Genomic DNA, 140,497 nt, shown 5'->3' on the forward strand with positions numbered 1-140,497 from the left:
TTCGATAGCACCGAAGTGATGATTAATCCTACCAATTTCTGAATGTGTTTGATATTGAAAGTGTAATAAGCTCCTGTTTAAGTTCGAGCAATGAAAAACAGTATCCTTTTTGTTTGATATTTTCTTGTTTTGAAGGATATTTACGTGAACGTGAGATTTCGAAGCTATGTTTTTATTTCAAACAAAGTAAGAAATATTTTTAACATGGCTTTATCCGTCTGTTGAATTATTTGATCCATGTATTACAATTTTTTATTTGCTACCATGTACTTTGTAGTCCTTCCTAGTTTTAATTCATGCTGAGTAGTGTTCTATAAAACTTCACAATCTACAAATGTCCTTAGAATACATGTAGGAAACTTAACGTTACGAGTGTTACGTAATAAATAAAATAATCTATTCGGTATGTGACGTAAGGACATGACAAATATGGCTTTGATCTTCAACAGGAATTAACATACATTTGATGTTTTATTTTCAAATTTGAGTTTTGAATGACGACGATGATTATTGATGCTGATGAGAGGCAATTCATTTGCGATGGGTGTGTAGCTTCTGGGGTTTGGAAATTTACAATTCCAATCATTTACCGTTAAACAGACGTAGATCGAATTATTTTCTGCTTAATCATGATCATTATCATCATTAAAATATAGTGTACATCATCATCATCAAAATATAGTTGCCCAAGATCTTTAAATAACATCTAAATTTATCAATTTCACATCTAAGAAAGTCAGTAAGTGTGCCTTTTGCTGACAACATGTCGGGAATGGAAAAGCTGCGCTCGCATAGGAGAAAGTTTTCAACTACTCTCATCACATTTTGGACCATACCACGATGAATTGTAGATTGAAAGCAATACAAAGCATTTCAATGACTGCTGGAAAGACAAAAGGATGGGAGGCAGAAAAAATATCCTGCAAATTTTCACTCGCATTCCATCGTGTCTATGACATTCCACGAAAAGGAACAGCGCCGCCGTTGGGGATAAAAATTTTCCAATGGCACTGGAAAGCGCACAGCGTACTCGCGGGTGGCGCAATCACTTCTTTTGCAGGTGAAATAATGGATGCACGCTGGAGAACACAATACGACCACTACATGATATCCTTTCCCGAGGTGTCCGTTTTGTTTTCTGCATCCCAAGATGATGGATTGGATGGAAGCACAGCGTACAACGATTTCTTTTCCGCGACGACGAGAAGCGTTACGAGGATTGTCCTTATTGCATGGCACGTTTTTCTCACCCTTTTCTCGAGATGTTCGCCACAATCACGGTGCGGGTTTTATGCAAGCCCTTCCATCCTCCGAATGGTGACGCGTGGTTGATGAAAGTTCCAACATGGATTCAAAAAGAAAAACGAAATACATTACCGCACCGCACAAAGCCAGCCACGAGCCAGCGGAACTAGTTGTTGCTGACTCATACGTAAGACCCGATCACCGTGTACGCCGTCCCTTCCGGGCGCTGAACTCACACGGCTTGGCACGAGACATGCACCGGCGCCATGCAATTGCAAGGACTTTGCGTTCGCCGGTCCGTGGTGCATCGTAACTGGAGGGGTTTATGTTTTTCGCTCCTTGCCGATAACAGATAGGAGGTTGGGTGCGCCCAACCAATCAGGAAAAATGACAACTATCCGAGGTGCTTGGCAATAACCTCGAAACATCAAAGCTGGCGGTGCAATGGTGCAGGATCAAGGTTGCACCGAAGCCCTGGTGGAAATGGTTCCCCCGCCGTTGAGGTTTGCTAATAGACAGGTCAATTTCTTTTATTGATCTTAAATTAATTGGAAAAAAGGACCGTACTGTACGCGCAATAAAACGGTACCTATAAAACAGCTTTCCTTTATGAGAGAGGCGTTTTGAATGGAAACGCTAACAGACCGATTAAGACAAATAACAAAAAAAAATCAATCTAATTTGATTTGAATGTATTTTCACATTGGTAACCTATTAATCATCGAGTGTTTTTTGTAGTACACCCGTTTTGATCAATGAGTTTACGTAACCGTAACATAAAATTATCCTTGAAAGTACCTGTTTGGAACTATATAACATGGCTCGTTTTGTTTTTTGCTTTAATAAACTGGTCCGTTTTACGATAGAAACGACGAAAGTTGAGCAGAGACCAACCGAGTTGTACCAACTTCTTTCGAGAAACCGGTTCATTAAGTTAATGCGAATGGCCAGTGAGAGTGTTCTATGAACTCTGGTTTTTCATTCCGAAAAAATTAGAATGCGATTTCCTGTTTGAAAATGCGAATCTTCTTTGAAGATGCAAACTGTGATAAAGAAAAAAATTCTCAAAAGCAAACCGATTACAATTCATTGGACATCAGTTGAAGCTGATGCTTATCAAATGATCAGGAAATGCTGGATTTCGTGTTAAACCACACACCTTTAAGTTACTCGAATTCGCGGAGCTGATATAGCTAAATCAGACTTACTAATGTTTTAACCAACGTACGGTAGTCAATCTGAAGGTGAGTGGGGTTATCGATCCTTGAGAGTGGGGCTTGTGTAACGATTCGTCGAATGATAGAAAAATTTCGAAGGCTACTTTAACAATCTGCATATTAAATGAAGTAAACCAATGTGGTGAGATGAACGAGATATTGAATATTGAATTCAGCTTATAGGAAAATGTATGTAAATGGTTGTAATTGATATCCTTTGAGATTTGACGTTTTCTGTCGCAATGCCGTCATGATTAATCCATTTGTAACAAATAAAAAATGCGAAATAGTCTGAGAATAAAGCTTAACCAGCAACACACGCACTACATTTTTCGCAATCCAATTAGATTTGGAACGGTGGCCCGTAGCCAATCTAAACCTTTGCATCAGTAAACGCGAAATCAGAGACCTATCGATTACCTTAATTGGTTTCCTTAGAGTAATTTTCACCTCCGTCAAACGGTCAGCCGGCCCCGGCATTCGTTATCGCTAAGTATAGTAACATCGTTACCCACAATCGACGTGGAAATAGGAAAATCCTTGAATTCAATTATGCACACACGATGTGGGGAAAGGAAAAACAAAGCAACAGCGAAAGGTACCGTTTTAGTCAGCCATGGTAGTGACTTTTAATCAAGTGTTTCAGCAGAAATCACAATCAACACAGATAACGAGGAAGATAGAATCATAAAAGAAGAAGAACTTGATTGTTAGGTTTATCCTTTTTCATTGAAGCATTAAACATAATTGTTTAACTTTAGTTCCAATTTCTTACGCTACTCAAAATGAAACATAAAACTAATCTGTAACACTTCCTTTCTACTTTCAGATTACGTTTGCCGAAATGTTTGCTGAAAAGATGAAGGTAAGTAGAATGTTTGGGTTCAATCAATTAGTTTTAAATCTTTAAGAATTAAAATTGTTGTGCCTTCCAATTTTGCCACTGCGACACGTTTTGCGGCTTCCCAAGACTATACTATTTACATTGTATGAACCATGTTTCTGTTAAGTATGAATTAATTCTGCTGGCATAAGAAATAATACTACTTTGCAAAGTTATTTTCTTTCTCATAAATCCAATCGAAAAAGCGGATCGTCATTTAAGCTTTTATACAAATTCATGGTTTTTATTCATTATTTACGGTTCTCTTACTTGCATATGGTTTCACATGGACGTAAATCATTGCTTCGTAATGCCATTTGTTTTTTGGCTCTCAACTCCCGTTTCCGCATTTGCAATGATTTCGTCCGCCTTTGAGCCAAGAGAGTACGATTCTTTTACCATTGCTTTTATGTTGCTACTAATATAAAATAAGAAGCCGTTGCGATCGTCGAATTTCAAAATCAACCAACGTGGTAGCATACCGACCGCTAGAGGGCGCTTGGTTTAAAACCAGTTTGAAATCCACAACGCTCACATGAAGCTCGTGAAGTAACTTTTGCGACTCACAACCGTATCGCTGAATGCTTAGTGTTGGGAAAATCGATTCCCGGTTGGGATTCCAATCTTTCGATTAAAAACCCATTTGGAGATCCGGATCGCCGAATGCGAATTTCAATCCTTCATATCATACAAGCACATCTAACTTGCCAATTTTTCATATGATTTGTTTAACTCAATGAATGATTTATGTAAGAATATAAGCATATTTGACATTTTTCTTCTAATTATATAACACGAACACTCCAGCCATTTTTGAAAAATATTCAGAATAAGGCATTTATTTTGTTTCAAGATCAAATATGACTACGTTGTCATTCAAATTGAATGCGTCATGGGTCACTGAAACAGTGAAGCAAATCCTTTAAATGTTTTTTTCGCACTTCCCCGGCGTGAGCTTTATCGCGGAATGAACATGTTTGATGCTATGATAACAATTTTACAAAAAACCATCTCGGGCTATGATGGCTGATGTTATGTACTTTAAGCTAAATCGCAGTGACAGGTAAGGAAACTGGTACTTTGCATCCATTGTGAAGGATATTACAATACATCTAACTTATTTGAGACATTCTATTCCTAAAGCTCCTGAGCCATAACCCCATGAGAGCTCTTTTATTCACAGGTTCAAGCTTGTAAGAACCACCACTAGCTCACTTTTTTCGCCGCTCGTTTTTGGCGCGAAAAGGCGAATTCGCTCCCAAAATCCGGGCGAAATATGCTCTGTTCCGCGAACCCGAAAACCGAACCGGGAAAGCAACGTGTCTGTACACGGATGCGCATGAATTGGTGCGCAGAATGCAAAGGTGTTAGTGACCCGGTTCGTTCTCGCCAAGAGGAAATTGTACGCTCTTCGCTCGGCGAGAGCTAGTGGAAAAACTAGATAATATGATCAAAATGTAATATGCTACGTGAGACAAAGTTACGTGTCTTGAAAAGACCTTTCGTTTGAGGGGTTATTTGTGGGAATCGGTCTAGGAACGAACGAGTTATGAGAGAATGGGCTTTTTTAGGTTAAATTGCAAATCAAACCAGCTTTACCTTTTCGCCCCCTCGGGCGAACACGTTTCCACTTGTGGTTTTTATCAAAAAAAAAAGAAACTACGGTAAAATCTTTCATCAACAAAGTTGCGCATCATCAGACCTTTCATTTAAGAGATTAATCGTGGAAATCGGTTGACAGAATCAATAGTTATAAACAAATTGGCCAATTTTTCGTTTGAGTAATCGGGATTTATCAACCTTGTTCCCGGTAGAGTGGTGACTCTTTTCCACACAATTAGTTTTCTCAAAAACTAAAAAAGGCAGAAAGATATTTTGTAGCACAAGTTGTGTGTCCTGAAAAGACTTTTTATTTGAGGGGTCACATGTGCCAATCGGTTTAGCGATCATGAAGTTATTAACAAATTAGTAATTTCAGCCATTATTCCATGTTGGGACCAAGGTTCTTACAGCTTGTTGATGTCGCGACGACGACTTGTCAAGCGACCCGCTACTTCAGTCGAGTAAAATCCGTCGCGAAGTGCGGACGCGTGGCGACTTTAGTGCGGTCGCTCGAGTGCGAATCTATTTTTACAAGCACATACTTTCCCTTCCGTGTCGTGTGAGCGTACTCGCTTTTGGTGTAATTGACAACTCGTTGGTGGTTCTGAGCAGATTGAAACGCTGGTAGTGCATTTTATTTGCCCTGTCCGAACGAAAAAACTCCAAAGAACTGACGAGGGCAAAATGTTTCGCTATTTGCCGGAACTCCAAAGCAGCTAGACGACCCGTGGTTCCAGGTAGAGTACAAAGAGTTGACGCCTGCTCGTTCGAATGCTACGTTGTTTACGGTCCGGTTTTTGAACGACACACTTTGATATCACTATTTCCTGTACGGTACTTAGTGTACTTCCGCGACTTGTTCGCAAAACTAAATCGTGATGCAAAAGGTACGGAATGACGCAGTGCCAGGGCCGGGGGATAAAATACGCGATTCAAAGTGTGTCGTCTCAGAAGGTATTGGATTATGAATGAGAAGCCGGGAGAATGAGGGAAGGTTAAAAAAAATACTACACAAAAAGAAAAACAAAATAACTGTTTGCTTTACTCTTCTTCTTCGTCGAAAAGCGACGTTTCTTGGCGAAAAACACCTATCTTGCGTGGGCACGAACACTGTGAAGGCATCCGCTTATACTTGCCCACACCTGGTGTGTTGGTGGATCCATCATGCGGATAAAGGCAGAAGAGGAGGGGGGCATTGGTGGCAACCTGTTTTTATGCAGTCTCAGTGCTCGCGGTTGCTATATAGCATCGCGATAGACTTTGGTCGCTTTCTCGCACCACCAGCAACCGTTGAAAAGTTTGTTTTAGCGTATTTTTTTGTGAGTAAGATTTACTCATGTTATTCTACTATCTATTGGCTCCGTGTGTTGTGTAGTATTTCACAATATTCGTTTTTTATTAGCACGTTACCTTTCACGATGTCATATGTCGTTCGACTTGAACTGTGTCGCCGTCAAAGGACAGGCAATGTGACCCGGAGGTAGCTGTTGTTGTTTTCGTTTATCGAACCCAAAAGTGAAGGGCTCGAAATGTATGATGTACGTTCCAGAGAAACGCTTTGAGCGATGCAGAAAAACATCGAAACTAAACAACATAAAAAAAGTTTGTTAGTTCCTTTACGCTAACCTTCCAATGACCAGTTTTACTTGTATTGTTTACCAGTTTAACAAAGTGACGTGAAAACAAAAATAGAAAGCGAAGGAGCTCGTGCGAACCGTCCCATGCTGTAAACTTGCAGTGCACAGGAAAAAAAAGTAACGAAATTGATCCAGCATCTGATGTGAAATGTGAAGTACGAATAGAAGAAAATAGTAAAAATATCACCCGATGGGGGCGACGCGCGATGGCGCACAAAATGTGCCAAAGTGCCACACGGTGCCGATTATGTAGAGTGCCAACGTTGTGCGATAATAATGGTTCAAAGTGTTGTGAAATACGCAACGAAAAGTAAACGGAAAGATAGCACGAAACCTGCAACACAGAATTCAGCTTGAAAGAAGGTTAAAAAAACGAATGATTCCTCTAATCACTTCGTGGTGGCGCTGATAAGGAGTGTAAACATCGCGGAGCAATTTACTCCCGCCACTGTGTGTGTGCGTGTGTGTCTGTTTTGGTGTTTTTCTTCGCTTTTTCGCATTTCCCTTTAAATCCATCTCCCGGTCCGCGACCGTCTGTCAAAACGCTGCGCGTGGAAGTGTTCGACCGTGAAAGAAAAGCACGGCTTTCTGCGATTGTGCTCCGGCTTTCTCGTGTGCTGAACTTGACCGGGAGCCGATAGTGGAGAATCGAATTCGCGGGGTCTCTGTGGCGCTGCTAGCTGAGAAGGAAAGTAGACGAGAGAACGATTGGCGCTACAGGACGGCTGTAAAAGGTAAAAGGACATACACTTTCTCCATTTCACCCGGCACGGGATACAAACCAAAGCTCCTCGATTGGGTTATTGTCTGTGAATTAACGAGAGAAAGGGCGTGGGTGATATGAGATATGAGAGACAGGTGAGAGAGTCTTGCACGACGGCTGATCCTGTCGAGTATATCCTTGACCTGAATGCACTCCGTGGTGTTTTTTTCTTGGGGGTAACATATTGTATGCCGAAGTCGTCGTAAATTTGGTAAGGGTGTGTTGACAGGGTACATGATTAAGTTATTTTCCCATTCAATTCGAGCGGATAATATGACGATTATTGGTTTGTCTAGCCATCTTGAAATTGTCTTTAAAAATAATTTTGCAATAGATCGAGGCTTTACGAACTTTCGATACCTCGTTAGTCTTTATCTACACTATGTCTGTATCTACTCAGGTGCCTTTCGGTTCATATTTACTATTTCGGAATTATATGTTGTGTAATTCCGATTAAGATTCATGAATCTGAATGATTCTTTGCATCGTTTTAGAGGTTCATGAATCTTTGAATAAGAGATTGGTGAATCCCAAAGATTCTTTGATATTAAACGAACAGAAAATAATACCCAAAAATGGGTAGAGAGACTCCTGTTTTTGTGGTCGCATAATCAACGCCAAGGAAAGAATCATCGAGATTTGTTAATGATCCATGAAAGATTCATTCGGGTTTCGTAAGATTCATCAACGTTTAAATATTCGAATCCCCAAAAGGTTCATGAGTCAATCTGAATGAATCTTGCCTAAAGATGCAAAAGACACAATAGTAGTAAACACTGATTGGAAAAATGATATTCGTGGATGCAATTATTTTTCAAATATTATTTTAGGACAACACCAGATAGAATCCGTAACATATAGTCACTATATTTAGGCCAACGACATCAACGCAGCAGTCTTAATCACCCAAACCCTTAACGTAGTTAATCAATGCGGCTGGAGGCAGAAAGATAGCTCGTGTCAAGGTAAAGGAGTATAATGTCGCTCTATGGCAGTGGTGATTGCTTGAGCCCTTTGGAAACCCCCATTAACACCGAGCCCTCCGTAGAAGAATGCCCAGTGTGAGTGAACGAAGCGAAGGTAGCCCGCTACTATCACCTGCTAGTAGTCGCTCCACCCTACGCTGGGCCTGGGCAACAACAGCACGCAGTGACTAATGGTAAACACCGGTCGGGCTGTCAAGGTGACGGTTCGCCTCGGCCAAGTCTTGCTGGCTTTGGCCGGCCTGACTGTAGCTATTTACTATCCATCGAGGCGGTGGTTTCACCCCCAGAGGGCTGTTGGCCGTACAAATCGCTGTTCCTTCGACGCGATCGGCTTCTTTTCGACGATGGCTGACTTTCCGAACATTTGGCTACGTTTGGTGGCTTTACGGTCGAAGACATCTCAAGAGGAAGTTGTTTTATTGTTGCTTTATTGTTTTGTTATTTTAATCTAACACTAACTGATGCTCTTGCCAATTTCTTCGAATGCAAGTATGGAGTATTTTGACGAATACATGATTCTAATATCTAGCCTCTTGAATGCGTTAAATCGCGTGAAACAACACGTTCCTTTCTATGGTATAACTATTGTGGTTATCAATCTGTGTTTTAATAAAACACACACACAAATGCAATCGAGTGGACACCTCCACAAGACAGTTAGATTGAAGTCGTATCGCTGTGTTCGTATTTCCATACCGTATCAAGACAAGGAATAGACGACTTCGCTCGTAACTAAGCAACTTTTGCAATCGAAAGTCCCCAAGATTGCTGCTCTACTATGTTGGCTTTCGATGACTGAATGGTACGGACATCTTTGAATCCATTTAATTTTAAAGAAACCATCATAATGGACCGTGGTTTGCATAGCCGCTATGGCGTGAAACTCTCGTGAGGTGCTGTGCGCATTGGTGCCCTTGTCTTATGCAAGCATTAACCAAACAGCATTTTGGGGTCAGACGTAACGATTTTTGTTTGTGTAAACCGATCACGTTTGTGTCCGGAGCATTCGGCATGCAGCCACCGTCACACCATCGCCATCATCGGTGTCTTCGGCGGTTCTGTTTATTAGCTTCAAATGACGACGTTTTCACCCCGACGCTTAGAGGCGAAAGTCGCAAGATTTGTCGTGTTTTTGCCGGCACGTTTGTCAATCACATCGGTATGGCACTGGCGCAAGGAAGGAAACTGAAGAAAATTATGAAAAATCCCTCCCTGAACGGACACTGCTGTAGAGAGCCACTTCTTGTGGTTTGCGTAAGTAAACTCTGCGTACGGTGTTTCACCGTGTTGTCGAAGCCAATTCAAATCCTCTCCCTTCTGAACTGAACCACGTTAGGAGGAAAAGTGAAAGTTTTTCTGCGCGTTCCCTTTCCCCCGGGTGGACCACCACGTCGTTCCGCGACAATGAATTAGTTTCCGGTTTTGACGCGAACTACCATTAAATGTAGCTCTTAGGTTGGCGGTTTTGTAGCAGGGAGAGAAAATGCCCCAACACCCAACCCGGTTGCTATAGTTCCGCTATGTTCCGCTCTGAGGTGACGAGTTGGACGCAAAAGAAAGTACTTTTTAGTAACGCATTTTCCTGTAAAAAAGCAACCCCTCGGGCGGCAGTGGACTGGAAAGAATCTTTTCATGCAGCGTAACGAAACCGTACACGCATTGCACACGAATTGATAAGTTCCACGTTAGTATAGTTGGTAATAGAGAGAAGAATTTCACAGTGAAGTGTTATTTTATCTTTGACATATTTACAAGGACTATGCAAGGGGAATCAATCATATGCTAAGACCGGGATTTGCACCATCGACGAAGGTATTGAAAGCATAACACTCTACGACCTACGTTACCGATATGGACGAAATGTGTCTACCTAGATTTCAGTTTGTATTCAAAAGAAAAGTTTGAAGATTGATTTATCATCTCAATATTTCATCTTAGCTCATTTTAATTCTTAATCTCACAAGCGTCAAAATATTTAAATTTAAATTTTCTTGTTATGAAACAGATAAACGCAATTAATTTCTTATTCTACATCGTTTCACAAAACTTTTCAAATTGTTTTGCCCTTTCGGCACTCTCATTTTGTGCACTGGAACTGGATAAGTATATTACCCAGGGCCTGCGTGTCGGTCGTCAACTGGCAGCTTTCGTGCTTACCAAACCGTACAGCCTACATACACCGGGAGAAAGTTGTCCACAAAAAGCTGCTGAAGAAAGAAAGGCACGTCGCACTCTTTAGGTAATGTTTGTGACGCTAGTACTCACCGGGACGTACGAAGTAGTACTGACTATTGTTGTTTTTTTTTTGCTGTTTCGCACACGAACGTGCCTAAACGCTTTCCACCGATCAGGTCCGGCTGGTGTAGGTGTGTGGGCTAGCGTTGATGTTGGTGGTTTTGGTGGCTGACGAAGGTTTTTATGTCCCCATCTTCGCGGGCTGGTCATAAGTGGTGGGGGGGGGGAGAGAGAAAAAAAACAAGAAAGAAGTAAAAAAAGCATATATGCTACTAAATGCAAATCTGCGGACACGATGTGCGTGTGGGGTTGGCTCCAGAGTCTAAACGGACACTACACGGTACGCATACACGCACTCAGGTGGGGCATTGCGCTTACGTCAGCCTCCCCGATCGCGATGGGCTGGGGCAGCAAGGTGTGTGCATCTCTGTGCTTTTCCTTTCTGTTTTTTTTCCTCTCGTTTTCAATGCGTACGCTTGCTGGCATGCACTCGGACGGAATGGAAATGTAATGTTTGTGATTCAACGGGTTGTACGTTTTCAGGCCGAGTTCGTTGCCTTCTCGAACGCACGAATCCACAGCATCACAAGCGTGGTGGTTGGGTTGGCATTGGTGCGAGGAAGGTGGCTTCGGGACTGACCGCTTGTTGTGAGATAAATGCTATGCCTTTGAACCTCACTGGCGTCGTCGCTTCTCAATTTCGTCTGTTTGTTTTGGTTTTCGGCATTTGTGTTGTTGGCCAACAGTGACACAGACGGGCACACTCGCGAGGCTGGTGCCTCGAATGAGCTCATTTCTGCATATTTTTGTGGGGGAGCAGTTTTCAAAAGCACTCCTGAAAGCGTTGGTATTATTATATTGCTGAATGTCGATTCGTTTTTTAAACGAACAATATTATTTTATTGTTGAGAAAGAAATGCGCAATTTATTTTGTTTTACAGCAAGCATATCCACGACGTAATTATTTTTGTTGTTTTTTTTTTTGGAAATATTTTTACTCGCGAGCGTGTGTCCTATTTTTCTCCGCTACGTAGAACGTAACGCGCCGTACCAGTACCATGTTTACTATCATTTTAGTGCACACGGATGAGTCACAGCGAGGCGTTTGAAAGCATTTCGTTGCTTTTTCTCACGTTTTTAGTCATCGTGCGGTTAATGGCGTCGTCTGTCGTGTGTTCTCCGTCGCTGTAGACCGCACAGGTTCACAAGTAGAATTGAATCCAAACGGGATTACCACATTTTCACTCGATCGAAGAAAAACAAACCACTTGCGATGCATTAGGAGCCGTCCAGGAAGTATGTTTTGGTTGTTTATCGTTGGGTTTTTTTTGCTTTAGAAACACTTTTGAAAAGTGGCCAATAAAGGCCGAGTGGCAATCGGTTGGCAGATTTGTTTTTGCGACCAAAAAAACAACACTTTTTCGGGTTCGAATCGGTTGTAATCGATGGACGAGCTTATGAGCAAAAACTGTATGCAAATTGCAGTTTCAAGAACACAGTACTACCCTTGAAACGTGTACACCGGCACAGAAAAGACATGTAACCATTCACGCAGGGTGACTCCATCGTTGCGTAACGAGTAACGGGCAAACCTTCGCTCATCGTTAACGTCAGCCAGTGAGTTATTTGATCCGATTGTTTACAATATAAAGACAGAGGCGACAGTCTTAAATATTAAAAATTGAACAATTTTTGAAACACAGTTTTGGCATAAAGTAATGGCCAATCGGGCTTCGAAAACATCTTCCAAATAGTGCCTTAAAATGGTAGCGCAGCTCTAATGGCTCTCCACACGCGCGCCCCCCTTGGGAGGGTTGTTTTTCCTTCATCAGCTTTGTTGACAGCTTCGGACGTATATATATTTCACGTGTTCATTATAACTATTGTAGCTTCCCAAGGGCGCAGGTGTGTTAATCTGCTTCCCTATAACATTTTTCTCCTTCCAGCAGCGCTCTGGGGCCGTTATATTGCCAGCCGGAAGACTACTTGGCCCGGTGGTGTTTGTCGCATTTTCGCCGTCTGCCCTTGCCCTCTTGAAAAGCGGGCCCATTTTATGACGCTGCCGATCGCCCTCCTTCGCGGCTTCAAGAAACTACACACTAAATACACTACACACAAGCGCACAAAACACCATAAAGCTTCTCGTATGCTAAACGATATCCCCCCCCCCCCCCCCCCCCCCCGACGACTATGTATCCAACACACGGGGTGTGTGGGGACAACGTCGTTCCGTCGACCTTGGACTTGAGTGTTGGTGGGCTGAAGCGTTCGTTCTCGTTCTGTTTGTTTCGTTTTGCCTCTCCTGCCTGATGGGTATGTTTATCTTGCGTGTTTTGTTTTCCTTTTTTGCTTCCCGAAGCCACACAAGCAGATTTTACGCGCGAAGCATTCTAAATCTGACTGATCACCCAAAACCGTGCCCAAGCCCCGTTTGCATTCTTCCTCCATCTCGCTCCAACACGGATGCAACCTAAATCCACCGAATGTGGGAGGCTGCTTTAGGCAACTTATCGGGATTTTCAGAAGGAATGGGAAGCAATCTGCTTTATTTCGATCCCCGTTTTTTTCTGCTTCCGGAACACACCGGTGACTAGTGCTGTTGGAAGCAGAAGCACAGTTGCGCCCCGAACGTGGCAAAGTTCCAGCGAATAAACTATCTGCCGATGTACGTTCGCCTCATTTCCCGGGATAGGTAGATGTGCACAATTTATGCGCCCTTCACGACGAACGTGAGCTACTATCGAGCACGTAAATTTGGAATGCATTCGTGGGATTTGATGTTGCTACTTAAAATTCATGACTATTTTAGCAAAACGATTAAGTATAAAGCGAAGCGGTTTATCCGTCACCGCACCAGCACTCGATTGGAAAATGGAAGCAAACTGAATTTCAAGATTAAAATAGCTCCTATTACTACCGCACCGTTACGTAATGTTTGTAGGTTCTTGCATGGAACGGGGGTGCACTATTGTGCGATCGTCCCCGTGTTTGTTCTGTCGACGAAGACATCGACGCTAATCTCATCGTGTACTAATTTGATTAGCAACGACACTCCGTCCGTAATTCGCGCTTTGTCAATGGTGGACAGCGACTGTGACCCTTTCGGCTTTCCCGTATGCACCCCGGCATCCCCTGCTCCCCTATCGTTTTATCCTCACAATGCACCGCAGAACGGTTCCAATTAGTGCATGCCGTCGTATCACGATGCAACGCGAGGAGGGGGTGCAGTGGAATGAAACGTGACCGATTTGGCATCGGGGCGAAACAGCGAACGCCGAGCCAACACTTGTGTGTGACATTGAAAAATGCCCGAGCGGATTACCATCGATCGGGGGTTTAAAGCAATCCGCTGTGTGTTCGAATAGCTGGAAGAACGGAACACACATGTCGATGATTGGTTTTGGGTGGGGGTTGTGAAAATGTGGCTGGGGGAAATTGGGGGAAAGCAGTACTCCAAATTCCAACGTTAGCTCGTGTGGCCCCGAAATGCGGTTTTTGTTGGCACGAGCATATTATGTTCACACGTGTTAATGTAGCATACGATAGGGAGCCAGCACTTTTAAGGGTGGAACGTTGTTTGATCGAACTGGATCAACCCTTTTCTATAAATCAATGTGATTCTTAGTAAAAGAAACTAAGAAAACATATTTGTTGGTTGTTCAATACGAGTTAATCCAAACTGAGTGAGGCTTTAAACGTCTTCTCCATGAAGTCTTAACATCATCCTTTCTTTATTATCCCTTAAACGCACTTTATATGCTTGCTTGCAAATAAAAGGAAAATCTTCACGAAAGCACTTTGTTTGAGGAAAATCATACCAGAAAAAGCATCATTAATGATGAACCAAAGCCAACGTAAATCCTGTCCCCGTTAGCGTTTAACACCTTGTTGACGGGAGACGAAGATCTTCGTCTGTTTTTGACTCAACGTTGAGGACGGAAAGACGGACATGTACGTTGTACACATACCACCTTGTTGGCCCCGGTGACAGCAGCTAGTGTTGAGAAAAAAACGCCCGTCAACAAAGTGTTAATTATCGCCACATCCGTTTACGAGATGTGAAAAATAGTTTCACATTTCCCAACACTTCCGCCTCCACTGCCACTTTTCATCCGCTTTGCTCAATGCGAACGGTTGTAAAAACCATGATTGTGTACTATCTTTTCCTTTTCTTTTTAATTGATAAAGTAATAAAGTCGCCGGTGTTTATTTACAGCGTTTCTTTTTTATACTTTCTGCTGGTCCTTATCCTCGACACTGAAATTTTTACTATGGAGCGGTAAATTGAGACTGGCCGCATTCATTTCATTATGGTTGCTTGCCGTTGCTTCACTACCATATTTATAATAATTATCAGCGTATCTATTATGGTGTTTCCTCTTTTCAGTGGGTTGACATTTAAGCAAACTTGTATTTATCGTGCGCAATAAAAAGCATACGACTTTCATTTAAATTTAATTTAAACATTTTTGAAGACCATATAGCTCGAGCAGGTCACGCTACATTTTAACATGCAAACCAAACCAACCAAACAACCACCGATCGTTAAAGGTTAATTTTTAATTATGATCATCTCACTGACCTGCAGTTACGGTGGTAACGTTCCGGCGGTGGTGTGTGTTGAAAATACCTTTTCTTGGTCATGTCTCAAGTGCGCGGCCGAGGGTGTGTAAAAGTCGTTGAAATAAATTTCTCTCGTTGACGTACCTGACCCTATCGGCGGGTCCAACCGACCCTTCGAACGCTGGCTGGCAATATTTATGCACACCTTGCGGTTGAGAAGAGGGAAGAAGCGTGGTGCAATACCACGGGTGGGAGAAGTGGCGTTTGCGTAAACCCGGGACCGAAATGCGTCGTACGCCAAAAAAAAACGCCTCCGCTGGCATCGATTCAAACTATAAAATTCCATTTAGTAGCCCATTTTGTTGCTGGACGATAATTTTACTGCCATTTCTTCAAACGTCTTGAAGACGGTCAATGGCGATGACCCACCCATAGGCCTCATTTTACTTGAATGACGCAGAAACGGCACCGACAGGGGAGGGCCATCGGGGGTTGTATTATAATTTTGGGGTTCATTTTTCGTACCGCTTTTTTTTCGCAACCCACTGTTAACGATTAGCGCCCGGTACCGGATTATTATCCTGTCCCATATAATCCGACCGCAGGGATGGAAAGTAAATTGTTCAATTAACCGAAATAATGCTGTTCTCTGGGCGATGCTCCTGTGCAACCACCAACCTGCCTGTTGGTTCGCACTTTACCGTAAATGGACGGTGCCACTCAGTGTATGTGCACCGTTGGGAAATGTCAAGTCGCAGAGAGCATCACGCGGGGCTCATTCATTAGCATGAGGCAAAATTGGTCCTTTCGGATGGAACCGGCGGCCGCAAGGTACTTTGGCGAGGAGTTATTCCATCCTACTCGCTCCCGGTTGCGTCACATGAGGTTCGCAATGCTCACGCTCAGCTTCGTGTTAATATTAAAATGAAAATGTTCTCCGTAATGATTATTAATTGGATGCTTGAACGTAGCCTTCTCTTTTTTGTTTACCTTTTGTAAAATAAATTTAACAGGAAAGTGTTTGATGTAAATTTCCCTACGGGAGTTCGAATGAAAAACAGAATCATAGGCATGCGAAAACATAAAAGCAAAATATTGGTCTTTTTTCAATGCTTTATGGTGTTTGTTTTTTTATTTTGTCTTATCGCTATACATTTTTATGACTCTTATCTGTTAATTGAATTGAAATCGTCTTTCAAGTAGATGAGACAATCAGCATCTTTGAATCGGTTCAAATGTTGAGAAATTAACCCCTCTTCGTAATCTTTATGCTGGTTAAATCCTGCAGCATCATCGTTTGGTAAACAAGTTTTTTATTGTCCTAAAAGAAACCCAAGCTCTTCCACTTCTTCATGAATAGCATGAAAAAGTGTTGCTCTAAGCGAAACCACGTGATGGTTGACTTCAGTTTTGCATTGGAACTGACTGCTCGAGAGTCCATCGCGCGATTTCGCGACCGCGTGTCCCCGTTCGATGCTGCGTGCGTGCGTGCGTGCATGCAAATTCGTTCTAATGCTAATGGCCACGGCAAGCAATGTGGTTGTGTAGGGTGGTGTATGCTGTTTTTTTTTCTTATTTCGACCTAGCCAGTCCTCCAGCTTCGCGCGCGTGTTGGTGAAGCCCGATTAGAGTGCACCGCACGCTGTGTGTTTGCCGTGTGTCGTCGTCGTATGCAAATGAAATTGTTTTGCTTCCACTTCCACGAGCAACATCATCTTTTCACCATCATCCTAGCCACCTCCCTCTGATGTGGGGGGAGAGGGGAGGGGGTTAGGCAAATTAGCACCAACAGCGATTCGGTTTCGCTACGTTCTGTTCGCGCGAAATAAAATGCCTTCATCGCGGCCGATGCTGAACGAATGCTGATCGGATCGATTTTGGGCGTGTGTTGGTACCGACATACGAGGACGAATTTATTGTCCCCTCTTTCCTGAGACTTCATATTTTTATTTATTAGAAAGTTTAGTACATTGCAGCATACAACGTGTGAAAATAGTAGTGTTGTGCGTGCTTAGTAGGACTGAGTGATTGAGTTGAACCTTACTAATGAATGATTGATTTAAATCCTAACGGATAGTTTTTGTTACTCGTTATCGATTTGAATCCTTAACAGGGATTCGAATCCCAAAAGAATGAATGAGTGAGTAAAAGAGTTGCTAGTCGTCATAGAGATTCGAATCCCAAGTAAAGATTCGAATTTTAGTAGAGTTGTCCAAGTAGAGATTGGAATCCCAAATAAGGCTTCGAATCCCAAGAGTGAGTAAAAGAGTTGCTACTCATCATAGAGAATTGAATATCAACCTGGGATTCGAATCCCAAAACTGATACTTTATATACGAACTAGATTTGCATACATAGACAATTTAGGATTCTAATCCCTATTTGAGATACGAATCTCAGTTTGGGATTCGACTCTATGGGGCTACTAGTAACTCTTTTACTCACTCTACTTGAGATTCCAATCTCTATGATAATTGGCTACTCTTTTACTCGCTCATTCGCTCTCTTGGGATTAGCGACTTAAAGATTCGAATCATTGTAATGATTGATCTTTAAAATGAGTTGTTATTCTCATCACTGGAAAATAGCTTCATCAGATTTGATCGTTTATTTAAGCAAAGATCAATTTGTTGACTTGCATCTTTCGCAAACATTAAATGTCTGGAGCGACCATGATCTTGTGACTTATAAACTTAGCTTCAGAAATTTTCAAGAATATGGGTTTAAAATGGCAATACTTAGTTTTCCCTTCCATCAGATAAAAGTCAATTCTGTTTCTGGATCACAACCTCGGATATCCAGCTCTTCAAAGCATATGTCAGTGACTTACCCAGCTCTTCATATTTATTTTAAATATTAAAGTTTAGATCAATCAATCTAATACTGATCTAACTCTTACAGATCTTCATCTTAGTAATCTTCTTAGTAATTTTTAATAGTTTATTTTATTTTACCTTATTGCCTTCTAAATATCAAAAAGCTAGGATCCGTCATTTCAAACAGAACCGACGTTCTGCGAACCAACACTCGCTCTTACTCTCCAGTATGACACCATGGGATATCCGAGAAACGCCTTCCACCGGTGCTTGGGCAACGCGATCCGTGGCAGGGTTCAAAAAATTTTGCACTTCCCATTTATCATTGGCATTCATTAGCCACCCCGCTCACGTGGAACCTTCCTTAAAAAGGCGAACCATTGATTGACCACGACACGCCAAAGGCTCCCCCGCTCGTGATTGTGGGGGTGAATTGATACACGAGTGGGTGTTTGGGATTTTCTACCGGCCGGCTAGAGTCGTATGGGTTTTGCAACTTTGGCGGACCAAAACAAGAAACCGGCGTAGACAACTTTTTTCGAAAGGTGCGGCTCTTGCGTTGCGGCTAGATTGTCGTCTAAAGATTGAATGTCAAATGAGCCGCCACCGCCGACGTTGTGGCGCGAACTCTTGCGGGGCAGGATGCACACCAGTTTACACCAAAATATCAACGTTCAGCAGCTGCCAAAAACCACGTCTTTCCCGTACGTCATCTTTGTTCCTTTTGAGGTGCAAATCGATGCTTCCACGGTGAAGCATTAGCTATTCTACGCTCGCTCGCTGAGTTTGCGTGTGCAGCAAAACAGCCAGAATGGCCGGCGACACATTGGAAGTGAGTGAATAAATTATTTATATTGCTACAGGCGTGTATCGCGTCCATCGTCGCTGGGCGTTGTTGTTGGGGCTGGCAATCGTGGAATGATAAAAATGCTCGAACCGGTGACGCAAATCTGGCGCTCGAATTGAAGGTCGCGTAGGCATTGTGCGCGCCACTGTTGGTTGGAAGTGCCGTGAATATTGATTCTTGGAAGAGTCGTGCTGAATTTTGGTCGTTAGCATCGCTTAGCTTTACTTCTTCATTCTGGAGTGCATCAGGGGCGAGCTCTTTTGCGCATCTCAATGTCACTGATGCGTGGCCAGAAATAGATCGAAATCGGTTGGGCTCATCGACGGTGAACCTTCCGGGAACGTTCTAAGTCGCCAGGGTTGAATGAGCACGTGGTTTATGCGTGTAGAGCCCCAAGCAAAAGCCTCTCGTTGGAGTGCACGAGGGGGGGTATAAGGAGGTCACCGGACCTCCAGTGCGTGAAACACGCGGCCACAAATGTTGCCGGCTGCATGTCGCATGGGTGTTTTCGTGACTTATCGCATGCGTCCACCATGAGCCTCAAACCCCGCTCGAAGGCGCTCCGTTCACGTGTTCCGTGCTTGGAAAACGTGAGCTGGCCGCGGAAGAGGAACTTCACTACCCCCCTCCCCGGTGACGAGTGGAACGGGAATTCTCTTCCGAAGGAGGGTGATTTTCTGTTCCTTCCGCTTCCCCTCCTCCCACTGAAATTGCCACCCAACCCACCCATCCAGTGCCATCAGAGGTTCGCGACAGGTGACCGGTGACGACGGCGGATCGGCCAGTTTTGCATGCGATGTCGGTCGTACCGAGCGGGCTGGATTTAATTGACCCGCACGTAAATTATACCCTCTCACCCCCCCATGCGAGAATGGGGCGTTCGTAAAACCCCTCCCAACGGGTGAAAGGGGGGTCACTCAGTGGGGACGGGTGCAAGAAGCTCAGTGCAAAGTCTAAAGATGAGTGTACACGTTCACCTCAAAGGTTCAACCTGTTGCTGCTCGCCACCGGGTTGATCTCCTACTGCCCCGCATTCATCATCGTCGTCGTCGTCGCGTAGAAATAATTATCCTGATCCGACCGACACCGCCCAGCGACTGGTTTCCGTCGTCGTCATCATAGTCATTCCCATTGCATGGGAATATTCTTTCCAACTCCGCCCCGGTGCAGCCGGCGCCTCTATCAATCCATCACTCCCTGAATCAGCCGATTCGAGTTCAAAGTTCACGGGACAAATCTTGGACCGAATCGAGACGTGGCTGAACGGAATGACGACACTTTGGCGTATGGCGATGTGGTGTCTCGTCCGTAATCGACTACCGTGCTTTTTTCCCATTCCTTTACAAACAACTTGTTTCTGGCGACAACGAGTTGTGTTCAACGCAGTTTCGCCGAGTGGTAAATCGTTTATGTGTTTATAATTAACTTTATTGAATACAAGAATACTTAACTCTTGTATCAATTTTAACAGTACATTTGTTTTAATCACCAATATACTAAAACCGTCGTTTTACCTCATCCGAGGCGGAACGAATCTAGGAAATGGATCAAAGTTCTGTTCTAACCGGTTTTGTGTAACTGTAGTACCGATTCAAAACGCTTGAATAAATCAAGTTGGAAATGGCAGTTGAGTTGTTTAATTTGTTTTTCCGCTGTAGCGTGTTTGCGTGTATTCTGGATTACACTGTATAATGTTTCGTGACGTTAACGTCAAATAACATCCTCTTGGGCAAGATCGTATAAGTAATTCGGACACAAATAAAGCTTAGCGAAATGATTTCAAAACATTTTTATTAATGTTACCTTACCGGCTAAATTTACATACATGTTTAGATTTGTTAAGCTATAAATACAATTTACGTTATTTGAAAGATCTGGCTGTGTATTTAATAAATCTTTTGGTACTCCACCACCATCATCATGCGTAAAGTGGTTTAACTTTATCTCATAACATATGTTGGAGAGCAAATCATCTCTGATTGTGCACTCATTTAATTTAATCAATCTTGATTTTGTGCATCGATTTTGTTTCACTGGTAAAAGCTAAAGAATCCATCCCTGGGGAAGAGCATCATAGCACGTGTGGTGCATTGAAATAATTAAAAAGCATACGAGCATACGATGGCGTTTCGGTTGTTTCGTTTTTATGCTTTCATTGTGTATATTTTTTTTAACTGCTTCGCCAAATGGTTTCGCCGTTATGTATTTTTATGTGTGCGAGACGAAGGCTCCGGCAGACCGGCGTGTGCATCAACAAAGAGTGCATTTTACTGCTCGGTTAAATGGAAGCATCGGCACTTAGCTCTTTGCCCTGCTTGCAAGTCTTACCCGTGAGAAGCTACGTGCCCAGGAAAGGGCACACGAGCGTCGCAGAATAAAAATCGCACCCCACGGAGGAGACCCTCGTAAAATCGCCCCTCAATGGTGTGGGGTTAAATGCAAATGTTTATTCATGTTCATTTTTTTTACAGTTCTGCGGCTGTCAGCGTATGGCTGGAGTGGAACTTTAGACCAGACAGTTCCATCCATTGTTAGTTTAGCGTAGAACAAGCGTCGTGACCCCGAGTCGGTCGGATATGTTTGACCTAAGGTTCTCATATTGCCTGCACTACACTTAGCGTAAAGGGTTGAGTGAAATTTGGTAAAGTTTTATGAATATTTGATAGTGAATAACACATTTATGCTTACGCTATCGCAAGCAAACTACTTTACGATGTCTCGCCACGAACAAATGTTCTATTCGAAAATTGGTAGTGCGAGAGTAACGAAGTAAATAAATAACATTTCGCAAAATAAGATCTAAATGAACATCGATCACCATCAATCGAAAACCCCGAGGCCCGACCGGAAGCCTTTCGCTAGCAGTCAAATTTCCGGCGTAAATATCAGCCATCGGAAGGGAGCCGAGTTTGATCTGCGGATAATCAACATCCGGGCCCGAACGCCAGAAAGGATGAATGTGTTCATCAGCATCTCTGCCAGATGGCGCTCGGGGCTATCAATCAGTCAAGTTTCACCCTCCCACCCTCAACACGGGTTCGGATGTTGAAATAGATTTCTTAGAACGTTTCATGTGAACATCAATCGAAAACAATTTCACACGACGCTGCCTGAAACACGCCGTACGGTGACAGTTGTCTGATGGAGTTACCTTCTTTTTAAATTTCAATCAACACCGTCGGAAGGAGGTATAATTCAATTGGGCACGGGTTTCCTGAAGGGTACCGTGTTGCCTTCAGTGTTTGAACAAAAAAGCCCCACTTTATCGCCAATGGCTGCAATTACGGGTTACAGTGAAGAGCGAAAACAAAAAAACAAAAAAGGTAAAACCCTAAGTGATCGCATTAGCGCTACTTCCTTTGGATGGCGAAGAGGCGACCTTTAGAGTTCGCCTCGAGCGGAGTCGAACGGAACTGGGTCAAAGTGAAAAAGAAGCGTGAAATTTCTCACGCTCGGAGGAAAACGGCAAAGATGCGGCTCTTTTCTACGAAGGCTGCCCTGGGCTTGCGAATGAAATTGCATGGCTGTTTTATAATAAAAATGCCTCTAAGCATCACTTGCCGGAACATGTGCGTTAGCAAATATCGCTGGTAGAACTCATCATAATTAGAGTCGACACCCTCAACGATGCTACGGATATGGTTTGATGTTTGCACACGAATCTCTGTTTGTCCCGAGAAAGGCAAACCCAGAGCAAAGGTTGTTGATCCGCAAACAAATTTCATGATTCAACGATCGTTAAATTGCCCCCCCCAGGGTGTGTGTGTACGTCAACAAGTTGGTGGTTGAAGAGGCTCACCCGAAACCTTGCACTGATTAGACAAGACACAGGACCGATGTTGCGATGTTTGATGGAAGCTTAGCTGCGATAGAGATAAGTGACGTGGAAGTTTATTGATGATAACGCTTAAGCGGCAACGAATGGAAAATGTTACTTACGTGAATGTTCTTTTATAATTACTTTATGGGGAGCACAAACACGGGTTCCGAGTTTGAACAACTTATTGAGTGGAAAATTTAACTTTGATTGCTTCACTTGCGAAGGCCGGTTTGATTTTACTCTGAGTCGATTTCTCTATTCTTCCCTTATTATACAATAATATTTATATTTGAAAATTTTTCTCGTGCTTTGTTGCACTATTTGAAATTGTGAAAAATATATGGCTTCACCATTGGTTTTAAGGAAAACCATGTCAACCGATTATGCCTGTATCGCTTTCCAGAAATCTAATCCGAGAATCTTACATCATACGCTACACTCGTTTATAAGCTCACATTGACCCACATTGTTGCATCAGCATCCCAAGGTCCGTTGTTTGACCTACCGTACGCCACAGGGGTGATTTGTGTTCCGTTTTATGTTTGTTTTTGTTAGCGATGGCTTATCTGTTTGGGTTTTGTGTACAAAAAAAACTGGTAGGCATAAATTAGGGGGACAACTGTCTATTGGAAGATGAAAAGTATAAGTTGTCATAAAACGACACAAACGTGGACACTTTTTGAAGTATCCAAAGTTTTACTATGCTTGTGAAATGTCACAGGTGAATATTCAATCAATACAAATTATGTTCGTTAAATATTTTATTGGACCATTATTTTGTTGCCCCAATTAAAAGTTGAAATTAAAATTGCCCTTAAGATGGATCGGGATGCGAGTGGTAAGTTGTTCGCCAAAAAAGACAATTCGAGTTCCGTTGGAGAGCGATAATTGCAGTAATAAACACCAATGTAAATGTCAGATTTAATTTTCCGCCGACAGGAACCGTGGAACGGCAATTTCGCCTTAACGCCGTCGATTTGATGGGGTGTGGAAAAGCAATTCCATATCGTTTATCATTCGCAAGGGGTGGCACGCAAAAGGCAATCAATTTTCCGCACCGAGCTGGAAATCGCCGGTGACGAAACGACGCTGTGCTGCCGCTTCTTGCCTCCTGGACCACCGGCTTTCCTTCACCGGTTCGAAACAGTTCAGCCTTAAACGGGAGATTAGTTTTACGCTCTGATTGATTGGCCTGTTTAAACTAAACTATGCTCGGAGCGTTGATCGAATTGGAAGTTTCTTTTGGGGGTTTTTCTTGCGGTTGGTTACGGCCCCGGGGGCACTGACGTAATCATGTTTCGGCGCTAAATAATCTCTCCTCGGCCGATTGGTGGAGCGTCGCCTGGAATAGGCGTAAAAAAACGGTGCTACATCTCGATTCCGTACAGCTGTCCACACAATGCCGCGAAATATCGTACGCATTCCATTGGGGGCAAGGGTTTTGCTTCGTTGCCTTTTCCGCGCCGCGCCTGGGCTCGATTTTCATTTTCCGGCCGAAACCTCTGTTGCAAGACGCGCGCGTGTGCAATTCTTAGTGTGCTCACTGGGGCGCGTGACTACATTTTTGGGAGTGGTACGCATAGATTTGGGTATTTTCGATTGTTTTTTTTCTTTCTTTGGGGTGTCAAACTATGTTCGGGTCCAATTTATTTGCAATGAAAATGTTTGTATTTGATACTTCCTAAACAAATCAAGGTATTTCTTGTTTACTGTCAGATGTGCATAGCAAAGTTTTTAAAATGCCTTCATCTGTTTAAGTATGTCGATAATAATTCGTTTGAAGAATTTTAAAATGTACAGCATGATGTTTTTACTACTTGAAAAGCATAACGTCAATTTTACCCTCGTGACGTTGAATGCTTTTTGCTTCTGTTTGTTTCCACTTCTGTTTTTTTGGTGCATAATGAAGTAAACACGATTAAACTGTGTCATGTTTTTATTTTGCTGGCGCCGGCACCGACCCCGTGTTGTTTTGCGAATAAACTCGCCAAGTTTCTCGCCACAAAAAGATGGCTGACCGTCAACCGACACGCGTATGTAGAGAGACACACCTGCATAAGCGCGGAGTACATTTTGTGGAACGCGATGAAGGCGATCATGCGACAGAAATAAGATGATGCGCAATTGCAAAACAGGCGATGAGGTCCGGTCTGCTGGTTTAGTTTATTCTTTTTTTATCTTTCCGGTGGCAGGAAGAGGAACAGCTGTTTTATGACTAACCTGCACCAGTTCCTTCCACACTCATTTGGTTTGGCTTGGTTGAATGGTTGATTCATTATGAGTCATTGTTTTTAAAATTTGTTTTCATCGCTCTCCCCCTTTCGTTTTTGTTTTTAATGAGGTTTACATACTTGTGTGTTGAGATTTTTTTTCTTGGGTACAAAAAATTGCTACTTTAGAACATACTCTAATTAAATCAGAATTCAAATAAAAGAATGAATCTGTGCTAACAAAAAACTATAATTATGCTGCTTTGCTTATCAAAACTTCCTACCAACAAACAGCACACGGTTGAACTTTGTTCTACCGGCTTCTAATCAGCACAAAACCAGAGCAGACTCCACACATTCTTCTTGTTGTGAAGATAAAGCTGAATAGAAACCGCACGCCAGCGTTAGTACATATTTCCACCGTTTAATTCCTTCCTCTCCCAAACCGAGACTGGATCGAAGTAATGCGTGCTCGATGCACTTGTTGCACTCCGTGGCTCGCTGCCTGCCGGGGTACGAACCAAGGAGCGATTGAGGCAAGTAAAATAAACAGCACCACCAGGGCATGCATGTGCATCCGCATGCATTTCCGCAGCGGCCTGCACTTATCGGATGTGTTTGCGCGAACGGCGATCCAAAGCGTGATCCACAGGGTGTGTGTGTGTATGAGTAGACACGACCCGCCGGCAATCATTGTTGTCCGTTGTGGCGCTTATCAGGAAGTGCACATATGTGTGCATATGCATATTGTATGTGAGCTCGTAATGCATTTTTGCACTAACGTGCCTCTCCTCGGGTGGTCGGTGCTCGGGTGGTGGGTGATGGCGCCCCGTGCACATATCGTTCGTGCCGGACGAGCTTCTCGGACGGGAGTCACGGTCGAGCAAAAGATCGAGCGGTTGGAGAAAAAAAGGAAGTGTGAAAGGAAGAGCAACGCATGACGAGGTGACATCATTTATCCGCTGGTAGGAGTAATTTGATTTGATTGCCTTTCGATGGAGCACCGATGCAGTTTTGCAGTGCAATTGATATCATGCCATTGAATTACCCTGAGTTCTCCAGAGTTGAATATCGAAAAGATTTTTTACCATTCTTCAAGCTTTGACAAAATTCACTCACTCTGCCAACGCTCAGTTTTGTTACTATCGTGGTCTGGTTTATCTACTTTTTAGACATAATTCACACTGCTGATTCCATCAACATGTTGAACATGCTGTTGTGACATTGTGTTAAACAATCCAAGCAACAAATAACTTGATTAAAGAGGAAGAAACATCAAATAAAATAAACTAAAAAAAATGTCACATTGACATTAACAACACGTAACCCTCACTGGAGAGCTTAAATGACTCCGCGCTCGTGAAGTTCGTCATGTGGCAACGAGCACCGACTGTCGGAAGTCATCAGTTTCCTCCGTTTGAAGTAGCCGTGCGATCGCGCGAAGCACGGCCAAAAACGGTCGGTTGCGCGGGGGCAAAGGCGGGCAAAAGAGGTGGATAATAAACCGATCGTGTGACTTTAAACGATGTTTTGCGTGCTCGTAAATGATTTTCTTCCCATGCCCCGTTGACGCAGCGCGTGCGCTACCGATGCTGGACTGACTGATAATTTGGTCAAGTATTTTGCGAGACCGGCTTAGCCATTACAGTGCGGGTTGTTTTTCTTTTTCATTTTCCCAACACTTCAATTCAACCATAATGTCAATTCCCTCGTTGTCTAAACCAGGGGTCGGCACACGATTTCCATAAAGGGCCAGGTAATTAAAGAGAAACCGAAAGCACGGGCAGGATACTTTATGCGATGATTTGATGTTTTCAAAGTAATACCTAACCCTTTTGAATCAATTTCATAAATAGTAAAATTATATAAAAATTTATTTTTGTGAATTTGAAATTTTATAGTTATTTTTTTTGGTAACTCATTTTATTACTTCTTTTCGTTGAATTTTGATCAACATATAAATTTTGGTTTATTGAACTACGCATTGCTTTTTTTAAATTGTACTTGAAATTAATCCTGTACCCAAATTATTTTAAAATATCTTACTTTCACTGGCGTACTACTCTAAGAGTATCTAAAATAACTCAGCTTCGATAAGGCTCGACCTCGTAATGGGTATGAAAATTGTATTCATGTATGTAGCTATGTTGGATGCAAAGTAAACGAGTAAAAGAGAAAGTCACCTGGTATCAAACAACTCGTTCAACAACTTTAATCTTCATTTGGGGAAAAAAACTAGAATTGAAATGGGATTTTTGTATGAAGCACTAAAATTTTGCTACGGGAAATTAGTTAGGGGGCCGGACTTTGCTGACCCCTGGTTTAAACCATGGCTGGGGAACCCTACAGTTCTTTTTATAGTAATCTCATTTCTACGTATGCATACTTCGAATCTCGTTGTTCTTGAAAATAATCTCTAATTTCTATTTCCTTTAATATGTTCCTTGCCGTTTGCATTGAGTTCTATATGTGAATCTTTTGGCTTTACTCGATTAGTTATATATTATTAAAGATCACGTGTTTTTTTCTATGAAATGGCAATTTTATCGATTTGTTCTGGAAGATGAATATTGCATTGTGTAGATTTTTATGTTGATTCTTCGTTTGTTTTCTTGATTATTATTTCATTCAACATTTTCTTCGTTTTGTGGTACATTTTTACTTTGTTTTTGGTTTTAAGAAAAGCAAAATTGGCTGAAATTGTTATAACATTTTTATCTTATGCAGCTATAATTAAAGCTTCATAACAAACATTGATGCATTCATTCAAATGCCTTGGGATTTTTCAAGTACCATCATGTTCAATATTAAACAATCTTTTTCGTTGTTGTTTTTGTCCTGCCAGTTATGAGCATCTAATAATCTTGAATCCACGCGAAAATACTTATCTGCCAGTTGTGAACAGCTTTTCAGCACAGCAATTTGTTTTCTTGCCCATTCGGCTTAGTTCTTCTTGGCTGGCCGTTCTCGTGTGTGCAATCGATCATTGTAGAGAGGGTTCCAGGGCGTTGGTGAAGGTTTGTCTACTGGCTCGTGGAACCACTCGAGCAAGTTACGTAGTGTGCAACCCCGGTTGGCTGTGACGTCAAACCGACGGGATCGAACTTAATCATTGGCCAGCGGCGTACGACGACAATGTCGCTGTCAGCACGATTTTCCTTCACCCGTTTTCCGGACAAAAAGACACCTCGGGGGGATATTGGCGTATTGCGCTCAGTTTAGTAGAAAATACGAGAACGCCGTCCAGCCAGCTCTGTGCCAAGAGCTCGGTGACACTGGAATGCTGGAAGCTTCCCTCACGGAACGCCGACGGTGGGTGTTTGGCACCAACATGCTCCGGTGACGTCCTTTGTGGGTGTGTGTCTATTTTTTCCCGCTTCTCTCTTCCGCAGTGGTTGGTTGTGTCCACGCCGCCGGGTTACGTGCGTGGCCTCGACGCGTTTGCTGCACCGTTGCAGAAGCGCACAATCAATTCCGGCTCGCGTCAATATTTGACCCGATCGATGGCGCGACTTGGAGAGGTTTGCTGATTGCTTTCCACTCCAGAACCGAAGGTTTCCCGCTACCCTCACGGGCCCCCCGACGGTGGTCAATTATCTACGGTGTGGGGGTGGGCAGGGCATGAAGATACACAGCACGATCCGTTTTGTCCCCGGTGAATGGCGCTTTTCTCCAGCAGTGCGCACGGAAGCTTCTCGTGTCCGTGTTGTTGTCGTGCATGTTGGGAGCCACCAAACAGTCGATGTTGGTTTGTTTGGTGCGAGGAGGACGCCGCCAGCGGGTGTCTCAAGGTTTTCCCTGTGCCCGCGTGGGTGGCATGTGCACTTTTCTTATCGGGCAGAGGATGCGCTTTTATTTGTTTACCAGCCAGCGCTTTGCCTCTGTGTCGCCAGCTTCTTCCGTTGGCCTGGCGTTTTGATTATTGTAGCATCGTCTCGGGGAATGCTTTCCAATCTCTTGTTTGTGGAGGTTGGCTCCACATTGTTAGCGAAAGACGCATTATCAACAAAGTGTGGAATCTAAACAGTGCAAATAATGGCTCATCAGCTAGCGGCAATCGTTCACGTTCGGTAGCAAACAATACGGAGTTGGGATACATCTTTTTTGGCTAACGATGTTTTTGATATTAAACTTTTTCCCTCTTTTGCCGATAATTTCTGGTTTCTGAAACACAGTTCGTCTTTACTTTCTTAGAATGAAGCTGTATTTTTCGATAATACAGCTAAAGTTTGAAACCTGGTAGTAAGTGTTGTGAATTTTTACTACCTTTTTCCTTCAACTCAATTACTTCCACTTCAGGGCGTGTTTTAGCAAGGTGATAATTTGTCTTTTCTCTTTTTTTCTTTTCTAATCATCGCCAAAAGGGACAAGCGTTCCGTGAGACGCGTGTACACAGCCTAATTAAGCTGTGCCCCTCGTGCTTCGCTTGTGCTAATGTCCCTAGCGACATTCGCTTAGCAGCTTCCGTTGCTGTCCACTGCTGCTGTTGCTGCTGCAGTAAATACAAACCATCATGTGCGATTGTCGCAGAGCGACACAGATAAATTACGGGCTGACCTCGGCCGTGATATTGAACGCCGTTTGCTTCTTCTAACGGAGCGCTAACAAAACGGTCACCCGAAGGTGGAGGCCATTCCGTCGCGAGGAGCGTGCACTAAAAATAATGTTTCTCGTTCGCCCATTGCTCGACTGCTTCTTTAACCTCCTTTCTCTCCCTCTCTTTCACTGTCTGTCAACATGTTTCGATTAAGTTTCCCCGCTGACGGGGGTGTTTCGTGTTTTGAGTTATTTTTCGTTATACTTCGACCAGGTTCTGTGTGCTCAGATGGGATTCCAAATCGGATTCAATTAAAACTACACTCGATCCCGTTCGATCTATGTTCTTTTCGGTTTGTTGAAGCTAGCGGTGAAGAGGGAAGTGTACGGTGCGAGGGTGGGGTGGCCGTCTTGTTGACGCTCTTTAAGTGGTAGATAAACACAACCCAGTGCTCGACCTCAACCTGTCACCGGGGGAACGGCTCCGGTGCGTTCACTTCCGCAGTGTGAAACGGCTGAGATCTAGAACATCCGGAACACATCTGTGGATAACGCCAAACACACACACACACATATATACACACAAACACACATGAACATATCGTAATAAAGATGTAATGGGTACTCCTTTTCCGTTGGCTCCACTCGGTGGGATCATCTGATAGCGGAAGGTTTCCGCTCGTAACACGGAAACAGAGCGATCCTTTTTGCGACGATCTCGTTAGTTGTATCTTCCTGTGACTTGCACACCATGGTAGGATGCAATTTATGGCCTGTTTACTCTGTCCCCCCTCTCTCGACGAAAACGACCGGGGATGGGGATGATACTTAGCATATTACAAACTGCTCTGTAAACACAGGCCATCCCGAAGGAGACCGATGTTCTCCGGAGTGATATTTGCATCTTGGTAGATAGGTTTCTCGGAAGTTTGTCCCACTGGCTGTGATAATGGAAATTGGTCGACGACGGTGGAAAGTTTGTCCACCCTTGGTTCGGGATGCTTTACAGAGAAGTAGCTTGCTAATTTCAACCCTACTAACGCGTTATCATGTTCTTCTCTTCCTTTTCCCACAGAACGTTGTACGGAGTGAGGATACGGTTAGTTTGCACTCGTACGTATGCACCTGTTCAAGATGGTAAGTTTGGGAAATCGTTACGCATGAGTAAACCTCGAAGAAAACTACACGTTCCACAGGTCAATCGGGTGGTAATTCGTAGGTGGATTAGAAACAACGGTTAATTATTTATTTATGAATCATTCAAATCGGGTTGAAACTTAACTGCAATCTAATTTTACAACACGCTTCATTAAATGCGTTCACTATGTGCAGTTGCTATAACACCACATTGGTTTGCGTGATTCTGAACGAAAATATTGGAAAATTAGTTCGCTCTCGGTTAGATAAATCGATGAAAGTCCATTTAATTAGTGTCTTGTCGCTGTAAAACCGAATTAGCGAATTTTTATAAATTAAAACCGTTGGTGGAAAAATCGTGATTTTGATGAAAGGAAAAAATTATAAATGAAGCTTTTAAAAGCATAAGTTATGTCATTTTATGCGAGCAATGTCGGGATGCGAGAGATAATCTATCTTTTTTCTCGATAGATTCAAGTCATTTTTTATTGTTTTTTAAAATTCCTATAAAGACCGGTAAAAACTACAAAAATATTTTATGGCAAGAACCAAACAATTCATTAGTTCTAATCTGACAATCCGAATTTTTTCGATTAAAAAGGTTTAAGTTAGGTCGCAAGTTACACTGTTTTCAGGGCCAATTCGTCGGCATCAAGCTGCTCTTTGTTGGTAGTAGGCAGTCAATTGCACGCGCACGGTTTTTGTTTGGTTTCGTTAGGAAGCACTTTGGGTTTGTTAAGTTTAACTTTGCCATTATCGGTAACAACATTGACGCGACAACAACGCGACATTTTCTCGTCGCGCCAATGTTGCTACCGATAATGGCAAAGTTAAACTTAATAAGCCCAAACTGGTTCCTAACGATGCCAAACAAAAACCTTGCGCGTGCAATTCACTGCCTACTACCAACAAAGAGCAGCTTGATGACGACGAATTGGCCCTGAAAACAGTGTATGTCTTTAGGGCTATGTTTTACTATCGATTTTCGTATTTGTTTAAGCACATTTTGCAGGTTTCAACCAAAACACGATCGAAAGCTAGCTAATTTACCAATACATTCATTGAAAATCGTGAAATTACAAATTGAAATGCATCATGTTAAGCAGTGTAGCTTTTTAAACTCATTTTATACTCATTCTAATGTGTTTAGTAATCTGTTTCTAATTAATTTAGTGAAATATCTACAATTGAAATAAAGCTATATACCAATTTAGTAAACAGAATACCACAGAATGTGGGAGATTTGAAAAACTTTGCTCCAAATTTGCCAAAAGTATGCTTTAGGTTTCGTATGTGCAATAACAATATTTACTATGATCGCCGCTAACGCTACAACTGAAAACAAAAAACATAATAAATCAAACGCAAAACTATTATAAAGTTTCTAAAATACATTTTTTTACATCCATGTAGGCTAACCGGTCGCCAAGAGAACCGTTGTGTCCCACCTTGCAGTACTTTGTCGTGATCGCCGATGACGAAGATCAACACGTAGCTGAAGAAGTTCCGGTCATCGCGAGTGTGTCCGCCCCCGTAAAAGAGTGCCCCGTCAGCGATGACATCGACCGCGATCGCAGCCGCAGTGGCCACTCCACCGTCGGTGGTACCGTCCGTCGCGTTCCGTTCCAGTGTGCCCGCGGCGGCCTCCCTTCGGAGTGTTGATTCGCCCGGCGACAACGTTGGTGCTGGTGGTGGTCGCTTGCTGCGCCGGAAAGAGTTTCTGGCCGAGGCGAACCGGACCACGTCGCTGAAGACGCTGTCGTGCGATCTGAGCGAGATTCTGGTGAAGAATCTGAGCCTGAAGCGTAGCGAAACGTCCGAGAGACGGTCGCAGCCGCCGGCGGACGACGTGACAGTGGAGGAGTATTCCGGCGTCATCGGCCCCCCGACGAACGGTGGTAGTGGTGGTGGTGGTGGTTTAGTAGGGGTGTGTGGCGCTCAAAGTGCAAATAACAGTGCCTCCTACGGTAGTGCTAACAGTCGGCATTCGTTGTGCGACACGTTCACGTCGGTGAACAAGTTCATTAAGCTGAAGCGCGTCTCGAGTGATGGTAGCAATCTGAGCCGGTTCTCGTCGGTGGTCGCTGCCAGTGCGGGCGGTGGAGCAAACTACACCCGGATCGTCGAGCAGCCGGCCAAGCAGCCGGCGCCAGCTTTCAAGCGGGTTGAAATCAGTGTGCGTGAAAGGACACCGAACCAGAAGGGTGGCGCTAGTGTCGTTAGCAGGTGTGTTGGTGCGCCCGGTTCCACCAGCGGGGAGCTACCGTTGAGTGAATCCGACGAAAACGACGACGACGGAGCGGGGGGTGAGTGCGGTGAGGAGCACCCGGTGTTGTCGGTGCGCAAAGGTGGTGTGATAGTGAACCAGCTCGATCAGGTGGACGAAACCTGTCCACTGTTGGCCGGTGGCGGCGGTAGTGAGGCAGGGGATGGCCGTGCGCCAACGATAACGCTGCGCAAGAAGGACACGGCCCTGGTGTTCACCAGGAAGAAGTGTGACGATCGTGCCTCGCTCCCGCTCCCTGAAGAGCCAGTGTCGAAGGTGGTACTGCGTCGGAGGGTGCGCTTAGGGGATTGGACGTCGACTGTACGGGCGGAAAAGGTGAACGTGGAAGTGAAGAGACGTAGCCTACAGTGGCCTATCGGGGGAAGAACGGCGGTGGAGGTGCCTGAAGGGGACGGCTTGGGACACCGCCGGAGAAGTGGAGGAGGAGTTGGTGATTCGTCGAACGGAAGCCGGTTTCGTCACTCCTGGAACGCACCGGGATACGATATTCTCGAGGAGGATCCAGTTGGTGGAGGAGGAGGAGAAAGAGGAGAAGGGGATTTAGGAAAGGTAAGAAACCATCGGACGGCTCTGGAGCAGAAATATTGTAAAATATATCGTATCAGTAGTAGTACCAGGGACCGCCGGGTTACGTTGGCAATTCTCTTTTCGAGATGTGATGAAATTGGGACCAACTTTTCAACGTCACCTCTCACCGAGGTGTGACAATCAAGTGCTTGTGGCACGTGTCGTTCTTGTTTTGGCAAGTTTTCCCTCATATTTAATCATGTTTCACCGAAGATCCCAAGCATAGCCAGCAGCACTTCTTCTGTGCCAGAAGTGAAAACCCTTGACGAGGGTTTTTAATCGTTCCGAGAAGGACTAAATTGCACCGCCGAAGAGGCTAGTGTGAACCAACCCATTCCAACTTCTGGTGTCAGAAGAGGCGAAGTGCAAGACACATTCCGGGTGCCGAGATTAGGGTCACATGTCAAACGAATTACTTCTGCCGCATCGATGGTGTCAGCAGAAGTTTATGCCACTGCCGAAATTCATCTCATCGGGAAATCTATCAGGAAAGCTAGCTATACAGTTGAGTGTTCGGACCTGAAATAGGTCATGCACGACGGGTAGGTGGGTGTAGAAGAAGGCAAGGGACAATATAGCAAGCTCTAATTTAGCGAAAGTAGCCAAGGGTAGAGTTTCAGGAAGGTTTTCAAAAGTGGAATGTGCGTTATTTTCGTCGTCATCCTACGAACATTTTAAAACTTCAAGTTGGCACCATGTTATCAGCTTGATTTGACGTAACTTTAATTAACACATTAAAATTGAGTTTGCATAAACAACTTCAACTGCATGTGTGTTTTATGGCATCTTATTTAAGGTATATACTGGGTGCGTAATGAATTCTTGCAGTAAATTTGAACAAATTGTTTCTAATTTTTGTGTCAAAATATTCAGATACATTTGACAGCGCCTCCCCCAAGACCTCCGTTAGGTATCATGAGGAAATAACCAGGGATGATTACTTAACGCTACGATACCGAACTATACAAGCATTTGTTTAACCATCTTCATGTAATTACGCGATTTTATGCATTCGGTAAATATGTTAAACATTAGTTTCCAGGGGTTTTCAGTTGATTTTGCAAGCTTAAACAAGTAGAGTGTATCCTTAAACTTTGAAAAATAATGGATAAATCTCAATAGAGCACCGTTAAACATATCAGGGTATAGTAACTAGAAACCTTGGTATCTAATCGATAAACTCCGACAGGATATTGATGATAGTGATGTTGTAAAGTAGCAAATTGCATATTGTTATAAAGGGAAGGGGGCGCAAACTCCAAAGTTAGCACCAAATTGAAAGGGTATTTTATGTTATTTTAACATAAGAAAGCAAAACGTTTCATCTAGGGGTGTGTCTTAAAAATGTTTCGTAAACATAATCAAACTAATCCATTAGATGCCAAGAGTCAGTCAGATACATTGATCTGAATCTACATTTTTTCACTCTAGTCTCTACCTTATGATTGAACTATTTTGAAGGAATTCTCGTCTAGCTTAGTCCATAGGTGTTCCCGGTCTCGTTAGACAATTTGGCTGCAACTTGAATCTTGAATGTTAAACCATAAACACAAATGTTCTCGACCTACTTCTCTTATAGCAATATGTATTTTTCTCTTCAAACAGAACTTTGCCTCAATCATTCACAATCTGGCTGGACTCAGGAATCACCACCTCGCGAATGGGACACATGAGTCCGTGTCCCTGCTGGAGCAGCACTCGCCGCAGATCGTCCCGTCGCGCGCCTCCCGACCCACCTCACTCGTGGGCACGGCCGGGGCGGGGTCCCGCCGGAGCGGTCCGGCGAGCTGGATCCACTCGTCCCCGATGGTGCCCACGAGTGGCAGCGCTGCCGGCGGGGTGGTGGATGGTGGTAACGCGGAGAGCAGCCCGCACGCCGGTTCCGTCCTGAGCGGGGGACCGGTTCCTCGCAAGCGGCGCTTCGAAGCATTTCTCAAGAACCTCGTCGGTCGGCGGCCATCCAAGGAACCGCCACCACCGGCGGCACCACCTCCTCCTCCGGCCCCGTCACTGCTGCTGCCGTCGCCCGAGATCAAGATCAGCAAAAGCCCGTCCGAGCACAACCTGGCCGAGATCACGCGCAGCCGGCTGAACATCTCGACCACCTCGCTGTCGTCGGTGCACCAGAAGCTGTGGTCGGTGGTGCCGCTGCTGAAGCGGGACGTGAGCTGTGCGAGCCTGGCCTCACCCAAGACGACCCCGCTGCTGCTGGACACTAGTCAGGTGTCGTCGTCCGGCGCACGATGCGGACCCAGTGGTCGTGGCTCCTGTGGTAGTGGTGGTGGTGGAAATGGTGGCGCTTCCGGTGGCATGCGGAAGTGTGAAACCGTGCTCGCACTGACAGGTTCCTCCTCGTCCTCCGCCTCGCAAACGCTGGAACCCATTCGCCCGCTGAACCGGCTGCGTAACTGCGCCTCGGTTGCGACCTGCTCCCGCTGCTCTAGTCTTCTGTCGCTGGCCGCGGCCGGCTCACGCTACTCACTGAACGCGTCGAACGGTGCGTTCGTGTCCGTGTCCGGTCCGAGCGACACACCACCCGATCCGGAGGGGCTGCCAGCCAAGCCGAAAAAAGCACACGACCCAACCGGAAGCAGTGGCGGCGGTGGAAGTGGATCCAAGCGAAAGCACGTCGGTAACCTGCTTCGGCTTACGACCACCAGTTGCTCCTCGTCCAGCTCATCGTCGGCCGCGTCATCGCCCTGCTCATCGTCCACGCCGTCGTCGTCGTCATCGTCGTCTTCCTCGTCCCCGTCGCCGTCGCCCACGACTCCAAACAACGGGCCTGCATCTCCTGCGTCGAAAGCCGCCCTACTGCTTCCTAGTCCTACGCTTCTAATACCGGTATCGCCGATCACCACCGGACCATCGACGACCACGGCAACGACGACGACGGCCTTAACGCCGACCGTTAAGTTCACCTGCAAACTGTGCCTTGGCGAGTACAGTGCCGAGAATCTGACCCGCATCACGCAGTGTGCTTGTTCGTTTTGCACCGAGGTGAGTAATCGCTCCCTAGGGGTTTCCAACTCTTTCTAGCATAATGTCGGGAACCAGAGTGTTATACGCTCATTTGAGACAGACATACACTAAACTCATGTCGTAAATTCTTTTAAAGGTAACACATGCGAAAACTTCCCAAAGATTTAGAGGTTCCCCGCAATTAAAACTACATACTTGGGGATATACACCTTAGGCGATTAAAAACTGGTATGTTCCGCCTGGAATTATCCACAACCTTTCCACGCGCTTATCGGGAAAATACCACGAGATGTTACACCAACACGACTCTTGTTTCTGGTAATGCTTTCCTCCATGCCCTGGCACAACGTTCGCACCGTTTTGGCCTCCTATAGCTTCACCAGTGATACAATCTGTACCGGCGCGACGGTGTTGAATGACAGATGGCCTCTAGCGTGTACCGTTGTATGCCATCGAACTTCCTCCGCACGGATCCAAAGCTGCACTTAGTCCTCCCACCATCCCACAACTCCACAACAGGCCCCCTTCGTGGTCCATGAGTGGAGCGTGTAGAAAAATGCAGCCCATGAGCGAGCGAGCGAGAAACGAGAGATAACTGTTGTCTGTCAGTCAGTCCCCCTCCTCCCACCCAGAGTGTGGCCCGCCAAACCGGTATCGGCGCATGCAGGGGGTCTGAAACTCGCGACCCGGCCACCGACCATTAACGGTCGGAGCAGGAAGTCTTCCAAACGACGGTTGCATTGCTAAGGTTCATTGAAATCAGGGGACAACGCGCAGTAGATGACGCTGCCTCTCGCTGGAAGAAACTCCCCCGTGTCGACAGCCTTCCGACGTTTGATTACGACGTGGACAGTTTGATTGCGTCCGAGTGCACGATGCCCGAAGCAATTTCGCCCTCGCCGATCCCAAGAGGTTATTGGATTTTTCTTGAACTTACCGAACGGCTGCACCAAAGCGATTCCAAATTAATGAACTTTTCCATAGCAGACGGGGAACGTAAAGAACGTACGATGCAGCGGTGTCACCGGCTTCGATAGCGAGCAATCACACGCCACACACCTTCCTGGTAAGATGATGATGAAATGGCACGGGGCCAGCAGTAAAATGCTGCCTCCCCGGGCAAACATCTTCCGCCTTGACTGTTCTGTCGCTTAGAACCATCGTTTACGACCACCGCTTGGAACCATCGGTCGTAAAGAAACGGCGCTCATCGGTGCCGTTGATCCTCTAATCCCGGAACGTTACGAATTCACATTCGGATTAGCCGGGCTCTCTCGGCGGGATAAAACACACATACCGCCCCTCCCCCCGTTCCATCATCATAAACTCTACCTGCAATCATTACCACCGCTTCGTTAGCACAACTGATGCAAAGGTTTGTGCGGACCATCGCCACGCGAAGGTCGTTAGATTAGATTCGCTCGCCGGGGAAACACCGGAGACCGGTGGGGCGAAAGTGGTGGTTCGTTTACCGTACGGTAGGTAGGAACGGTCTTGTCCCAAACACACACCGCCCGTCATCGGGGCGTTATACAGGATCGCACTAATGTAAACTGCTACATTCCGGTTGTGGAGCGGTTGTTTCGCGTTTGGCAAATATTTGCCCATCGCCCGGATTGGGGTCTGCGGCTTGAATTGAGGCATTTGTTTTTTAAAGGAGTTCTCTTCCCTTCGGAAGAAGCTACACTACGGTCATGCACCGATAAAGTGGGTTATCTAGGGCATATTTGATGTTTTTGCTGGCTCGAGGAACTCGTTACCTGCAAGATGATCAAATAAATAGGGTTGTTAGAGGTGGTTAATGTTATCGTTGTATTTTGTATGAATTGGGAGTAGTTAATACGTCAGCGCGTGAATGTCTTTCAGTTTGTTGTTGCAATTCGAAGCTCGATATACTGCTCCTTAATGGCAACGGGCATGAGAACGTGCATGTGCTTAAATTAGATTCAATTATAACCTGAGTTGCTTGTTTTCTTAGGAATCTTCCTCAACCTACAAATGGTTCCAGGAATTTGCTGTAGGTTCAATTGTAACTTATAATTCTTCTTCTTGGCGTAAAGACCTCTTGGTCATGCCTGCCTGTTAAGGGCTTACGAGACTTGTTTCCCTGTTGTACGTGGATAGTCAGTCCTCTCATACAGGGGAGGGTCCGGTCTCGGTTGGGATTCGAACCCACGCCGTCGAGGTGGTGAGCCCCGGCGCTCATGAGCCGTTTTTTTAACCGGCACTACCGCTCGGCTATCGCGGACCCCTGAAATGTAACTGTAACTTATAATATCACAGCAAAAGTTCCACCTTATTGTTTGCTATTGCTGCTCTAAGTGTAGTTAATTACTTACTTATGAGGCTTAGCGGTCTTGGCCCGACGAAGCCCCATTCGAAATTGCTCTCGGTCGCTCGCCAAACTAGTCCAATTCCGTAATTCTTCCACCTCAATTTTTAAGTTGCTATGTCTCTTCTGTCTAAAAGGACTCCAATGGCTGGTTCGTCTGGTGTCATTTTCATGACATGACCAGCACACCGAAGCCTGGCGACTCTTATTTCGCTGGACGACAGTGGGGTCTCCCAATCCCAGCTTCAACTGTATTGACAGGTATGGTGAGTGGAATAGTTTTCTCAGACTGTAATATGGACGGTTGGATTGCAGCAATCTTGCGCGAATTTCATCTTCAATGTTGTTGTCGGTGCAGACCTTTGACTCCAGATAACACAAATTTGAACGATTTCAAAAGGGCGATCACCTACTTGTACGTCACGCCCGCCTATGTTTTCTAAAATTGTGACATAGCCGCTGAGGGTTCCACCATTATCTTCGTTAATCTACTGTCCGAGGTTATTCGACGCTTGCTCGATCCTTTGGTATGCTTCTGCTACATAGGAGAGTCTTCTACCAATAATATCAATATCATCAGCGTATGCGTGGATTGACTTATAGAAGATGGTCCACGAAGTTTCCACCTCCGAGTCTCGGATGGCCCTCTCTAGCGCTAGGTTGAAGAGTATGCAGGAAAGCCCATCCCCTTGGCGCAGTCCCTTGCAAAGGAACCTGAGACTTTTCCATCCATCTTCACCTGGCAAGTAACGTTAGTCATGGTCATATTTACAAGTCAGATTAATATTGCCGGGATTCCAAAAAAGAGCTCATCGGTTGAAACAGTTTCACCCCATTATTTTTGCTATTGTATGCAGCATTAAAGTCTATGAATGAAATGGAAAGTATTATGTTGGAACTCTACCATCTTCGCCAGGACCTGGCCGCATAATGAATATCTCGTCAGTGGTTGATCTCGCTCTTCGGAATCCCCTCTGATAGTTTCGAGTAATACCCCTGTAGTAACCCCAGTCTAACTTGTCTCCCTTTTTGAATATGAGGTAGATGATACCGAGATTCCAGTTATCAGTCAATTAATTTCGTTTGCTAAATTTGCGCCTCAGTTCGGCTGTTATTCCGTACCTGCCATGGCGACTTGTTGTCAAGTAAAGCCTAGCTAGTATTCCGCCGGGAAAAGTCCCACGGTTGTATGTTGCCAGTGTGCCATCCAGACATTCCTCCCCCACAAACAAACCGATAGATAAACCGCGTGACATTGAAAGTTACGATGCAGAAATCGCGCCTTCATTTGCGATTGGCACCCACACACTTTCCATGTTGATTAAAAATAGCTTGTCACTGACCTAGAATCAATTTTCATATCAACGGACGCCTCCCCATGGGTCGAACGAAAGTTGTTTTATGCCGGATGCCACGCGAGTTCGCGAGACATATGGGAATGGCAAAACAAATACGTCAACCCATTCGGTCACCAAAATCGATTTGCTGATATAACATCATCTGCCAGTTTCGCTCGGCATTTGGCTGCGGTAGCCAATCGATTACCCTTTTTCTCATGCCTGCTCGGTGGTATGTCAAAAATGAATTCAATCCTCGATGTTATGCTAAATTTAACCGTGCCGACAAATCCGAATCACTCCGCTCAGCACTACTTACTATTCATTTAATTATTCGTGAAATATGTCGGGCCACTGTTTTCTGCCACTTTAGAATGCTGCATGCATACATATTGTTCCTCTCAGCTCAAGCACACGCCACAGCATGGGGAGCAATAATGTCGGGCAGGCTTCGTTGCCGACACGCCAAGTCCTTTCCTTCCAACATTCTCCTTCCCACTTGACCTGTCAAGGGTCGGTGGTCTAGTGGAAGAGGAAAATAACACGGATACTTCTTTTTCCGGCATTTCTTTCAGCGCTTTTTTTTTCTATGCCCTCTCTCCGGGGTTCACTCGAGAAATGTGTGTGATTATGCATGACTCAGAAGTCGTTCCGTCCGGGAGCCCGACTCGCTGCCCTAGAACGTGGCCAAAAGACAAAACCGTAGCAGCACAGAACGGGCGGATCATTCTTCAAACGCACCGTGGAGTGGGTCGGTCGTGTAAATTAATCCGGCGCGCGTTTTTGCCATCCAACGAACGTAATGATGTGTAACTCTGCGCTCTGTAAAGTCGTGTTTGCACGGTTGCACGAGCGAGGGGTATTCAGTTTTTTTTAGCGGAATGAAAGCAACCGGTACGAATGGTGAGAAGAGCTCAGCTTCAGACCGGATTTTATCCATAATGAATGCGGATATCTTGTTAGAAAGGATACTGTAGCTGCAAACATGCGGATGTATTGAAAACAAATTGAAATAACATACCGTTTCAGTGAATTTACACACATAAAACCTTCTATTAAACTGTCAAGTTTTTGTACGAAAATATAGTCATAATTTATTTCCCGCTCTTCTTGCTTCAATTACTATCGTAATAGAAATTTATGTCGACTTATTCCCGTTTGGAAACCTCGAATTAAATACGTTTCAATTAAATTCTCCCGACAGGATCGTATTGGGAAAAGATCACCGATGTAAAGTTCATCGTCGGAAAGCGAGCGCTTTCAGGAAAGGTCACAAACAAAAGAGGACCCAAAAACTCAAACATTAAATATGGACCGCCGCGAGTCGAGGGTCCAGTTTTCCAAAGTGAATTCACACAGGACATTCATTATACCCTTTCCCTTTCCGGATCCGCCCGGGAAGGCGGTACGGTAACGCTCTCTGGCACAATGCTTCAAAATGTGCTCTTGTTCTTCTCCCCTAAGGGACGAAGTTTTCCGAGAATGGGAATGGTTGTTTGGGCGTGATTTAAGATTCCGGTGCCAGCGAAGCGCAGTAGAATGGACCTTTTGGTATTTGCAACGGTGGAGGACAGGGTGGGGAGGGGGCAACGAAGGAATGGCTACAATGAATGTGCTCGTGAATGCAGAACACTCGGGGAACTCCATGACCTAGTATTTCACTGAATGTTGCATGCTTGCGGAGGCTGTGGATAGATCTTGGATTCCATTCAACGCCTTCGAATTGGCGTGGACGGAAAGAATTGAACAATGAAGTAGATGAAAGACGATGGAAAGAATGGTTGAAATATGTCTTACCTTTTCCTTTCGTTGGAATATTGCATAAGATATAAGAATTCTCCTTCTTATGGAAGTTTGTCGATGTTTACAATTACGATTTATAATTAACTTTTCATCGGGAGTTCAATTTAAATGTCACGGGTTTTACTAAAATCCAGAAAGCTGGAACTTTCCTAAACTTTAATGAGTTATGCAGGGTTTTTTTTGTTCAACCACTCGTTTACACCCATGCCTTCAAGTCTCATCGCGCTAACAGCCGGCAAACGCAATATCACGTAACACGGACGAAGGTGACGAAGTTCAGCGAACGTTTCGAAACCGGTTCTACCAGTGTGTGGCGTAGACACACAGTTGAAAATCAATATTCCGTGGAGGTGTATTCCGCAACGAGTCTTTATTCAAGTGACGAACATAATAACCAATGTTATATTTTTAATCTTAAACGTAAATACTTTTGTATTTTAGAGGGTATCGCGTTGCGCCGCTAAACCACCAACGTGCGAACCTTGCTGAAGGCGGCAATGAGGGCGGTTATTTGAGGTTTTTCCACGCACCCATCGGCCAGCCGTTCTTCGATGGACGCCAGGTTGATCAGCAGCTGGGAGGTGATTCGGGGTGGAATTTCCAACCGATTGACCACCAAATGGATCTCGGTTAGTATGTCCTCGAGGGCGAGTCCTTTTTGAGATTTGAGGTTTTGAATTTCTGGAAAGGCAGATGAAAAAAACATTAGTGATATCATCTGCTTTTGCCTGCCTTTGAAGATGACCTTACTTTCATAACAGGTCTTGAAAGATTCTTCATTCAGCAGCCAGAAGATGATGTCATTGATGTCTTGCTTCAAAGGATGGCCGACGCAGTTGTACACGTTCTCTTCCGTAACATTCTTATACGCCATCCAGGTGCTTTGGAGCACATTCAGTACTTTTCGCATGTCGCCCCCCGCCAGCGTCATAAGCGCTTTTTTGCCATCCTCAGTCACTTCGATGCTGAAACGAGCAAATCGATGGCCGAAATAGAACTAAACGAATTTAAGGGGAACGAATTGACACACGTCCGTCGCTCTTACCTTTCCGCCTCGATGACGTGCTCTAGCCGGGGCAAAATCTGATCCGGCGATAACGGTGCAAAACGGAACCGGGTGCAGCGCGACTGGATGGCCGGAATGATTTTACTGAGGTAGTTGCAAATGATGCAGAACCGCACGTTCTCCGTGTACTTCTCGATGATGCGCCTGAGCGCGTTCTGTGCGTCATTCGTCATGGCGTCCGCTTCATCTAGGATGATCAGCTTGTAGCCACCCTTGAAGATAGTCCTCGTCGAGGCAAAGTCGAGAATTTGGCCACGCACGATGTTGATACCGCGGTCATCGGAAGCGTTCAGCTCGAGCACCATCGAACCGAACGATTGCGGCTTGTACAGCTGCCGGGCGCATGCCAAAATAGTACTGGTCTTACCCGTCCCCGGTGGCCCGTAGAACAGCAAATGGGGCAGCTGCTCCTCCTGGATGAATTTGTTTACTGTTGTTGGAGTAGAAAACAGCAAAGGTTACTCGGTGGTGATACCATGGAAAAGGCTGTGCATACGCTCCATTCTCACGTACTGGTGCTAATGATTTCTTCGTGTGAGATCAAATCGGTCAGTGTTGCTGGGCGATACTTTTCCACCCATGGGAGATTCGATTTAACATTGGATTCCATGGTTTTACACAAGATTTTCACACGGAAAAAGGAAAATCTACTTCGAACAACAAACAAAACACATCCGCCTGCACGAACCGCACACAAATGACTGAAACGTCAATGGAGGCAGCTTGTTTTGGCGGCAACATGGTTGTCAGTTGAAGAGTGCTTCGTTTATACTCCTATGCTGAGACGCGTTAACCCTTGGCGGGCAAGTATGGTTTCGACCGTTGGTTTGTGTTTGAAAATTTTATCTTTTTTTTTAATTTAGGTTTTTAATTTGTATACGATTTGATTAATTAGGAACAAATTTTTTGATATTTAAAAAAAGGCTGCTTGCTATCAATTTGTGAAAGTAAAAAATATATATTTCTTGTGTTACATTTACCGTTAGTTTTCGACTTGGGGTTTTCTGGAAAATCATTTTTTTCAAAATTGATATTTTGAATTGTAATTTAAGACTAATTTTTAAATTAGTGTCACTAAGTTTATACAGTACATCGAAAAAAACGAGAGGGATTTAGCTTTCGGTCGATTTTAATCATGAAAGCACATACTTGCCCTACGGACTCCGATGCGTGTTCGTGAAATGTTAACACAATTTCTACTTCCATGAAAAGCGTATCCATTACACTTGCAAAGTTGAGAGCAAAGATTAATTATTCGCCATCGCTAGAATGATAAACGAAGCGATTCTTGAGTGGTAGAATTGGCATGGATTTTTTGTTTAAGCCGTTCACTCCTCGTTCGTTTGTGCTGTCATGCTTCTTGCGGAGAAAAACGGCGATAAAATATTCAGCACAGAGCAGCACTCAGCATTGGGGCTTCTCCCCCGTGGTTAGCATGGAGCCTCCCTGAGCTGTGTTGCCCCGTTGACTTGAAGTCCGACGGTTGGGCGCGACCGTCGGATGAGGAACGTTTCGCTTGGGTGCACCATTTGCCGGTCTGGTGCTGAATGATCAACACTTTTGCTCACAACTTTTCGACAACTTTTGCTCGGGCTTTTGTTTTTGCCAGCATGCGGAAACTGCGAGCACACTTACGGTGGATCGTGTGGAAAGAAAGTCAACCATAAATTCTTCCAATTACGTGATCCAATTGATGGCACGTTCTTTATGGTGAGGCTAGCATTTTTATACTTTTGTTTGCAGCTTTAGTCTTCGGTTTCAGTCGAGTAGTATGACTGCGCCTTTGCCGGAAGTCGCGCCACCGTTTAATCGAATATTCATTTATTCAATAGAGACCGTTCCGTTTGGGCATGCCGAAGGTGTGCATCCAATTTTATTTCCTTGCCATTGGAAGTCTAGTTTATTACCACTGGAGTGTCTAGCGCAGTGCTGCTAAGGACGCAAGGACATTATTAAATTTTTCCGACCATCTCAAAGGTCTGTACTGTGACTTTCATTGAGGGTCCCTTCCCAGCATCCGATTTGTATCCGGCCCTTGTCACACAAAATATGGCCAGCTTTCGAGCCTGCAAGCTTACCTTCCGCTTTTACCGTAAACTCCTGACTAATCCATACTGCTCAATGGCCCCGATCAGTAGCCCCCCTCGGGCACTTCTCCACCAGCTACGATGCTGCCGCGGGTTTGGATTATCGCTTGGTAGCCAAACAATTTTCCTAAGTGGTCCACAGGCTCGAGCGCAGCCACACCGCCATAACACGATATCGTCATCCGTGTTCCGTTTGTGACCACAATAATGCGGACGTGGGATGAGACGTTGTATTCAATTCATGGCACCATTTTTCTCCTTCTTTCTCTTCCTTTTCTGGCTGCTTACATTTGCTGGCAGTAAAGTTTATTTAAGCTCCGCGCACCGATCTTCCAGCGTATGCTGCATGAAAAAGGATGCCGATGATGCGGAAGTCACATTACAACGTGGGGGCTTGTTTGGCTGGGTTCCCTTCCTGTCCTGAGGGGGTGCGCCGAGGGGGGGAGGAGAGAGATGATAATCCAAACTGGTGAAAAGATGCTTGAGCAACTCTGCAAAAACAAGTGAAGTGGCCACTTGACAAAAAATATTGCGGGTCTTATTTTCATATTTTTGCGCGTGAAGAACGTTTGATTGATTGGAATTTTTTATGTCACTTTTAAAACTCTAAATGCATAAAAAAAGTAGCACATGTTTAGCATTTCTGTGTAATGTTTTCTTTTATTGCTTTTTTTTAGTAGTATAAAAGAGCTTCACTCTTGTTTATTCCTCTTTTATAACCGCTTCACAGTTTTGCCCGAGCTTCGGACAGTTTTTTGTCACACGTTATGTTTCTACTTTTGTTACGCTGCGTTTATTTCGAAATTTTTTATTCCCTTATTTGAAATTAATCGATGCAGTTGAACCACATTTGTGCTTATTATTGGCAAATTATTGCTGATCACAATCACAAATAACACATACAGCAAACTGATCATCATTTAATCAATGAAATCTTTAAAGTTGTATGAACATATTATTTTTTATTTTTTTTGTGAAAATTATACAAAAATGTAGAAAAATAGCGTGACAATTTTTTGAGTAATTTTCTCGACATGGCAGTACTGTTAAGGGGTTAAATGGATTTTTATCGATCTTTTCATGTCAAGGAGGCCTACACCTTATTGGTTCTCTTGGTTGTTTTTTTTTCCCGACAATGTTCAAACTTGTTGTGTAAAACCACAAACTCCTCTACACTCAGGTACCTTTTAAGTGGACAAAGATTTGTGCCTTTTGATAGGTCACTCGAGATTTGTTAAACGCAACACCCCACTATTCTCGATTGGTTAAGCCACAAGTGGCCACATACGAAACCCAATTTACCATCGATGTTTCGTTTTCCACCGGACAAAGGAAGTCCACCGGCGAAGTCGGAACGGAGGGAGTTAGAACCGCGATCACGAACACGACCACTTATCGTCTTGTCTTTACCCCGTTCGATCTCTATCGAGGGCCGCCCCTAATAAGCCGAGTCTCGGGGGGCAAGTGGGTGTTGATCGTTTAGTAATTTCGATGATGCACAATAACTGACTGCGGAGAGTTATGGCGCACACGTTTGTTGAACGTTCGGTGTGTCGGGTGGCTTATCTTCCAACCGTCATCTGGCGCCGCCAATGTCCGGTTTTTTTCCGGTGTCATGCCGCAAGGGTGGAAAAACGAAACGGAAAACACTGCAACCACCCGGGCGGGTAACAATTAACCGCACTGCAATCGATGTCGAAACGGATCGCTGTCGACAGTTGCTAAACGGTTAAGCATGAACCGTTTTTGTTGTTTTCCGGCGATGGTTATCATTCCTGTAAGGGTGCACGTAACAACTCAATCCTTGTAGTTGCAATTGGCCCTGTCAATAAGCTGTTACGAAACATACTGTTACTGGAAAATCTTTACACAACGCACCCTTGACAAATTCATTCCCTTCGCTGGAGTCAAATAAATATTGTAGCTTGGTAAATCAAATTCCCCTTTCGATACTGATCTGTTTTTGTTTTCCTGCGAAAAAAGCTATAGTAAATATTCCTCTTTGGATTGGATACGGAAACTTCCGATGTCAGCTTAGCGGCGGATTCAATCGATCAATGGGGCGAGAAGAAGTATTCATTAGCGATCGCGTAATCACAGCTATCCTTACTAATGATAGCTTGACCATAGGAAATAACAATTGTACCGATGTTATTTGTGTTTGTTTGTTTTGTTTTCGACAGCATATCATCAGTCTTCGATGTGTTGTATAAGGAAAAGTACTACGAACAAACAGTATAACATATTCAAAACTAGTTTTCTTGTTTCTTGTTTTGATATTACCCTAATCGAAGCACCTTTTACTACTTTGTATAATTATCACAAACATTTTTTTTTGTATAATGAATTAAAGCACCACCATTTTAATTTTATCGTTTATTCGAAATAAAATTGTACCAAACTAAATGGTTTTCACTCTACCATCCAATGGTTCTCTTTTTCATAAACGCAAGGGAAAATATATTTTTTTCTAGAATTGTGACAGAAGGAAGTAAATTGTTCAACCCCTATCCTACATTAGTGTTACGGTTGAATTGAAATACCAACGAGCCTCAGAATCCTTTGAAGACGGTACCAATCGAAACCTAAACCCTTCAAGCTTGTAGCTTCTCTTGGTTTTAATTGTGGTTAGGTATACGCAAGCGCCCCCCGAAAGATCGACAAATTGGTACGAAAAAGGCATTCAAGTGTGCGGACTGTTACATCTTCGTTAGGATTAAGTTACACCCGGCGACCATCTTTTCCCTTCCTTGATAGTCGTCATGGTTCGAGAGGCTTCTGGGTAAATTCCTTCTGGGAAATATTCGGTAGACCTTGGGTGTCTCGAACACGCCGAACGTCGGCTGTAGGCACGTGGCAATTAGGAGGTCGGCAGAACGATAGTACCTACCCATCCCCCGTATCGGCCCAAGGAAGTGTGACGACCGGATAGAGAAGGGAAGGTCAGGGTCACTGAAGAGAGGAATATAATTACTACGACTACTACTCCTTCTACTATTTCTGCTTCGAACCATTCTTATTCCAGCTGTCGATTGTTTAAAATAAGGTATAAAGAGAATGGTATGAATTAAATTAATTTTCCTGGTAAAGGTCAACACTGTGGGGCGACAAAGTCAAAACAACAGACACGTGTAGGGTGACTTTTAATAGTCGTTTTTGGTTTGAAAAACATTTACTACATTTTTCTCTTGCCTTCACAAAAAGTGTTTCATCGCATATTTTTTCTCCGCTTCCATTCATTTCCAGTGCATGACGGCTTACGTGGAGTTCGAAATTTCCGAGGGCGCGTACGAAGTGTCCTGCCCGGACGCCCAGTGTCCTGCGCAGGGAATCCTCACGATTGCGGAAATAACGGCCCTGGCGTCATCATCGCTGGTGGAAAAACACCACCGTTATCGACTGAATAGAGGTAAGTGTTTGGCTGAAAGTGGCGCTTTGACACACGGGAGGGTTTTGTGGGAGGGTGAACGGGAGACATGGGTAGGTGGGTTATAGGACGAGGGTGGTTGTTTACAAAAAGCAAAACCCGTATGCAAAACACATCCTGACATTCCGGGGACATAGATCCATCAATATCGTTCCATTGACGTTCGGACATGTTGCAGGTGCTTTAAAAAAACGAAAACAAACAGGGATTAGATGGAAAAACATTTTGTGATGCGTCCCAAATTCAACGAAATATTGCAGCATCAATTTTAGCGCCATCAGCATATTTTTTTAATTTTTTTACTACTATCCCGAGGTACAAACAATTTCCATAAATGCCTGTGCCTAAAACCCTACCTTTTGTACGCCGACCTTTCCACATTTACAGTGGTGAGATATTTTAATCATCATCACCACACACTAAGTGGATATGTCGTATTTTATTCCAAAGTGTAATTCCAGAAGTGGTACTACAACTGGACGGGAAAAACTAGGCTAACGGGACCGGGAATGGATGGAATATGGTCATTCATTTGCACAACCGGTTACCATTTACACGAGAGGGGAAAAGTCTCCCCTTGGTGGGGTAAATCCGGTTCTCATGGTGCATGGTATATTTGCAGCGTGAAAGTTAGCTGTCCCCGATTTCCGTGCCCAGAAAACTTTCGCACTTTTCGCATGCATTCTCTGTTCCGCGGGAGGGAAACGTTTGATTGGGGTAGAGAAAAAGCTCTCGATCGATGGAACTGCTGGGTTTGTTTCTCTAACACCACCCTGCCTTTTATGCTGCTGTGCGAAAGTTATGTTTTTACATTACCTTTAGCAGCCGAACCAAACAAAGGACGTTGGGATTAATTTGGTATTGTTTTTTCGTAGCATAGTGGTTGAATGCAGTATGGAAATATGTTGCTGTTAAAACCGTGTATTCAGCGTGCAAGCAGATTACCCGGAATAATAAGCATATTATTAAATGTGCATTTTGAATTTATTATCATAATTGAGGTTGTTTTTTTGTGGGAAGAGAGGTTCTAAATTTAAATTGATAATTCTAAACTTGTTGTGTGCCGTTCGAAACAAATTTGGGGTCTAATGGATACAAGTGGGGATTAAATATTACTAAAGGGTATTTCATGTTGTATTTTTGTCCCTTAAAATTCAATCAATACAACAATCTAAACACGAGTCTATCTTACGAGTGATTTTACTATTTTCAGTAGACATTGCCAAATTTAATTGGCAAATGTTGTAGGTAATGCTCCTAACACTCTTCCGAATGGTGCAAGTAGTGTTTAAAATGTAGTATATTCAATTCAAGAAGCTAGGAATGTTCTGAAACCGATGTCGATAGTATTAGGTTAAACATAAATCGAAAAGTACTAATTAATTTTTTTATCTTTATTATCTTTATCATCATATTTTAAAACATTAAACCGGTTGTCCAATAAACTAGAAAATCATCTTAAAAGTTCTCAAATCATAATTCTGTGGAGCCTATTTTGTGATTGCAAATGGAACTCTCTAGGCTCTGATGTGCAGGGCATGCGATAAACAAACTTTGCAAAATCATCATCCAAGAAATCGATCGTCATCGAACCGGCTAACGTTATCCATTCCGGTCGATCTCGTCAACCGACTTTTCCTCACTTCTCACACACCACCCTCACCTAATTCACCCCTATTGAATGCGAACGTTTGGGTCATAATTTACCGGCTACCGGTTTCGCGGACGTCAACATTCTCGAGTTTTGACTCAATTCCCACCCGGTGCTGGGTACCAGCTGGGTGGTAAATTAATCATTCATTACGCACCATGATTTGGGATCGAGAGGACGAAGAACACCGTCCGCTTTAGGGGCTTCGGGATTTGGAGATAGGGAACCCTATCCGAAAGCGGTTCTCGAAACTAATGACCGGGAGAGAAGTAGGATTCCGCTGACGTGACAAACCGCGCGTTCCTTACCGCAAAGCTTCCCCGTTCCAACGCGTCTCGACGATGTCCCTTCCACTCACCGGAACTGGTCCCTCTCTTGTCCAGCAACCAGGGGTCGCGGTATGATAAATCGCAATCCGACGTCGGACGGTAGCCGCCGCACTAACTCAGTTTTGCAGATTGACGGAGACATGGCGAGCGATCGGATCGCCAGCAAACCGATCATCGCTGGCAAATGGGCGATGAATTATTTATATAAACCAAACGGTCGACTCCTCCAACCCTTCTTGTTGTGCCCCCCACTTGGACGCGATTATTTATTGACGGCCATCAGTTGCATCGCATTAGCATGTGAAGACGATTGTATCGAGCTTGAATCCACTCGCCATTACGGGCGACTGGGTACATGCTATGGCGAGTGAGTTTCTGTGTCGGTTTACTCTAGCTGAGGAATAATAAGTTTTTCAAACATTCCATGTGTGGCTAGCGAAAGGTGCAGAAGTTGTTTTATTTGTTTTTGAACCCGTCACATGTTATGATGCATGGCATTTGGATGAATACGACAGCGAACGAATATTTTTATTCTAGAATAACATTGCAGATGGAGAAAAATAAACCCTATTTTTACTTCTCGAAACAATTATTTTGGATAAAAAGTGAGTGAGTCCGTGTTTGAGTGGCCAAGTTTTACTTCTGGTTTATTGTAGAATAATTTTATCAATTTCGGGTCTGCCGATTCCCATCAGATACAGTCCACCCAGCTATTTTTTACATAAAAATAAATAATTTTATCAACCTAACCCAGGGGTCGGCAAAGTCCTGCCCGCGAGCCAAACCCAGTCCGTTAACTTATTTTATCCGGCCAGCAAGAAAATTTTTGTGCTTTATACAAAATAACCCATCTCAATTTTTATTGGATTTGTCACGATGTCAGATTTGTTTTTTTATCCAAAAATGCAGATTAAAATTGTTGAACGAAGTGTTCAATACCAGATGACTTCCTCATGTACTTTTTGTTAGACTTTTTCTAACGTACTTTCATTACTGATCGTTCTAAAATTTCATAAATTTCCTCGCTTACTTTGCATCCAAAATAGCAACCTACAAGGAATACAATACATTTCAGGTACAATTGAAAAAAAATAACAGTGCACAAATCAAAATGTATATGTTGAAAACGATCAAAATTCAACGAAAATTAGTATGAAAGTGTTTGAAACATTTTAACGATAAAAATAAAATATTTATAAAAATTCAAATATCTATAAAATTATCTTATGTAACTTTACTATTTAGAAAGATGATACTCCATTCAACAGGGTTTAGTACTACTTTGAAAACATTTAATCATCGTTTGAGGTTTTCTTTCGTTTTCTTTTTCATCATCAAGGCCTTTTTAGGAAATGCATGCATTGCAATGCAATTCCACTAGTTGACCAATTACAATATTAATGGTTGCATTATTTTCAGCTTAATTTCATGAGAAAATGTCTTCTTTAAAAAATTTTCATTCAACATTCAGATCTTATCTATTACATCAAGGGATCAACATTTATGACTAATTAAATTTCTCTGTTTATCTCTCCTACTCAAACCCACAGAGGTAGAACTGGATCGCTTCCGGACCTGGTGTCCAAAGGCGGGTTGCGAGACGATTTGTCTGGTGGGCCCGGCGGCGGCGGAACAGCAGCAGCAGCAGAAGAACCAAACGAACCAAACGTCCGCGTCGGCATCCTGCTCCGATCGGATCGTGCCACTGTCGCCCTCGTCCACCAGCATGCCGTCACCCTGCGCCGTGCACTGTCCCACCTGTCGGGAGGATTTCTGTTCCGGCTGTAAGAAGACGGTAGGGTGGATTCAATCTTTTGGTCTCTTTTGGTGGCCTCTGCTATGGGAGGATTGTAAATAAATCGTTTCCTTTTTCCCCTTCCCAGTGGCACCCGGCGATGTCGTGCGAGGAAAATTCCCGCCGGCTGGCGGTGGACGGACAGGCGGACGCACTCGGCATCCCGTTCGACAATGATCTCATCAAGTGCTGCCCGATGTGCACCGTCCCGATCGAGAAGGACGAGGGCTGCGCGCAGATGATGTGCAAGCGCTGCAAGCATGTCTTCTGCTGGTACTGCCTGGCCAGTCTCGATGTGAGTGTGATAGCATCTGACATTTTTTCCGGTTATTTATTAAAAGCATAAAAATAAAATTAACCATCCCGGGTGGGTTTTATCTTTGTTTTTTTCTTAGGACGACTTCCTCCTCCGACACTACGACAAAGGTCCGTGCAAGAACAAGCTGGGCCATTCGCGGGCGTCCGTCGTGTGGCATCGGGCGCAGGTGATCGGAATCTTTGCCGGTTTTGGCATCCTGCTGCTGGTCGCCTCACCGTTGCTACTGCTGGCCGCACCGTGCATCGTGTGCTGCAAGTGTCGCATCTGCAGCGGTGCCGCCAAGCTCGAGGAAACGGAAGTGGACTACGACGATGTGGCCGTAGCGCTGCACAGCGGAAACCACCAGCGATAGGAGCATCGTCAGATGGATGGATGCAGAAGGTGTTACGGGTTTGGTTAGGTTTCATCGTGGCGCGGGGCGCCCTTACCTGATGTCTTAGAGGATCGGAATCACTGAACGAGCCGCCGTCCCACACATGAGCAGAAGCAGCGCTTCCGCTAGTCAGCATCGAACGCAAAACCGACGAGGAATCGACGAGTATAGCTAGGGAACAACAACAAAGAAGGGACACACACACACCGTTGTTCGGGCAAGCTTCTCTAGCTCAAAGTTTGAGCTGTCCTGATTTTTGGTTCTACAGTATTTTGCTTTTATCATTTACGCGCTCAAACGCTTCGCATCTTCACTGTGGCAGCACATCATAGCGGATGTGCCCAACGGGGGGAGCAAAGAACGGGTCGATACCGAACGATAATTCATCGTTATTTAAAGGGTAAACAAACCGAACGTGCTTTTAAAAATCAGGACGAATCCTTTTGTTCCCCCACCCACCCCAAGCGGAATAGTGTTTTACTCGAGGCAGTAGCAAAGGTCGTACTTTATGGAAGCGATACTCTACGCAAAGGATCATTCCATTGAAATAAAAATTAGGGGTTGCGAATACACGAATGCGGGGCGAACGACGCTAGTGAATAGCCAGTTGCTTTTTTTAAGTCTGTTGCGTGAAACGATTTGATCAACATTCATATAAAAAATATAGATATGTACGAATAACTATATATGTTTATTTACTCTATCATATTGCCTCATCATATGATTGATGGTGTATTAGAAGGATAAAGCAGAGAGTAAAAACAAATATCAGAATAAACTATATACAGATATATATACACACATCCATGCGTGTACACACGAATGGTGAAGTAGACAGCATAGATAAACGGGCGAGAGCTAAAGGGATATAAAAACAAACATTAAATGAATAATAACTGAATTGTGATATTTACAAACGTGATTGATTACAATTTGCCGAAACGTGTGTTGTCCCCTCGTGCGGTAGTGAAACCTCTTTTTTGTTGTTGTACAAGTCTCTAACTTTGTGTGTGTGTGTGTGAGTCTATGTGCATGATTCTTCACAGAAAGAGTTCTAGTAAAGAACACTTATTTTTGGGTGGATGTTTTCGCATTCTGTAGAGAGAAAAAAAAACAAAAATTAATAGTAAAATGGTAGGTAGGAGCTGCAGTCCGAAAACATGCTTTCCGGAGAAGCGACCGAGGGTTAGGAAGAACACACATTTAATTACGTGCATCTTCAGCATGTGCATATATTGACCCAAGACGTAACCTATGCCACTGTAGTAGCATTGTACATTACCGATCGTAGGCTAAATACGGTACATATTGAACGTTTTCTAGTTAAATTATTCAATTTTACGCATTACAAAATTGGAAAACGAGCAGCACATGATGTGTATGATAACGAAGGTGCGTACGTGGTGAGGACAGGTGTACATAGGAAAGGTAGTCGCAAGTGGAATTGTCCCATTTATCCAAAAACATACATTTTCCCTCTTTACACTTCCTACAGCCGAAAGAAATGAATTTGTGTACCGTGCTAACTGGCGGACGATGGGTGTCTTAGGGCCCTTATTTAGGTGTGCATTCGTGATTGCTAAATAAAATTGAAATGGGTAAACACTTAGTAGTCACATTTTCTAAAGCGGAAATTATTTTAAAAAATTGAAGGGAAGCATATAAAAACACACACAGCTGAGCTCGTTTCCATGGAGACGGAGTCGGCGAAAGGAGCAAGCAAGCAACAAAAAAAGAATAAAACATTCTATCGAACGATCGATCTGGTGATAATTTTTAATTTTGTTTAAGTGACGATAGATTATATTAAACAAACTCTAGCTGTTAAATAAACTGTACTCAAAATAACCTAAGAGAGGTGTGTTTTTATTTACTGATTTAAATATCATTTTGGGAATTGTTTTTCTTGTTGGGCTGATCACGCGAACCCTTCCCATTCCACCAGCTACCAGATAACCACGAAGAAGTCCACACAGAACGTCAGCGAATCGATTCCAGTTTTTCAAGCAAACGAACTACCCGTTTTCTACCAGGATGCCAGAACCGCGACGAGGTTTCGTGTCAGTAGACCAGGCTCGTGTTGATGCGTGAGGTTATCCAATCACAGCAGGCATGGTGTAAAAGGGACGACACTTACCGCTGAAGGTGCCTGAAGGTAGGTCTTATCTTTTGTTCAAAACATTGATCGCTGATTGGTTGATTGCTCTGCCGATGGATAGGCGAGCCCTTTTATCGTGGCATGCTACCCTGTTACCGAGCAAACAAATTGCCGTTCGATCCGATTGTGTTATGCCAATTCTTTTGATATATAGTATAGGGGATATATAGAAGTAGTCTAGATAGCGCATATAATAGACGCACACCTCGAATATGTTAGTTAGTTGTTGAGCAATTGTAAGAGGCGAAAGAAGCCACACGGCCCAAAGCCTCTATAAGCCATAACTACTACTACTACTTGTTGAGCAACCAGTCAACCCGAAGCATTTGTAATAAAGTTGATTCCTTAATTACAAGAGGTTATGGGCACCCCGAAGGAAGCTGCGCACGAGATTCCACAGTATTCCGGTGGGCCCGGGTTTGGAAACTGGAGTTTCCGAGTGAAAATGTTTTTGGATGCGGCTGGTGGGCTACAAACACTCACTGAAGATGTCCCATCAGAGGCGGCTGGTGCGAAATCGTTCATCGAAGCGGATCGTAAAGCCAAAAATTACATCGTCGGTTTCCTCGCGAATGAAGTACTGGAAGTGGTCTAGGACCAGAGCAGCGCAAAGGAGATGTGGTCAAGATTGAGTGATACATTTGCTAAAAAATCTGTGGCTAGTCAAACGCTCTTGCGAAAACAGCTTGGACGTCTGCGCATGAAGGAGGAAACGTCGATGCAGTCTCATTTGCCCTTTGATGACCTAGCCAGGCAACTTAAAACGACCGGTGCGAATGCAGAACAATACGATCTAGTGTCTCAGCTATTTTTGAGTCTGCCAGACTTAAGCAAGCCGTAGACGTTACATATTAATCTGTGCAGATGTTTGACGTCTACAGCTTTTCCTTAGCTCTTTCCAACATCCCCGAGATATTCGGGATATCTCGAGGGATGTTTGACAGACGATGGGTACGAGAGAACAAAGGAAATCTGTAGACGTCAAAGATCTGCACAGATTAATATGTAACGTTTAAATCCACCTTTATACGACCCCCTAGTTACGGCCCTCGAAAATTTAAAAGAAGAGGATCTCGATTTAGATATGGTGAAGCAACGCCTGCTAGTTGAAGAACAGAAACGTTTGGATCATCTGATGGATGTGGATGAGGTTAAACCAATGGCGTTTGACGGAAAAAAATTGTTTAGAAGCAAAGGTGCTGGACAATTTAGTGGAAAATGTCACAATTGTGGTCAAGTTGGACACATGAAAAAGGATTGCCGAAAGAAGAAAAGTCATACTGTTTCTCGGCATAAAGGTTACAGCTTTATGATCGAAAAAAATTTGCCTACTGAGACGAAAGGAAAGAACTTTATCAGATTCAAATTAGACTCCGGAGCGAGTGACCATTTGGTGAATCGAAAGATATTCTTCGACGTGACAACGAAGTTGTAGTCGCCAGAATTTCTGAGTGTAGCCAACAGGTGTATAGTTTGAACCAGGAAAAGATGAATATGGTTCAATTGCGCAAAGGAAATGCTATAGGCAAAAGAGTAGACAAGTTGAGTCCACCGTTGCACCTGAGCGTTTCAATCGAACATTGGAAAAAGTCAAACTTATGATAATTGATGCTTCGATGGCTGAATCGATGTGCTATAAAGCAGCTGCAAAGGCGGTATATTTAATGAACTGTAGTGCAACAGTACCTTTACCGGAAGAAACAAAGCTGGCGGAATGTTGGTTCCGTGATAAGCCAAATAAAGTTGGTGGAGATAGCCCAGAATCATCGAAGCAAGAGGGGGAAGCGGTTGCATTTGTGGAACCGATACCGGATGAAGAAGCGGTTACAGTTGTCGAACCAGTACCAAATAAAGATTTGGATGGCATTGAACCGAATCAACATAAGATGACGTTACAAGAGGGCAACCGGCTAAGGCGCAGTAAAAGGAAGCGCAAAGTACCTGGTCATTTCACAGGTTTTGTTACAAGAAGCGAACTTTTGAAAAAGTTGTGAATCGCTTTCGAATGAAGAAATGCAATCCGACATAATTTAAACGTTTGGTGAAGAAAATCGAAATGTCGGATTGAGAAGGGGTGGTATCGGAGTAGGCTAGATAGCGCATATAAAAGAAGCACACCTCGAATATGTTAGTTGTTGAGCAACCAGTCAACCCGAAGCATTTGTTATAAAGCTGGTTCCTTAATTACAATATCTTTGAATTTGGGCAAATTTTTGAACTTCCAAGCATTTAAAATTTAAAATCTATAATCTAGCCAATGTTTGTTTAAAAATGCAGATATTAAATTTGCGTCGGTATTTAAAGTAAAACCCCATCTATGATTTGAAGTTTTTAATTTAACCGTTTTTTATTGTTTTATTTAAATGTTTATATACGCCTTTGCTATCGTTTATGATATCGAAACGTCGCGTAAATTTTTTTAATTGGATCGTCCTTCTTTCTAAATATCCCTTTCTGTCTGGGACCGTAAGGACGAGATTAATCTTCAGTCGAATGCGCACGGAGAACACAGATAACAAAATACAAGATTCAATAACTAATCGTGCGCGATAGTTTCGACAGGCGGAAATCGTTATGCGTAGCGAGGACAGTATAATAAGTGGGACAATTGTAATCGCATTAACCGAATAGCATATCGGTTCCGATACCCTTTATCCACCCCATAGCTACGTTTTGCACGTAAAATGTACCACTGCTCTCTCTGTCGTCGATTAAAATCCTATACATAAGAATCTTTTTGATCTCAACTTTCCTCGTTGAAACGTTCCAACGATGGTCCTTCCTGTCGGGTGGTTTTTACACAATAGAATAATAATAAAAAAAAAATTTGAGGGGTTTACTGCAGATTCGGCGGTGGCATCCGCTCCGAGTCCGATCGGTAGCCTTCGTTTTTGATCATCGTCAGCAAAATTTCCATCGTGACCGGTCGGCGAATGCTCTCCCAAACGCTCCGGGCCGTCTCGTAGCTGTTCGGGAAGGATTTATCCGTCCGCTCGCGCATCAACACCCATCCGGCCCCTTCCTCGTACTTGCACTCGATAATCTTGTTGTTAAGCTTGCGCAGCTCCTTGGTCAGCTTGATCTCGCCGTAGCTCTGCTCCATCCCGCCGACGTACAGCAGCCCAATCTTACGCGGCACCATACCGAGCTTGCGCTCCTCCTGTATGGCCAACCGGAAGTCGATCGAGTTCATGTGATGCGGTTTCCACTTGAGCACCCGCTTGCAGACTCCCGGCGTGTACGGATCGATCGACGGCTGGTAAATCAGCCCGTCCGGTTCGTGGCCGAGAGTTTTCGTAAACTTCGGCCCCAGCAGCGCCTCCGACTGTTTGATGTCCCAGAACTGCTTTAACCGCACACCGAACGGTTCCATCGATCGATCGATCAGACCCTTCTGGATGGCGCGCGTCCGCGACCCGATCAGCTCGCGGTCGATCAGCGTCAACCGGTCCGGGTGGAACGGTAGCATGCGCACCTCCCGGTTCTGGAAGTAGATCACGTCGTACACGAGGTAGCGCGGGGTCAGCTGGTCGCCGTACTTGTCTATCACCATCTCACCGTCGACGAGCGTGTCCGCGAGGTGCCGGTTGGGGTCCTCGAGCGACGGGAATCGGATGCCCTCGACGGCAAACACCGAGTTGTCTCGGTCGAAGAAGTAGATCTCCTTCTCGCGGTGGATCAGCATCATGTACCGCGTGCCGTCCGCCTTCCACGACACGCGGTACGGCATTTGCGTGAGGAAGCGCATGTTCCCCATGTCCATCGAGACTGGCTGGGCCCCCGAGAAGCCCTGCATCTTGCTGCCGCACATCATCCGGACACGATCCTGCAGCTTTGCGATCAACCCTTTGTCCTGCAGTAGTGTAACATTCGGGACGCCTTCCATGAACACGGCATTCGGATTGTACGATGGGCCTCCCTTGGAGCGCTTCGTCGGCGGAGTAGCTTCTCCATTGCCACTGTTTTCACCCTCCTGACGTTTCCGCTTCTTGCCCTGGCGCGCGGAATCGTTCTGTTCTTCGACATCGTCATCCTCTTGCTGATGGCCGGTGCTATCGTCGTACTCTAGACACCAGGCGGGCAGTTCCGGTGGCATCGGTGCGTCCTCCTCATCGCCGTAGCGCCGGAACAATTCTCGGATGTAGTCGGCCTTGTAGATCCCGGGCGGTCTTGCTTGTGCAAAGGCCATCAGCGCCGCATCAACCGCACAATCCATCTTTTCCACCATGTACGAAACGATCAGAAATCCGGTTCGGTTGAACCCGTGCGTGCAGTGCACTCCGACCGCATCGACCGGATGCTGCTCGATGAACTCCTCCACAATCTCGATGAACGCCTTCGCCTGCTCGCGCGATGGCGTCTCCCCGTGGCCCCGGCACTGTAGCTTTATGTACTGGCTCCCTTTATCTTCGATTTCGTGCTTATCGTAGAACCGGTTCGTGTTGGTCAGATCAATCCACAGCCCGATACGCACCTTATGGCGCCGCATCAGGTCAACCAGCATCGACGGCGTGAAATGACACCCGATTGGTATCTGCGATTCGAACTCCTGCTTGAGCGGCGTCTTGAAGGCGAGAAACCGACCGGCGATTAGCGTGTCCGACTTCCGAGGGCAATGCAGCCATCGGTGCGGGATCGGTCCTGGGCCGCGGGACATTCTCGGACTACGATTCTTCTGCTCTCCCTTTTCCACTGAGCCGGCGACGGAAATTGGCAAAGGGCAACCGATTTCCTAAGGCGAACGAAAATAGCCCCAAATTAGTAACAAATCATCATTTTCGTGATCTGCCCAGAGCAAGGGAGAATGCAAAAGATGACGACCAACCTCGATGTGTCGTTCTTCTGCCGAGACGTCCCAACAGAGGTTAGAAGCTGCCACGGTGTCCGGTGCACATTGGAAATGCGCTCGAATGGTTTTTGCCGACTAGTTTCAGGTCGGAAGCTCGACCGGGAGAGGATTCCCGAACGATCACAGATGATTTTGCCAGGCAATTTGTCCTATTTGATCGAGCCAACCAACACAGCACTTCTCGTCAAGGAAAACTGGATGACTGACAGCAGCGTTTTGTGTCTGCAAGACCAAAACATTTGCTCTCCACCAAGGTTAGTTGAACAAGCTTCAAACATCTTGGTAGAATTTAACACTGAAATAGCAAATTTGTTAATAACTTTACAGTCTTTGCATCAATTTGTATATGTGACCCCTCATAATAAAAGGTGTTTCAAGACACACTTTTATCCTAGATTCTGCATAATTTATCATGTGATAAGAGTAGCGGTTCCTACTTTAAACCCGGGTTTGCCGAAGTAGGTTCATATCGTTCCGGCTGGTGGAGCCATGAACCCACATTTTTAATGTGGCAGTTATTTCGACGAAACCAAAATCCAATGCTGGAATCGAAGCGATCATTTATTATTTCATTACTTAACAAACTTTAAAGGAAGGAGAATCGACCGTACATGCAAAAGAAATGCTGTTTTTATCATGTTCTGTAAGATTATTAATTTTGAAAAGATAACAATTTATTTATCAAACCTTCATGGATGATCGGCTAGCTTTAACGTTAGCTCCAATTTATAACATTTCTTTAATAACTTATTCATTTCGGATAGCACTCTTATATTGCATACCTAAGGCAGGCCGAATTAAACGAACCCCACAATTCCAACAAAATATATTAATTGAATAGAAACCGGAAAAGAAACAAGTGGAATATATAAAACTGAAACAATGGTGATTTTTTTTTCTCTCTCCAAGTAATTGAGCAGGAAATTTAATTATTTGCTTTTATATTTGCTGCCGTCTGTAAAACTTCTCCACTTCGTTTTAAAGTTAAACTTAACCATTTAGTTGCCTAAAAATTGCCTAAGCATTGCTTTGTTTTTAGTGAACTTTGTCTCTCTCCCTTTCGCCCTAGTTTTACCTAGTCCTGTCTATCTGTTAGGGTGATCTTACAATTGACGAATGGACGTAATTTTACGCGACTAGTCATTGCGGATGGTTACGCCAACGAACAGTTTTCTGTTAAGAAAATTATTACGCTTAAAACGAACATGGGCGCGAGTTTCATTTCCATCAAACCCCCTCCTTTTTCTGCGCCTGCTTTTCCTCAACACACTCCACTCAAGGGTGTGGCGTGAAAGTCTTACGACGAACAAACACTTTATGTATAAAGCATATTTTCGTCCTACTGTCTAGAAGGGGAACCCTGCAGGAAATAAGTTGCATAAAATCAAATACTGCACACTAGTTCTAGGCGCGTTATCTATTTGCTCGTGCGTGCGCACCTCCCGGTCTAAGTAAAGGTAGGTGCGCATGGTAAACGTGCGTTATTTTCTTTTATCTTTGTGTGCCAACCAACTGTCTACTAGTGTACACTAGTCCAAGGAATGTTGCAGATGAATTTTGGGTCATTGGTGTATTTTCTTTACCTAAATCGTTTCCTTTTTACCTGCACAACCTTGTGGTGCTAGCTAATTCTGCTATTTATTTACGTTTTTAATGGTGCTTGAGTAAACGTTTGCGGGAAACCAATCCTGAACACTGCACCTCTTCTTTAATCGATGGCCTTCGACGGCATAACAGAGCTGCTTCCCTTTTTTTCCAGAACGTGTCGTATGTTAAGTAAAATTGCTTGCATTTTATTCTATTCTTATCGATTCGATCACCCTTACATCCAAACAATAAACTCTACATGCTAATGTTAAAACAAATCCTTTGACTTTTGTGTTGTGTCCGTTACGGCCAAAGCAATGGAAAATTACATGTGTGTACCAAAACAGGGAGGGACCCAGAACTATGTGGCTAGTAGAGCAGTAATAAATACAACTAGTACGCATTCAGAGCAATTTTACACTATCAATACTACGGTAATTAAACAGACTACATTTGATTGATCTTTTTAAATATTTTTACAGCGCCTACTTCTTTTATGCTATCCCTTGACTTACATACATGTATATATGTTTGCTTTTTGTTTGCATTTATCACTCAAAACTCCCATACTTTCTTCATGACTGTCCATACCGATTGCTTTAGTTGTTTTGTTTTTTGTCGTTATGCTGATAGGTGGGAGCAAAAACGCAAGCATTTGTGCCGGTCTGGTCCCTGCCGCTGGTAGAAAGACGAAACCAAATCTCAAATGGTGATCGACAAACGTGAACCCTAACACTATGGCGTCCGCGTACCATTTGTTTGCCGAAATTCCTCCGCCAAGATAACAACTCGCTCAGAATATAATGCCACCCCTCGGCGCCGCTTATCGTGTCGGGGTTTCATCTCCACACAAATCATAAACTCTGAGCTGTAACTAGTATTATCGTCAGGTTTAACGACCTGAAGGTAGTTCGACAGATTACTCCTATAAGGTGTGACACGGCACGGGACGTCATAGTGTTAATGCTCCTCCACAGACTGCCGTGGTTTGCCGTGGCAGCAAAGCGTACGTATCGTTGTGACATTCCGCAACCAGTAGCGCAACCTTTCCTTACATATACTGTTTTGATTGAATGTTCCAAAGAATAACAACCTACATTTTAGGCGCTAGTTTCTATTCGTTCGTCCATGCGGCCGATGTTGGCGATTCGTGTTGTCGTGTCGAATAAAATTAAGCGTTGGAATCGACTGAACATCGGCCGCCGTATGTCGCATCAAGCTAGCGGCCAGGCGTATGCAAACGCTGTCTTCTACACGGAATCGTCTGAAAGGAAGAAAGGGGGAAAACAATTAATCATATCATTCTGCAAAGAAGCTTTATTTCTTCCACCTACCGTGGTACCACCATTTGGTTTTCTTAGGATTTTTGTTACAAGTCTTCACGTAGATCCCGTTATCTGGCGGGCGCCGCTTCTCTCGACAGCTACTTAACATCGACGATATACTAAGACAGACTGATTGTACTGACAACGCTGGGGACCTGGTGGGAGCAGAGAAAACGAAACGTCGATTGTCACAATCTAGCTCTTTCTAGGGAAATACAAAAAATTTTAATCTAAAAGAGCCTTACCAATCGTCCGTAAGGATCGACAGGCAGATGTGTCCGTTCGAGTAAACGTGCGGATGAACTGGTATATTGGAGCCTATGAACGTTACCTAAAAATAGAAAAAAAAGCGAACAAGAGATCGAATAACAGCGGTTAAGCTTTCATTTCACAAAATCTCGGTTGTTTCTCCTCAGTTGAGAAGCTTTACCTCCGGCGAGTCGAACGGATACTTGTTGTTAAACTTAAACAGCAGCTGGAAGTGTTCACCTTCGTATAACGTTCCTTCCACACCGTCGATGTTGATAATCCACCTGATTGGGGAGAAAAGAAAAATAAAAAGGCTTTTAACATTCATTCTTTAATGAATCATTCTCTAAGTAGCAATAGTGGGCAAAAAATATACACCAATTAGGACGGCAATTAAAAATAATAGTTGAACAATATATACAGAACTGATCCTGAATCAAACAAGAATTATGGTGAAAACTATTTTTAATTATTTAATGTGAAGGAAATTCCGCCCAATTGCAATAGTTTTAAATTTTTTAAAACTCAATTTGATGAAAGAAGGAAGGATTGTAAGGAAATGATTTAAATTAGAATTTTATTGCTTATTCCTCTGTAACAACTACGAATATTGAATTCGTTAGAAGGCTATACTGCTTCGAAACCAAATAATGGCACTTGGCAAAATGACTTACTGAGTTAGATTTTGGCTGACACTATCCTCATCCACAGACACTCCTGGCGGGGGTTCCTTGATTAACGACATCAGTTCTTTCTGCAGGCGTCTCTGCAAGGACAAAACCGATAAAAGGATGTAACTAAAGGTTAGTACAAAATGGAGAAAGTGCAACTGCATCAAAGCGAAGATCATATAGTTCTAATGAGATTGGACTCAGTTGGCAAAGACATCATGCGGGCAGCGGACGTCCTGGATCAAGCGTAGGAAAACTTGCCTCCCAACGGCTATTGTCAAGGATCAGCCTGTTGTTATCCTTGGCCGCATCCTGTATGGCGGCGGTGGTGGCCGTGGAAATCGTTTCCGATTTCGACGGTTTCTCCTTGCGCATACGCAGTCGGTTGAACATTTTCGGTTTCACTTTATTCTTCTCGATTCAGAACTACCACCCCGCTACTTCTCGCCGCTGTGGTCCACGAGGCGCTCTTTCCTCGGTCGAGCGATCTATTTCGTTTCAAGCTTCGTTCACTGACGTTTTCAGCACAACAATGTTTTCACTGCTGGTCAAGATGGGCCACTGGCCACGACTGCACACTGCCAGGCTGCTGCCAGACCCCTAAGACACGGTGCGTACGGGTTTTGGTTTGTCCGGTGGAGCATTTGATTGGGATTGGCACTGATTTATTTCGCGGAATTGGGCGCACACTTTGAGCTGCTCGAGAAATTGGCGGGACACCCCAAGATAACCCTGGACACGGGAGTTGATTAGAAAACGTAAGTGATCGTAGGGGTTGCATAAGGATTAACCGGTCAAGTGTATTTCGTTAGTTAAGCAAAACATTTCGCATCGGTGATTCAACATATGTTTTTTTGTTTTTCTTGCGAAATTCCCTCCTTCCCGGTCAGTCCAACCGGAAATGTCAGTTTACTTCTCGTTCCATTATCGGGTTGTTTGCAATGATTACTTCACCAGAACACAACAAAGATGTTCTCGGACGATCGTTTAAGACAAAGAATGTTATCAAGCGAATTTCCCGACCAATTGGCGCAAGATTACTCAGCAGGAAGTGGACGGAAAGATCGTCTTTCCCTGGGTCAATTGAACTGTTTCGCAGAACGGCAAGATCATTTGAGACGGCGAACAACAAAAAATGTATAAAATGTGAATCATATTCAACGATTTTACCATGAATCACCGCAAAGTTTGATTCTCGCAATTTTGATAGCGGGTGAAATTTAAATAAACTCAACTAGTTAATAACACATTCTCACTAATAACTTACTCTCATATATTGCCTTTTCAACTTTTTACATAGATCTCAAAGCTATTTCAACTGCAGCAAAAGTTAATAAAGTTTGGGGGGCTTGATTTCAAAATACTACCCCACCGATCGGCTTAAACTCGCTCAATGGGAACGGGAATGCCGAACGGTTAAATAGCGCCATGCGGCTAGAAGCCGGTCCCTAGGCCGCTCGCTCAAGTTGAACTTTAGAACAGGGTGAGTCATAAATTTTGCAAACGATTGCTGCAATCGGGGCGTTTTTATTTTTGCTTTATTGTTCAGGTTCCACAAGCTAAGCGCCACTGTGGCGTTAGAGAGGACGTGGAGCTCGGAGTGGAGTTTTTTCTCTTACTGTTCCTTCTGCGGTCGAAATTGCGCCTAAATCGGAACGCCGTGAAACCGTTGGCGCAATCACTTCGGCACACGAGAAGTCAAGAGGGTGAGCAAAAGAAACAAAACGAAAAAAAAACCATCATAACCGTGCGCCAGCGAAATCGAAAGCGCATTCGCAAGCGCATTTGCAAGCGTGCGTTGAGGCGCGTGGTCACATGGCGGGCCATGCACTTCATGGTGGCGCGTAAAATGTGAACTATCCGCCGCCGCCGGTTGCTTTATTTTATTTTATTAGTTTTTTTTTGCGCACTGCCGTCTTTACCGCCGGCTCTTTTTTGCGTGTGGCGTCGGTGTTAAATTTCAATGAACTTCGTTGCGTTGAAGGTTGCAGCGCGGAGCCGTAAGTTAAACACGATCGGTGCGCTGTTGCCCGAGCCTGCCCCGGTGCGCTACCGTTCGCAAAGGAGGAGAAGAAACCACAGAACCCCCCAACACCCCGTCAAACGCATCAACAGCGAAAGAAAGAAAAACCAAATGCAGCTGCATTTACCGGGCAACGCAGAGCTTCACTCAACAGCACTCGTAAAAAATAAAGTAAATAAAAGCGAATGCAAATAAAAATGCACATGGGTGTAAAACTAAACCAACAATTTCAAATAGGCAAATTAATCACTTTTGAGTGCTGCGCTCGCAAGATGGCCAAAGGGAAGGGACAAAGATCTATCCAAGCTTTTTTTTTCGATCCATTTGCGTTGGCGAAAAATCAGTATCTTTTAGACAAAGATAAATGTGCATATTTTTGCGAAAACGAAAAACAAACAAGGGTTAGCAAATGGTTCAACTCGCAAATATACATGATTTGTAGAAGAATAACGATTGCCAGAAATATATCGTTTATTATATATTTCTATCAACTTTGGAATTTATTTCAACGGTTCATAATATCTTTTGCAGCTTCTTAATATTGGAATTATATTAATGTATTATTTTGTTTTTAATTAACTCGTTAGCCGATGTGTCATTTAGTGAAAAACTGATAACACTTTATTTATAATTTTAATGCATTGCGTTATTATTTTCTATGGATGAAATATGTAGAAAATTATTGTACTTGAGTAGGAACCCAACTAAAAAGTAAATACAAATTTCTGGAATTCTTTAAAATCGTAAATTTTTCTTTATACCTTTTTTACAAAACATGAGCTATTAAAACGCAATAAATCACTAAAGCTCCTATAAAATCGAATCGAAGATCGAGAATCTTTGAGTTTCGGTACATAGTGGGACTTACGAATTTAAAGTCTTCTACACCTCTTGGATCAACTCAAGGGTCCAACGTAGCATCCAACCACTGGCGGCCGATGAAAGGCTCTCCATTGCATGAAAATGCATCTTGTCAATAACTGCGACCATTGCCCGCCCGGAGCGAAAAATATTAATACTTGACAGACCCGAAGGCTAGGCGTTCCTAGTCAGCGTTTCGCCGGGGGGGGCGAAAATTTGTTTGCTTAACGCCATAAATCATGCGTAAATCCGGCCCTCGTTGTAGCCATTAGCGGCGATAATTGTACGGCTTGTACTTACTCCGTTCGGCTGATCGCGGGACCTGTTCCTACAGAAGAACACCGTCTCGAACAAGCCGCCAGAAATTAGTACCGCGCGACGCACTCGCAACTGATTACACCGACAAAGCGAACGAGGTTATGTCAACGACGGCGCGTGTGTGGCGGCAGATCAGTCTCGTAGGTTCGATTCTCCGGTTTTTTTCCACCTCCCGCCTCGAGATTAATCGGCTCACGTGAGGTGAAAGGGGGCAAGTTTAAGGGCGCACAAAACAAATTAACCCTTACGAAGTAATAGAATTTTCCATTCGCCTATTGACGTTACACTAGGACTAGGAGGAGGAGGAAAAAAAACAGTCAAGACGCAAGACATCCAAGCATTACGAGAGTCAAGTGTCCAGCATTACCCTATGTACCTTTTACGAATAGGGGGCGTCGCCGTCATTTGAATATCTCTACCGTGGCTCTGATATCTGCCGCCAAGGCATTATTAAATATTCATTAAAAGCTGGTGCTTACCAGTAACCGGTACCGAGCGTTTTGATCCACCTGACGTCGGTTCGCTTAGATAATTGCGTTATGACATGGTCGATCGTATTCTAATCAGTCTAGACAATGATTACAGGAGCTGGAAGATGCTTTCTACTGACGACGCCAACGTCAGCCGCTTTTCGACTTAGCAGGATTTAGATGCATTTTGTACCCAAGAGTCGACGAAGATAAAAAATAATTGAGGTCATTCCCAGAAAACGACTCCTTTCAAGACGAACCGAATTCTCCAAATCCCATAGGGGAAAGTGTAGTTAGATTGATGGGGTACAATGCACCAACAATTTAAAGGGGAAAATCAGTTCATTAAATGAACTATTTCTATCAGACAGGAGTTCGGCGTGGGTTCGTATCCCAACCGAGACCGGACCCTCCCCTGTACGAGAGGACTGACTATTCACGTACTAAAAGGGAAAAAGTCCCGTTAAGGAACGTGCAGGTATGACCAAAGATGGTCGTTTCACCAAGAACAAAAAAAAAGATAAGAGTATCAAACCTTGAAAATTTTGGATATTTGTCATGGATGGATTGCAAAAGATTTCCGCTTCAAGAAGAATCAATTAACCTCACAATAGGTAAAAAACAACAAAATATGGCAAGACCTGTCGAGAACTAGTCAACGTAGTCTAAGTTCCTGTTAACTTTTTGTATGAGATTTTGAAAAAAAATATGTTGGAAAAAGAATAATTTCAAGTTGAAGCTAACAATTTCCTCCATGTGTTGAAGGTTGCTGGCATGATCTCCTTTCGAACGGCACACGGTTATTTCTAAAACAACTGCTTGCTAAAGACATATTTCAACCATTGACACCCATTCGACTGCCCACTCCAAGCGTAAAACACCCTCTCCAAGGGGTTGCACGTGCATCGTAAAACAATGAGATATCTGTTTAGCGTTAAGCATAATTTACTTAACCCCATTGCGGGCCGATATTTATTTGCCCTTAAGTCGCATGGTCCAAAGACGACGACGACGACGTTTTGCAGCTGCAAGCCAGACGATTGGCATGGCGCAGAGCATCATCATTGATGCTTCCGTCGCGATGTTAAACTTGCATCAGCTTCTTTCTGGGACGCCTGCTCCCCATTAGAGAGACTTAGAGGCCAGTTGTGCACAAAACCCGTTGCGCACAGGGGAAGGAAAAAGGGCACGCTGGGCCGATCCTTCAGGGCTAAACTACGCTAGGGGAGGCCATAGTGTGCAACATTGTGCAAGTGAACTGGAACACGCTGTATTATCGATCGGTACGACCTACGCTGGCGATAACCTTTACCAGATGGCGTCTGGGCCCCCTTCTGGGCTCGAAAATAAATAGCAGAAGGTAAGAAAGGAGGCCACCGGTTGTTTTCTAAACAATCGGTTCCCGTACTACTTTACTAATGCGGGAATTGGTCGACTGGTCGCTTAATAGTTATGTTTACCTCGCTCGAAAAGTGTGAATGGCGAGAGCGAGTCGGGCGGTAAACAGGGCGTTTAAGATGCCGAACCATTTTCCACGATCAGCATAAGAAATGCATGGCGTATTGGGGTTTATTTTAATCCAAGGATATCCTACATTATTGGATGTGATTGGCTTTAACGAATGTTGGGAGGCGCACTATTCTTGGGTTTGATGAAAGGTCTTCATGAACTCAATTATTAAATCACCTTAATTTAAAATAATTTCCTTTACTAAGAAGAAAGTTAACAGGCTCTCTTCAGTGATTGTCCAATGAAATGAAGTAAACAATCTACTGAATAAAATGAAAACAGCTACGTGTTAGCTCTTGTGATATTTACCTACCATGTAACACCATTCTCATGACTAATGTTTCCTATCATAGCTGGAAACATGAAGCGAGATATAAGCTTAAAAATATTATTTTTCGAATCAACTTCCCCTTCTTTAGCAAAACAAATATTATTCTTTATGCAAAAATGTCTCACTTCTTGAGTTTTATATAATCCACACACACAGTAGCACAGGCAAACACATGCTCATAAAAAAAACATCCCCAAATTAAAAACACAAGGTCAACATGTTCCGATGACCTCACTCCACCAATTAATCAGCTGTTGCACATGTTGTGTCCATGGCGTATCAACATCGTATCGGTTACTCCCGGTTCTATTACTCTCCCCGCGCGCTAATGTAAACAATCCCCGCGGTCGTTTCCGTCCCCAAGGTTGGACACTACGAAAAGTGACCACTTAAATAAAAAAATAAAAATAAAAAAAAAACAAAACAAAGTCCACCAAAAACGAACGGCCGGAGAGACTCGTTTCCAGTGTTTGCTGATAAACATGTGTCCCGGCGGGATTCTTCGAGGAGGTTCATTATGAGAAGCGATTTATGATCCCCTTCTTCGCCCCTCGGCGTAGCGACATTAACCCCGGGTTGGCCCGGGGCCAAAAACATGTCTTTCGAAAATTGAAACCCTGACCGCCGAACGGAGACGAAACAGTCATATATTTATTTTTCAGCAACATTTTCGAAAAATAATCGCACGGTATGTATATATGTTGATACCGAGTCGTTGTTTGTCGGATTAAATATGCTGTGATCCGACAGAAAGCTGTCGCAAACCAGCATCGCTTCTTTGACAAATCGATGAGGAAAATAAGCTTGAAGAAGCCAAGCAAAAGGACAAACAAAAACAATCGCCAACGAACCCGGAAAGACAAGGAGCACTAAAACACATACGGAAAGGGATCGTCTTAGTATCGGGTGTGAAAAAATGGATGCTGAATTAAAATGAAATATTTATTTGCTCGAAATATTTCAAATCTCTCTTCCATCCTCTCTACACACTCGGTTGAGAGTGTCTTTTTCGAGTGCGAGGAAAAATCATATGGCTTTACAAACGCTTCGTCGTATCGAGTGTCGCGAACTATGGGTGCGAAAGTGTGATCGCAGCCCGGGGACGCCAAAACAAACGGCACGAGTTTTAATCTGCTACTTTATTGGCGGGGGGTTTTTTCTTTTTTTGGTTTTGATTGCTGTTTTTCTTCTCCCGTCGAAACACTGCCGAAACGAAACGACGACATGGAACCTCCGCGATCGTTGGGCTGGCACACAAGCAGATTAACAGCTGCTCGCTATAAATTTATTCGCAGACCCTCTGGTGACATAATTGATGAAACAACCGGCAGCGGAAGTGATGTATCGTGTCGTGTAACAGCGCGTTTTGTATGCTGTTTGGGAATGACATTGATTTTCGGGAGGTTTTGCACAGGAAAGGCACCAAAACAAGGTATGTTAAGGGAAGAAAAACATTCTGTACCTTCGATTTCCCGTACATTGCTACACAAACTGTACGTCTTTATTCACCCTTCTCTCTTCGCAGCAGCATTATGGTAGCTTGCCAGCAAACCAGTCGACGAACGGATGTGGAATATATATATGGAGACAAAGGCGTCGTTTGCATAATGATCGCGTGCTAGCATAAGATCGTAGCTGCTTCGATCGACGTAAATACCGTGAAGTAAACAGAGAAACCATCAGAAGAAATAAGTAACGATCATCTTCACGTATCGAGACACGGCAACTGAACGCGCCCCTTGATTCTTAGTAAAATGTTCGCATCCGGGCTACAAAATTAGCTCTCTCGCGGCGCCAGCTCTCGCTGCCAAGTCGCCAAAGTGTTAACCGAACAACATGACGACAAGAGGAATCAACAAAGTGCTGTTAGTTTTGAGTGAATTCAATCGCAACTTTTGTAAAACGGTGACGATCGAAATCGGGAACCATGTACCGTAAACACGTTCGATGTTTCTTGTGTCAAACTAACGCGGCGGACGAAGAGAACGAAACGTCGTGACCACACAAGTCGTGATGTGCGTGATCGTCTCTGGTACGAAGAAAAAGGCACGGAAGACAACATGTTGCGCTGTTGTCGTCACAACACAAAGCGAGTTCAAAGCAACGACCAAGGGAACCGCGAATGTTCGAATCTTATCGTTGCAAATATCCACAACAAAGTTCGGCCTCGCAAAAGGCCAGATCTTGCGTTGAGGCGAAAGCAAAAGTTCCCGACCTGCCGCAAGATATTTTGACGTAAGGTGTCTGGGCTCGCCAGCGGGAAGACAAGACCATTCGGGGGAAAAAATATAAGTAACAGCACAATAACAGTCTTGCTATTTAAGCTGTAAGGATCTTCAAGCGTAATAACGCTTCAGAAAAAGGTTATTAAAAGTGGTATAACAGGAGAAACATTTAGCCATTAATATTGTAGAGCCTTAGTACGATTTGTAGATCACAAAGAAGAGCAACATTGTTACGGTGTATTTACTTTAACATCAACGATGACATAAAACACTTCACAACTCTTTAAATGGATTTCAATGCAACAGTAGCTGCATAAGCCTTTAATTCATTTCTGATGGCTTATGGCGATGGTTGGGGATACTATCAACTGCGGCGATAAGAAGACCCTCGGTCATATACATTCCACTCACTTATGTCACGGATGAGAGCAAATGCAGGGAAATGTCCTCTGCGCTGATAACGGTGTTTTCAACCCTTGCCAGTCATCGGGTGAACAATCGTATGCAGCTTTTATTTTTGGTACACAATTGTTTTGCATGATAATCAAGATAACATTTACCCGGGAACCATTAACTCGTTGGGGTGGGGTGCAAAAATGAGACGTTACAACCCTTTTCAAAAACACATTAAGATGCCTTCAACGGTGGGTTGAGCAACCTTGGGGGTCCTTTATTCTATAAAAAGAACAACACAAATATGTCCCGTAAATCGTGTTTGACCGCAAACTTTTTCCACCATATTGCTGACAGCTGAGGTGGCAAACTATTCTTCCAACCAATGATGGTCGATGGTTGACGAGAAAAGATTTATTCATGACACCCGGTGTCGTAAAAGTCCGGTAAAAATATACATTCCCAGCCACACGCACCACATCGGCGGATGAAGACATTCACCAGGACGCGCTTCGGTACTGATAATGTCGGCAAAGGCACAGAAAGAACACGAAGCATAAGGAAGCAAATCGATGGGCCCGAACGGCGGCAAGAATAATCGAATCGAAACAAGGGCGGATGAGTCAACAAGTGGAACCAAGACCATCGGCACCAATGTATCTTAATGTCTTATAAGCGCCTCCCGTCGGGGACTCCACAGCAAGACATCCTGGTTGCGGGTTATTGAATGATTGTCCAACGATCAATATCGATCGCGCGTGTGCGCACCGTTCCGTGAAGTTCCCCTCCTTCCCACCACTCCCCCGACGATGGATCGATTGAAACCGGACTGGATGTTCTGATGAAATATGGCACATTGATTGCCGGAGCAGAGAAGGCACAAGGCGATGCAATTAGGCTAAATTGAATATTCATTTCATTTGTTTCTTACCGAAAGTGGAAAAGAAAAGACAACACATGAGGGAAGCACATTCGAGGTGTTCGATAGGGCGGTGGTGGTGGTGGTCTGCTGTTTCGTTGGGGGCTTTTAACACGTGTTCTGAGAGCTGAGTTAAACGAAACGTTTGCTCACTTGTTAAAACCCCAGGGGTAACCTTCGTCGGAGTCCGATGCTCTGCCGGAGGGACTTTCACATTCGGCGGGTTTTTGTTTGTCGTCCAATTTGGAAGGCAATGTGTGATCGTCAAGCTGGAGTGCATTTCAAAAGCAAGCAAGTTTTTCTACTAACGTTTCCAGATGATTCAATTGTGTTAATGATTGTTTCGACCGATCGAAGATAATTGAAAGCATGGAAGTGTATTTGAAGAAGTCAAAACTATCCATAAGTAAAGTAAAATGGCCTAAGATATTTCAATAGCCATTGAGAGAACTCTGAACGATCAAAAAATGCAAAGAAAAGTTCTACAAGTATTGAGAAACTAAATTGTACTACCATTGGACTTTCAGCATAGGACAGCCGAAGTCAAAATCCACATGCAAGACACATAGGTACACACATTCCAAAAAGCATTGGAATATTTCCAATCTACTCGCTTATGCTGCCACTTTTCGATGGACTAGTTTCCAACCAGTTCTAAAACCGACATTCATCCATCCGTTAAATCCATTTCGCCCGATGTCGCAAAACTTGATCAACTTGAACGTCACATCGACGTCTGCCAGGGGCCCTAATTTTTGCGCAAAACCACCACGATGTGATGGTAACCTTCTGGGCGCGGAATCACATTTTCTGCACGATATGATCGGATGATTGTAGGACCAGTTTTTCCTACGATCCACACCGACAGCCGCGGACGGCCTAGTTTGACAAGTTTCAAGACACCAACCACAGAGGAGGGGGTTTGTGAGCTCACACTGCGTCGGATTGGAGGATTGCGATGATGACGATGATGATGATGATTATGAACAATTCACACCCGAAGGCAGAACGTGTTCTTCGCCCCCAATCCAATCGATCATTTTCTGGCAAATAAATAAACATTGGACCGATGAAAGGTTCGCTTTAGAAGCCGGAGTAGTGCGTGGAGTTGAAGAACTGGGTGTTTGTGGTCACGATCCAAATGTTGTAGCATTTTAAGAAGCGCGTGCGTGTTGAGTAATGCAAGAAATAAACGGAGTGTCTTTCTATTGCTCCAAGGGGGGAAAACAACACGGACATAAAGATAGCGGTATGTTTTGTAAATGGAGAAATTCATCAAATGAAATTTATCTCCCACTGACGATCGTCATAAAGATAAAAACAAAACTGCAGAAATTTAATGTCGACGAGATAAAGTAGGTTCTTCAGAAAACCCACCAGAACAACGAGTTGTAGTTCGGTGTTGCTTTCAACACGACGCGGCTTTCGACCTCGCGGTCTCTTCAGAGACTATTGCGGCGAACTATAAACCACCGGAAACCTCCATGTTCTTAATGGCCGTCCCCCAGACGGAGGAGTGGTTTTATGCGCTCGATTCACACCCAACACGCATCGTTCGTTCCCGAAGTGAGGTCCCTTTTTTTCCACGGCTTTCGCAGACATCATGAGAAATTAATGCAATTAAGCCGCACGCCCATAATCCGCCTCAATTTGGTCTGAAGTCGTGCTGAGGGCAAAACGGTGTTGTTCTCCCACGTTGGTCACGGTATTTTGGGAGCACACAAAGGGCAGTGTATCTTCGTGAGGAAAGTCAGCAGAAGATACAACAAGTGCTAGATGCAAAAACAGCAAGCTGCAACATATTCGGTAACGGCGAAGGATTTTTCTCATCCATCTCAACATGTCTGAGACAACCTATCTAGATTGTTGCCGCACGATTCGAATTTCTAGTGCCGTCAGAAAATGGCGCTATTACTCAATTATTCTCTCAGATACACCATTTGAAGACCAATCATAAATGTTTGAACACACAATTCCACCATCGGTACAAGCTTTAGCACCTTATTAGTAGCTCTTCAGCAGCTTATTAACAGATGATAGCCAAATAATCTCTCAATAGCCACTTTCTCCCCTATTTGAGGTACAAGAATGACCGTACACTTGAGCCATTGGGAAGCGCGACCTCCCGTGCGTATCAATCTCACGTCATTACATTGACTGGGCACATTTCATCGACCATCGACCATTTCCAGTGTGCGTTCGTGCGCGGCCAGAAGCGACTTGCCAGAACCACTTGACGCAGGAATTAAAGATGCCCGACACGCCGACCGAGTAATGCGGTGCCGGGGCGTTGCTCGCTTGTCTTTCCGCGCTGAAGAGATCCTCATAAATAACGGCGAATTGAATTCGTTTACCACGACCGGAGAGCGGGATCGCTATCGCGATCACTTTAAGTCATCGTTAGGGACGCGGTTTTGATGAGGCGGGGAAACATTTTGAGAACCTAAATCCCGCACTCCGGACACGTCTCCCGGGGCGATCCGCTTAGTCGCGCGGCTTTCGGTTGCTTTCTTGAGGCGATGACACACCGACACGATTCGCAAAGTCGATTACATTGCACCGTCTCCCGTTGGCAAAGGCAAACTCGCCCCGCTGCGATCTTTGCGGATCACCAGAGACAGAACCGCCCACCGCCCAACACTCCCCCAACCCCATCACAATGTTTAATGCCGCGGCGATGGAGATGACTAATAAAATAAAACACCAGACACACGTATAAAATGTACACATCTCGGCGTTTTAGAGGCGAGCAGAAAGAGCATCGAACCCGATCGCCAGGGCTAAAGGCGTCGGGGGTTGGCCAGGGTACCACGATCCGCGGCAAAAAACCAACATCGAGTCGACGTCGTCTGGAAACTACTCTCGCTTCTAGTCTGGGGCCTTCGTCCCGGCTTCGTCGAACCATCATCAGAGCCAATCAAAAATGAAAAGTGGCCCCCTGATGGTGCGAGAGGGCGGGCGGGCATTGGCAGGCGAGATTTGTCTCGTTTGGGTTTGCGAGGGTAATTAAACTTTATGGTTGTGAACGTGGTTCGTTAGTACTTGGCGAAACAGGCGAACACGTTCACTTTCCATTCGAAGTACAGAAGAAAAGGGCCCAAAGGGCGCTAAGCGGAAGTGTTTCCTAACTGAACGTTCTTGGGAGAACAGTTCGTTTGTAAGGATTAAAATTAAAATAATTCACCAAACATAACTGAACGTTAAGGGAACTGAAAAACCGGATTCCGGAATCAATCGGAGAAATCGGAATTTTTCTCTGAACATGTGTCTCCTTTGAATTAATATCTTTGGTTTTATTAGACAAATGCTATGTTTTAACGATTTAATTAAATTTTTCTGTTAATCGTTAATAACTACTTTCGACTAGAATTGGGTAGATCAGGATCAGATTTATGAATCCGAATAACTCCTCTTTGCTTTGAGTGAAAGAATCTAAATGTTAGAATAAGGGATTCAGCGATCTTTAAAGGTTCGTGAAGGTTTGCATTTATGTTTTGGTCGCCAGATCACGATTTCCTGGAATTTTGGGAATCATCAGTGACTAGGGGTTTCAGTTTCCAATTCAAATGAATCTCGGATGAAGTATGAAAAGTGTCGACGAAGTCGCAAGTAAAACAGGGGTAAGGAATTGACCAGTCACATTTTGACGGCGCACCACCTATGCGTTAGTGGTGCACGGTTTTCCTGTAATGAGTTAGCGAGAAGCAGGGTCAACATGGCCGCATGGTCGCAGTCAAACTGTGACTCATACAGAATGCAGTATAATCACAGAAAATCGGTTCATATGGCCTTAATTAAGATATTGAGTTAAGGACCGGCTAACTCAATAGAGGTATATGTCTCTAGGTTAGCTAGCAAAGGTCCCAAAGGCTGAATTCAATAAGCGTACTGGAGTATTGACCAACCGTGGGCGGTTTTCGGATGGAGTTTCATTAGACCAAGATCACTCAGCACGAAAAGTCCTCTAACTCAAAAAAACGGAATAATTGACAACTTTTGAATACCAAATATAAATGGAGAAATTATTTCTTCTTGTAAAAAAGAAACCTAACTCAAAACGTGTACAGGAAATCACTTAAACCCTACCACAATTTTAACCCTCACCTCCCTGGCGCTCGAAAAAACAGTCGTGCAGCCGCTGCCAATTATTCTAACAAATCATAAACCATCGCTTGCCACCACCAAGTGGAAAGCCAAGAAAACAAAAATAGACCCACGCTCTCGGATGGGACACGTCTGGGGCCAAATGGGGTTTTCAGAAAACGACCTCTTGCACACTTGCACACGCACAACATTATATTCGCAACCGGTTCATAGCCCAAGATCGTTCCGCGATCGTGGCCGGAACATGCGGGTTGGACGGAAACGTCGTTGAAAATCCACAGCTGTCAGAGCACACGCCGCGCGCGCGGGTGGAAAACGGACGAGATTGGGCAAAAGGGTCACGAAAAGCCACGACATCCTTAAATTGCTTTGCCGCCCGGGTGGTACCCCATCGATCACCCTTCCCTTCGACCACCTTCGAAAACACGGTTTGCGCATCTGAGTGCCAAACTAATCAACCAATTAGTTGCGAACTCGCTTTCCACAAACCGCGGAGTGGATGTTGAAAGAATTTGGTTTGAAAAAGAAAAACTCGACCCCCGCGCTTGGTACAATGTTCTATTTCTTGTGCTGATTTTTTTTCCACTGCGTCCCATTACTGCCACAACACGCACTACTGCATCTTGAAGGCACGCAGCAAAGTGCAGCCAGACGATGGCGTAACAAGCACACACACGCCCCAAAACCGCGCACAATGTTGTGGCGATTGGGGCAAGCGCGCCCCGCATCGGAAGCGGTTGCGTTGGGAAAAGCCAACACGAGCTCGGGGTTTTCTCGACCGGAGTTCGCGATCGTGTGTTTTCCACAACGTGGTATTGCTTGGTGAGTGATCTTGAACCGGGCTCGGCCTTGTGCCTCTATGGAAAGAACGAACAGGGAAGCACACCCATTAGGCGGTTCGTCGAAATTTAGCTTCGGTGGTATTTCGGGAAAGTCCGGCGATTTTTGGAGAAAATCGAAAGGTTCGTGCCGTTTCTAAACACAACCCTAATGCCGTCAGAGATAAGTCTAGAATTGTTACTTGTCTGACATTTCATTGCACACATTGGCCCAAAGTCAAAGGTGGCATTCGTGTGCCTTCTTGGAGACAGGAAAAACAGGGAATGATTGAGACATTTCCATTAGCAACAAGTTGTGTTTAGGAAGCAGTCTCTAAAAAGAGTCTGCGAGAGCGTCTCGTCGGCGAAGGTCCAAGCAAATTAGCGCCCAACGACAACTCACTTCGTCCGGGTGACATCTTGTTGGCGTGCGAGAAAAAGAACATAAACAAAGTAAGGGAAAATAAACCTTTCTGAACGTCCGCATTACTCACCCACCTCATCGAAGGCATCGAAGAAACGCGGAGTGTATTTCTTTGACTGGGGCCAACTGTCATCGTTGTTCTCAGAGGATAAAAACATCACAGGTTTCCTTGCCTTCAGCTCAATCGCACCGTGCCCTACACCAAACGGGAACACAGTGAGCAGACCTTCACCCTCGAACAACAATGATTCGGTCGAACCACGCCGTCCGTAGGTAGCGTAAGTAAGGTAAGTGATCGTATCGTCTGCCTTGAAGATGCTCTTCCCGATCGCAGCCACATGTTGGTGGTTTCGCTGAGCGCGATGGTGATGACAGACAGAGACCAGGAACAGATTTGTGGTAATTGTTTGTGCAATGTTTTTGGTTTTCTATTTTCACCTATACCCGCAAGCAACAGCTCATACTTCGGAGAACCGTAATTCAATCGCATTGAGATGCTGCGAAAGCGAAAACATATTCTTCTGTTGGGTAGGGTAATTTTACATCCGATTGGTTTATCATTATAGAGATTAAATGTTCTGCTCAAAGATATTTTTATTTAAAAAATGCGTAAAAATCCCTATCTCTACACCTGATTACTTAAAATTTCTATATTTATTTGGCATACCAAAAAGGTCACTGATATTTTAAATAATAAACTGTTTGATGACTTTCAATCTTTTACGAAATCATCATGAAAAGCCTTATTTCAGGACACTTTCCATTTTATTTCCCTTAATTCCCAAACACAAGTTTGTTTTAAACTTTCTCTGCTGAAACTTAGTTTTTCAATCCTAATTTTTGTTGATGTTAAACAGCTCAACTCTTTTCTGTCTGTTTTCTTATTCGACAGCTGTACTTAACAACTTTTTCACAAGAAAATATGGTTAAAACTTACAAAAACATTTTTCGTACATGTTTGAAAATTGTAATTCAAATAACTTTCAACGAGTAGCGAAATTCTTAAATTATTGGCAGTACACGCCTAGCAGACCAGTGTCACCAACCAGTGCTTTTAACAACGAAAACATAGGTCGAATCGATGCGAAGAGCTTTCTTTCAGCGCTCATTATTCATCCTTGTAACGAGCCGATTATTCTACTGTCCCAAGACAACTATCCCGCAAACCCCATCGCACACCATCGATCATCCAAGTGGGACGTACAGATAAAACGTAAGCCGAGAAATGGTAAATTGCAGATGACTGGCGCTGCTTTTCTCATACGCTGTACAATGTGCATTCGCGACGGAAGGGAATGAAAAATGAATGACGAGCGATAAAAGAAAGGAGTCAATGCATTCGTTTCGCAGGGGGAAAGGTAGGACAGTGTGCCATTTTTGCGGCGGTTAAAAGATAGTTCAAGGAAATGAAAACTGAATTGACATCCAGAAGAAGGAAGAGCTGTTTCTTCAATGGTCAAAGTGAAGGTTATTCCCGTTGTTGTGCATGCAAAGAAGTGAAAACATTTCTACAATCCCACAATGCATCGTATTCGAAGGCAACCTTATGTCAAACTCATGGGCGGGTAAATTATAATTTGACCCATATTGTGCCACAGGCCTTGGAGAATAATGCTGTCTCGTAGATGAACTGCACACATTTGAAGGAACTCAAAGATAAAACGCTGTTTCAATATAGACGTTCCGTTGATTGTGTCACTTATCGCTCGTGTTTCCTTCTTATCACTTTATCTCTCATCGGGCAAGTTGAACGAACCGTGCACCGCTGGTTTATGGGGAAAAATAAAAAGATGAACTTCGTCGTGTTTTGCTGTCTGCGAAGCGAAACATGGTCCTCAGCAGTGACGCAAGCGATCTCCCCAGCGAGGCTGTGTTCTGTGTCTTCGTTACAGCATCAACAAAACAGCATCTTTGTACTACTTCCCCGCCCCACCGGCAGCCAGAGTGTGCATAACTAGAGACCAGATAAGCGTTCTAATTTCATACCAAAACAAACACTCTTCAAACGCGAAACCGCTCCGGTGGCCACTCTAGGGCACATGTGCGCTGTTTTCGATTAGGGAGCACTTTATTCTTTCTTTTGATTTTTGTTTTAACTGGATGGAAGCTGCTTTTTCTTTTGTGTGTGACCCCGTCATTGCACGATGGACAATAGTATGAAATCAAAATTTATAGTTTTTAGAAGTCTGAAGGTTTGTGGTCGTGAGGTGCAAAACGACGAAATGCATATTTCCGTTGTTTAACTTTCTCTTCTCGGTACCATTTAAAAAATAGTTTTCAAACCGTATCTCATAGAACCTTCCAACAATGAAAAAATTATGTCCAGCCAATTGCACTACAAAACTCCCACTGTGCGACCGATGAAGAAAGAAGAAAACAGCCGTTCAATTTTTAGCGTGCAGCGGCCGCCTCTTCTTGGTGGCACAAAATCGGGATGATTTCAAACAAACCATCGTGAAGCCGCGCGCTCCTATCCCGGTAGGTCCGTCCGCGGGGTCGGGATTAGGAAACTCATTACAACTCGCGCTGATTCTTCGCGTCCCGTGCGGCCACCCACGGCGATCAGCGCGCGGAAGGCAGGGGGCGAACAGCCAAGTTTTCCGTGCATGTGTGTGCCGCCTGTCTGTTGAATATGGTGCCGCTCGAGAATGCGTGCTCAGCTGGAGCAACCAAACCAGATAGTTCCGCCGTCCGAACACAAACGCACTGCTGCACGCGGCGGACTCACGGACAACGAACGATGGAACCCCCGCGGTGGAGCTGGATCCGAAGGGGTTTTTTTTCGGGGTTTGCATGCTGCACATAAACATACGGTCAAGGAAACGACTTCGCAAGTTTCCAATTTCCTGCTCACTTCACACGCCACTTGGCAACCAGACGTGCTGAAAATAGGTGCTTGCCATTTGTAGAGCACAGTTCTCGGGTCGCTCTGCTGGCCCGCAATGTTGTTGCCACACCGGGTAGTTTGTAATTTCAAATTGTGTTTCGAGAGTAAAGAAATTGATGCATTTGTTTCACAACTTTAGCATGAAGTACACACAAACAGTTCACCACGTTGGTAGTTTCTTTAAATGATACAAGATGATCGTTACTTCAAAAAAGCATTTTGAATGGAAACCAAAAATATATCAAATTTCTTTGAAAAAAACCCTAAAGCCATTGCTTTCCAATGCCTTTGACTATACAATTGTGATTCCCGTAAATGTATCGACCGTTACCTGAGTGGCATGAGAAAATAGATCGCCTTAAAGCGCACCCTTCATTACCTCATCGATTGCATCCTATTCGGTCTTCTCGATGGGGAGAAATGAACTCACAAAAGAACCATCACCGAACATTAGCATACATCAGCGCTCTTTGCAAACATCGCCACGCAGCACTCCCGATCCGAAGCACGATCGATCGATCCCTAGATGATGGTCTGAAAGTCGTAAAATACTTCCGGCCAGTGGAGTCACATGTGCGCGAGATGAAAATTCAAAAGCAACGTGACTTTGGGTTGAGAAGCGAACAAGAAGACGACTGACGTTATGATGAGTGTCGTTGCCCAACATCCTGTGTGCGTGCATAGCATTCCCTTGCGTTATGCTCGATACGAATCGTAAATTAGCGTCCCCTTCCCGCCCCTGTACAAACCCGTTGTAACCTCGGCAGAAAACGCCAGGGTGAAATAGTTCCGACAAATTATGGGACACCAAAAACCGCACAAATGTGACGGGAGTTGTCTGGGAGTAATTTAAATAGACCTACAAAGAGATAAAAATATATTTTTCCCTAACGAAAAAGAGCTTTACTTCAGTTTGCTTTGGCCACAGTCAGAGGTAGGTTAAATGCCGCCGTTTCATAAGACGTACACCGGGGCTCGATTTCGTGCGCACCGCAAGATCAAGTTTCTAACCCGTTTTCCGCATGCGTCACTTTCCCGCCGCATTCCCACTTAATTCTTCTTCAAGACTGTAGGTACACTACTTCGGTCCCGAGAGATCGGGGTGGAAAATGATACTCCACCCTCCCCCCCCCCCCGGAGTGATGACACAGTCGACCGCACGCGCGTTCGCAATTTGCCACTCTGGGTGGAAAAATCATTTTGCACCGTTTTTCACGCCTGTTAATTTCGTGTCCATGCGAGCATTTTCCTCGCCGTTGTTCTCGTTCCAGCTTCCGTTCGAATGCAAAGGCGTCCCAGGCGTTACACTGTTTCGTTTAAGGATGGATAGGATTTTCCAACCGGTGGAAAACAGTTGAAGTGCGGCGAGCAATCCACATATTTGTATAAACACACAAAAACCAACTCAACGACAGGGGGAATTTACACGCACACGTTTTTTTCGCCCGTGAAAAAAGCAAAGTGCAAATTTATTTTACCAACTGATCACCGATTTATTCTTCACGATCAACGTACACGTTCTGAACGCATTCGCGCGCGACAACAAACTGACGATCACTTTCCCGATGTGCCGTACCGATGCGAACTGTGGCCGCCGGAAAACTGAACAACTGATCAGTGGGGGGAGGACGACCCAGTGTCGTTGGCTCGCGTTTGAAACGCGTTAAAGCGCGAGAAAACGGCGAGAGCGCGAGAGAAGCACGCGTCTTTCTCGCGTAACTTGGAGCCGGTTTGTGGTGGAGATGTTTGTTTTGGTTCGCCGAGAAGCTGCTGCTCGCGGAGACCGATCTTCGTTGACCATGGTCATGCATGACGCGTGGGCGTAGTGGCCAGATAACGCTTCCTCTGGAGGTGTTTCTGTCTGGTGGTGGGGAGGATATTGAACCTTTTTCAATTCAGCACTTATCCATGCTCCAGGTCGAGGGGAATCGGACAAAGTTCCAGACGACCAGATTAATTTCATATCCATCACGTTTAAACCAGGAAAAAGGTTGGTAGAATTTCTTTTGTCCAGTAAATTTATAAAAAAACATCCCATGGTTATATTTCATATAGAAAAACCATTCAAGGACCTCGACAGAGAAACATAGGCTGTAGAACATTTAAAACCTAACCCAACTAACCGAAAAAACAAGGAGCAATAAATTATTTTTATCAAAACTGCCACCACGTGTCCCTCACTATGGTGCCCGGACCCTTCGAAACGCCCTTTTCTAAATTGTCTTAATCGATAAAGAATTGCAAACTTCCTTCCAAACCTTTCCCCCCTTCTTGACCAAACTGATAGCATTCGTTTTAAAGTAGGTACTAAATGGTTTGCAATTTAAAAACAATTAATCCCAGCAAAGATAGTAGGACAGGGTTCCGGAAGGGGGTGTGTGCAAGCCGGTTATTTCGTTGCACACATGAATGCGATGAGCACAGCGCAATAAAACACGCTGGAATTTGAAATGGAAAGTAAATTAAAGATAATTGTTACCGGGGATACTCGTCGGGTTGGTAAGACAACTTACTTTCCGTCCCATGGGATGAAGAATGTATCTTCTGGAGAAACTCCAGAGTGTATTTTTCCAAAAACAATGTACAAACAATTTTCTTAATTCACACCCTACAATCGCTTCGAAGTTAGGAAATTTCTGAAATTTCCAACTACCAATATATGATTACAACTAAAGGAAATTCGTTTGGCTACACTCTTGGCAGCATATGCTCGTCGCTCGCTTTTTAACAGCAAAAGGGAACAGTAACGTGCCATATGGTGCACTTACGCGATCAGTTGCAACGCAAAGGGAATCGACGGAAGCAGCCAGTCATAGGAGAATGCATTTCGCCATCGAACGTTTCCTGTTTTCGTTGCCACATGATGGATCCATTAATCGACCGTACCCCGGGTTGTAAACAAATGGGAACCCTTTTTTCTGGGAACTGTTTTCTCTTCCTGGCAGTCACATACATATGGACTTAGCTATCCAAACAAATCGGCTGCAACTCTTCTAGGAGTTGAGGCTAGGAGCACAATTCCGTTCGCTACATTTTGCACTTCAGGGATCGAAGATTATATCTTGCCCAAGTGCATCCAAGTGATGGTGTGCACTGGAGGTAGAAAATTAAATAAAAATCCATCCCCAACCCGAACAAAGAAACTGGTTATTTTCTGGGGCGCGATCTATGGGGATGCTTTGTTGTACAGCAGAAAGCCAACCGTTGTAGGGGTGCGTGGGACAGACGTACGGTCGAGAAGAGATGCAACTATATAAATAATCGCTTTGGTCCACCCTGGATTGGCGGTGCATTTTTGGCGCATAAGCCATCCAAGGCCAGTGAAACGAGCATTACCACGTACATCACGTTGTTATGGAAAATTAAAAGGATAATGATCGTTCCTTTATTTTTATATCCATTTCAGCCACTCTTGGGAAAGCAATAGTGAACATTATTGTTTTATTACCCTTGTAATAACAGAGATGATATAAAAATCACGTTTACTTCGTAGTTGATTCATAAGATCTCTTGGCGATCGCATCCCTTGATCGACATAGTACAAAGATTTTGTGAAATTGTTGTCTAAAACAAACGCAGTTGAAAATAGAACATAAAAAATTAAACATTACTACCCACAATATACATCCATAAAAGCTTAATCGGTTCGCCGCAACTTTTCCGTTACAAAATAGGGTCTCCCAAGCAATGAATATAAAAAAAAAGCAATGTGTCACAATTAATGAAGCCATAAATAAAGATTTCTGTCAACTGCTAATAAATTCAGAGGAAATTGACTAGCTGTAGCGGCAAAGGAGAAGAAAACCCAAATTTATCGAAATCGAAATCGTTATGTACTGTGTATCCAGTGTGACTATCGCATAAATTAAGCTATAGACAACTCTCAAAACAAAGTCTTGAATAACGAACCCCACATATAAGTATAAAATTTCACGATTCCCATCCGCAAACATTTAACGTTGAACCTAACTTAAATATTTTAAAGCATAAAAAATGTATATTTTCTAGTAGACCCAAACATTTCAGATACCGAGAGCATGACCAAAACTTTCAGGACAATTTCTAAAACTTATTTTACATTGATGATTAACACAAATCACGCAGCAACTCCAATATTTTTTCCGTCTTATTTTAACAGTTTAGAACAATATCAAAAATTCTAGTAAAAAAAGGGTGTTTCGGGAACCCAAGTTACATTTTTATTATGTGCTCCCAATTCCCCTAATACAGCAGTGGAACCATTTCGAAACCAATCGCCACGGTTTCGCGCCTGCTTAAGTGGACATCAAGGATTGTTTTGCTTCGTTTTGAATGGGAAAGGCAACAATCTTCTTTGGAGAAAAAAAAAGACCGTTCCGTTTACTTAGCACATAAGCATACACCATACCATCGGACGCATCAATCGCACCGAATCGTCCCGGATTGCGGTAAAGAAAACAAAGCGAAAAGAAGCGTAGCACCATCCGCCGGATCAGGGCAGACGGATCCTCCCTGTTGGGGTGGGGTGGCAATTCCTTACGCATCCCCCTCACCCTTCTTAGATAACTAACTCCTTACTTCATGTCGTTGAAATGGTGCGGCCACATGCGGCCGTAGTGTGTTTACCCAAAGTTTGACCTCATCTAGCGCCGCTTCGGCAAACATAAATAACCGAAACGGATTTCAAACGATTCTCGTTTTTCTCGAAAACGTGCTTCCGAAGGCGTCCGGCGATATGGTGCCGCAGTTCTTGTGTGTATACACACATACACACCCCATCCATCTCTTTCTCCCTTCATCTCAGTGCGATAGTTTTCTTTATCCGTTCCATTTGCGGGGAAAGATATGATTCACTGTTGGTTGTTTATCGAGTACCATGCCTGATGAAGACTGGTAGCATGTTCGGCGAGGGGTACGGGCGAGGGGTCCGGTCGAGGAGGTGGTTGGTCGCTGGGCGCATTGTTTGGCGCTTTTCGTGACGCTGTTTATCATATCTAATTTTAATTGTTTATCGATTAGATTGGTGCTCCAGGGAAGTTGGTTGCCAGCAGAGAAAGTGCATTTGTTACATATTTTAGCTTTCATGCCATCATTTGTGTGTGTTGCACACTATTTCCCTCAACAATCTTCGAGATTTTCTTCCTCGTATATCGGAGTATGATATGCATGAATGATGCACGTGATTTCCTTGTTGCACAAACAACAAAACGGGATTACTTTTCATCGAAGGGCCTCCTCCATACGGACTTTGAACAGGCGACGGTATTTTAGTAAGGTACACAAAGGTGCACACTGCCTCCACCACAAATGGCACCACAGATGGTATGACGCACACGTCTATCGATCCTGGCAGTGTGCCAATAACCGGGAGCAGAAAAAAAAGTCCAGCTTAACCTTGAGCTCAGTCGTAGCCATTCGGCGTAACACGAAGATAACCCTTCCTCCGGCGATAACAACCGATGGTACCATGTGTCCTAATTGCTGGAGAACCCCCGTAGTATGCAAGCCTTGATTAATTGCATTGAACTCGATTCGTGGTTTACACTAGTCACAATCCATTTTAATCACAGTCAGCTGATGGTTTTCCTTCGCTTTTTCGCCTGCTGCGCCTGAATATTCGTTTGGTAGTTAGGCGCACATTCCGTCACACAAACTGCCATTTCCTTTGTCGCTAAAGTGCAGTAGCAATATTGCCCTTTGCTTTTTGGTGGTGTAAAGAATAATCAACTCAATCAAGCACACTTACCTCGGACGGACTCATTGCCGTCTTTCTGGAGCTGTCAGTTTTGCTCATAGATTCAAGGACTGCCTGCAGTATTTTCGCACGTAAAACCCGCCGTTGCACCGCGGAACACCGTCCGAAACGAACCCCGACACTACACCGAAATCACAGATGGAGCCGATGAAAAGCCGTCCCGGGGAAATGTTTGTTTTGTTGCAATTGTACTTCACCGTGCTTTGCTGTGGAAATTACTAAACAAACGCACGCTGATCGAACTGTCAAATGTGACGTCAACTCAGGCCGTGGTCTACTACGCTTCTGCACCGAATTGAAACCAAAACAAACCATACCCAAGTCGTGGTCTACAGCTTTCTTCAACGAACAAATGCATGCTTGATATTTCGAAAAATAATTAAAATATTAAGAAGCTAAGCAAAGCTTATAGCTTAACATCTTATTGCTTTCGGGGCAAATAGGAATTTTTCAAAACTGCAAATATCCCCAACAGATAATATTTGCTAAGCAAAGCACCAATTGGCGCAACCGGGAAAATGGTAGACCACAGCCTTTTAGGTAGGGTTGAGCGTTCCGACTCGAACCTAACAGTTCCTGCTGCTGGACTCATTCTGTTTGAAGACTTCGAAACAAAACGATGGTTTGATACTTTTATCATATAGTATTCTTTTAAACATTAATTTTAAATTGTAGTAAACATTCTGCTTGGATGAAAAATTGCGATGACCGGAAAATTTTTCTTCACTTAGTAGTCAGTTCCTTAAATCCGTTTCAACTAAATGATCCGGACTATACACAATGTAATTATTACCGAACCGCGAAAGGGACTCATCGATTTTACTTTCATCGAAGCACGTGTTCGACGTGCTTTCGCAAATGAGAATCACGTTTTGGACAAAATAAATGCATATCTTTTCTTATAGCTTTTTTAAAATTACAAAATGCTACCGTTTTATCCCATAGTAAAAAATCAAAATCCATTCTGAAAATAATGAATTATAAAAAAAAACTACAGCAAAACAACAACAATTCATTTTTTTTTAAAATAAATTTTATGTTCTCATGGTTACAGTTTACTGTTGCTATTAAGCGCATCCTTCACTAATTGGGTTGCATATTTTGCCGTCCCCGGTGCGGTCGTTACTCCGTATCCACCGTGTCCGTAATTATGCACGACGCGCAGATTACCCTTGGCGGTTGGGAGTAGTTCTAATTCAACTCGAACAGGATCGCGGTGCGGTCGTAGTCCAACCGATTCACGGATAACCTGCGATCCTCGCAAGCTCGGCAGTAAAGCTTCACAGCGCTCCCGGATCGCAGAAGAATCGTGCCGGGAGACATCCGTGTTGTAGCTATCGTAGTTACGACAGCCACCGAGCGATACGCCTTCGAAGCCCGGTATGATGTACGTATCGAAATCGGCGTAGAAAAATGTCTTCACCCATGAAGCGCGCACCTTGATGATCTGCCCCCGAATGGGCACCAGTTTTTGATCGTTGCACAACCGTTTCGCTTCCAGTCCGGTACAGTTCACGACTACGTCGAACCTTCCCTGCAGCTCCCGAAGGCTCTCCAACCTCTGGGTAACAATTTGTCCGCCGTTTTCGAGAAACCTGTGCAACAGAAACAAACGAAACAATTAATAATTGTTCGCACAGCTTTTCTGGAACCATTTCCTTGACCTCGTTTCGATGAAAGAACTATGCCGCTTTGACCTACCTATCGGCAGCCCATGGCTGGAAACGGCGACACTCGGTGAGAATCGTGGTGAAAAATGAGCCATACTTCCACTCGCCGGGGCAGAGGCCCAGCTCCTGCTCGGTGGCCGCACGGTACAGCGGCACAACCTTTTCGATGTAGTAATTCTATGGGCAAAACATTAACAATTAATTTCCAACTCTTCCGGTTTCCCCGTCTTCCGGCGGAGGGGGTTCAACCCCTTACCCACCCGAACGATGGCCGGATCGCGGCTGGAGAAAATGTACCCCGACAGCTGGCACACTCCGGCCCGGGCGGAATGTTCTGTCTTGCGAAGTTCGTCCCAGTAGCTGTAGGCGTCTGAAATCCATTTTCTACCGGCCGTGAATATCCGGGACGGAAAGTTAAGAACGGTGTCGATTAGGACGAACGTCTCGTGGTAGGCAGGAAATGACAGAATGGGTTACCGCAGGCAATAATGTAGACCGCATAAACTCAGGAAAGCAACAAATGAGGCGTTGGTGGCAAGTATGAGTGGGATAGATCGATAGATTCTAACCCTAACATCTTTTGTAGGCAAATTGCAGAGAAAATTCTATTGTTTTAACTAGCAATGATGCAAAGATGTTAAGTCGGAATTATACGTATCATATATTTTAAAAATTAAACCCACCCTAGAACAGTGCAAAAACAATTGGTGTGAATTTTCCAGCATGATTCGTGCATTCCACATCCAATCAAGATTTTGCCACTTCTGTATCATGCAAGAAAACCAACCTTTTCCCTACTAACTATTGCGGATTTTAGGCCACACTGCATAAGTTATAAGACCCGGAGCAGTTGCCTCGATCGATTGCACCACAAGAAAGCAACCGCAGACTAGCATCCGTGGCCTTTGTTATGAGTAAATATTTATGCGAGCCAAATGTTCCTTACCCTGCATGCACTTGGCTCGCGGGTCGCACAAAGCGGATTTCCATGGGCTTCCCATACCACTAGGTCAAAGCACTTCTTCGGGTCCTTGTGCCCTGCGATGGCAATAGATTTTACGGCGCGTGCAGTGGTAGTGTGGTGGCGTGACTAGCGGACATTATGAACACCGAACGGTTATGCTACCATACGCCAGCCGGTCCTGATGGAAACTGTTATGCTTCCGGGTATGTTCGTAATTGGAGCTCAAGACGGGTTGCCATGTCCCTGGGTCGGTAAAACGTACGACAGTTTCCAGGGGCTGGATTAATTGGGCCAGCAGTTAATTGAATGTTGACTAGTTCCGTGAAGGTGAAGGTAGTGATTTGAGGAGTTATTGCAACGGTTGTGTAAATGATGAACAACGGAAAAATCTAGAATTTTTTTTGCATCTGAAAAAGTGTTACCAAAACGTATCCTCTATTCCGGCTTAATGCTTTAAAAATCTATAAAGCTTCTTTTTTACACCTTTGTCATACAGCACCAGGCGCCTCCATTTCCAATGTATGTTGTGTTACCAAAACGTATCCTCTATTCCGGCTTAAAGCTTTAAAAATCTATAAAGGTTCTTTTTTACACCTTTGTCATACAGCACCAGGCGCCTCCATTTCCAATGTATGTTGCAGATTTTAAAAACAAAAAGGGCGACGTAAAAGGGAAGGCGAAATGCACACCATCATCCGCACTCCAGCCACGCAGGCAGAGAAAGGGGTTAGGGCAGGTAACTATTATTGAGTTTCGACCGCATCGCGTCGATATTGGAGCATTCATCTCGTTCCTTCCATATCCCATTAGGAAGCGAACCCGTCACCTAGCTTTACGCCACCTAAATGGGGCCGTACGATGGCTTCACCTCATTGAGTGCGACAGCCATGTTTGCTGGAGGATGGACCAATCAATGACGAAGTGGGTTCGCGGGGCAAACAGCGTTCTTGTGGTGGCTGCCATTGTTGGTTTCACCGTGCCGAAGCACATTTTTTATCGCTTGTTTTGTGGTGCACGTGCTTAAAATCAGGGCCAAGCAGAGTAGCAAAGGATGAGTAGTAACCGCAGTGAAGAGGAAAGAGAAAGTGAAAAACTATGGATAAACACATTACTGCTAAACCCGACCGATGGAAAATCCATTGTTTAATGGAGCAGACGAGCGCTTCATCTTTTCTGGGAAATTATTACAGGAAAATAGGGAACGTGGATGGAATGATGATGTTTTAAATCAAATGAATGCTGAAACAATTTGAAGGTTACCGAATGCTGCATTTACGTTTTATTCTTCCATTCAAAGTCAATCTAAGTATGCCACTTATTTATTTGAATCTTTCTTCAATTTGTTAGATGGGTTTGTTAAACCTTTATATGTTTTGAAAATGTTATTCTAGCAAGTGTATTTCACGAATATTATAAACAACACGAAGACATAGCCAATTCGAATTTGTAAATTTAAAGCGTTCCCCATTCTTTCCACGTATGTCAACGCATCGGCTACTTTAGGTTATCGTGTGTTTATGGTGTGTCAATATGGTCCCCTCCCAACCCCATCAAGGAAAAGATGTGCGGAAGCAACATACCTTCCCGCTCCATACGCACGCACCGTTTGGTTCTAAAAATAGTCATGCTGAGAAGCAACGGCTATCATAAACAATCCGAGGAGCATGTGAGAAGAAAACTCAAAACAAAATGACCACCGCGTTTCTCTGTCGTCTAACGTTTACTAATTTCTCTTTCTCTCTCTCTCCCTCGCTCTGTAACACTCTCTTTTTAATGTTCTTCTTTCTGTCCATCTCTTTTCCCTCGTACCGAGGCATACAATTACATAATGAAAGTCGAGAAGGAAGAGGCGACCGTATTCGTGATCAGATGATGCAGTACCAACATCGGAAAAAAGCCGGCGACCCACAGGCCAGTTGGCAACAAAATCCTATCGATCCGTGCGCCCATTCCAAGCGTGGTTGGTGACCCCTTGGCGTAACACCACCATCAACCGTAAAACCCCGACCCCGGACCACCGGGTGCCAAACTATCCGACAGGTGTCTAATGGAGCGAATCACTGCACACGTAAGGCACACAGCACAGCGCCCCTGTCCCAATGTGTTGGACCTTCTTCCGCGTTAAAGTATGCGGGGTACACGCTGGCCAATGAGCCGTGATGACGGTAGAATTGGAAAGTTACTAAAACCATCGCATTGAAGTTACAAAACTTATTTTGCAAACTTAAAATATTAAAATAAATTCGTAAAGAAATAAACAAAGAAAATTTTTAAACTCCCAGAAAAGAAAGATATAGAAAGAAAAGATCAAAAGATACTAAAAGGCACCTGAGCAACTTTTAGAATAATATTTAGAAATAACTTGAAAGGCAAAAAAGGTAATAATTTTTGCCAATCAAATAGATTCAAATAGAACTCTTTTCAATCCACCCACATATTCAGTCCAATCGTGTGTTATGTTTTTACTATCCAGTGTCACAAGTGCGCTGGACTTTTACAAAATGTTTTCCACGTCCCATCTTCACCCGTCGCACCAGATGCTGGCAAGCTCTCTTCAATCGAATTGTCCCTTTCTGAATCCCGAATGGATGTCGGGTGGTTATTAAAATTTGGCATGGACGACAGTGACCGACCGGGAATCCGTTGCTAACGGATAAAATCACACACACACAACCCAGCGTATCACGTCCACTTCTCCCATACGTTAATGGGTTTCTTCGGACGATGGGGAAATTAAATTGCTCCTCACGTGGCCACCCGCGGGGCACTTTGACGTTGACGAGAATGAAAAATGATAACTAGGACTGTTTGTCGTCCCTGTGGAGTAAGTGTAATAACTGAGCAGTTTTAAAGAATCGTATTCGTTACCATACAAAATCAAAGCAGACGTATGCACAAAATTTCTATTTTTCAACACCTATAAAACTCTGTTAAAAGAAGCGTTCTTTTGCCAGTGACAAATGTGACCCAATGGTTTTTTTTTTCGCTAGTAAGTGTGAAAACCGCCTCTCTTCCCTGTTCCGAAAAACTCCACCTCTGGCGCGGTCGCCCTTTTACCTGGTGATTTCCTCAGTCGGGCCGGAAAAACTGGAGCTCGGCCGAAACAGGCCGGCAGCTACGTCGCTGCAAGTATCCTGCTCGAATCGATCGGCCAACACGGTGACATTGGCGTTCCGCAGCTCGCGCTGTAGCTCCAGGGCGGTCGTTAAACCGACGACCCCAGCTCCCACCACGCACACCTTCATTGTCCGGTCGGGAGAGGTGATTTTACTTTTCCTTGCGCTTTCTTCCCTCCTCCCTTACGTTGACGATGGTGGAAGAAAAACCGGTGGATCCACCTGTGAAAAATAAAACATCGGCATTGGTCTGGTTCTTGTACTCGGTTGGCTGCCTTCGCACGCCGTGCCGAGGTTGAAACAGTTTTAGTGCACCGTTGACTTAGATCTCTATCGTGATGGCATGTTTAATCTTTTTCCCCGTTTGTTATTTCTTTTACTTCTTTCCACTTCATTCTCGCCTAAACCATATTTATGGCAAAAAATAAAAGGAAAAAGGACAACTAATCGAAATTGGAAAATGTGTCAGCGCGCTCGGGCGTTGTGTTTTGTAGAACTAGGTTGGTTTCCTGAATCTGTTGCTATAAATGACTTTGCGCACCGCGGACGGGAAGTGTCCGATGCAGTCATCTACACGGCCCTAAATCACTCGACCTCAACACTGATTTGATTTGTAAGCCAAGATCGGAAATCCTTGAGTGGAGAAACTAGGTTCAATTGTTTGTATGTACCACATTTTTTGTCAGCGTGTAAACGTTTGGACTGGTTTTAGCAGCATGTTATAAATGGGTAACCTGACGTTACAACAAAATCATGCACGATTTTTGCTAACGAAATGAGCTTGACAGACCCTACGATTTACTGTGCGGTAAGTACAATCCCCATGTTGGCTTCCACGCTTCTTTGTTTTGTTGCAATCAGAACTCATCACAACTTTTCAAACCGTATATTTCAATCGGTACAATTATGTGGGTCAAATTTGGACGCGAACCTTGGCATTTAAAGAACGCAAACAAATCTTCCAAACGACGGATGTTGCTCCGTTAAATTATTTGACGCTGTGTTAAATTAAGAACTAAGTTGTCACGCAACCGACTACGTTCTATTGTGTGTTTTTTCATCCTCCTCGGAATCACTGGGCGCGCGAAAGTATATTTTCTATGGCATTGATAACGCGGCATTCGAGTACGTGCTTAACAAATACTAGTAAGACGGCAAAGCCGAATTTTTAAAAATAGCAACCCATAGGACATTCTTTGAAGAATTCATTCATATATTCTGCACCTTTAACAGGAGCAATTTTTGACACCGTAGACTTTCTCCGCCGTCAGCCGTCATGGTGGAAGCACGTTACCGCCTCCTTGTGTTTATTGTTACGGTCCACATTGCCCGTGTCACTGCAAGTGAACAGCTGGTCGTGTGGCACACACAGCCAAACACACATTTTCTACGTTCTGTTTCAGATAGAATCCGCATGCGAACAGGTTTTTGCTTCTTGCGTAATCCCCGACAGACCCGATGTAAGCTCTCTAAGCGCAAAGCAGAATCTCGTTCGAGCGCATTCTCTCATCGTGCCATCGTGTCTGTAAATTGCTCGACGGGCGGTGTATCTTTTCCTAGCTCGCAGATGTTTCTGTACCCACCTGTATACGCGCGATGGAATCTTGCGCGTTGTCACGGGAGATGAACGGATTCACCGGTGACAGATTGCTTGGATTGGTACAAAATTGTTGTAACAGGTCTTTTCTACACAGAATCGATCGATAGCATCCGGGACGACACTACCATCCGGTCAGCCACCGACAAACCGCAGGCCAGAACTGGTAGCCCGCGGAGCGACAGAGCGCAGTACCGAGAAGATGACGGTGTTAGTGTCAATGAATATTCTTCCATCCAATCTACCCGACAGACTCCCGCCGAGCGGTGATAAGGGCCGCGAAGCGCTAAGGGAACAGGATAATCGCGGCGGACGATTGTGATGCGATTGCAGGTATTGTAAACAATCGCTCGACGACACGCACACTTACCTACCATCTTGCACTGATAAAAGCGTTGCCAAAGGAGCTGGTTGGTTCGTGTTGCGTTGAATAAATCCCTAGCCATAGTCAAACCGGGAGATGCGGTACGTTAAGACCAATTTTTAATTTTGTGTGAGTGAAAAATACACCCTCCACTATCTAATCGCACCCAACAACCTGTAGTTGTAGGTTTAAAGTAACCACTCACAATTTAAGGCCTTTTAGGCCAAAGAAAAGATGATCTTCGATGAGCTTTGTTACTTCGATTAAGTAACTTCCAATCATCGCCATAATTACTAACAGTTAAAATCAGCATGGTAATGCAGAACTGTTTCATTAGAATTCGTCCACTTTCTGTTCCCAACGTAAAAAATATACCTCGTGCCTCCCGCCGTTAAACTTCGGTTATTTGCAAACCGACGTGCTTATCGTAAATAGTTTCGATCGGTTTTAGAACTCACTTCTTTGTAACTTCGTTCAGCTCCAGCTTTGGACTCCATCATTTCCAGTGCACCGTAATTTTCAATACCGTAAATCAATCAGCAAATCCCACACACGGAATCAAATCATGCCAAACGAGCCAGCCTTGTACAAGAAACTTGTGGTAACCTATGCCGGTGGTGTGCCATAGATTGGTCAAATTATGCTGCTCGCACATCAATATGCCCCATTCTGACACGTCTCCCCATCCCCATGTGGATGACCCACAACGGAACCCACACACACACACATACGCCGGGTGGTAGGGCCGAGGTGTAGGTAGCTCGCGTTACCGTTTGGCACTTGAGCAGAAATTTAAGCACAAACAAAAATAAATTGATTCCAAATAAAACCGTACCTTCCTCCGCCGTCATCAATCGATCCCTTGTGAATGGTCGCCGACCACCGGCAGCAAGCGGGAGAGTAGCCTCCCGGAGGGGAGGGGGGATTCGCAAAAATATGTGTCAGCCGCATCCGCTAAACGGCATTGGCGGATCCCGATGCTCACATAACTACATGCCCAGCCGTCCGCATCCGCCCTTCGCTGCGCCGCGTCCGACCTTCGCCCGGAAACGGCTGATATTGACAAAACGACCGGTCGTTTTGCCCATCGACTTCAACACGCCTAAACGGTGTGTGGGAGGGTGGTTGGATGGTAAAATAGCACCCTCCCCTGTCTCCGCATCCCTTCGGCCAACGACCGAAACGAGTGAACGAGTGAGCACTAGCGACCGGTCCGGTGGCGATAAAAACGGGACAACAATAAGGTAAGTGCGCGACAGTACAGTAACTGCACGTCGAATGTTGATTGATTTACCGTTTTCCTCGGTGTCCGGGATCCGCATCGATGGCGCCCTCCAACGCCAGGGCTCGCGTTGTTGTTTATTGAAATGCGCTTGTTCAATGATGGATAAATAATCGAGAGTGTGCTTCGCTTTTCTTGATTTTTCTTTTTTGCAGCAAAGTTTTCAACAAATCCAACGCGTGTTGGACGATCGAACGGTTTTGGTTACACCTCGTTGGGTGGAGGAAGACTTAGTCGGATGGGGTGCCATATTATAGGGTAAAAATATTGACATTATACTTGCCACATCAGGTACATGGCCACGGCTCGTCTTTATCTGAAACGAAAACGATTTTAATTCCAAGCCGAATTACATAAAGTTTCTTCTGCCCCAACAACCATCAGACAAGTCTAGGGAAATGGAAAACGTGTTTAAAAAAAGAATTACTTACACAAAAAAACCCGCTTCGAAAAACTGTCATCATACCGGGGGCGACAAAATAATGCTACGTCGGAAAATGACCACTCATCGGGTTAAATTTAACTCCAAGGATACTTAAAACGTCCATATCGGCCATGGCTGATGATAACGACAAACGGTGGTAACCCTAACCCCGTTTTGGTTGAGACAAAGTTGTTGAAGAGAATTTTTAAACGTTACAGGAAACAGGACAATCCATTTACGATAAACTTTATGTATTACGAGCCGAATAAGCAAACGAAAACATGGTAGAGGTTATCTCATTTGATTTTCAAAAGTCGAGCTTTTTCCCCCTGCTTTTAACGGGAGATATTTTGTTCCCTAAAACCTGAAACAAACCATTTTTCTGTCTGGGGAAAAGAAAACTCTATCTAACAGGATTCTTCTTTTTTTTCGGATACCATATACAACTTACCTACCGGCGAGAAAACAACCGAACAACACTTACCACTAGTCAATTTTCCAGAGCCATTTTCCGGTGTCCTGCACTCAATGTTTACAGTACGCCCAAAAACCAAACAAAACATGAAACACCAACTCCCGGAGTGGTTTTAATTATCCTAATGCAACACAACGGGGCCGGAAAAACCCCTTTTTCCCGACTCGTTACTGCTAAGACACACATTGTCATTCGGAACACCGGCGAGATAATAGACTATGAAAGGCTTTCTCAATAGAGTTGGTGGGGGTGAATGGGAACAAAAAGAAATTATAATAAAAAAATCGGCCATCAGAGAGACACCCACAACACCCGCCCCGGAGTGGTCAAGCAAAACAGTTGCAAAATATCAGTTGTCTTCTCGTGAAATGATATCACACAAACACCATCCTCTTGCATTTTATTTTCGGCATTTTCCCGCGGGTTTCGCGCCTGGCTTTCCCCTTCCGCCGGACCATCGCGTGGCGGCAAACGAACGAAGTCTAAGTTTCGCGCCAGCGTCACGGCAAGTTTTCGTGCGTGCGTTGGCGCCTTTCGCCGTGTGTTTTCCCTGCCTCCCCTATACCGGGTGGGTCCCTCTTCGAACCGTAAGTCTTCGCTTGTTTCCTGTTCTTGCCGTGCCGTCTCGCGCCTTATCCCGGATATTTTTGTCCTCCCGAATCTCTACACCATCTCCTTCTTCCGGGGGCCTCTCTCCGTTTCTCTCTCTATCTCTTCTTGGGGCGCCACTTGGCCCACCGGGCTCTCGATTTTATAATAAACTAATTTAATTACGCGTGATCATGTGGTGTATATGTTATTTATGTATGCTTGTTTGTTGCTGTGTAGTTGTACACTGTACTACCGTTTGTGTGTTTTGTGTATTGAGATGCATATGGTTCGTTCCTTACACTACATTCTAGTTATTGTTGGTCTACAAAATGATACAATGTTGTATTTTCATTTTTTTTTTGTTATTCTCCTGTCCCATATTCCGGATTCTAAGATACCGTCATCGCGATCACCCAGCTTTCTTTTTCGTGTTTTCAATTTTGTCTATCCCCGTGCTGTCACCTTTTTCCGCATCGGAACTACATTTCTTTCCTTCCTCAGTTCCTACCTCCAACTACTTTGATTCTCCTTATTGTTAATTTGTTTAGGAGTTATCTTATTGTTTCTCATCTGTATCGTTCAAATTTTCTTTAATTGCCATTTTCTTAACCCAGAAGAAATAGATTGCGCACACGTTCGCACGTTATGTCGTACGTTATCCAAAACAACCTCCAATCATTTTGCTTTTATTGAGTTCAATATATAGTACATCTATTGCATAATGTTACTGCATAATTGTGTAGCATTTCACATTAACCTCGCCTTTGTCGGGCTTCGTCGCCTAGTACAGCATAATACCTAAAGGACATACCTTCACTTCCCGCTGGACCGTTCAACATTGAAGAAGGTCTCGTGGCACATCCAGTTCAGTTTTTACTTTTTGGTTGCACATTCACTTGGGGCTGTTTGTTGCTGTGTAATTGTAACTTTCCAACGGTGAAAACAAGGAGGTTTGTAAATGAGAAACGATTGTGAGTATGGACGTCGTGTACATGTCGTGTGGGGAGGGAAGGGCTTTTCCGAGTTTTTTTTTTCGAATTACTCGATATTTTGGTTCATTGGCATGGGGCCAGGCTTAGGAGGGGATGGTCAGCGCGTAAGATGGGTTGTGATAATGCGATAAATACATTCGATAAGCAATTAGAACTACAATGTACAGCCCCTATCATCATATAAAAAAAGGAGTACAACAACCCCTTTTATATTCCTAGCAATGATCAATTGGTTCTCTTCGAAGGCAGCAGTTGCTTGTTTTTTGACCTAATGCCCACCTCCTTCCTCCAGGGATACTCCAGTCCCTCTTTTGCATGCGTGTGTCTTCCACTGTGAAAAGGATTCTGACCATTCACAGTGCGAGAATTTTTCGATTTAGTCCTTGTCAGTAATATGGAAATAAAAACATTCATGTACGTGCACAGTACACTGCAGAGCTATTTATCATATTGAATTCCACTAGTTTCTACAGTTCAATAAATAAACCGTTAATCAGCCAACGGCAAACGAAACAACGCAAAACTGGGAAATCCTTTAACACCGTTCGCTGTGCATCTTTTCTAACAAGCTCTCTGTGTGTCTCTCTCACTCTCTCACTCGGGATCGGGATGATGCGGGCCACGCTAGCAAACATCCATGGGGCGAAGGAAGGAGCATGAACGTATATGCTACAAGGGGCTTATTGTTCGAGCCTAACAAATTCCTCATCAGCAACGAAACACAACAGTTTCTGATGGTCACTTTCTACGCGATTCGATTTACTGTACAATAACCACTGATATACACACTCTCCTCTTTATCTTTCATTGCTCGTTTATCCCACCCACTTCATTCCTATGAGTTTTGTCTAGATGTATATAAGTAAATGATTATCTGCCTACATACAAACGCTAACCGCTAACGTATCAACTAACGAGAATTCATCACCGTTGCGTACAGCTTCTTAATCTGTAGCCGCCCGCGTATTCCGACGAACCTTCAAGCGTGCCAACCCCTTCCGCCCACTCTATAGCTTCCTCCTCCCTATTATCGGAGTCACTTTTCTTGTAGAAGTTGTTATTTTTATATTGTATAAACCATTCCAGAGACTACCGCCGGCGGTTGGTTGCTGTTGGCGTAACATTTTATCAACCTGCTTCTTGCTATATATTTTAAACTTTAATTCCTGTGCTCTAGCAGAGATGATTATGTATGTGTTCCTATAAACTGTGTGTTCAAGCCGAAAGCGTCCCGATGACAAATGGAAATGGATGTTGCAGGCTGCTGAAGAGATAGTACTTGCCAAGGTGTATATGGGGTTGGAGCTACTTCATTTGCAATTTGATGCAAACATTATCGTTAGAAAGGAAGTATCAATGCAGACGTTTGTGCCCCTGCCGTATCGCTACGCTGTTCGGAAAAAAAGTCTTCAAGTGATGTGGATCCATGGTTCCGTTTTTCTTTGTCCCTTAACGTCACGTACAAAGAATTTTCCTGTTTAAAATCACCCAGTAAGATTGGCGGAGAGGATCACGCCAATCTTCCACGAGAGACGGAAACCAGGAAGCAAGTTTCCCCATCTGTTGTATTTTCGCTATCTAGGCTAGATGTTGCTCGCTACTTCCGGGTTTGCTATATTTTCCCTTGATTCACTCGACTTTTTGCTCGTAATCTAATCTGGCTTCGTATCAGAAATCTCGCTCAATAGGATGCACACACAAACACACTCGGTGCTGTTTTAATGCATTGCATTGTGAAAGTCGCTAATACTACCCTCCTTGACCAGCAGAGACTATACAACCTGTGACAGTATGACACTCTATCACGCGTCCCGATACAAGACAAGTGATTCCACGAGAGGTATGGAAGATTGACGATTGATTACTATCGGATTCTATGGTGGTTAGACTGACGGGATGCACTTTTGGTACCCCTTTTTTTGTTTTATATTTCTTTGCTTGTCTAGGAACACACCACGGTGAGGTATGGATCGTATTGAAAAAGAAAACGAATCAAAGACACAAACACGTGTTTGGGGGCACTTTTTTCTTGCTACCATTTCTTTTGGCATTTCTTCCCATTTTCATGCGAAAACCGACCACCCTGTCGCATTGAGATCATCGCATTCGTGCCCAAAGCCAACCTTTGAGAACCCTCTCCATAAGGGCGACCTTACTACTTTCCTGCGGACGGAACCGGCACGGTACTTTCGCGGCACGTGTAGCAATCCAACATACGAATATAGTGTACACGGTTAGTAGATTGGCCATCTCAGACACTCCCAGCATGGTTAGTGTTTGCAAAATTTGCGTATGTAAAACGGTATAAAATCTATGCCAATCCCAAATGGTTGTTGGCAACAGCTCCGCGTGTGCATAGGAAGGTTGGTTGGTTGGTTCCGTGTTACTGGGATGTGTGTGTGTGTGTGTGGCTTGGTGTATCCGTGGTAGAAGAAAAAAAAAGTGCAAATGGCACAACAGTCGAGAATTTCACCACTTTTCTCTCTGGATGCGACTGACTGTACCAACTCTTTTTCGCATCAGCTCACAATAGACCATTTTTTTGCATCACTCTGAACCTAAGAAGTTTTCTTTTAACAAATATTTTAGGACAGTATATTCCGGAGCTTTCATAAGTGGGAGGTACAATAACGATAAAGATTAAGATCCTACTTCCTACGAACGGTTGTATTCCTGTTTCATTGTTGCCTAATATCCGTTTAAAAATGTGTTTACCTGATTCCTGGTTCGTAAATTAATATTTCAATAATTCCTTATTCGTTTTTCAAAAGGTTATTTCCAACGTTTCCCTTGGCCATCCCTCCTGTCTGGCCGGTTGCGGTTGTCTTGCTCACGTTCCAACGTTCGCGGAGGAATCCATATTGTGGCCAAGATGATTGCTGGCTGATGGTGAGATGTTCATACTCTTTGCTTCTCTGCCCAGCGACGGCCACTTTTAAGGAAGCCAGCGCTGTTGCATCAAAATCCAAACTGTAGGTTGAAGGTTCGCTAATCGAGGGCACACACGGCACATTGATGTTTTCGTTTTTTTAATCTATTTCCTGTGAAATCAAACGCAAGTTAGAAAAATGTTTCGCGTTTTACATTTACTTAGCATTCTACAAAAAAAGGAACTCAAGGATAATAACACAAAACAGCATGCAAATACACGACAGTCGTTAAATGCATTTGTATATACTAAAAGAGTATGATGATTCTGCACACAAACAAACAATTAAAACAAATCTTCAAATTCATTAATTCAATGCAAAAAGTCTTTCGGATTCATAAATCTGAATTTGAATAAACCAATTCCAAGTGTAATTACTAAAAATGATGCGTAGATGAATAATTCTTTATCGTGTGATTTGATCCATTATGTTATTCAAAATAAATGTTGAAGGTGCGAGATATCTGTTATACTCAAATCGTAAGTAAAAACAACCTAGTAATCGAAGTATTTCTAGCAATCTGAATGATTATTTGCGTTTTAAAAATTCATTAATCTTTTAATGAGAGATTCATGAATCGCAAAGATTTGTTAAGTGATGAAGTGTTGAGAAAAAGCTGCGTAGAAACTCTCTTTTTTTGTCGCATGATTCACGCCAATGAAAGAATCATGGAGATTAGGAAAAGATCCATGAGAAATTCATAGATTCATTATGATTTCGAAAGATTCATCAACGTTTGAAGATTCGATTTCCAAAAGATTGATGAATCCATCTGAATCTTAGGGTAAATATTCACTTGCATGAATAAAGACAAAAGATTCATAAGGCACAACACTAACAAACACAAGGGTGATGTGGCCACTTTTTTTAGGGATGTTTTCCTTTCCAAAATTCCGATTAAATTTTGGCCATATCGAAAAAAAGGTTTTCAAATTTTTTAAATCATTAGTTTTGCCTTGTTTATCCAAATTGGAGTTATGTGAATAAAATTATGATGAAATAAAATATAATAGTTTTAAAAAATAGCTAAGAATGCACTTACCATGTATTGTTCTATCTTGTAAAGCTGATCGTTTGGTGTGGGGATATATTTCCTACACAAACCTTCATTATTCCTCAGGATCTATTTAACAGTTATTAGTTTACAGCTTCTCTATTGCGTACACATTTCCAATTCCAGTTTGCCAGCTACACTTGAGAGCACATATCCAATCTCCTGCCTCAAGACCTACGCAAGGTGCACTGTTTCCGTCTACTGAGCATGTGTGCACCAGTGAATTCCACCTCATGCGCCGGGAACACTATAAATTACATCCACTCTCGGGCATTTGCATTCTTTTTGCGTTCTTTCTTCGTGTGTGCTTCAACGCAAAACAAAACAGAAAAAAACAATCGGTTTCTTTTCCAGCTACCAAACCAACAAACCGACTCCGACCGACATTTCCACACAGCTTAGGCTCCGTCGTTTGGCTTCAGTCAACGTGATTTGCCCCTCAATTGATTAGTGTTTGCATCGCTTCCGTTGCTTTTCCGTAAAAGGCTAGAGCTTTCATAGGCTACAGCTTAACATATATTTCTACAATTCACCGAAACGCATCGCACCGTCACTTCCTCAGAGCCCATCATCAACAAGAAACACTCCCGGAGAGGTTGCCTTCCAGCCACACAACTCCTCTTTCCCACACACGCACATTATTATTTCATTGTAACATACTTGAGTTCAGCCGGGCACGATCACAACCCACAACATGATTCGCCAGCAAGGGCCTCCTCCTCACATCAATGCCGTAGCCAGGAGTGCTGAAGACAGTCGGCGGCGGTGGCACGCGTCCGCGGATCGTAGTCCAGCATCGGCTTGAGGAAGTCGCTGAATTCATAAGCATCGGCCACCGGCCACTCGTACTTCTCAATCAGCACGTCGACCAGGCCCCATGGCTTCAGGCCGGTGATGTTCTTCAGCAGGCCCTTGGAGTTGAACGCATGGCTCGAGTTTTTGCCGGACAACGCGATCCGTTTCGGGATTGGTCCGAGCAGCTCGATGATGTGCGCGATGTGGTCGTCGTCCCGGCAGTAGTCGTTGCCCGAGTACGGCTCGAACAGGTAGTCGCCGGTGGCCAGCTCGAACGCCATGCACGCCGTACTCCAGATGTCGGCGGACGTGTCGTAGCCGGCACCGATGATGACCTCCAGCGAGCGGTATTGGCGCGTCTGGATGTCCTCGGTAAAGTGCTTGTCCACCCAGCACGCGTTGCCCAGGTCCGCTATCTTCACGTCGATGTCGCACACCTCGAACGCCGGGTCCTTGCATTCCTTCACCGAGGAGAGAATCTTCCGCACCGATTCGCTGATGTCGAGCTTCGAGGCGGACGTGACCGAGTTGGCACAGGAGGAGGAAGGTTTCTCCGGGGACTTGCAGTCGTCCGGTGAACCGGCACCGTCGCCGCTGCACTTTATGTCACCCGCCTGCGTACCTTCTCCTTCTCCTCCGCCATGGTCCTCGTTGTTGTTCGAGGAAGTCGCCTCGCTGACCGATGGACTGGAAAGGGTCGATGCGTTCGGCGTCAAGGTTGGCCGATCTTCCTCGCCCGACGACGATGATCCACCACCGCCGGCACCAAGGCCTTCGGATCCACCACCTGCAGTTCCATTCAGTAACAATCGCGTCGTTTCGGACATTTGTTTCCCCGTCGTCGTTGTCAAGTCGGTCGACGACTTTTCCGTAGTGACACTCTCTGTTCGACCCTTGCCGTCTCTCGTGAGTCCATCACCACTGCCACCCCCGATTTTTAGCTGCTCCGGGCTGGTGGCTTCTGTGGTTCCGTTCTCCAGTGCGCCGAACTCGAGCTGCTGGATGTGCTCCATCTGCTGCCGGATCAGCTCCGTCTGCAGTTTCGCTTTCTTCTTCATCTTCTTTTTCCTCGCCTTGCTCATGTTCGTGCTGACCGGTTGCTCCTGGAACTGAGGCGGTGCGGCCGAGATGAGGGAAATCGGCAGCTTGCAGCCCATCGCGTGCATCTCCGTCGCTTCGCAGGCCAGCTTTCGAACGTAGCTTTCGTTGACGCACACCAGCACGTTCTCCGGCTTGATGTCGGTGTGGATGATCTTACACTTGGTATGCAGATAGTCCAACCCCTCAAGCACCTGCCGGATGATGGACTTGACGTTAGCAAGCGGAATCCCGCGGTAGTTCGACTTCATGATCAGCTTCAGTAGATTGTGACCGAGCACCTCGAACACCATGCAGATGTGCGTACCGTTGACGCCCGTTATCCGAAAGTCGTTGAGTAGCTGCACCACCTTGCTTCGTTTCGGGTCGGTCGGGTCCGCGTTCAGGATCGACTTGAGGATGTGAATCTCGTCCTTCGCCGTGTCGCTGAAGTGCTGCGCCGACTTGACGATCTTCAGCGCCACGTACCGCTTCTCCTCCAGGTCCCAGCTGAGCCACACCGTCGAGAAATGGCCCCAACCGAGCTTCCTTATTACGTGGTAGCGCTGCAGAAACAAATCGCCCAACTTCACGGGATGATAACCGCCACGGCAGTAGTCATCACGGCACTCCTGCTCTTCCTCCTCGCTCGTGTACCCATCAGCGTCCCGGTCGTCGCCAGCGTCGTCGTCATCGCGATCCCGGTCGCGGTCCCGGTCCCGGTCCCGATCGCCACGGTCCCGATCTTGCTCAATCGTTTCGTTCGATGAGCTCGTCGTGCGGTCCACCGAATGGACCGGTTTGGCCGCCCCGACCGCACCCTTCCGAACGTCTGACGCACGATGCTGCTGCTGCTGCTGCTGCTGCTGCTGCATCAACACACCACCAACACCGTCCGGCGCACTCGCTCCGAGCATCATGCCGTCATGCTCGTCGTCCTCGCGGCCGCCGACTGCACCGGCGCTCACGAAGGCACCACCGCCACTGACCGCCGTCGTTGTAGCCGACTGGTGATTGCTACCTCCACCTCCACCTCCTCCGATGCTGTTGCCGCTGTTCTGCGCGGCTGCCTGCGCCGCCGCCGCCACTGCTGCCGCCGCTTGCTGCTTCGCCTTCTTCTTAGCCGTCTTATGCCGTTTCTTTTTCGCCTGTATCGTCAGTACGTGTCGGTTCGTATCGGCTTTTGTGTTCATTGCTTTTGCTGCTCGCCCTCTCTACCGGAAACACTTCTGCACCGCCTGCTTCTACTGCTTTCTGTTGTTGCTGCTGCTGCTTCTGCTGTTGCTGCTACTATTGCTGCTGTTGCTGCTGTTTCGGACCTGTCAAAAACACCGTATTATTGCTCCTGCTTATTCTAGCGCACAAAGGACAAGGTAATCCTTCTGACCAACACAAAGCAAGCGCGAGTTGCACGTGAAACACGAGACCGAAACACTAAATAAACGGTTTCTTCCTTTTCTCTGTCAGACTACCGCGCGCACTCGCGATAAAAACGTCGGTTTACCACCACACAACACACGCACACACACACACTGCAAAACGTTGGTCCACTGTTGTTGCTGGCACTGCTGTTCTTTGTTGTTTATTGTTGCTTCTGTTTTATCTATGCTGATCCTTCTTTTTCCTTCCGCCGTTTTCCTCCAAGCAGTTGTACCGATTTGATGGCGATTTTTCTCCCAATCCGCCCCACACACACACACACTTTTTACGCACTGCTTCAAACAATAATCCCAACTAGGATCCTGGATCCTGTTGTTGGTGTCAAAGCCGTGATGGTCCCAGCTTATGCAACTATCGCCACCTTTCGCAGTTGTTGTAGCATGACGATGGGTGTTTCTGCGTTTTGTTTCAATTCACACCAGAACACAGTCGTATTACAGAAGATACGGACGATTGGTCTTTTGACACATCGATTCCGCAATAACACAACATAAGCACTATGGACGAACGGCGGTGGAAGAACGAGGGAAACTAAAATCGGACAAACTAAAAAAGGAATAGGTAATGAAAATGAAAACCCTTTGTGACTTGAGAGCTTCTGCTCGGCGTAACAGCCTCTTGGAATGCGTTCGATCTTAATGGCTTAAAAAACTGGGTAAAAGGTTACTGCGATTACTAAGCTATGCGGTATGCCGTGCAACTAAGCAATTGCGGCCTACTGGGGAGGAAAACCCCCTAAATCAATTGCTGCGGATAAGAACGAAGGGCGCACACCGTGGCGGAACTGCTGCTGGTGCCGTCGGCCGTTCACCACCGTCGCCGTGGTCCGTATCTGCTGCTTCCGCTTTTGCTTTTCGTACAGAATTCATCCGGAACGTTCTGCTCCTTCGGTTGCGAAAATTTTTGACAATTCTCAAGCCGTACAGCCGATTCTCACACTCTTACTCGCGCGCACTGCGTTCCTTCTTCTCTTTCTCTCTCACTCTCTTTCTCGACCTGGTCGGCTCAGGCAATTTTTATCTTTTTTTCAGCTTGAATGCGCAGCACGAGAAGAAGCAGCTGCCAGTGGTTGCTTGATTCACAGTTTTTTACGTACTCGAGGAATGGAATCCTATCGCCTTTTCATCAAATGTCGCAGAATCCTAGTGACGTTGTTTGTTCGCACGACTAACTTAACACTTATCAAGCTTGATGTTTATTTTTAAACACAGCCCACAGTATGATCGATTTTTACATCAATTACCCACGAGAATTCGGCCCACGGCCGTTTTTCTTGTCCAACGTGTGTCGAGCCACTTGTTCGATTAAGGTCGCTAGTGTGTGGGAAACACCACACTTGTCGAGGATTGCAATTTCCCGATCACACTTCCTCTGGAGGAGGTGGTATAGCAATTTGCGGAGCGGAAGCGAGCCAACGCGCTTGTTCACAATCTAGTCACACGCACCACACACGCGCTTGGTGTAAATTGGCAGGAACCGTGGAAATCCAGCAAACACACCTGTAATTGCTACTCTCCGAACGCCCAACAGTCTCAGATGATGTATGTCCTGGACAATAAATGTTATTTGCTTCCTTTTTACCAGCTTTTTGATCGCTTTTGGAAGATCTGATAGATACTGCTTGTAGTCAATCGAAGCTTCTTCCTCTAATCGCCTCTTTGTTGCAGCGAACCATCAACTACCATTGCTACGGGAAACGGCGACGCCTGATTGAGCAGATCTCTTTGCCAGGGAACCGTTTATTTTTACACTCTTTGAAACTCGTACCTTGACGGAGGGTTGCCAAATACTCGCACTATCGTAATCTTCTTCCTCGACGGCACCTTCCTGCGTGCTGCTTGCGAATATTTCACGATTTTTAACCGCTCACAGTCTACCTTGTTGCCGCTACAATTAATGCTGTTTTACATCAATACGAACTTCCGAAGAAGGCTGACAGCTTAATTCTCAAGACCTAATCCGTTTATACAGCACAGTTGTACACTATGGAAGCTGTCAGACGGAAACGTCGTCGTGCTGAGTAGGCGATGTTTTATGCTACACGAAAATCCAACGAAAGACAGGTTTTTTGGGCTTAAAATCAATACAAGAGCCTGAACATACGTTAAAAGATGGTTTAATATATGCAGTAAAAACCAACAAACTTATTGTACTCATTTAAATTACTTTGTTATCACACAAATAACGGGACATTCGAAATCTCTCGAAATGTCGTAAACTACCAGTTTGCTCGGACGGAACAACGCTACGAGGAAGTACATAAAAGATTTTTCGATATTCAGCCGGTCCACTGAGCTACAATTTAATTAATAAGCCTCATAACTCGAAGAGAAAACCTCACAGAATAGAATATCGGTACGAAACTGCTTCGCCTTGAAGGCGAATGTTGATACAGTGCATTCGGTAGCTCCTGAACCCATTTGTATAAACGAAGGCAGAAAAGCGTAAACAAACATTTATTCTTTTCATCGACTGCTTCGCTTCGGCTTTTCATCGAGTCTATGTTGAGGAATGCAATTCTGTGCATCGTCCTCGACAGTTTCAAAATTGGAGGGAAAACCGCGAGTTCAACTGACAGTCCGCGCTTTGCAGACACCATTACAATTGATAGCGGAGGTTTTTGGTGACGCTTAGCTTTTTCACCGAGTGACAGGAAGTTTTTCATTAGATTTCCGGTTCTTATCATCGCGTGTGGTGTTTATTTCTGATCTAATTTTACCCTCAAAGCTGCAAGATGTCGCAGCCAACGGTGGCGTCGTACTTTAACACCCGAAAACGAGCAGCATTAGACAACCTAGGTGGTGCTGGTAGGCAAAAGGTACTGGTATTGGATAGCCCTTCAGTAGAAACCATTGGAAACTTGACGAACAGTTCGCTGAACTCGGATCACGAAGGACTTCGCTTCGTACTAGCTAACACACCCAACTTTACTTTGAAGAACGTCGATGGCAACGGAAGCAGCAACGGTGCCAGCTCACCGGATCCGGCTGAGCTGGGGCGTCGCATCACCAGAGCATCGCGGGCCATTAAACGCATCGGTCCTGTCGAGCTGGATGAGAAAACCAAAGCCCTACTGTCCACCGTCCAGCCGAAACTCGTTTCGTTCGTCAAAAAGGGCAATTTGTCACCGCAGAAGCGTCACCATGATGCACCAAGTCCCGTCAAGCGTCCTATTGTGCCAGCGAAAAAAGCCAGCACACCGCAAAAAGAGGCGGTACCAGTTTCTTCGACGGCGGCAGCCTCTCCAGCCAGAGCAGAATTTTCCCCTCGTACTAATGCACAAAATGTGGAAAAGGCAGGCCCGAGCAAAGCTAACGTCTCGAGAGCACCACAGCTGGGCAAGGACAAAGATTCGCTTTCCTTGGAAGAAATTCGTTCCAAGCTGCTTAATCACCCGCGTCTGACGGAATTAAAAACCAAACTAAACAAAATTCAGAGCACAAAGGACTCATTGAAGCGATTGGAGGAGGAATGTCTGCAAGAACCGACCACGCCGCCAAGTCCGGGCACGGCCCTTAAAAATCTCCAGAAATTTACCACCCTCGACGTGGAAGTATTGGTGAGGTAGGATTTAAACCCAAACATTCAGTTGTCCTTCTTCCTTTTATTAATTATCTTTTGTTTGTCATCTCCCCAGCCCAAAGAAGCAGCACACGTCTCCGACGCCGATCCTACGCACACCTACCAAGAGCAGTTCGGCTTCCCCGTCCAATAATGTTACTCCCAAGCGGCTGTCGAACCTAATGAGCCCAATTAAGAGTTCCTCAACTGCCACGCCCGTTACGGATGGTAGTCCGAAGAAATTGCCCGCCTATCAGCGCTTCCAGGCCTTGACGGTGGAAGGAACACCCTCCTTACAGTTGCCCTACAAGTATCGTTCGCTGCTGGAGCTATTTAAATGCATCGACACTGTCTGCGCAATGTTCCACAACCGCAAGGAGCAAATTACCTTTAAAAAGCTTAAGCCAGCCGTGCAGCGGATGGCAAGGAAAAACTTTTTTGAGTCGCATCTCGCACAAATCCACCACCTCTTCCCCGAGGCGTTTCTGCTGAGCCAGGAAATGACAAAGAACTACGGTTCGGCTACCAAACACGAAACCTATCAGCTGGTCATTCGGCCCAATGTAAAAGAGAAACCACAAAAAACACCAAAAGAAGCTGAAGACGACTTCCTTGCAACGCTAAAGAACCATGCCATGGATCCGCAGGTGATGACGGAGCGCTACCAACGATTCCATCGTCTGCTACTAGAGAAAGTCCAGGATGCCCATCAGGTGTTCCTGTTGAGCTGTAACCCACCAATAAAAATCAACCGGGAACAGGTACGACGTTGGCACGTCGATTTCAACTTGGAGCAATGCCCTGAAATCGAACAGGCGGTGCTTCCGCAGGCACCAAACGTGGAACGATTTTCCTCCGCCAAGGATGTGCTTTCGACGGCGAGAAACCTTTTCAACTGTAGCACAACCATGGAACGTGCGCTAGAGCGACTGGAGGAAAGGAAACGTCAAGCGTCAGCTGCGGCCACAAGTGTGGCGACACAATCGATTGGCAATGGTGCGGAAGATAAGAAGCCAGAAACCACCAAACTAGCGGTCGGCACAGCATCCAGTGGGGACGATCAATCCGCCAACGAGATGCTCGCGAACGCACTGAAAAATGTCCCGAAAGCGCTGCTGGAAAGGATTCGCGCCAAACAGGCAGCCAAAGCGCTAGACCAAATGACAAGGCGACCGTCGCAGGACAAAGAAGCCATGAAGTACAGTCGTCTGCCGGAAATTGCTCGTCATTTGCGTAACGTGTTTGTTACCGAGCGCAAGAACGTGTTGCCGCTGGAGACGCCGTTGGTGAAAATCGAAAATAGTTACAGAGGAAAATTGACCCTGCAGGAGCTGGAGGAACACGTCAGAATGATTGCCCAACTCGTGCCGTCTTGGCTAACGCTGCCGGAAGTTCGGAAGGTGAAGTACGCCAAAGTAGCTAAAGACGTCGACCTGGCCAAGGTAATTAGCATTCTCGAGCAGAAAGCCAACGAAGCGGTGCAGTAGATTATGTTAACGGATTGAAGACGTTTTTTACTCGCTGCCGATGTACGTACAGTCGTTACCACTCCTTGCCATGAACTTCGGGTATTGCGCCGTCGAACCGTTGTTTGAGCAAACTCGCAACATTTCCCAGGAAAGAACAAGTCGCAAACGCTGAGCGAGTTTGCTCCTACAACAAACTAGCAGCTTAATAGCCGAAGATCATGGCACGAACGGAGTGGGAATGACTGTATTTGAAGCAATTGTTTTATTCGGATTATTTTTTACGGACCTAGTTTTCTTCATTATCAATATCTGTTTCGTGGTTTAGCAATTTTTTTACATTTCAACTATTTTCGTACATCAGAATGATGTTATACACTCCTCTTCCGACAAATTAGTGGAAAACTCCACTCCTATTACCTCACATTCTATATGTAAGATTTCCATTGATTCATTTAATCATCATTTTTCTTGGCTGTTTTCTGGTCACCAGTTGATTTTTGTGTGTTTTTAGGACAATGTGTTTAAATAAATGAATAAATAAATGATTCATAAATGTAAGTGACCTCTTGAGACTTGTAGAGTAAACGATACTGAAAGAAAGGTCAGGTCGGTAGTTTGTTTTTTATCAAGTTAGATCAAGTGGTTTTTTATTACGTTAAAAAAACTTATCGTATATCGTTCATTTTTTTCAAGCAGTTGATGGTAACAGTGGAATGTTGGGATGATGGTTCGCCATGCCATAAGGCTGAAGTAATCAACCATTACAGGTCTAATTTACTTCTGATACAACGTATCTAACCCTTGCTTGGATGACTAGGAACATTGGCGACACATGGGCACGTCTTAACGAAAGCCACGCGTCTCACGTTATGATTTCACTATCTTGCGTACACAGTGGATCCGTTCGAGTCTTCGTGCGTTTGCGCAGCAGTATCGCAATGATTCTGGTTCAGAAAAAAGAATAGCGCATTAGTTGTTGCTACCCCGCCGCCGCAGCGCGACCTAACTACTTACCCAACGAAAATGACGTTGACGGAAAAGATTCCCGAGGCAACGAAGTTGAACACCTGCGGCGCTGTCTCTACTGTGCTATTGTAGATGAACGTAAACAGTGGCGCCGAGGCCAACGACACGGTATTCGTCATGGCCATCGCTATCGAGTAGAACTTGGCGATCTCGTTCGATGGGATGATGGCGGAGCAGATGGCCATTAGGGCCGCACCTTCCGTTGCTTTCAATGGAGTCACGCCGGTGGCGAGGAACAGTTCCCAGCCCTGCCGAGCGAGTCCCTTGATGAGGGCATCGAGCGCATAGTTAATCACGGAGAGTAACGCAAGCCACACATCCGGAAGCTTGAGCAGCGTTTTCAGCACCGATATACCGATTACATTGCCCGCCACAACCGAAAGCAACTCAACGGCCTGCCAGATGGTAAAGTCCTGTATGGTCCAGCCAAACCGGCGACGTGTGTAGAGGAAGAAGACCGTGCCCCCGCCAGCCCCCAGCACCGTCACCACGCCGATGGTGATCGTTAGCCATACGATGCCGCGATCGTAGGATGATCGTTTCTTGAAGAACATCTTCACCAGATCACCCAGGTGGCTGAGGCGAAAGATGTCGCGCACCTGCCGGTGCACCATGCTGGCGTCCGGTTTGATACTGTCTTCCAATAAGCAATGCAGGAAAGCACTGCTCGCCGCCACTGCACCGGCCGACAGGAAAAACATCGTAGGGACATTAGTCAGCTCCAGGATGAAGCTGCTGGAAAGTAGTCCCACGAAAGCGCCGAGCATAATGCATGCCTGTAAAATACCAATCCGCACCGTTCGGTTGCTTTCGGTGGTAATGTCGGTGAGATAGCTGAAGATTGCCGCCATCAGGACGGTGTTCCCGCCAAGGACCGCGGCCGGTATGTGCGCCACCACGTAGCACCAAGGATCGACGAGATAGTGGCGCGCCAATAGGGACAGTATGCCGATCATGCCGTACGTTGTAATAAAGCCAACAGAGGGCACGATCATTGCCGGTTTGCGGCCAAACTTGTCCGACCACGGGCCCATGAAGAGTGCACATATGGCGGGTAGAACGGAAGTTAGGATAGTGTTTACCATACCGATCTTCGCTGCGTACGGTTGCACGATCGTTTCCAGATTGGCGACCTCGGTGGAGTTGCTCTTGGTGCCGAGCTGTGCACAAAGTGTCCGATCGTACCCGAGCGTAACGACGCATGACTGATAGATGATTTGGTCTGCCAGAACAACGCCTATTGTGATGGAAACAATGAGAGTAACAGAAGTAGAAGAAAAAAAAAGTTTAACATGCCGAATTAGGTAAGTCACATGTTCACCCTTTCTTTTGGGATCATCTCTCGTAGACGCTATCTAGCGTCTTCTAGCAAAGTATAAACTAGACCATACCTGATACGCTTAGGCCAAAGCAGAGCAAGACAAGAATTGGCTCGAATGTGCAATATTGATCGGACGAGGTACCGGGTACGCGCGTTCCTGGTGATACTGATGTTGTCGCCGCCATAGGAGAATCTCGTGGACCTGCCAGCAGTGGTGTGTCTTCATCACTGCAGTGGATTTGCTCCGAGCTGAACCTTCGGGTATCAGCATTCATCGTGGCCTAATCCTCTATCCGTACACAATCTATCCACCTCTCGCTCACTGTTGCGCTACCTCTTTTTCAGATAGAAGCTGTTTAACTAAATCCACAACGCAAATAAACCTTCGTTCCCCGCCAGTTCTCACGTTGACTATGATGAACACCTTTTATCGCACAGCAGTCCTTATCTATGGCGTGACGGGCCAAATTTGAAATCGTCGCACTGACACCTATACAATATGAATAGGATGAATCACACAACAGATTAATTCTGTTGTTTTTGATGACCGGAAGATGGTCCACGTTAGATACCACTGAATAACCACGGTACCACAGTAGGGTTCTTGGCGACCCTTTGGTTCTGAGCTAGCGTAAACTATAGTTTACTATAGTTTCTATAATAAAAATAAAAACAACGATTTATTAACTGCTTACAACTAAAACAAATTAAAAACATACCTTGCTGATTCTTATCGCTATCGCAAACTACATCACCCGGGTGCCTCCGTGTTTGGTGAAATAATCCTAGCGTCGGTTGAGTAGAAGATTGTTGCCGGAAGCACAATGGCTGTCTCCGTCTGTTGATAGCGAACGGTTAGTGGCGTAGGTACTAGGCTCTAGCGAGACACTCTAGACCCGATCAGGTCGCCGTCTCAATCCGTTCTGTGGCATCGAGTCATAATGTGTCCGAGTCTCAATCTGCTAGCCCTTCGGACGAAATGGACGGAACAAACCAATACGCCAAACGTGAGGAAAACACACCGCTATCCCATTGATAGCAATCGATAGACACCTGGCCGTTCGGCGTGGTGTGGTGTAAGCGCGGTATGATTCACGATGGCAATAGGACGGAGGGCAGGTTGGTGTATGCAATTATACCCAATTACTAAAGGGGGGTGGAATGCTGCAACGGGCATCATCTCTTTGTGTTGTACCATCGGGTTGCCACCAAGTAGTTTGGTGGGAACTGGTACAAATTAAGTCCCCTGTTGTATTGGGTGGGGGAGGGGGGCGGCGGGAGGGCATCGGCGTGCTACACGTCATTGTTTCTCGATCGCCCTCATCCCTTATCTCGAGGCAGTGTCGTGGAATAAGGCGTTGCATTATTATGGCCAACGGTAGCGTAATTCTCCTTTGCATCTTGTTACTCTGTAAATATTTTCACTTTCCTCTCGCTCTGCAAAGATGCGAGCACGTGCGCGTACCACATTGATACTGCATCCTTATTCTAGCTGCAAGTTCGAATCTCATTCTTATGAAGGGTACAACTTACCCTACCGTGGAGTCCTACCTACCACCACAACCCAAGTGAAACAGTTTGGTATGATTGGCGTGTGGACACGAAACCTCAAAATCGGCACTGCTGCGCAATCTAATCGTTTCTGCAATAAACAATTAATTTAAAAAAGTGGGCCTGAAATTAGAAAAAGGAATAAAACAAATTAAAAAATAATCATAACACAACATGTCGAAAATTTGGACACAAGGGTCAAGTCGGATCACCAAAAAAAAAAAAAAAAAAAAAAATCCCCAGGTAATCATGAACCTGTTACACTCGACCTAGAACACCGTTGCATTATCAATAAAACAGACAAAACCATTCGTCCGTTGCTGTTGGGAACGTTTTTGATAACGTATTCTCCTGAAAGAAGACCACACGGAGCAGGAACAGATGATTCGTGGTACTTGAAAGCGATCAGTGGTACCGCGATCATCATGGAAGAAGGACGTTCCGATAGTGTGTACTCCAGTGGCGAAGAGGATCTGTTTGCCAAGCAGAACCTGCAGCGACTGCGAAATGCAGCTCGATGGCGCGAGCAGGCCCAGTACATTAGTTTCGAACCAGCACTGCTTCTTTTCTGCTTCGCCATGAGTGTGTCCGGTGAGATTTCTTCGGAATGTGGCAAGTGTGTGGATTTATCGATGAAAAAGAATTGTCCTTGTCTGGTGATTTTACAGAGGTCATCCTAGCAAATCATATCATCTTGCAGACTTGCATCGTAGAAGGTTTCGACACTACCGCCTGCCTGTTACTGAACTCAAATTCAAACTCCTCAGAGCGTATTGCGATCGAAACAAAGGTGCAACCAATAGCAGCCAATGTGACGATGGTGATCGTGATCATCAAATCGGTGGTTCCGGTATTGGGAGCACTGTTACTCGGTGCCTGGTCTGATCGATACGGCAGAAAACCGGCCATGCTGGTTGCCAGTGGCGGTAAGTACTAGAGTATGAGCGGATCAGTTCCATGCAAAACGTGGCATGCGTTAACCAGTAACAACTGGATGCGAGCGATTTTATTTTATCCTTCTTTTTACCTTTTTTTAAATATAAAAACATGGGTTGTTCCTATCTATTTCAGGTGTACTTTGTTCCTTTTTCCTGCTAACGCTACTAGCCTTCCTATCAATGCAGGTCGCCGTTAGTCCGTGGTACTATACTGCCGCTTATCTTCCCTTTGCCCTTCTCGGGGGTATGACCGTGATAACTGCGGCGGCGTTCAGCTACCTGTCGGATGTAACGAATGAGCAAAATCGTACCACGCGCATGGGCTTCATGGAGGCGGCCATGATGGCTGGAGCCCTACTAGGATTTCTGTCCAGTAGCTACATCCTTGAGTGGTGCAACGTAGCTATCACCTTCCTAATATCGACTGCACTGATCGCTCTGGCGATCGCCTACGTGGTCTTCTTTACAGAAGATAGCATCATTCTGAGCAGCAACACCAGTACCGGGGAAAAAGTACGCGACCTGCTATCCTGTGAGCGAGTGCGTGAAATATCGAGCACCTTTTTCATGCGTCGGTCAGGATATGTGAGGGAAATCTTGTGGGCGATCGTACTGCTGACGGCACTGACGGAGGTGGCGGGAGGTACTGGGGGTATATTCTACATGTACACGAGGATGAAGTTTTCGTGGGATTTAAAACAATTTACCTACTTCCAATTCACGGACGTGTTTATCATTATCCTGGGAAACGTGATCGGGATACCCATATTGAAACAGGTGAGAAATGACCACCTTTTGAGTTCGTGCGGTTGTATTAACATAAAAAAATATATTTATAGGTTCTACACTGCTCGGACACAACCGTGGCGCTGCTATCGATCGCCAGCTACATAATTGATTCGCTGATCATTGGATTTGCCAGTAGTGGGTGGATGCTGTATCTAGCCATATCGGTCACAATTCTGAAGGGAACGGACGGGGCGGCTCTCATGACCATATGCTCTACGATACTTCCTGCTGGTGATATGGCTAAGTTTTTCACGATGGCCCTCTCACTCACTGCTGTCGTCCCCCTCGTATCGTCCCCGCTCTTTACGTACATCTACAGCAGTACCATTGAGACCGCGCCGGAAATATTTAACTTTGTGTCCGGAGGCATATACGGACTAGGACTGGTGTTGATGTTGTAAGTATTTTTTACAAGGTTTCTTTTTCTCCATTCCATCGTAGATTAATTGAAACTGAAATGATTTTTTTTTTAATATTTCAGCGTCATATCCAAACTGGTTAACCGATTCTCTCAACCGGAATTGCTGTTATAATTTTGATTTTTGCTGTTTGCAACCGACAAGTTATCAACGTTTGGTTATTCCGGTAATTTTGTTCAATCTTTTTAAAAAATATTTTATGATTCTATCTTGAATCACATGTTACATTTAATTTATTTTCGTTCTGATTTTTTGTAATAATTTTACTTATTTGATGTTAAAATTACTTCAATCTAACGATTTCGTTAAAACATATTTCGATAAAAATGATAATAAACAGACTTAAAGCTATGCTTACAAAATCGAGAACGAGTGTAGCACTGCGGTGTATCCCAAACTGCGTGAGAAATCAGCTGCTTATTGTCAGTTTGCATTACATTCTAGTTTTGTTTATGTTTTGGTCGCCCATCGTTACCCCGCTGCCGAGCATTGTGCAAAAGGGTTTGATAAGGACGTCGTGCTAACACATTCGCGCATCATCTATTCGCCATCAGCAACAATTCAACCTTGGCGATCTTGCAACGGCTTGTCCAACGAGAATCCGTGGGCCTGTTCAGATTAGGAATTATCTTCCCTCAGTGTAAAAATGAACGCGGTCGCGTATACTTCTTGTCTATTGGTTGCAGCGAAAACGGGTTGTGTTGAATTCAGAACGCAGTAAAAATTTTCACGCGTCTCGTGGGTACATTGAATGTTAATTTGACGAGTTCTTTGTGCGCAACGTTTGAGTCATCCTGGGAGGGTACGATTGTTCCATTTGTTCCACTGGCGATAGTGTTGAAAGTTCAAAGTTTAATATAACTTATGACGTGATTGCGAGAGTGTATTCAGTATACGTTCTAGCAAAGTGATATGTTGTAGAAACCGGTTTTAGGCGTTTTATCATCAGCATTAAAACCAATTCCGAAAGAAAATCACCAGCAAAACACAACCGACAATGGACGAAAATGTCGGCATTGCATCCGATCGTGTTTCTCCAGCAGGCGATCCGCTGGCGGAACCAACGCCACCACCATTGGAACGAAAGTACCGTTATTTTATCCTTGAACCAGCCGTGCTTTTAATTTTCTTTGCTTGGAACATATCCGGTAAACTTCAAAGAGAGATAAGTGACTGGAACTGCATAGTTTTATCAAAATATCTTTCTTTTCCAGCGTTTGTTTTTGCAAATCAGATCGTGTATCAGTCGTGCACTGTAGCCTTCGGAAAGAATAAATCATTGTGCGCTCTGCTTGGCACGGAGAATGAAACGGAAGAAATGCAACAGCTGGAAAAGGCGGTACAGCCTTATGCGGCCAACATTCTGATGGCCAAGTCGCTGGTCGAATCGATCGTGCCTGCCTTATGTAGCATGTTCATTGGGCCCTGGTCGGATCGGTACGGCCGGAAGCCGGTGATAGTGGCCTGTTTTACGGGAGCTTTCTTCACCTACGCTATCGTGGCGTTCATCAGTTTTCTATCAATGTACTACTCCATCAGCCCTTGGTATTACGTTTTGGCCTCGATCACAACTGCACTGTCCGGCGGAACGTGTGCGTTAATCACCGGAGTGTTTTGTTACATAGCGGACGTTACGAGCGAGCAGAATCGTGCCATGAAGTGAGTTGTTGTATACACAAAGGACAATTTCTAATGTTACACTCATAATAACGATCGTTGTTTATGTTTTAAGGATGGCAATCGTTGAGGCTGCAATATTTACGGGTCTATTAACCGGAACCTTGAGCAGCAGCTTTATTCTACACTGGACAAATGCTGCCACAGTATTTGCGTCGGCGGCAGGTGCAGTTCTACTTGGATTAATTTACATAATTTTCTATATTGAAGAAAGCATCCAGCCAAACGAACTCGGTGAATCGAATTCCAAGTTGCGTGAGCTGTTCCGGCTGGATCTGGTGTCGGAACTTATGCAGACATGCTTCAAACGTCGGCCAAACTACGATCGGTTAATAATATGGATGGTGATACTAGCATTGGGTGCAAACATATTGGCTATGGGTAATTCTGCACGGGTTTTTTGGTCATAATATTACCATTATCGTAACCCTCACTTTTTCGAATTACAGATGGGACCCAAACTGTTTTTCTTCTCTTCCTACGAGAACGGTTTGGATGGACGGTTAAGGATTACTCTTACTATGATGCAACCAGCATAATTTTTATGATATTCGGCAATACGCTGGGTTTGTATACGATCCGCAAGGTGTTCAAACCGTCCGATACCATGCTGGCTGCTCTCGGATTTTTCTTCTACGCGGTCAGTAGTGCCATACATAGCATAGCATCCGAGCCTTGGCACCTGTATTTGGCTGTGTGTATTTGCTTCATGAAAGGAATATCTGGGCCGATGAGCAGAGCGGTCATTTCTAACACGGCACCAGCTGGCGATATTGGTAAAATTTTCTCCCTGACCACCTCGATCGAGTCAATAACACCGCTGGTCTCGGCACCTTTGTACACCGTAGTGTACAAACAAACTCTCGCGTGGTACCCGGGGGCGTTTAATCTGATAACCGCAACGGTATACTTCACCTGTATGTGCCTGATGATGTAAGTATTCGCTGGATTCCAATGCACCTTAACAATGTTACGGGTTTCTAAAAATCTATTTCTTTTCTTTTGATTTTAGCTTTGTAAGAATTTTCCAAAGTATGTATCAAACGACTACATATACTTCAATCAACTAATGCTGTTTGGATCGCATGTAGTTTACGTATCGGGGATATATTAATGCTTTTATAAACTATTTAACAAACGAATCTTTCATTTGGGATGTGATAAATAAATCGGTATATTTTACCATATAACTCATGGTTGTAGTTCGTAGCAGGCCTATATATATATATATATGCGCCTTATTAGAAGATGTGAGACAAAACATTATGATTTACACAAATCAAAAAATTCTGATAAATGTTCAACATTTTTCATAGATCGCATAAAATTTTGAGTTACATCGAATTATAGCAAAGTGCTGTCATGCATGCCATAATCGAGCAAGTGCACACTGCATGCCCAATCCCAAGATCAATCAAAAGACAGGTCAGGTCAAACCTATTTTTTGCCCGCCATTGTTGTGACAGTTGGTTGAAAAAGTATTTGCAACAATTTCTAGCACTCTTTTGAGAGATCTCCGTCAAATCTTTGCGAAAGAAGGAATTGGTAACACAGTGTCCCATGGTCCCACGGATAGAAACTACTCTTCTGTGTGAAGTCATGGGATATGGATCCTTTTGCTCACCGTGATTGCCGAAATTAAATGTGTTGGTCAGCCTTATACGCAACCTTCCTCCAGAACATATTTTAAACGCCTCATGATGAAACATACCAAATTTGCAGTTTTACCTCATTTTCCTGGCTGCTCGTGAGAGGTAAACAAAATTTCAACCAACTGGTCATATTTTTTCCACAGTTCTTCTCTCGTTACATGGTATGCTGCGACCTCTTTTCCATTGACTTTGGCCCAATCCGAAGAAAATGACGCAGCTTGTCAGTTTGTTCATAAGAAAAACAAAAGTGTCCGAGTTGATGCCAGGATTTTCTTAGTTTTAATTGTCCTTATCTTAAATTTTCACTACTTTCTCATCCAGCCAGCAGGTAAGTACAGAACGAAAGAAAACGTGTACGTTTGCTGCTGGCACTGGTGCAGTGTGAATTGCTCCTTCCGAGCGCCTGGCAGCATTTGTTTATAGAGTTTCTATTATTTCGCGTTTAGGCTGCACCTGTGAGCAAGATGAGTTTCTTCGGTAAGATATTTTCTGGTAAAAAGGGGGAACCGGCCCCGACCCCCAGTGAAGCGATCCAGAAACTACGAGATATCGAGAATATGCTTACGAAAAAGCAGGACTTCCTAGAAAAGAAAATAGACTTGGAGCTCGACACGGCCAGGAAGAATGGTACCAAAAACAAACGAGGTAGGTGCGGATGTGTTGATGTGTTGGTTGGTGGTCATTGGGTGACTCATGCTATGGCGTGTGATTTGTAGCGGCTATCCAAGCACTGAAACGGAAGAAGCGGTACGAAAAACAACTTCAGCAAATAGATGGCACACTTTCTACTATCGAAATGCAAAGGGAGGCGCTGGAGAACGCCAATACCAATGCAGAGGTGCTGAAAACTATGAAAAATGCAGCTGATGCGCTTAAGGTCACCCATAAGGACATGTTAGTACATACTGATTATTTTTTATTTGCTTTTGGTTTTCTGTGCATACTTCGTATTGTCATACCATTTGGTTTTATTCAGGAATATCGACGATGTTCACGATCTGATGGACGACATTGCCGAACAGAACGACATTGCTAACGAAATTTCGAACGCTGTCTCCACTGCAGTCGGTTTCGGGCAGGACATCGACGAGGAAGATTTGGAGAAAGAGCTCGAAGAGTTGGAACAGGAAGAGCTCGACAAGGAGCTGCTGGGAGTTCAACCGGAAACCGACGAACTACCGGAGGTCCCATCAACCGAACTGCCAGTAAAGGCCAAGGAGAAAGAGAAAAAGAAGGGTAAACTCACGTGTCTGCATTGCTGTTATTGTTTATTAATGGATCGTGTTTTACAGCCGTTGCCGACGAGGACGATCCGGACATGAAGGAGTTGATGTCATGGGCTAACTAATCTCCAGGCAGGAACGGAAATAAGGCGAATAACCGATACTGCTATTTCACTGAACACGTCGAATCGGCTTTCCGTACAGTTTGTGTTTTGTCCAAAAATCCACTTTTTCCCTTTCCCGTCGAACGTGAAAATATTCATTTTTAATTGTTTTGCAGTAGTATGGAATTACATAGAAGTTAAGTTATCATGACCGAATATACCGTTCACAACGCAAGTTTCTTACCTAAAACTGATTTGCTTTTCTATGTTCAATGCATAACAATGCTATTCCTATTTGGGCAGTTCGACGTAAAACAATAATGGTTAGTAAATTTTCATGTATAAAAGAAAAGTAAAACATAAGTTCACTGCAGAGTTAAGATCGGCAGCAGGAAGTGATGAACTTAATAAAATACACTTAAACAGTATGTACATAAATTATTATTCTCTGTTACAATTCACAATCAAACCTATTCCATTATTCGTGCTACTATATTTTGTAATCTCTTTAACGTTATTATTTCATACATTTTCGTATTGCAAACTGTTTCGTACCATGAAACATTCATTAATAAATTTAACTGGCAAATGTAAAGTACTTGTTTAATATCCCCTACGCTCGTTCCGCTAACCTTGAGACAAAATGCACCTTCCGGTACGTAATTGATTACACAATTCGGTCAAATTCCGTTTGGATCAACATGTTGGTGGAATACTTTCGATTTCGATTAGCGTCACGTAATACATGTTGAATAGCGCATAATCGAAGTGGGGTAGTTCATGACTTTACCAAGTTGTGTACTCGTTGTGCATATCAATTAGTTTGATTTTATAATGTACTATCCCTGCCACACTATGTATCGAAGTTTACATTATTGGCGACTTTTTATCCCCAAGTGCTGACAAGACAGGTTATTCAGTTACCAGGATCGATTGTGTGAGGAGTGTTAAAGAAAATGGTTAGAAAAGTGATCGCCATGAAAACCGTAAGGATATCCTCCAACATTTCTATTGCCATATTGTTTGGTTTATTGAAATAAAAGTGTGTAATTTTGTGTTTGCATTTTAGGCTGTGTGGACCATTTGTCTATTGGCAGCTGTTCAACAAGTGCACAGTTTCTACAATCCATACGACTACAATTTAAACCTCCAAAAGTTTGAATATTTCAAATATCCCTATCAGGGAAAGCATTCACAACCGAAGGAAACATCTGTGGCGCAAAAGGCCCTGGCGGTTGTGTCCTACTTCCACACACTACTTGCTGGCCATCCGGTGCAAGAAAAACGTTACTACATCCCGTTCGATCCGAACCGAGCGCAACAGCTTCGCGGTGCTTTCCAGCGGCAGTTTGGCTTTCGAGGAGAAAACCTGATCGCCCTGATCGGAAATGGATACTCCCCTCAAGCCTTGCGGTATTATGGTGCTATTGGGAAAGACTTTGGAAAATACTGATTCCATTTTCGGTGTTAAAAATAAATTTATTTATTGATCGTATTGAACTCGTATCTTTCGGGTTTTCTTGAGAATAATTTCAAATAAAATTAGCTACATCCGATATTGTTGCTTTACGTTTATACGTTGTGGAAATAGATGTTTGACATTTCATTTTTCAAACTAGATTCAGACGAAGAAAGCTGTCAACAGATTTGTTTTGTTTACCTCCGGCGTCTCAGGAAAAAGTGTGTTCTTCAATAAAACTTCTTTTTTAACACGAACATCCAACAAAGGTAATTGAGATGGATTTGTTTCTTTGGAAAATAATGATGCCTAAAGCGTAACATTCACTTTGTTATTACATTTTGAACCATTGTTGCGTGTACTAACTTGCGAGCCATAGAATGCCTGTGTGCAGTACAACAGTCGAGGAACATCTAGTAGCATCCTGGTAAAGTCTTCTTTTAAAAACTGTGTTTACTCTTTCCTAGTGTTCGACCATGTCGCGCAAGGAAGCGTTATCTCAATTCATTAATCAGATCCACGGACGTCCGGTTGTGGTGAAACTAAACAGCGGCGTCGATTACAGAGGTAAGCATTGTTACTGGACGGGCATAAACAAGTCCGGCAGAACTTCTCCTTGCACTTCTGTATTCGATTAACATTGATTTTCATCTCGTCCAATTTCCAGGCGTCCTGGCATGTCTCGATGGTTACATGAACATTGCGTTGGACCAAACGGAGGAGTATGTGAATGGTCAGCTGAAAAATAAATATGGCGATGCGTTCATCCGGGGCAACAATGTACTATACATTTCTACGCAAAAGAGAAGGGTGTAGTTGAGTGGGTTTGAATAAAATAATACATTTATTTAAAAAAAATATCGTTTATTTGGTAACCAACTATTTTATTCGCTTACAACAAACTCTTATTCAATTTCCAAACTTAACGGTTATTCTGATTAAAGTCTTTGAACGTTGCTGCCATTGGGCCGATCGGGAAGGAAATGATGATATAATGGACGAGCCATCGCGGACTAATGCGAGACTTGTGGAGAATCAAAGAAGACGGATGAGTGTAAAGTATTTGCCATTTAGTTAGAAAATAAGTAGTGACAGATTGGTAGCGTTAATGAATGCCGTCCAGTGGCGAGAAGCTCTTGTATTGATACAGTTCTGGTCCTCCGTAGCCATACAGTAGTTTTCCTTTTCCATTTTCATCGTAGTAGGGATACCTGTATTTTGGCCTGGGAAAAGAAAAAAAAAAGAATAATGTATGTTAAGTTCAAATAGTTCTGAGTGAAAACTGTACGGTTTTACCTTTCAAAGTATTGGAAGTTAGGGGCTTTCGGTTGCAGAGTAGCTTCAGCACTCGGGGCCAGGATCAGGGCCACGAGGGCAAGAATCTATAAATTGGAAATAGGACACTAATCAGTCAATAATTCTATTTTTTTTTTTTTAACTCTAACGTATCATAAAGCTAATTTTATATTTCAAGCCAACCAATTTTTCATCCGATTTCAACAACCACTGACTGGAGCGATTTTAAAAGTTTAAGAAAAGAATCAATCTTTTTAACACTTTGTGAGTTTGTGTAAAATAATAATGTATAAAAGTCTATGTAAATTTAAACATTTCCAGTTGGCATTTGAATATTTTAATAGAAACGGCCTTGAAGAGACGCACCACCCGATATCCGAGCGCACGGCGTAAAGTTTGTGTTACACGTGATTATGCAACAACAGGTCAAGGAAATCTGCAAACGTGCAGCACTGCAGGTAGGTAGCTCCGGCAGCTCACACTCCTTCAGTGTGGTACTTGTTTAAGCTGCACAACGGCATCTTCCAGTCTTCCACACCGCGGACTCGCGATTGATTGTCCCCATTCTGGAACATTCGGCCACTTTCTACCTGAAGCGGGACAATCTCTGGAGTCGGAAGGGCGTAACACTTTCCCGTACCGTCGGTTCACACAACGGTCGACCACGATCGTTCCCTATCTGGTACATGGTTCGTTAATTTCACCAAATCCCGCTACGTACCGTAAAGCACACCAGCGCGATACACTTATGCATTTTTGGACGATGTTGTGTTTGGCACAATTTCGGAAACGAACAGTTATAAACTGCCTCACCGGGGGCTAGTGTTGTTGTATTGTTTTCCTTCTGCACAGATCTGAAATTGGAAGATAAATTTCCCTACATCAGATAAACAGTTCGATTAACCCCGATGATGTTGTGACGAAGATTCCAACATTTTTGGCCACTGGCACAATCTCAGCACACTTACACTCGCGTACGCGTATCGAAAACAGCTCTGGGCCAGAGCTAGGTCACGATTAGGTGCTCCCAGGACGGGCGTTGAAACCTCCGGTTTGTAAGACTTCCCACCAAATACTGACGGTCGGATGCGTCTCGCATGTCGGGCTCCCGCGCCCCACTGTATAACGATGCGAGGGGATCAGGTGGGGTGTGTAGAGGCGTGACGGCAAAGGCCGGTTCGAGGCCTCGTATTTTGTGTCTGCTAGATACTTTCGTTTTTTTCTTCATATGCCATGGTGAGAGGAAGGGATCGCCGATGGTTTGCGTGCGATCGTGAACGAACCTTCGTGAGGAACCTACAATAGAAGTGGGATTAGACACCTGACTTTTGGTCGATCCACCAAAAGGTAAAAATTGTTAAAATATCTATTCAATTTCGTATCATATTAAAATATGTAAACGATTCATAATCAATAAGATTTTCTGCGGTATTCTGAGTATCAACTTTTAGTATTCAAGTTTTTTAAGTTAAATATCTTTCGATTTTCTTTGTACATAGGTATCAATTGAGACATTTGTTCAGGTTAAATGACTTTTTAAGTTTCGTTTACTAATTTTCTTCGCTTGGAAAGGTAATGTTTTCTTAAGGAAGTAAGCGAACAGATGTGACTGATCACCGTGATCATCACCATCATCATCGGTAGCATGTAGAGAAACATTTGGTCAAACTTGGGGAAAGGTGCAGGAGGAAAGTGAAAGTAGGAAATCATGCTACAACACACCGCATGATGTTCGAACTCACGTTCGTACACGTGTTTGTCGGTGTGTGCGTTTTCCCACTTCCCCTTTGCACTACAAAATAATACCAAAGCTTGTTTAAGTCTGAGCGTGTAAGTCTAACCATTGCGCTTATCAACTGTGTCGGTTGATTTAAACTGCAACTGCAGTTTTCTGCAGTCATCAACACAGGAGGGGCGATGGAATGTTTTCGATCGAACCAGTCGCAACACGGTGACACAATGCGTCCCGCATGCTTGGCTACTGTAGTGTTAGTAATGGCTGCTGGTGGGTCAATACATAGATCACTGTACGGCTGGATCCCCACAATGACGTACACCGAACGAAAGACTTGGATGTTGGCGCAAAAGCGACGAACCTCGGGTTCGCGATCCATTTTAAGAGTACGCGCACTTAAAGTGGGCCTTCAAGAAATACCTCCAAATAGCGCCATCATGAAGGTTGGTGTACGATGTGCGGTGTAAATAATGATCTTTCGGATCCTTTCGATGGCTTGATAGCTTGACCTTTTTTACCGAAGGTGGATGGCGCACGTGCGTATTCACCAAGAACCAGGTAATGTTATCATTTTCTAATTCTTTTTGGCATATCGGACGTGTTTAAGGGTTTTACAAGTAAACGATTAATTTAATCTTGCTATGTTTTTAGTACTGTGCAAATAATTTGAAAGGTAAACACATCCAAGCGAGTCGTATTTCACATTCAAAAATAGTACGTCATCATTGTGGTCCCAACACGGTTTGGGAGGGACAATTTATTGACTTTGCAACTTGAGCTCGACATTTTCGGGCAACCAGAAATGAGCATGGAGGTTTGAATTGAAAAAAAGGTATATGTTATGCAACGTTTGAGTCCGTGGCTCGGGTGAAGGTATCGAGAAATAATTATTGACATACTATTTGAATTCGGCGAGGCTAAATTGTTAGATTGATCCCCCCAACAATGGAGCTTGTCTTGGTAGTGGTAGAATAAATATTTCATTTTATTGATATAGGGTACGTCGTTTTCTTCAAGTCTTCGAAATAGATTATTCATGGGAGATTTGAGTAAATAAAAAAAAACGCCACAGTTGAAAGATATGCAAATTTAAACAATCAAAGGCACTAACGTAGTAAATTTTGTAATAGAAAAATCCAAAACAAAAAAAAAATTATTGAAGCTTACATAATTCAATGTCAGTGTCATAAACTGCATAATTTAAATGCCGACCTGGATAAACTGGAAAATATTAAATCTGGTATCTCGAATTGGGTCGTCGGGTCATCTCGAGAAGAGCATTTTTCGGAGAGCACAAACCCCAAAAAGAAATCATTGAATGGGAGGGGTCAGTTTGCCGGGCTTCGGAGTCTCATCGTTAGTCATCATTTTATTCGTCTTGCTCGCGAGTCTGGCGCATGGTCCGCATCGAGGGCCAAAGATGATTTAATCGGCTGCCCCACAATCAACTGAACCGTAGCAGAAGCCACATCGCTTATTTCATCGCGCTGTGTTCCGTGTGCGGTTGCGCGTTACGTTCAGTCGTTCATTTTGCTTTACTATCCGTCTTCCTCATACCGTCGGGAAAGCCGGGAAGTTAAGTCGACGATACCAAGGAAAAGCCTCCGTGAGTTTCCGCCCGTCGGGGTAGTGTTGTGCTAGTCGGTCGCACCTTACAGGGTGAAATTGTTAGTTAGCATTGCGAATTTCCCTGGTGTGCAGACGGTTAAGTTTGAAATTAATTCGCTTTACGCTGAGGTTACCAATCCATCGACCGGTTTTTACGTGCTTCAGACGAGTGTAGCTTTCGATGCGGCAGGTTGATGACTGCATTGCACATAGCTTTGAGAATTTACTGCCAGATGTGGTATAGTGTATACTGGTATGGTGTATACTGGTACTGGTAGTTCTTCACCTCCTCCTTACCTTGAGCCTCGTAGATAGTTAACCGTATCGAAAAAAATAACCCACTGGCGTGATACACTACCGCATGTGCTTCGGGTTTTGTGGTACACCACTGTCTGTACAGCTTTATGCTACAGTCTACGCCGTAAGTTCTGTGCGAAAGGTTTGTCCACTCGGTGTGAACTCGGCGCCCGGTGAAACCATGGCCAAACTGGCAGTTGTTGTGAGTGTACACTAAATGTGGTTTTTTCCTACCCGATTTTTCATTTAGTGGTTCGATTTAAAGTGATTTGCCTTGGGTTTTTTCTTTCGGCAGTTGTGCATGGCCGTTCTATTGGCCACCGTGGAGCATCGTGTTGAAGCAACTGTGGTTAGGTTGTTGACCGATTTCATCCAGAATAACGTCGCGGGTATTCCGTTGATCCACAAAACCGAGGAGTACGATTTCGATCCGGAGATTAGCAAAAAACGTCGGGAGCTGTACTATGAGGTTAGTTTCGGGGTGACAAGATTTTTTTTTTAAATTTTTTAAAATTATATTTTAGGCGGCCAGGCCGTATTTTACTTGTTGCACTAAATAAGGGTAACAAGAATTGTTTTTTATCGAATTGGCATCAGCTGAAGGATTGACTCTTTGTGATAGTTGCACGTCATCTTATGCAACACTCTATTAAAGATTGCTGCTACTGATTGTTACCAGCACAAGACTATTTCAGACCTCCGTCGATTTAATTGATGGAAATTTATTGTTCATGTAACGATCGTAAACAACCTAGTTTTGATGAGTGGATGGTACAGGTAGAAAAGTTATGTGAAGTGGGGATGCTTACAAATTGTTGATCAAGTGTTGTAAACCGGTTCCATAGAGTGCGTATTATGATTTTTTATTACACAATCTGGACATCACTTTTATTGAATGTTTACAGGCTTACTATTAGTTTATATGCTACAGTTTGCATGGCCATCCTTCATTTGAGTTAATTGAGTATTTAATTATAATCTATAAATTTCAGCTTCACGGATACCGAGGGGAAAAAGTAATCGAACGGCTCGGTCTCGGCATTGACGGTAAACACCATGAACGATTGGCGCATCAGAGGCAGCGCGACGAGGGACATCTGCAGGGCCTCAACTATCTGCAGCCGTAGCGGAGCCCATTAGTTCTTTTTTAAATGAAAGCCAGGCCGTGGAGGTTGCCCAAAAACTGCCCGTAGGGCTATACGAGTTGCCTTAACTGAATTTCGTTGCGGCAGAAGTAAGTCCTTGTCTAGTGTATGGTGCTTCGCCTTGATGCATGATCGAAGACAAAATTTGAACAAGTCGGTTGAACTGTCTTGAAATTGTGATGATTTTTTGTTAGTTCTTGTTTCCTCTAGGAGTGTTTGAATAATACATGATTTACATTTAAGAATATTTCTAACATAATATGTACGAGAATACATAAATTGAGTGTTGAAAATATAAATAACTTTTTTCTATGAACTCTGGGGTCTGTTAAGCATTTGCGCAAAGCAAATGGTTTTCATTGGTTTCATCTCAAATAGCAGTAAATTGTCATCGTGCCCATTAAACGCAATTGAAGTGAAGCATTACGTTAATTTTAATTCTACCTACCTGGGTGTCATCCTCCTCTTTCCCCCGCTGGGTGTTTCTGGACTCCCACCATGAAAGAAAAGATCGTTTGGGAGAGTGAACCGACCATCGGCAAACAGTGGCGGGCTAGAACAAATTTTAATTAAATTCTACCTTCTCCGTCTTTCAACGAGTATTTTTCCGCTACTTATTTCGATCGCCAGGCACGACGGCGATCCGTTACAACGAGAATTGGCCTCCACCGACGATCTGGGATGGATAGAGAAAGTTTAAAAATAACTGGTAGCGAAATCTGAACCTACTAGCCCGAGCCGGAAGTGGCTTCCCTCCCGGGAAACGTACTGGAACCCGATAGGAAGAGTTCCTTTTTTTTTAACTTCTCGCTCACGAGTCGTTTGTCTTTGTGGGAAGCTTTCCTTCAACTTGCCGTGAGTCAACGTGACAGGTTGCCACGTGTCAACCGTGCGACGCCGTTCATTTGGTGGTGCTTGTCCCGCGGGGGCCGGGTAATCGCTGGAACGATAATTTCGGTAGATAAATTTCATCACGAGACTAAATAAATTCGTCATTTATCCTAGGGTGAAGTAGGGAAGTACGGTGTTTACGCGTCCGGGACACAACCGTGGCAGGATCAAAGAACCTTCCGGCCAAGGTTTCGGGTTGTAAAAACATTTCGGGCAGCTTTATTTTATAGAATAATTAATTTTATTCTCTGTTTGCTCTTCCCGTTAAACCGAGAGCGAGGTACTGGGCGACCAACTTGTGGAAGTAATTCGGTGCAAAATGGAGAAGACGAGAGCATACCCGCGCCCAGGTTCAATAATCGAGAGATTGCAGAAGTTTTGCATCCTGTCAGATGCGCACTCAGTTGGTGCAATGAAGCGATGGACTGTAACGGCATGGAATACAATCAATATTTGGGTCGCTATTTCGCAAATCACCATCCAGCTATTCGACTCTGAGTAGATTTAATAAATTGGTGTATTGTAAATCATATTAACTGTCACGAAAAAATTTTTCTTACGATAATAACGCGATTGGACTAATATCCGGTAGTTTAAATGTTTGTAGTGCTCGAAGCAAGTTCAAAAACCACTATATCGTTCCTATTGCCTACATGTAGGCGCTAGGCTTTTACTTCAAAATATGATATTCTCATGATCCTTTTACGTGATTAAGCTTTGTTTCATCCTTTAATTTAATCCTATGTTGACCCGAAACAGTAAATTAATTGAAACAATTACCATTACAATTGACAACACCCATAAGATGTGTAGAAATAACGGTCTGTTTGGTCCATATCCCCATTTTAGACACTTCATTTTAGACACGACCGAAAAAACGAAGGCCGGGGCCTCTTTACTCTTTTACCTTTTTAACTAAATCGTTTAAAATATAAAAATATGTTAAAATATTAAAATTATCCAAAATTTGCAATGCCCACAGCCTAACCTATTTCCGTACTTTAAATAAGCTTTAGCATTGACGACTTTTCACGTATGTCTTCCGACGAACCCTGCGCCAAACACTTCCTTTTTTATTAAAAGAGGAAAATTACAAACCTGTCATTTACTTCAGCTACCTAAGCGCACACTAATTGAAATCCATTACAATGAACTCGCAACTAATTTAGGTGAAACTATGCAGAATCTAAGCGGGAACGGGCACTCTATCCGGTGATGCACACAGTTACTACATCGCCAAGATCCCCCTCAATCCCCGTGGAGAGGGTTTTAAACGATACCGAACTTCCGTTACAACCCCTGTTGCTCCCAAACCCAATCGTCCTGCCGAATGGCAATCTTAACCAACAAAGCGTTTCCGTTCCGTCGACAAAAGATCGCAGAAGAGTGGATTGAGGGTTCGGGTGCGGTTTGAAAGTCGGGCCAGTAACAGTAGAAATTAATAACTTTTGAGGGAAAATTGAGTGTAAAATAAGGGCAAATTTTACAGCAGCACAAACGGCACGTCCGACCCCCACCCTTTCCTCCTTGGGGAAAATCCGTTTGGATGGAAAACTCATAAATAACCTCAACGGGAGGAGAGTCGTCCAAAGGTTAGCACAACTGTCCCCATCTCTGTCACTGTTCCGCTGTTCGGTTCGAGTGGGCCAATAAATGAAAATGAGACATTTCCCGAGTCGGCTCCTCTCGCTCGCTCGCTCCACTCTCTTCCACTCGCTTTCCACAGCAGAGGTTCCGTTTTGTGTCGTAAAGGGCGAACCATTTCTTACCGCATGGTTGCATTGTCAATTGGGCCTCGTCTTTGGGTCCTTTCCTGTCCTTGGCGTGGCACGGTGCGAAAAACAAAGACCTTTCGGATTGGCGGGAGCACCGAAGACGTTGCCCCTCTCCCCTTTGCTTGCTCCCACCTGCTGCCGGATGTGGCAACATGAAAAGAAAATGTGAAAAATTGTCTTCCTCCCCCAACGGTGGAGTGTCGTTTTTCTTCTCTCATTTTCTCTCCTTCCTTTTTTTTGCGGAACCTGTGTTGACACGCGAGAGTGGATCGAGATTGACCATTGTGTGCTCCGCTAGCCTACGGCACGCAGGGACGAGCGCTGGGTACGAGAGAACAAAAGAAATTAAATTGCTTAAGTTATTATGCGAATGACGCGAAGGATGACATCGGCGACAAAGGCGACCGCCCTCGAAGGAGACAAGCACTGTTGATATCGATGCCCTGCGCGTCATCTTCGGGCCCTACCTCGAGCTCCCTTTGCTTGGTGGGCGGAAACACGGTTGACATTTAGCGGTGACAATCTGTCTGCGGAGCCTGCGAGTCGTAAGGATAACGATGATGATGATGTGGTTTAATTTAGATACCGTTTTGCGGCGAATGGGGTTTTCCTTGCTTCCTAAAGGAGCGTAGATTATTATGTCGGGCCCGTCTAAGTGAATTGCTTTTTTTGTCAAAGAAAAGACAATTGGAACCATTCCCGTGCGAGTTCGTGCTGGTCACCTGTTCCAAGGATAATTACACCAATGATAACGATTTAAAACTAGCTTCCCTATTAAAACCGACCCGAAGCCTTCAAATGCGTTTTGTTTGGACCACGAATCGACACAAACTGGTCATGCTACTTCTTTTCTAACTAGACGAGCCGAACGTTCGAGCACAAGGGTCTTATTATCAGCAGTCGGGGTGAAAGTTTTTCAATTAACAACTGATGATAATAATAAAAAATAATGGAAAAATCAGCAGGACATCGGAACACGCCGGGAGTGGCAAAGGGTTTGGGTGCGGATAGTTACCCGAGCATGCTGTCAAATGTCAAAAACATATCTATTTTGAAAACGTATTCCAGGATGCGTCCAATGGGCGAGGAAAAATGAAGAAAACCCGGGGATGGATTCATTGTGTGAAGAAAATGAGATAAGTATTTTTGCTGGTTCCATTGTGTAGTAAAGTCATTACAATTTTCTTTCTTTTATCTCCAAACTGTAGCGTTGGAAAGCGAGACGGTCGTACGAGCATCAAAATGGTTGTGGTTGATGCTATTAGGTTTAATATTAGAATGCGGGTTGGAAAAAGAATGAATTTATTTTATGACCAAAACCGTGTTTTATAACCAACAACGCAGACTGTTGAAGTGCATGAAATTTGAAAAATTTTATATTTTAAAGCAAAACTAAATAATAAAATTGCTGTAAAATTTAAGATTGCCTTTGAAGTAAAAACAAGTAGAAAATTTGGCAATTTAAAGCCATACCTTGTTCGTAAGGAAATATATCCATAATAAGGAAATATATCCTCCAAATTGATAATAAATTAGTGGGGGGTCATGGATTGCTTCTTGATCCATTTGACAAACAACACTCATTCTCGTTGGGTCCAAAAGTGCCAGTTACGTTGTTTCTCATCCCCCGTCAGGAAACGAAATCCGGAGATGAATGTCATTTCGATTCATTTATTCGTCAAGTAGCTGGCACAATCTTTAGAATAAATGATCCCGTGAAAGAAGCCGAAAATATGGGGTTCCACGTCATCAATTGCGGTTTTCTCGTTCGGATTGTGGTTGAAGATTAAAGGCAAGTAATCGAATTCAGCGGGGCGAACCGAACCGATGCCTTTCAAACCAACCAAATTTGCCACCAATAACAGCGGAGAGGTTCTTAATCTCTCGGTTCTCTATTGGAATAACGATTTTATTGCACGTTAGTAGAGCACCGTTTGCTGCGTGATTATCTACCGGCAAACCGGCTTCGGGGGTGGAGAAAATCTTTATTTTATTAAAAATTCCCACCTTTTTCCGACTTCTTGGTCGACGCAAACGTTCCAGGCGCCGTTTATTCAACCTTTCAACCGGAGTCAAAGGTAAACTACCTATTCGAGGGCGAAAGAAAGAGATCGCTAGAGATGTGAATGAGACGAAAGGAAAAATCCGATGATCGTCAAAGAGGGTAAACCGTTCGTGGAATCCTTTACCGTGGCAGGGAAGCTGCATTTTTCCATAAACCTTGAGGTGGAGCAAAGCTGTTTGGTTCATTTCACTCAATTTTGAATTTTTATTTGACTTTCCCCAATATGTATCCGGTCGATCCGGGATTCGTCTCCGTACGGTTGGCCGTCGATTGGGTTGACTTATGGGTTCGACGAATCCTTTTCGAGCAGACCAAACCTTCGGACTGGTTTGGCTGCATTCAGCTGTGATACAGTGATGAATAGACTTTTATACTTGTTTGGTCCAAAACACCAAATAACGAAGAATAAATCAGTATGCTGAATGGTTGTTGATGTTTTTACAATTTTATAACATCCTCAGAAGGATTAAATTATTTATGTATCCTTTTTCGAAATAAGTGTTGAAAAATCCTCTATCGTCGTGTTTCACACTGTTCGTCTTTCATCAGGGGTTCAGGTTCCATTGGATCGTCCCCCGGTGGCAGTAGAATGGAAGCTGTAAAGAAAACTCAATTCCCTTCAATATATACGATTTCTCTCATCCTTGGCCACCCCACCTTCCTCACTCTCTTGTGTGGAAAAACATTATTAAATTTCCAATAATGTACAACCGTGTTGAGTGAATTGACTTCGATCTCTGGCCGATCTGGCGTCCCCAAAGCCGGAGCAGCCAGAAGGTATCGGGTAAGTTTTGAGAACTGGAGCATTGCGGTACAGTTTGTGCAACTTATGAGATGTACATTCGGGGCACATATTTGGGAAAATCCGCGCTCAAAGCAGCGCTACCCCGAACCCATGATTTTCTCTTACGTCAAGTTTTCCGGAGCTACTCAAAAGCTGGTTGTGAAGTGGCACGGGAAGCTGTTCCCTGCATGTATGCAATTTAATAAACGTTTTCACTCTTTCCAGGGTATTTTCCCGAGACCGTGCAGTGAGCGTTTATTTTTCATGCGAAAGAAATGAATGGATATTGGCACTGAAAAGCCCTTCGTGTACGTAACGACACACTTTTCACCAGGTGTCATCACAGAAGTGAAAGCGGGTGGTGAAGTGGTGTAATTGAAAATTGTTACAGTTTCCTCATTTGCAAATTCAAAGGGAATGCGATGATAAATTGGCAAAACTCTACTGCGGAATATTCGCAGCAGCGCGCGACGGCATATACCCTGGTTGCTAGTGCGTCGTTTGGGTTTATTAAATTAGTTTATATTAGTCGTTTTCCACTTCTAGGGGCATGTTGGGAAAGTTATTTCCCTGCAATAGAATGTGTTCAAAATGAATGCAAATATGAAGGCATGTACAGAGAAGTACCATTTTAATTCAAATTCAAACGCATGTTTCCAGTTTGTTATTGTCAAGCTATAATGTCAAAAGTAAAATTTGTTTTTTTTTTATTTAAGGAGATTGCGCTTGGATGCAGTAAAACTCAAGCTTATAATCTAATTTTTGTTTTATTTTTAAATCTTCTTCTTCTTCTTGGCGTAACGACCTCTTGGTCATGCCTGCCCGTTAAGGGCTTACGAGACTTGTTTCCCTGTTGTACGTGGATAGTCAGTCCTCTCGTACAGGGGAGGGTCCGGTCTCGGTTGGGATTCGCACCCACGCCGTCGAGGTGGTGAGCCCCGGCACTCATGGGCCGATTTTCTAACCGGCGCTACCGCTCGGCTGTCGCGGACCCCCTAAATATTTTTAAATACTTTATTTATTTTCATATTATGCTTGGGAAAGGCTCGCATGTTCCAATTCCAACAAAGGAGTATTTTATTGAGGTCGTACAATATACTTTACAGGGTTTGGGCATCTGTCACTAGTACCGAACATAAAGTATTGCAATCAGATTACAATTGGAAGTAACCTGAATCCTTATTGCAAAATATGAGGTCAATTGTTTGTTAGCGCCACTTAAAAAACCAACACTCTTTGCCGAATGCCAGCAACCTGGTCATGGCCTTTTCCCGGATGAATGCGCAAGTGCTTCCATTAAGAAGCATTTGTTTGCGACCCGCCACTCCAGCAACTGACGCTGCAGCGTACGGGACGCGTAAATCACCTCTTCAGCCTGGGAAGGCATTAGTTACCACCTCGAAACAAATCCGCATCCAGTGCAATTCGAATGAATTCCCTGGCAAGAACAAGTTTTACATCCCGGGTCGATAATGTAATGGTGTGCAGGTGACGCAAGTGCCCATGGTGATCGGTTTGAATGCAATTTTTAATTCACCACTTTGCTCATTTCGCATTTAGCACCCCAGTGCTTCCCCACCGTCTGCTTCATATTGAATGGGTTCAATTTTACGAGGTGTTTTTCCTGTGCAGTTCAACCGTAAACGTGGGAGAGGGTAACCTGTGCTTCCGCTTGGCCGCATTTTTCCCGCCGCCGCCGGGAAAGAGTGGATGGTTTCACTTTGGCTTTTGAAGCATCATTTTCCAGCCATCAGGGCATCAAAGCCGGGATGGGAAAAGTTTTACCGGCATGTGACTTGCCCCGGCTGCCTTGGGAGCCGGGCACGTGCACATGCCACGGGAAGGGAACGGGACGGGGACTCTCAAGAACGAGCAGCATCGAGCGAAAGAAGTGGAAAAGTTCAAGTGGATTTACCATTTACAGGCTCTTTATTTCGTTACTTTGTCGAGGCGATGGAGCGCGTGAATCGGTGAGTTCATTACGGGCGAAGTGCCACCCCGCGAGTCTAAGCTGGTTGATATCCTCGGCACCACAATTGATTGTCACCCCCGCGTATTGAACCGGGGCGCACCGAGAGATCAGAGACTACCTGCACCATTTTCTTTTCTCTACTTCTGGCGCGTAAGTGTTTGATGGAGTGGTAGGATTTGGCTGGCTGAAATGTTTTGAAACTGTGTATACCCTTTGCAGGGAAAATTCCTTGAAGAACCCGAGCGAAAAACGGGAAACGAGCTGGTACACAATTGGAAATTTTCCGAGTTAATTTTTCATTCTCTCTTCGGCCTTTGTGAACGTGATGCGCAGGAAGGCAAGTATCAACGATTTCAATTCATTCGAATGGGTTTCTGATTTGCTGCTCGTTTGAAGTGCCTCTGTAAATAGGATGGGATAAAATGTGACGATGGGAAGGTAGAGCTCAGTCATGAGTTAGGTAAACCAGCTTGAGGTGAACCAGTAAATAATTAAAAGAAAGTCTTCGTCATTTGTACGATTTTATTTTATTTATTCTGATGTTATGCTAAAAACTGTCCAAAAAGTAGGCACCGTAGAAACAAACGCCAAAGGACAAAATAAAAGCAATGCAGTTAGCCTCCTTGTGGGTTGGAAGCCCCATGGGTTTCATGGTTTACCTAAGTGAAAGAAAACTGAATGTTTGTTATAGTTTATTTAAAATACAAATTGAAATGAAAGACTAAATTGAAATGCTGCATCGAAATGGTGCCAAGTAGAGCGATTTTAAATTCATTCGTATTTCTTCTTCTTTGACCTAATGACTGATGTGGATATTTAGAACTTACTGGACTTTTTTTGCTTTTGCGTAGGAGGAAACTCAGTGCTCTCGTACAAGAGAGTGTGGTCACATGTTCATCACACAAACTATAAGGACTATAGAAGCCCTAATAAGCTGCTTCAACTCAAATTACAAATAGTTAACCTATGAAAAACTGCACTTGAAACGGGCACAATCAAAAGGTTGATCCTTACCTCTGTATAAAAGAACCTTTTCCACATCTTCCACAACAGAAGCGAAGCTATCTGATGTTCCCTATTGACTTGATTCACGCGCGCATGCGTTAGTTCTCAAATGGCTCATCACCTGCCAGCTGTAAGGCGTGTGCATGGGTTGCAAATGTTGTTCCATTATTTTCACATTTCACCTCCAAATGGACCCACAGTAAGAGCCGTTGGATGTAAAAGTGGCAGAAGAAGTACACATGGCAGCAATGACCCTAAGAAAACATATCCTTATACCGTAAGAAAAACAGTGGACGTTACAAAAGCCCGGTCCAGCACACGTACGCCGTTACACACATACTTGCGAGGTGTGTGCGCGATCAGCTTCGGTGTCCGGTTGGATGGAACAATGAAAACAAAGCTTTATGTTTGCAAATAAGCGCATTGTGTGTCCTTGGTTAAGCCTGAGGCCTAGGGCAAGGAAGAGAAGTTGGTAGGGTATGTTTCGAAGAAGCATTAACTTGATGAGGTTGGTTTTGTGGTTTGTCGTTCTGTTTTGAATACTCATTTTCTGCTGATCGGTTAGGATTTTCTTACTGAGCGTACCTTACGAGACGTAGAACTTACAAAAAGGATTTAGGATGTTTACCAAAACCAGTGCACGGTTACTTAAAGGTTACCAGAAAGTGGAGTAAAAGCTGGGACTCATGAAGTTCAAAGGCTATTTGATAAGGCCGAGTACGTCCTCGTTCAACTCTAGTCGCCAGGTTTCTAGTAGCCGGATCACTTATAGACGCTCCACCATCGACGAGACTGGCTGCAACGTAATGTTTATACTGTTATGTTAAAGGATTTGTCTAATCCCTCCGGGGACGGTTCTAGATTATGATCTGTTTTTCTTGCCTTTTGTCGCGATGCATCCCATGGAAGTGAAGGTGAAGCCTTGGCTACAACTGGGTCACTTTTGGTTCTTCTCCTTGTTGGATTGTTTTTTTTCTTCAGTAAACTACTAAAAGCACCAGACATGGATTGAGCGGTGGTCTCCAGGAGCGCTGTGTACCCTTGGTAATAGATATGCATCGGTATGGTTTTTGTTGTTGTTCTTTTGGTCTATTCCTGGTAGTGCCGTATAGAGCGCATGCATCTCTAACGTGAGCCGGCACGTTAGACAAAGCCAAGCTGGACCAGATTTGCAACTTGCAGATATGTGGACGGCGTTGGCTAAAGAACTCATGTGTTTTTTCTTCTTTCTCGGTCGCCAATGTTCCACGCTCAATTGAGTTTACGTACTTTTTGGCAGCTTTGTTCCTTTGGCTTCTGGTCATCCTTTGTCGGGTGGTAAGATGAGCGAAAGGCCACTTCACAGCTTTGTTGGTTATGCTTGTCCGTGCCGCCGATGAAAGGACTTCCCACGAAATGAAGCCAAAGAATGAAGATGTCCAGAGCTTGGTTTTTTTCTGTTCTGCGAAATAGCACACAATCAGGGTCCAAAAAGCGTCGTATGTAGAGTATGTGGACTTAGCATTTGTCCGATTGTTACGATAAACTTGAGCGCGTCCGACTTAATGCCACACATCTCGGACAATGGTCCACGACCGTTGCAAAGGACTTTGAAGACATCCACCGTACCCTCCTGTTGTGGCAGCTGTGAAAAGCTCCTGTAGAACCGTTCGACTGTCCATTTCGGGGGCGTTTTCCTACCAGTTTATTAGCCCACTCCCGAGCGGAGGCTGCTCATACGGCGTTACTGTCTTTATTGATTGTTTGTCTACAGCCCGTCGCCTCGAACACAATTAGAAATGCGCGCCCTGTTTACTCGGAAATCATGGCAACAAATTGGCCCTAATCCCATCGGTTGCCCTCGAAGAGGACGTATACGAAAGGTGTTTATAACGGCCGGCCGGGATCGATGGGAAATTGAGTTGCATTCAGCACCCCTTCGCCGGGCGTACAATGCGCACGAAGGGATGAAACATCGAAATGACCATTCTTGTCTGTCGAAGCTACCGAGATGCCATCGATTAGCGGCAACGGGTGCAAACGGCTACGGGCTAATAAAGGAAAAATGATTTTTATTCGATTTGTTGCCTCGTACTTTCGAAGGGGATGTAGGTGGAAAGCGTGTTACTGCTTCTTTTGTTTGGACAAAATTTGGTTTTCCCATGGTTCCCTTGGTACATGTGGTGCGAATGCAATTTGTTTGGAGAGCTTAACCAATTGGCTTAGAAGGGTAGCACATACATTTATTTGCCCGCACTTTTATTCAGTGTTACGGTTATTCAGTGTTAAAAATTTAATTATTAAAATTGTTAATTCAGCACACAGGTGTAAGAAATTATCATGAATAATTAAGTTGCGGCCCGTTAAAGGTTGCTGCCTGCCTGTCCGTTAAGGGTTTACTAGAAGGAGGGTCCATTTTCTAGCGATGTCTTTTCATATTGTTTTTCATTTCAATTCAAGTTCATAATCTATAACATCTCATGAATGTATTTTTCTCGCGAAGGCTCAAGTAAGTTATCATTAAAAAAAGTCTTCACATCATCCCGTCATTTTCCACTTGAGTGCAAAATGTACCCATTTACTATTTGAATTCCCTTCCCTCCTCACCATGTGTTGGACGTGCGTGTAGGTCGTGCGATGTTATAACTCCACCGATAGCGTGTTCCTCCGAATGGCACCATGCGGTGGCACAACGGGTTGACAAAATAAAACACAAGAAGTGAAACCGAAATGGGAAAAGATAGAGCTCCAAGGAGCTTTAATTAAATCCGCGTAATTGAATTTTCGAGTGCACTTGCCGGATGCTGTAATACGCGCTTATTAAAGACGGTACTATGGCCCCGTCAACCCACTTTCCTCCGCCACGTTCTGCTTGCGCCGGGCATGTGGTGAAAATGGAGAAAAAGTAATTATATAGAGCGCATATGCGAATAGAGTATGGAAATGTTATTAGCTATATGTGCCCATGAGTCGTGAGTGGATTTTCTCGGAAATATGAATCCTTGTGTGATGCACAGGCTCCCACAAATGCATGTGGATCGGTGGAAGCGAATGTGAAAAGATAATCTCGGCTGAAGATATATATTTATATTTTTATGAAGTACATTTCAAGCATGGCTCTGAATGGATCAGTTATGGCAGGGATAACTTTTGCCAGTAACCTGCTGTAATGGGCAATAATCTCCATTGTAAGAGAGCCATGAATAACTTAAACTTTTGTTGATTAACGTTACAATTTTTAACAAAAAAATTTATTTAGTGTAAGCAATAGTTTCAATATT

At 44.3% G+C, this 140,497-nt stretch overlaps 14 protein-coding genes and 1 pseudogene across 15 annotated transcripts; 8 read left to right on the forward strand and 7 right to left on the reverse strand.

Moving 5' to 3' along the window:
* Window positions 1–7,152: 7,152 nt before the first annotated feature.
* On the forward strand, window positions 7,153–52,828 carry LOC131281307 (mediator of RNA polymerase II transcription subunit 1). The gene is made up of 8 exons (XM_058310585.1): window positions 7,153–7,318; window positions 30,436–30,497; window positions 31,911–33,333; window positions 34,957–36,348; window positions 48,202–48,364; window positions 51,913–52,157; window positions 52,246–52,452; window positions 52,553–52,828. The coding sequence occupies exons 3-8, from the start codon at window positions 32,053–32,055 to the stop codon at window positions 52,826–52,828; spliced, it is 3,564 nt and encodes a 1,187-aa protein (XP_058166568.1). The 5' UTR covers window positions 7,153–7,318; window positions 30,436–30,497; window positions 31,911–32,052.
* LOC131282600 (replication factor C subunit 5) lies at window positions 42,153–43,551 on the reverse strand. The gene is made up of 4 exons (XM_058312106.1): window positions 43,382–43,551; window positions 42,848–43,298; window positions 42,553–42,767; window positions 42,153–42,483 (listed from the first exon to the last, which is right to left on the reverse strand). Exons 1-4 carry the CDS (start codon window positions 43,476–43,478, stop codon window positions 42,263–42,265), a joined length of 984 nt encoding a protein of 327 aa, XP_058168089.1. The 5' UTR covers window positions 43,479–43,551; the 3' UTR covers window positions 42,153–42,262.
* Window positions 52,829–57,708: 4,880 nt separating the features above from the next.
* Window positions 57,709–59,710, reverse strand: LOC131281745 (mRNA-capping enzyme). Its single transcript, XM_058311092.1, has one exon. The coding sequence runs from the start codon at window positions 59,662–59,664 to the stop codon at window positions 57,844–57,846; it is 1,821 nt and encodes a 606-aa protein (XP_058167075.1). The 5' UTR covers window positions 59,665–59,710; the 3' UTR covers window positions 57,709–57,843.
* Window positions 59,711–62,069: 2,359 nt separating this feature from the next.
* On the reverse strand, window positions 62,070–86,909 carry LOC131281746 (ubiquitin-conjugating enzyme E2 W). 2 transcript variants are annotated; one of them, XM_058311093.1, is made up of 6 exons: window positions 63,950–64,084; window positions 63,692–63,783; window positions 63,199–63,301; window positions 63,014–63,099; window positions 62,778–62,923; window positions 62,070–62,707 (listed from the first exon to the last, which is right to left on the reverse strand). In XM_058311093.1, exons 1-6 carry the CDS (start codon window positions 64,079–64,081, stop codon window positions 62,694–62,696), a joined length of 573 nt encoding a protein of 190 aa, XP_058167076.1. In that variant the 5' UTR covers window positions 64,082–64,084; the 3' UTR covers window positions 62,070–62,693. The 2 variants fall into 2 exon arrangements, with proteins under 2 accessions (XP_058167076.1, XP_058167077.1); XM_058311094.1 differs by lacking the exons at window positions 62,070–62,707; window positions 63,950–64,084 and adding an exon at window positions 86,696–86,909 and having other exon boundaries at window positions 62,761–62,923.
* An 843-nt stretch (window positions 86,910–87,752) lies between these two features.
* On the reverse strand, window positions 87,753–92,583 carry LOC131281707 (D-aspartate oxidase). Its single transcript, XM_058311054.1, has 4 exons — window positions 92,396–92,583; window positions 88,635–88,758; window positions 88,406–88,551; window positions 87,753–88,299 (listed from the first exon to the last, which is right to left on the reverse strand). Exons 1-4 carry the CDS (start codon window positions 92,581–92,583, stop codon window positions 87,753–87,755), a joined length of 1,005 nt encoding a protein of 334 aa, XP_058167037.1.
* A 9,577-nt stretch (window positions 92,584–102,160) lies between these two features.
* Window positions 102,161–107,375, reverse strand: LOC131282085 (SRSF protein kinase 3). Its single transcript, XM_058311479.1, has 2 exons — window positions 107,243–107,375; window positions 102,161–105,354 (listed from the first exon to the last, which is right to left on the reverse strand). The coding sequence occupies exon 2, from the start codon at window positions 105,226–105,228 to the stop codon at window positions 102,889–102,891; it is 2,340 nt and encodes a 779-aa protein (XP_058167462.1). The 5' UTR covers window positions 105,229–105,354; window positions 107,243–107,375; the 3' UTR covers window positions 102,161–102,888.
* Window positions 107,376–108,060: 685 nt separating this feature from the next.
* Window positions 108,061–110,833, forward strand: LOC131293564 (DNA replication factor Cdt1). Its single transcript, XM_058321644.1, has 2 exons — window positions 108,061–109,039; window positions 109,113–110,833. Exons 1-2 carry the CDS (start codon window positions 108,210–108,212, stop codon window positions 110,521–110,523), a joined length of 2,241 nt encoding a protein of 746 aa, XP_058177627.1. The 5' UTR covers window positions 108,061–108,209; the 3' UTR covers window positions 110,524–110,833.
* Window positions 110,834–111,367: 534 nt separating this feature from the next.
* On the reverse strand, window positions 111,368–113,127 carry LOC131294161 (proton-coupled folate transporter-like). Its single transcript, XM_058322207.1, has 3 exons — window positions 112,923–113,127; window positions 111,520–112,768; window positions 111,368–111,449 (listed from the first exon to the last, which is right to left on the reverse strand). Exons 1-3 carry the CDS (start codon window positions 113,125–113,127, stop codon window positions 111,368–111,370), a joined length of 1,536 nt encoding a protein of 511 aa, XP_058178190.1.
* Window positions 113,128–113,949: 822 nt separating this feature from the next.
* On the forward strand, window positions 113,950–116,663 carry LOC131294162 (proton-coupled folate transporter-like; annotated as a pseudogene).
* Window positions 116,664–117,215: 552 nt separating this feature from the next.
* LOC131286688 (proton-coupled folate transporter-like) lies at window positions 117,216–119,416 on the forward strand. The gene is made up of 5 exons (XM_058315681.1): window positions 117,216–117,697; window positions 117,764–118,208; window positions 118,282–118,607; window positions 118,676–119,159; window positions 119,239–119,416. Exons 1-5 carry the CDS (start codon window positions 117,547–117,549, stop codon window positions 119,294–119,296), a joined length of 1,464 nt encoding a protein of 487 aa, XP_058171664.1. The 5' UTR covers window positions 117,216–117,546; the 3' UTR covers window positions 119,297–119,416.
* A 658-nt stretch (window positions 119,417–120,074) lies between these two features.
* LOC131290623 (charged multivesicular body protein 4b) lies at window positions 120,075–121,350 on the forward strand. The gene is made up of 5 exons (XM_058319789.1): window positions 120,075–120,206; window positions 120,325–120,523; window positions 120,595–120,772; window positions 120,855–121,114; window positions 121,171–121,350. The coding sequence occupies exons 2-5, from the start codon at window positions 120,343–120,345 to the stop codon at window positions 121,224–121,226; spliced, it is 675 nt and encodes a 224-aa protein (XP_058175772.1). The 5' UTR covers window positions 120,075–120,206; window positions 120,325–120,342; the 3' UTR covers window positions 121,227–121,350.
* Window positions 121,351–122,161: 811 nt separating this feature from the next.
* LOC131294163 (uncharacterized) lies at window positions 122,162–122,658 on the forward strand. The gene is made up of 2 exons (XM_058322208.1): window positions 122,162–122,191; window positions 122,275–122,658. Exons 1-2 carry the CDS (start codon window positions 122,162–122,164, stop codon window positions 122,656–122,658), a joined length of 414 nt encoding a protein of 137 aa, XP_058178191.1.
* A 432-nt stretch (window positions 122,659–123,090) lies between these two features.
* LOC131281808 (U6 snRNA-associated Sm-like protein LSm6) lies at window positions 123,091–123,514 on the forward strand. Its single transcript, XM_058311162.1, has 2 exons — window positions 123,091–123,231; window positions 123,332–123,514. Exons 1-2 carry the CDS (start codon window positions 123,141–123,143, stop codon window positions 123,478–123,480), a joined length of 240 nt encoding a protein of 79 aa, XP_058167145.1. The 5' UTR covers window positions 123,091–123,140; the 3' UTR covers window positions 123,481–123,514.
* Window positions 123,515–123,769: 255 nt separating this feature from the next.
* Window positions 123,770–124,714, reverse strand: LOC131281790 (uncharacterized). Its single transcript, XM_058311141.1, has 3 exons — window positions 124,682–124,714; window positions 123,961–124,046; window positions 123,770–123,887 (listed from the first exon to the last, which is right to left on the reverse strand). Exons 1-3 carry the CDS (start codon window positions 124,712–124,714, stop codon window positions 123,770–123,772), a joined length of 237 nt encoding a protein of 78 aa, XP_058167124.1.
* A 3,067-nt stretch (window positions 124,715–127,781) lies between these two features.
* On the forward strand, window positions 127,782–128,727 carry LOC131281937 (uncharacterized). The gene is made up of 3 exons (XM_058311311.1): window positions 127,782–127,802; window positions 127,896–128,069; window positions 128,593–128,727. Exons 1-3 carry the CDS (start codon window positions 127,782–127,784, stop codon window positions 128,725–128,727), a joined length of 330 nt encoding a protein of 109 aa, XP_058167294.1.
* Window positions 128,728–140,497: the final 11,770 nt, after the last annotated feature.

The sequence above is a fragment of the Anopheles ziemanni genome, chromosome 2 (genome assembly GCF_943734765.1).
Source record: "Anopheles ziemanni chromosome 2, idAnoZiCoDA_A2_x.2, whole genome shotgun sequence".
Classification (NCBI taxonomy): Eukaryota; Metazoa; Arthropoda; class Insecta; order Diptera; family Culicidae; genus Anopheles; species Anopheles ziemanni.

Excerpts from the sequence above, each read along its gene's own strand:
- LOC131281307 (XM_058310585.1), top strand. The coding sequence starts at position 32,053 with ATGACATCGACCGCGATCGCAGCCGCAGTGGCCACTCCACCGTCGGTG. Across the intron at positions 48,365-51,912 it reads CCGTTATCGACTGAATAGAG|AGGTAGAACTGGATCGCTTC; the intron begins GTAAGTGTTTGG and ends TCAAACCCACAG. Across the intron at positions 52,158-52,245 it reads GTTCCGGCTGTAAGAAGACG|TGGCACCCGGCGATGTCGTG; the intron begins GTAGGGTGGATT and ends TCCCCTTCCCAG.
- LOC131282600 (XM_058312106.1), bottom strand. The coding sequence starts at position 43,478 with ATGGAATCCAATGTTAAATCGAATCTCCCATGGGTGGAAAAGTATCGC. Across the intron at positions 42,768-42,847 it reads CACGTCATCGAGGCGGAAAG|CATCGAAGTGACTGAGGATG; the intron begins GTAAGAGCGACG and ends TGCTCGTTTCAG. Across the intron at positions 42,484-42,552 it reads TTTCAAGACCTGTTATGAAA|AAATTCAAAACCTCAAATCT; the intron begins GTAAGGTCATCT and ends CTGCCTTTCCAG.
- LOC131281745 (XM_058311092.1), bottom strand. The coding sequence starts at position 59,664 with ATGTCCCGCGGCCCAGGACCGATCCCGCACCGATGGCTGCATTGCCCT.
- LOC131281746 (XM_058311093.1), bottom strand. The coding sequence starts at position 64,081 with ATGTTCAACCGACTGCGTATGCGCAAGGAGAAACCGTCGAAATCGGAA. Across the intron at positions 63,302-63,691 it reads GTCAGCCAAAATCTAACTCA|GTGGATTATCAACATCGACG; the intron begins GTAAGTCATTTT and ends CTCCCCAATCAG. Across the intron at positions 63,100-63,198 it reads ATCCGTTCGACTCGCCGGAG|GTAACGTTCATAGGCTCCAA; the intron begins GTAAAGCTTCTC and ends TTCTATTTTTAG.
- LOC131281707 (XM_058311054.1), bottom strand. The coding sequence starts at position 92,583 with ATGAAGGTGTGCGTGGTGGGAGCTGGGGTCGTCGGTTTAACGACCGCC. Across the intron at positions 88,552-88,634 it reads GCGATCCGGCCATCGTTCGG|AATTACTACATCGAAAAGGT; the intron begins GTGGGTAAGGGG and ends TTTTGCCCATAG. Across the intron at positions 88,300-88,405 it reads CAGCCATGGGCTGCCGATAG|GTTTCTCGAAAACGGCGGAC; the intron begins GTAGGTCAAAGC and ends TCTGTTGCACAG.
- LOC131282085 (XM_058311479.1), bottom strand. The coding sequence starts at position 105,228 with ATGAACACAAAAGCCGATACGAACCGACACGTACTGACGATACAGGCG.
- LOC131293564 (XM_058321644.1), top strand. The coding sequence starts at position 108,210 with ATGTCGCAGCCAACGGTGGCGTCGTACTTTAACACCCGAAAACGAGCA. Across the intron at positions 109,040-109,112 it reads GACGTGGAAGTATTGGTGAG|CCCAAAGAAGCAGCACACGT; the intron begins GTAGGATTTAAA and ends TCATCTCCCCAG.
- LOC131294161 (XM_058322207.1), bottom strand. The coding sequence starts at position 113,127 with ATGAATGCTGATACCCGAAGGTTCAGCTCGGAGCAAATCCACTGCAGT. Across the intron at positions 112,769-112,922 it reads CTTTGGCCTAAGCGTATCAG|GCGTTGTTCTGGCAGACCAA; the intron begins GTATGGTCTAGT and ends CCATCACAATAG. Across the intron at positions 111,450-111,519 it reads GTCAACGTCATTTTCGTTGG|AATCATTGCGATACTGCTGC; the intron begins GTAAGTAGTTAG and ends TTTCTGAACCAG.
- LOC131286688 (XM_058315681.1), top strand. The coding sequence starts at position 117,547 with ATGGACGAAAATGTCGGCATTGCATCCGATCGTGTTTCTCCAGCAGGC. Across the intron at positions 118,209-118,281 it reads GAGCAGAATCGTGCCATGAA|GATGGCAATCGTTGAGGCTG; the intron begins GTGAGTTGTTGT and ends TTATGTTTTAAG. Across the intron at positions 118,608-118,675 it reads TGCAAACATATTGGCTATGG|ATGGGACCCAAACTGTTTTT; the intron begins GTAATTCTGCAC and ends TTCGAATTACAG.
- LOC131290623 (XM_058319789.1), top strand. The coding sequence starts at position 120,343 with ATGAGTTTCTTCGGTAAGATATTTTCTGGTAAAAAGGGGGAACCGGCC. Across the intron at positions 120,524-120,594 it reads TGGTACCAAAAACAAACGAG|CGGCTATCCAAGCACTGAAA; the intron begins GTAGGTGCGGAT and ends TGTGATTTGTAG. Across the intron at positions 120,773-120,854 it reads AAGGTCACCCATAAGGACAT|GAATATCGACGATGTTCACG; the intron begins GTTAGTACATAC and ends GGTTTTATTCAG.
- LOC131294163 (XM_058322208.1), top strand. The coding sequence starts at position 122,162 with ATGGTTAGAAAAGTGATCGCCATGAAAACC. Across the intron at positions 122,192-122,274 it reads AAGTGATCGCCATGAAAACC|GCTGTGTGGACCATTTGTCT; the intron begins GTAAGGATATCC and ends TTTGCATTTTAG.
- LOC131281808 (XM_058311162.1), top strand. The coding sequence starts at position 123,141 with ATGTCGCGCAAGGAAGCGTTATCTCAATTCATTAATCAGATCCACGGA. Across the intron at positions 123,232-123,331 it reads CAGCGGCGTCGATTACAGAG|GCGTCCTGGCATGTCTCGAT; the intron begins GTAAGCATTGTT and ends TCCAATTTCCAG.
- LOC131281790 (XM_058311141.1), bottom strand. The coding sequence starts at position 124,714 with ATGCATAAGTGTATCGCGCTGGTGTGCTTTACG. Across the intron at positions 124,047-124,681 it reads TCGCGCTGGTGTGCTTTACG|ATTCTTGCCCTCGTGGCCCT; the intron begins GTACGTAGCGGG and ends TCCAATTTATAG. Across the intron at positions 123,888-123,960 it reads AACTTCCAATACTTTGAAAG|GCCAAAATACAGGTATCCCT; the intron begins GTAAAACCGTAC and ends TTCTTTTCCCAG.
- LOC131281937 (XM_058311311.1), top strand. The coding sequence starts at position 127,782 with ATGGCCAAACTGGCAGTTGTT. Across the intron at positions 127,803-127,895 it reads TGGCCAAACTGGCAGTTGTT|TTGTGCATGGCCGTTCTATT; the intron begins GTGAGTGTACAC and ends TTCTTTCGGCAG. Across the intron at positions 128,070-128,592 it reads GTCGGGAGCTGTACTATGAG|CTTCACGGATACCGAGGGGA; the intron begins GTTAGTTTCGGG and ends TATAAATTTCAG.